The 144,179-nt window shown below is 39.4% G+C and overlaps 1 pseudogene; it reads left to right on the forward strand.

Moving 5' to 3' along the window:
• Nucleotides 1–20,284: 20,284 nt before the first annotated feature.
• On the forward strand, nt 20,285–65,086 carry LOC103305298 (ATP-dependent RNA helicase DDX54-like; annotated as a pseudogene).
• The last annotated feature ends 79,093 nt before the right edge of the window (nt 65,087–144,179 follow it).

Genomic DNA, 144,179 nt, shown 5'->3' on the forward strand with positions numbered 1-144,179 from the left:
AATATAGGACCTGTGTTTGGCATGTCTGCGCTTATTTCAAAGGCAGTTTACCTGCAGGTAAATGTACATTGAATGCAAAAGTTATTGCAGAGCTGGTACTTTCTGGATCTGGAGGTTCGGGATGACGTGCTCTTGATGACACTAATCAGTAAGTGACCCCTTCATTCTGCTGTCCTAATTGACATCTGCCCCAAATATCTATTTTTTTTTAAAAGGGAGATTTGAGTCAGAAAAGGAGTGAAACTGTGGCACTGATGTTTATTATAAGGCCTCCCTTCATAGAATTAATTCTTTAGGAAACACTGACAAAATCCCAACTAGATAGTTTTAAACAAGTAGTTTAATTTGAAAGTAATTGCTGGGAGATACAGTAGCTTGACTTGGTTCAATTTAGAATGGGCAGTAATATAACAAACTGGGTGATTACTTAGTCTGACCACATCATTTTAATCTGTGTTAAATTAAAACCTGTTGCTAAGAAGAGCTTGGAATATTTTATTTGAATGTGAAATTGGGCAGTTTCATACATTTTAGAAAATGGATGATAGCAGACTAATGAAACTTTTTTTTTCAATCCTGCAAAGGAGGTTTAAGCTTTGTAGCTAAAAATATGACAAGCTCATTTTCATGACTGAAATCTATACAATATGCTAGAAGGCAATTGGTTTTTGAAAAAAAAAAAAGCATAACTTAAAATATAAATCAACACCTTAGAAATTTTGTCCACGGTTATATAAGGTTCACTTTTAGGGAAAAAACACCCTTTTACAATGGATATGGTTAAGCTGAGTTTTCTTTAACTTGTCAAATTATATATGCATAAATTTAAACAGTTTTTATTTTTCCTGAATAACCTAATTCACAACCAAGTGGGCAAATTCATTGTTTATGACACATTCTGGCCATAGGCTTGGCAAAACATATTCTTACAGGACCTTCAGTAAAGGCAAAATTGTATCAGCATTCATATCCGTAAGGTTTAATTAAGGGATCCAAAGATACCTTTTGATTGAATGACTTTAGTTTGTTGTTTTGGCTATTTTAATATCATTATAATTCCTCTTTACTTTTCATTTATCCAAATAAACAGGAAGGGAACCAGGTCAATAATTTTTCATCATGAAGTTATTCATTATCTAACCCAGTGGTCCTCAGACTTTTGGATTTCATGGAACATTAATAGTTTTTTTTTTTTTTAAGGGGGATGTTGACATTGGGTTGCTTGCCAGGTTTCAGTTTTGTTAAGGAAAAAACCAAAATAATCTATACACACCCTTTCATGAAAGAATAGACATTTTAACTCCAAAAAAAGTAGGAAGAACACTGTTTGAGTTCTTTAAATTGAATAAATTTAGAGTTATGAAACATTGAATAGGTTCTCATTTTCCATGTGTGACCACTCACTAGTAAAATTTTTTGTTTTTTTTTTTCCCCTCAAGATGGACACAAGAGTTTGGCTAATCTGAGGAATCACTAGTTCAGTTAAAACTCACTCAAAACTGCCACCAGGCCATTACAAATAAAATAGAAGCCTAAATTTATCATGTGTCCTCTTAGTACTGGTCAAAATTTCAAGGGACAATTTTAATTCTTCTTTGCAACAGGAGCTTTACAAAATGGTATGAACACATGGAATTCCTAAAGAAGCCCGAATCTTTATTTTCTCCATAAATTTCCACGTGTACTCCTTCATGGCATATTTATAAATAACAATATTGTGGATTTAAATTTCCTTGTTAATTTTTAATGTCAGACTTAAGTGGAGATGGTAAAAAGCAATAACACTCAACAACTAGAAGTTAACTTACAGAAGAGAGAGATAGAGATAAAAAACAAAATGTATTTAGTATATCCATGAACAAGCCGCTTCATCTCTCTGGTCATCAGGTATCTCAAATGTAAAGGACAGGTATTGGGTAAAGTCATCTCTAAGCTCCTTCCTGTGTCTCACATTCTCTAATTATGCTTCTAATGTTCTAAACTGTCATTGAAGGCTAGATTAACTATATGACTTTTTGAATGGTAGCAGTAGAAAGAATGTAGTTCAATGAAAATGGCTCATCAGTGTCAACTATATATAATATTGTATTAAGAGATGTCTTCCTTCCTTCCCTCACTTCCTCCTTCCTCCCTCTTATCTTCCTTCCTTTAATATTTTTGGTGAAATTTTACTTGGTAAAGAAATAATTCAGAACAAATACTGAACTGTGATGGTAATGAAATAACACAATTGTGGTTATAAAAGAAGAAAATTATTTTTACCCATCAGATAAGGATGAAATAAATACAGTCTTACTTTTAAACTCTACCCACAGTCCCCAATGCTGTGTATATAGTAAATATGCCATGCACTGAGAAAGCACAGATGCCCTCAGAGGGTGCTGAGAGGTTGGGATGCCCCTGGTCAATGAAATGAATAGCTGTCACTTTTAGCTACCTTTGTGAAGTACCCCCTCAAATGTGAGGCTCTCTTTGAATGCAAGAGAAGATAATTCTCTTATAAAAGTACCATTATTATGCTCAAATGGCCCACACAATCCTGTTTACTATAATTATAAACTCTAATGCATACTTGTAAATGGTTTACAAAAAATTGACTAACCTACAAACATTTCTGCATTGCTCTGATCAAAATAATTGAATAATTCCCATGCCCTCTGCTGCTCTGTATTTCTCAGAGTCACACTTTTGCTTCTAAGATACCACAAGTGTTAGTGAACAGCAAATTCATTGAGTGCTTGGCTCAAACAGAAAATCATTGGAAATTCAAAGTAAAAAAGAGCTAAAAACAGGATAAAAGTATAACATTTTCCTTTGACCTATTGAATAATTGTTACTATACAGAATGTACATAAAATACTTAGTATGTGACATATTGAAAAGCGCAGTAAAGGTTAACTTATTAGTGTGTACTTTGTAATTGTGATCATTATTTTTTGGATATATAGAAAATTTGAGCCCACGGTCACTTTTTTATTATCAGGTGGGTTGGGCTGTCTTGCTAGTTCAGTCTTTTATCATGATATACACATAGGATTCAAATGGGTGACATATTTGTATGTCTATTGTATGCTTTGGGTTGTAGGCGTCCAGAGGACACATAGTATATCCATTTAGCTTGCAGACAATAAAGGTAATGGAAGGAAGAGAGTTTATTTTCTTTGAAGCACTAAGACAATCTCTTTCTTTTATTCTCATGAGAGTTCAGACCACTTTTTAAAAAACACACTCCTCTAGTTATTTTATGATTCATGCAGGATCATTTCCTTTAGATGGCCATTTTTTAAAGGATAATTTTCAAATTTTCATTCTGTGGTAGAATGTTTATAAACATGTGGTAACATGTTTATGAACATGTTAATGATGTAACTATGTTTCTAAAGTTGTATTTAATGGTAGTAGTATTTATAAAGTAGAAAATGCAAACTTTACAAAAATGGCAGTTTTGATTCTACTTCTATTCCTATGTTTCCCTCATATGTAAAAATTCACCTCCTTATCTCTTTTCATTTTGCTCACCTGGACACCTCAATTTAATTTTTTCTTGCTGATTTCTATTCCTATGACTTATGAGGTCTCCTGTATATATTTTGGGTGATCTACCAATTTGGGAAATTGTAGAAAGAGAAAATCACAGTGCTCTCTCAAGTGATAAAATATGAAGATCAATCATACTCTGCTCTGTGGTGGCTAGCTTTATATTCCTCACCCCCATAACTTGTTCTCCTCTACAAGAGAGCACTCATATTGCAGGAGAAGCTTGGGACCCATGGTGCCCATTTGTACTGCACATCAAATTTAATAGTAACATTCTAGCTTTAATTAAATGCTTCCTCTTAGAAATCTCAACAAGTTGATCTAATTAATAGAGGAAATGAGCACTCAACACTGTTAGTGTAAAGATATTAAACAGATGAAACAAGGTAAAATAATTTCTAATAATCTGTTGAGATGGAGGACATAGTATTCTCTGCATATGTGTCTACTCTACACTTATGTATGTGTGCTCAGAGCGTTCATTCTCCAGTAAGTTTCTTTGTTGGAAGAGTTAAAATTTCCTGGATAGTTCAGTCTTGTTCAGAGTACTGGCTGTATCTGGTCCCCTCTGACCCAACCATTTTGGCTTAAAGGGCTTGTACTCCATTTTACTTTTGTAGTAAATGAAGGTGCACCACCTTTTCGAAGGGTTATTTGTACTTGTCCCCTCTTACCTTATCTTCTTACTTTGTGAATGATGAGGTTACAAAGACTCTATACATTTGGCTCTAGAGTTAATTAGGGAGAACCTGAAGTTTCTCATATGACTGCTTTGAAAAAGGGAGCATTCCTAGGAATAGGAACTTTGAAAAATGTAGGCCAGTTAATCTTTATAAGTGGAAAGCTCAAACAAAAATATTACTGTTCAGATCCAGGAAAGTGCCTCAACCTCTCATCTGTCTTCAAAATGGAATAAAAATCCCAACAGAGGCGGGAAAAAAAAGAAAATTATAGAATGAAGAGAAAAAAAAAATCAACCCAAGCCCTATATTTTTATATTTCTTCTCTAATTCTGTTGGAACAGTGTGACAACTGGGTGCTCGGTGTGTGTTTTTTTCTTTTGTTCAGCAATTTCCATATTAGCATGATGTTCTCGAGTCTTTGTATTTAGAATCATTATTCGGAAAAAGAATTTAAACCAGAGAAGGTTTGATTTTCTACATTTTCACCTTTTTGTGAAGCAAATCAGATGAGCTCTGTAGACACTAGCTAGGCTGAAACACTATTAAAAATGCAATTCTGACTGAGGCACTGCTTGTTACTTTTATAAGTGAGACCCTAATTCTGATCGACCCCAAAGAATGGGCTGCCATGACTAAGCAAGCAGCAGAAGGCGACTGGCTTCTGCGGATGTTATCTCATTTGGAACACATTTCAAACTTTAGAGCAGATTTTTAAATTGGGAGTTGAAACTTGCAGACTGTCAGCAGAAGGGGCTGATTCACTCCCATGGAACTATCTTACTTCAAGTTACAGAGTTTTTAAAGAAGTAGGTTACGTACAATGTGTTGTGATACATCAAAGAGAGAAATAAAAATCACCTTCCAAAATAAGGGTGACATGTCTATCTAAAACATCTTTTGGACTTCTAGTATATGCTTATTTGAATCGGGGCTTCTTTAAATTAGAAACCTCTAGCTTTGTCTAACTTGTTTTTGTTCATGGATCTCTGAAAGGTTAATGAATTGTTTTTCTTAAAATATTTCTTTAGCGGTGGGGGTTCTTCAGGTGCAACTTTATGAGTTATAGCTATAGCACCATTATTATTATGGGATAAATTTGAATAGAGGAAGGTTAGTCTCAACAAGGTCAGGAAATTTATATTGCTGGTGATGAATTCCTTGCTTTTATTTGGAATCATAGAAAAGTTACCGAAAATCTGGATACCCTAAAAACGGTGCAAATACTCTTGAATTCCTTAAATTAGAGGAACTACACAAAAGATACCAATGATAATGATTTTTGACCTGGCTTGAATGTCAAAATAGCATTTGGAGAATACTATCTTGTCTTTGAAGAAAAAAAACGGTTACATGCTTATTATCTTAGATAACAAAATCAATGATGCAACTGAACTACAGAGAGAGATGCATGGAGTGACCCACTAGATGTCCCTTCCAACTAAAAAAAGTTTCTGTCATTCAAGAGTAAGTTGCCTTAGAAAGTTGGCATTTGTGACTGCAAAGCAAGTAAGGGCCAGAAGGGGGGACCACACGATTCAGTTTCACTTCCTTAGGAAGATACATAGTTTTATTCAGAATATCTGTCATATTTGATCTCTTTTTAAAAAATCCTTATGGGGGACAATCACTCAGTTAGCTCTAAATCGATAATCAGAACTTGTTCTAACTTAAGATACATTTGCAATAAGAAAGTGTCTTTAAAAAAAGAAAAAGTGTCTTTTGATACCCTGGAACTGTAGTTGTGCTTTCTAGAAATTTTAGCAGTTTCAAGTATCTCAGAGCGGTATTTTGCAAGATAGTTTTCTTTTTCCCCATAAGAAGGAAGAGTGCCTCAGAGCAAGTTTTTACTTGCAAAGCTGATGGAAGTGGTGGGTGGAGGAGGTAAAGTACATGTTTTCTGATAGTAGGCAACTTGGTAGAAAATGATTTTGTTTCTATATAATATCTTTGCAGAGTTAGCATTAAGAAATGTAATTGCGATAAATTGATGTAAAAGCCAGAGTAAAGGGACTAAAAGTCCCTATAGAGACACCAGTCTGTCACTTACTTATAATGGCAGTGGAAGATAATTGTAGACAACTACAGTATAACTAAACCATTGCCATTTTCCTTCAAAAATGTGCTGCTGCTTCTCACGTTTTTCTGAAGAAATTGTACTTCCTCTGCTTCAAAAGGATGCCATGAACCAGCAAAATCGGTAGAAAAAGACCTGCCTTTTGTTTCCCCCCAAGTGCCTACTTAATTAGAACACACCAAGAGCAAAAGTGGGTGCGATACAATCCTGTGTGATTGTATTCCCCAATAAATTGTAGGGTATCTTTTAAGTTTTGGAGCCCTGCATTGAAAATCTGGCCTCTGGCATAAACTTTGCCCTCTTCCCTATGACACAATGAAGACATCTGCTGGGTCATATCCCCTTCCTCCTCACAGCTTGTTTTCCGGCTCTCCAAAATAGCAGGTACAGAGCCATGCAAGTGCCATTTCACAGAGGAGGATCTCAGGCTAACCGGGAAGAGATTTGTTTTTTCCTGAAGTAGAATCCTAAAGGTTTTCCTTTTCAGGTAAAGGCGTCAGCGAGAGAAGAAAGGAAATAAGCAACTCTTGCCCACCGTTTGTATAAGCATATTCGTCATTCACTCTCAGAAGAGTTGTGCATTGACTAGGTAGGTCCCCGAGTTCCTCTCCCAGCACAGGGAGGAGGCTGCACCTCCTGGACAATGAACACTCCCAAAGCGCACATTCTGCGTGTGCATCCCTCCAGACCAGCCATCCAGAGCAGCGTTCTCCAGGGAAAAACCTCTGCTTTCCCACATTATGTGCTTTCAGTAAGTGAAAGTGGAGACTGGACAAGTCATGGGCCCAATGCACCTCGTTAGTGTGAATATCACAATTAAAATGTCTTTACCAAAATAAAAGGAGAGGGAGAGAGAGAAATGTGTGGCTATTCCAGACGATTAAACTTCTAGGTTCTCCACTGTTCTCGGTAGTTAACTCAGGTGAGCAGCCCCTGTGCTCACGGAGACCTGCATATAACTCCCCATAAAATATGGATTTTATTGCAGCAGTGACAACACTTCTCAGCACCACGCTGACCTCTCCAGCATCTCCCATCTTAAAATCTCCCGCAACTCTTGGCAGAAGGATAACTACAGAAGTGATCTCAGCTCTGCAACTGCTGCAGTACACATCGCAACCGCGGCCCCTGGTATTCAATTCCCGGGTCAACAAGCAAAGCACACCGAGGCTCCACTCTCCTGCATCGGACACCCAACCCCGGGCGCGCCCGGTCTGCTCTCCAACCGGTCCGGGGAGGCGCTCACCCCTCATTCGTGCCTCGCCAGCCACGAGAGCACGGGGCGAGCGGCGTTAACACATGACTTTTCCCTGGACAGTGCGCTCCATTTTCGGAGCCCCGTGTTGGACTTTTCTTGCAATCTAAGCATTTCTGTCCGAACGAGCACGCTAACAGTTTTCTTTAGCTCCTTCTCTGGGCCAGACCATCTCTTTAGCTTAAGTTTTCCTTATTGGGAGCACCCAAGAGTTTTCAAGCCACCACCCGATTTTCTGCTTTACCCCGAAGCCAGGGAACGTAACTCGGCCAAAAGCAGTCCCTGCATAGACCCTTGTGAGGTGGGCAGGTGGGAATAAATCAAGCCCCAAACGGCCCTGCGGGTCCTACACGCACCAGCGCCCTCGGTCATTGACCAGCCAACTTTGCAAATGCCGGCGCTCCGCTGGAAGCCTCTGCCCTGGAGAGAAGGGCAGCGGGTTCTTCCGGGCGGCCCGTTACCTAGCCCCCATCCAGCCCCGAGCGGATCCGTCTTACCGGCAGGCGGAGGAGCAGCGCCCAGGCTCCCCGGGAAGCGGCGCTGGTCGTGGGCAGCAGCGGCGGCAGCGCCCGCTGGACCCGCGTGCCCACCCCTACCCGGGCTGGCAGGCTGAGCATCCCTCCCAACTCGGGACGCGCGCGGCTCCCACCGAGAGGGCTCTTTCTGATTGGCTTCCATCAAAGCTACAGAATTAAGAAACGGAAAAGGCATGCACGGCCACCGCCACCGCCGCCGACAGAGATCGAACCCACCTCTGCTCGCCTTGCGGCGCCGGGAGACCCCGCGACCCGCCCAGGCTGCTCCTGCCGCCGCCGCCACCGCTGCGCTCCCCACTCTGCGGTTCTCGCGGCCGCCGCTGAAACTGCAGCTCTCGGGATGGGGAGGTTACGGCTCGGCTCGGGAGAGCTGGCTCTTGTGGGCACACACTGATTTGCAAGTGAATGAAGTGGGAGGGAGCAAAGAGAGGAGGACTTTGTTAGAGAGGCCCAGTGCCTGCCCCCACCCGCCCCCTCCCCTTGACAGAATGACTCCCTGTGTTTGAAGTCCTGAGCAATTCGCTCCCTGGAACACTCCGTCAGCCCAGGCTTTCCTTTCTTTTTCTTATTTTTCTTTTGGTGCTGGGGGGTGGGGGGTGGGGGGGGGGGCGGTTTAAGACATACTCAGAACTTCTGTGACTCTGCCTGTTCTCCCCTTTATGCTCCCAGAAGGCACCCTGTGCTCATAGCAGCGAGGGTCTGCTGTTCTTATTTTACCGAGTGAGCAATTACAGTTCCCAGGGCACAGTGCCTCCTCCGCTATCAGTGGGCCAGCTTCGCGTTGCAGCACGCAGAACATGCACACATGATAAAACCAACCCCGTCTCCCGAGAGCAGGGCGCTGATGGCTTTTCTTGACAACATAAGCAGGCGCCCCCCAAGACGCAAGCGGACATAGATCGGAGGAGTCTTCTCTCCTGCCAGGAAGACAGGTTTCTACATAGTCCTCTGATCTCTGTTCCGCTTTCAGAGCGAGTAACGCCGGGATGCTGTAGCATGAAGCCATGCTTCCCTGGGTTTGCAAAAACACGTGAAACCCAAACCCTTCAGGCTCACCACGACTTAGGGCCAGTTCCATCTTTCTAAGGGAGTTCATAATACAAGGCTACGCAAGACTTGTAGAAGAGGGGTGGGTAATGATATTCAAGGTCTAACTGAACTGGTTTAGGATCTTTCGGGAAAGTTCCTGCATAGGAGAACCTCCAGATTAAACTCTTTGGGGCACATCGTTTGAATAGCTATATTTACAGTCCCCCCCCCCCAAAGTGATTTCTAATATTGGGGAGCTCAGCTGCAAAAATCTTAATCATGTCAAAGTATTATTAAACGAGAGTAATGGTTTTCTGAATAGGAGATGTAGACATGATGGAGCCAGGCACTGTTGGATTAGGAAAATTAAATCTAATTACCACCGTGATTGCACCCGGGGTCAGCAGCCTCCCAAACCAGCTGTTGGCGTGTGCTCTGAGTTCGCGGGGAGCTCTCCAGTGCATGGTGCTCCGAAACAAAACCCAGGCTCCTTTGGCCTCTGAGTAGTTAAATTGGTTGGAGGTTGGTCTCTTTCCCAGCTGAGCTTTTACTAGAAAATCTTTTGTTTCTCCAATAGAAGTCCAGGCATTTAAATAAAGCCCAAATCAAAGTCTTTCCTCTAGGCAGTCAGTGCTTCAAAGGAGTGTGCATGGAATGGCTTAGCACAGATGTTACACACATGGAAGATAGAAAGACTTTGAGTTTCTTTCTTGAAAAGATCTTCCCCTAATGAAGAATTGCCACCAACTTATGAAAAGAGGCTGATCACTTTTTCCTGCAGCTCTTTCAACTCTTGTGGAGACAGAATGGGCAGAAGCAAGCTGCTTTTCATTCATAGCCCATTCCTCAGATTATGAATTTCTTATACACTTAATTGGGAATGCGAGCTCCTTAACTCTGTATAATCCTTTACTACTTACAAAGCACTTTCATAGACTTTTATTTGAGTCATCTTTCAACAAGTGGTGTGATTTCCCCCCCATGAAGACAGAGGACGCATATTGATGAGATGGCATAGGTTAAGTAACGTGCAACACAAGAAACCTGGTAAGCAGAAGAGGCAGGAGTATTATTGGTAAACGGTGTGCAGGTGTGTATGTGTAGATATAATTATATAATTATAAGTGTGCCAATTAAATGTCACATTTTAAGACTACCGAAAGATATGCAAGATTGACTGAGTTTTAGGGTAAAAGTGGGATAATGGTAAAATTGATATTCTACCCATTGAACCAGTTAGTACCTCACAAAGGAAATCTCTAATTGTTTGCAATATACTATTCTTCAAACCCCATTAAGTCACATATCAAAGGTGATTAAAACAACTACTTTTCTTTAAGAGTGGATAAACAAACAATTTGCTTCTGGACAGTTCAAGTGGCAGCATTAAATTACATAAAGGATAGCACTTAAAGTATTGTCTTTCTCAAACATTTTTCTTTTCTTAAGGATAGCACTTTCATACTAAAATAAACATGTTTTGCATGATTTTTGAGGATTTCTAGATACATTTACCACAACAATTATTTTTATTTACATGATGGATGTAAATATCCAGAATTATTATATTCTCATTTTAGATATAAAGAACTACTGAGCATTTACTAAGGTTAACTGATTACCTGGCATCACATACGTACTGTTCCAGTTCATTCTTTGGCTCACCAAAACATGCTGGCAAGTAATAGAAGGTAATTAGAAATAGTTAAGCAAATAAGGGGGTCCTTGCTGTCATCATGCAGTGTTTTCTCATGAACCTGAAGGGAATTCTGCAGAAACCCCAAAAGGCCTTGGAGCAGACACCCAGACTCCACCAGCACTCTAGCTGTAGTGCTACTTTCTTCTCTTGACTGGGCTTCTGCTCTTGTTTTGTCTGCTTTCTCTGTCCTTCAGTCCACAGGGCAGAACAGCACCACCCACAGTTCAGAGCTTACCCGTGCAAAGGGAGGGAGTTCCCTTTCTGCTACATTGCCAATTTCTTGGAAAGTAGCTCTGGTTGGTCAGGTGTTCCTCTGGACTGGTTAGCTAGGGCTGGGGCTGGGGCAGGAGGAGGCAGCAAGGTTACCTACAGGCTGGCTCCCCCAGGACCAAAATGAGGGGCTGGAGCTAGGGAGTGTCCTTGTGACCTGAGAAGACACTTCAAAGGGTGTGCCATTCTCCATCTCCTCTTGTTTTGTTTAGTAATTGGGTAGCATCTCACCAGTTTTTAGGCTACTTCACTATTTTATATGATTCAGTAAAACATACTTGTATTTTTCTCCTTTCACAGCTTGCAAAGTTTCAATGTTAAAAAAACACTTCTTCAAAGACCATTATTAGGGATATTAATTTTGATGAGAAATTCCTCAACTTCCACTAAATCTCTCTTCAGATGATTAAGAGGCTATCTTATTCTTATAATGGGGATGCATATAAATAAATAATTGCAAGTTCTCTGACTTTCTTTTCCATAATACACATCTGCATGCAATGATTATCTGATAAAAAACATTTTCATGATCATCAACTAGTGTTCCTGATTAGAAGAAAACAAGTTCACTTTCAAAACCACATGCCTAATTAAGAATCTTGGGATAGATGGTTTTGATTCAGCCAGTCCAAATCTTCTACCTAAAATTTACCCTAAATGTGTTGCTGCCTGAGAAAGCACAGACATTACAATGCTTATTATTTAATCATCATGCCTGTGCACAAGTGGACATATTTCATTGAGAAAGCCATGTCTGTTCCCCACCTCTGTCCTGTGTGTGGGTGTGTATGTAAATTCACACACACACAGTGTTTAAGGGGGGGGGGGGAAGAGGTTTAAGCACACACAGTGTTTAAGGGGGTAAAGAGGTTTAAGCACCATGGATATTATTGAACTGAAACAAAGGAGACAGGAAACCTCGATGGAATTCCCCTTTTGTGAGAGCCATAGACATCTCAATACAAGCTAAAATACATTCACACAAACTTCATGTGCTCATCCAGGTTTTCTAATCTTGGGAGAGTTTCCAATACAGTATTTAAAAATGGGTTGGATCCCAGGATGCATTAAGACATTTCTCTCCTGATCGTTCTATTTGACGCATCACTATAGGTAGATTACAATAGCCAGGAGATTTCCAAATGACAGAAATGCACAGCAGCAAAATGTTATTGCCCTACACAGGACGTTTTAGTACTCTGGGCATTTCAGGGTAGGTGGGGAAGACTTCATTTTTCGCTGAATTCTTTTCACATTTTATTCATTGTGATGGAATCTAAATTTGCCTGCTCAGATGAGTATAATTCATGTATGGTGGGCTGCACTATGCTGCCGAAGAGGCATGTCCTTGTTTAGAAGAAACAGCTTACTGGGAGGATATGAAATATATCAATATATTCTTTGAAATAACTGGTCTATATTTAAACCATAGTAAATGGAAGTAGACCAGAATAAACAGGAAATTCTACACTTGCATCCAGAGGGAAACATTGATCTGTTTTGATCATCATTTTGTCTCCTGGTGCTTAAAAAAGTGCTTGGTACTTATTTGTATAAATAAATAGAGATTCAGACAACCTATAAGTGGATTCAGTAGACAGAAACTAGAGATGGTTCATATATGTAAGATCCTGCTTATGAACTAAAATCAATAAGACTGGAAAAGGGAAGGTTCAAGTTGGCCATGAACACTCTTCAAATACTTGAGGAACTGTCTATGGAAGAAAATTAGACTGGCTTTTAATATGATAGAAGCTCCAGTTAGTATCAGCTGGTGAAACTACTGGATGATACTACATTTCTTTGATTCTGAGATACCCATATTTTCAAATTTTAACGTCTCTGAAATTGTGATGCCTCTTACATTTGACATGATGAGAAAGCACCATGCCATGTCATGTTATAATGGGCAGTGCCTCTTCTATCTTAGTGACACAAAGTAATGGTAGTAAGTGAACTTACTACCATTGGCTTCTTAGATCTGATTACATGCAGATGGTAGATTTCGTCTCACCATATGGAAGAATTTTCAAGCTATTAGTGCTGTTCAAGATGAAAGGTACTGTCAGCTTTAGTATAGAGAAGGTTTCCTGAAGTCATTCTATCACAGACTGACAAACACTTATTATAAATGAACTCAAGCATAAGATTTGGGATTGAATGATCTTTCACATCTTTGTCATACTTGAGATTCTTGAATTTTGTTCCAACCTTCTTATTTTTGTAGATGAGGAAAAAAGGATCACACAGGTTGAATGCTTTGTCTAAAGTCACACATCGCATCAGAGGCCAAGACTGGACTATTCATGTCTCTCATTTCCCAATCTGACGCTCCTTTCATTTACTATTTATCCTTGTTTTCTCTGAGGCTCACAGAAAATGGGCAGACAACAATATTTTGAAAAGAGCAGTAACTAATATTTATTAACTGTATACAATGTTCTTTACATGTATCATTTCATTTAATCCATCTAACAGCTGATGTCCTGGGAAACTGAGGAATGGGAGGTAAAGTAATTTTTTCTAGGTTACACATTACTAGGAGTGAGAGCTTAGTCAGGGGTGGGTACTGTCTGGCCCTTGGGTCATATAAGGCCCATGAAGTCATTTGGTCTGTCCCTGCCAAGGCATTAGGGGTGAGTTAATTAAGTGTTTGATCAAATATAGCAGGCTAATTTTTAAATTGATAATTTTGTATGGCCCACGAATGACAATATAAATATACAAATGGCCCTTGGCAGAAAAAAGGTTCCCCATTCCTAGGCTTAGATTCAAACACACACTTGGAAGCGAGTTCCTATACTCTTAATCACTACATTTGGCTTACAGATTTGCGGAATTTACTGTGGAATCTAGATGTGGTGATGTGAAAGTCAAACCTGCCATTGTCCAGAATTTCTGACTTTAAGATAAATGTGCTTTGGGTGGTACATTACTATATCACTTGCCTCAAGGTACCTGGAGAACAGTTCCAGCTCTCTACTGCATTTGTGTCCAAACAAAACCTTACGTGCTTTTGTTAAATTTTGGGGCCAGCAGAAAGCTTACTGAAAAACCAAGTAATTTACCTCTCAAATCAAGAAAATTTAGTTTTATTTCCTGCCATTTGTGTACCCAACCCAGGCCGACTTCCACTCTTTCCCTTTCTGAAGTACTCCAAAGTAGAGAAAATGCTTATTTCCTGACCTCTATTTCTTATTCATTGTGGGCCCTTGGCCATCTGTAAAAACACTTCTTACTGGTCTTTTCGAGGGGAGTTATCTTGGTGAACTTAACAACCCTCAGAAACAGTCTTATTCCTTAAAGAGAATACTTCATAGAGGACACAGAAGAATTCTTGGTCACAGCTGAAAGTCTTCCCTTTGCCCCTGGGAAACTATATTTATTATCTCTCTCAGAAAAAAAAAAGAAAACTGCAAAGTAGAAGCTGCTGAATGTTAATTGATAAGGAAATTGTTAAAAGTACTTTAGTTAAGTACATTTTGGAGAAAATTTTCCAGACATCATAATATTCAAAATATAAAAAAATATTTTTATACACTGGTGGTTTATTGAAAAATTGTGTAGTCTTGACTAACCCCTTGCCCCTTGGCCTTAGTTTGTTTATCTGTAAAATGAAGGTGTTGAAATAGTTTTCTACTCCAGGAGTTATTCTGGCCTCTTCTTTACATTGCTATTTTGTTTGTGGCCACTAGGGGGACATAGGCAGGGCCTTTCTTTCCATTTCTAATTTGGAATATGGTCTTAAAGAACAGCCGCAGGGATAACCCATTTTTTTTGAGACATTGAATATTTTAAAATGCCTTTTCATTAATTAGTATTAAACTATGATGTAAAATTGTACTTCTTTGTAAAATTTGAGAATTTGAGGAAAATGATTATTACTATTTCTATGACCACTAAAGTCTTTCTAAGTGTAATTATGTATCTCCATGAACATTACCATGTAGAATTCACTAAGCTCATTAAAAATCACAGATACAAGACTTTTTGAAAAGTATTACAAGCCATGATATTTTAAGAATGCAGATAAATACACTTAAAGGATATTTTGAAAATTTTCAGTGATTGTCAAGGTTGATAATAATTAGTCAATATTTTCAGAAACTAGAGCAACACAATAAGAAATTTCTAATTGCAAAGTTGAAAGGGAACTCACTATTTTGTAACTGAAAAAGGTCCATACTTCATACTGATCTTTAAAAGCAATTTTAGAAGCTAACATTTATTGAACACTTATTATGTATTGGGCAATGTGTTAAAAATTTTGTTTATATTTTTTTTGATTCTCTCAACAGCTCTGTGAAGTAGTTGCTCTATCATGCCCACGAGTAAATGGAAATTTAGAGACTTTCATTATCGGGCCTGTCACTCTGCTGGCCTGTAGCAGAGTGGAGCTTTGAACCCAGGCACTCACATACACTAGAGTGGCACACGTCCACATGGGTGATAGCCTGGGTTATATGGCCCTTCTAGATTATAAAATGCTTTCTGTTACTACTATTTTGTGTGCTTACTACAATTCTCTTCAGTAGAGGATGCGTATATTATTAGCCTTCGTGTTTTCAGGGCAGACAAACTCAGAAAGGTTGAATCCTGAACAAGAATCTATAGTTTGACTTCAACAGAATGCATTTAGAAACAAGAGTTTATCTTCAATGATTAGAACTAGAATCTGGGGATCAGATGAAGATTTCTAATTCCTGAAATGAGCTGCTGGTTTTTAAATGCTTATAGTTATAGTCTACTGTAGTTGCTTCTATCTTAAAAATCAGACTGTAAAATTCTCAGAAAGCTGAAACTTCCCATTTTTGAACATCAACAATCATACCATTTATCAAATGCCTATAATGTGCTGGGCATTACAGTCAGTGCTTTATAAGGGCCTTGTTTGATTCCTCACAACAACTTCCCAAGGTCAGTATTAATCTCATATTACAGATGAGGAACATGTACCACAAAGAGATGGAATAATTTATCTGAGGTCACACAGACAGCAAAGGGTTGGATAGGAACCCAAATCTTAAGTATGACTTGAACTCAATATACTTAATGAGGTTCAAGGTATCAGATTTGTTTGCAATGGTTGTGATGACACTTTCTATTCTTAGATATAGATATGATCCATTGCAGCCGATGAGACGAAGTCTTTGGCTTTATGTGGATATGAGGAAGTACATGCTATAGAAGAGGTGGGTAAGGTTTCTGCTGGTCTGTTTATTTTAAAAAGTAAGATCATTTTTGTGAAGAACAAGGCAGGTCATATAACAAATTGGGGCAGTTGTCCTGCAGTGATTGCTCCTAAGCAGTGAACATGGGGCTTGAAATGCAAGCATAGTCTGCTGATAATAATACCCAGTTAGTCTATTAATGTTCCACCCCCCCCAGGTATTAAGTATTAAAAATATTTAGATTTAATACTTAATATCTTTGTTTAGAGTGAAAGGAGAAGGAAGCACAAAGTCCGCCTCTCCTCAGTCCCCTCAGCCTCTTTGAGATGCCACTGGAAAAGGGAAGGAAATCTGATACAATTATATTGCAGTTCACAGATAAATCGGTGGTCCTTCTTCAGACGGTTTCTCACTTTAAATAACTGAGGATAGACATAAAATTAGACTAATAAATAGTATAATGTTATATACTCCTGTATAGATATATATTTGGTATATTTTATCAGTGACAGTTTGTCCATGAGGGTGTTGGAAAACTGCATGACGATTATATTGTGTGCTTAAAGATGGTAGTTTCACTTGTTATTTTTATTTGTGCATTTATTTACAAATGTATTCAGTCTTCATGTACGTTTTATCAAAAGTTACTTGAAACAACATTTTTGTACCAAAAATGAATATATTCTTGAGGTGTGACTTCTCTCATGCATGTGTGTAGGCAGACCCTCACTCCCATCACACTTCACTCCCTGCTCCTGCACTCAAGACTTGCCACTGAGTGAGGCAAAGTGATTGGAGAAATTGAATTTTCTGTGCATGTATTGCAAGACTATATTTAACTGTGGCATTCTAGTTTGACCCCCTCATTACTTCCTGTCTCTTCCTTCCTTTTTCCACCCTTGACTTGGAGCATTGAGGCTACCCCAAAAGAAAATGATTATGTGATTATGATCCCAGAAGAAAGTACTAGTTACGGCGAGTCTTCCTAAATCATTTTTGGGCACATCTCTTATTCCACTAGCATTCATATGGCCCCTGATTACAAACATGCAGAGTTCTTGAAGATTGATTAAACATTAAAAACACAGCAGCCTTTTGCATTTCTAAATGAAAATCATTAGAACAGGCTATTAAAAATGGCAAGAGAGTACATAGCCTATGGGATGAAACATTTAAACTCGTATTTTTCTGTTGCAAGTTTTTATGGTGGAAACCGTGTGCGAAATATTACTTAGTTTACACTTCCTTTGAAACCCTCTGCATGTTGCTGTCTCTGTGGCGTTTTACTAAAAAGTTACAGTAGCTTCAGTGAGATTTTGTGGTAAGTTGAACTCCTCACAGCTTGATCCGTCCCTGACTTTGTAGTGGAAACCACTGTTGTTGAGTGGAACACAGGTTGCTAGTTGCTCTGCTGGACCTGGCATTCGACCCAAATGCCTCCTGTTTATTCCTTGCTGCCTGGTGGCTCCATTTGATTGCTCTTCTGATGCATGCCTCTGAATATAGACAGAGGTGGGATAATATTTTGGGGTTCAATATCTAAAAGCAGAGCTTAATGATCTGGACCTTCCCAGAGAGCAGATTTCCTTGTTTGCGGTTCGCCCTCTTGGAGTTGAGACTGATGCAAAGATGTTGCTGGTTTTTATAGGCTGGCCTCTTGGGACGTGGCAGCTTGCCATGATGCCATCAGTTTAGACTAATGATTGCACAGAATTCTCATGAAGCAGATGGCTACTCACCACAATATTAATATTATTTTGCTTTGTACATTTAGGGGAAAAAGTCATTTCCACAGTTGCAAAGGAAAACCTTGCTTAGATTTTATAAAGAATGATCTGCAACAGAAATAACATGTTGTCAAGACCTGTTTTATATGCTTTCATTATCAGTGACAAATTGTGATATTAATTCTATAGCAAATTTGTGCTTGGGATTTTAGCATCATGCTCAGCCATTTCCTTCCTCTGCATAGCTCACTGCAGAATAAAATGCTATGAATTTTACCTTGGAGGGACCAACAGCTGGATTTAAATGTCATCCTGTAATTTGCTTAGAGATACTATTGTTTATAAATTTGAAGAGGGGATATTCTTTGACAGGATTCGGAAGGAAATGGACGTTGGCGGTAATAGTTTAGATAATCCAGGTAGCAGAGACACTTCTGCCTGGATTCCACTAATAATGTAGCCAAAACAACAGAAGTTTATTTCTGTTGGAACCAGTCAGGTAATTACTCCTGTGCTGTTTTGTTTTGCTGATGACATTCTGATTGTGTGTGTTGGGAGAGATGATGGTGACAGTCCACTTCAAGCTGATGGAATGGCTGTCCTGTGATCTGTGTAATTCAGCCACAGAGTGCCAATCATCATTTTATTGTGATCACTGATCTAGACCTCTGTAATGCTATTTTCAGGATAACTCACAAAGGTAACTCAGGAATGACTACTATTAGGGCACTAGGGAATTTAACATGACTTTGCCTCAAGCATAAGAATTTTAAAATTTGGGACACAAGAGTGAAATGGAACACTTGGCAGCAGTGTGTACTTCCTGTTCATTTCTCAGTCTCAAAGCCCAGCGTAGGCAGACGTGGGGTCATTGTGTATAGATTTTTTTTTTAAATAGACCAGATGTTTGGAAATGGTTTTTCACCTGCTTGGTTTTTAGATTTTTTAAAAATTATTTTTGTTTATTAGTCTTCAAACATAATGTATAAATAAAAGAAAAAACACACCCTCAATTAATTTTTGTTTCTAGTAAACTAATAAAAGAGACCTAAAATCATCAAAAGATAGGAAATGGCTAATGAGTGAGAGTAGAAGAAAATCATATCTTTTCACAGAAAGCATTGGAAGGAAGACTGAGTAAGGGACAATAAATAGTCTTATTCTACTTAGGTCTATTTTGAATTGTTGGTAATTCATTTCCAAATCCAAAATAAGAAAAGTAAAGTCTTATTCAGTATCCAAGTGACTGTTCCTTAAACAAACCATCCTTAATTATATTCGACATCTAGTTTTTGACCACTTAGCAGTTTTTCAGCAATAAATTAGAAGGACAGGAGGTGACATGGTGTTAGATGGAAGTTTAATGACAGTGGAAGTGACAGCTGCCCTTGTGTGGAAAGAGAACAACAATCAAAAAAAGCAGATATTGAGGGTTATTATAGCAGAAACACAATGATGAATTCTTGCAAAGGTGACTCTGAAGTTCAAGAAAAGTTAAATTATAGTCACTTTTCCTTAGAAAGCTAGTAATGACTTCTTTAAGAAGCTGATGAATGAGTTAATGGTAAAGTTTAGCATATGAATAAGTGTGCTTCAATAATTTGTAAAATTCATTTATGTGGAATAGTAGGTTTCCAATGATGCAGTTCATTAGGTGTCTTTGTATTTGAGTTGGGTCATATTAAATCAAACACGCTATCTCTCCCTGGGTAGTGATACAAGGAATACTGGTGTGGGTCAAATATCTGAAATTATTCACTTGGAGATTCATTCCTTTAGGCCTTGAAGCCATTTTCATTTTCACAGTCCTCCTGTTAAAATTAAAATGCCTATAGGGAAAGAAACTGTACCTTGGTAATACATGGGTATTACATTATTGGACTACTCTGGCAGTTAAGTACTGTCAGGATTTTATGCAGGATGAGTACTTATTCACTTCTTGAGCTAAAACTATCTTGGATACCGAGGGGAAGATTTTGGAGGCAAACTCGGCTTCTTTCAATTCTATAGAACAGTTGTGCAACTTTCATTTTCACCTTCCCATGGAATAGAAATCTTCCAAGCTTGATGCACTTGGAAACTTCCTTCCATGGTGCTAGCTCTAGCTGATGAATTGATCAGTCACTCTTTTGGACTAAATGACAAGCTTGCTGATGCTACAATTGCAAAATAAACCTTTCAATTAAAGGACACTTACTTATATGCAAAGAGAACTAAAAAAATGATTGACGATGTTGCATACAATTGCTAGAGAAATAAGAAATATATGCAGTTCCAGCTAATATATATGGACATGGGCAACCATGCTTCTGGTTAGTAATAACAAAAGAGAAGAAGAGATGGAGACTGCAGAAGGGGTGAAAGAGATGCTGTGGCCGGTGTGGAAATCAAGTGAATTATTGGCCATATGGCCCGCCTTGTTTACAGAGAGCACCGATGGTAGGCTCTACCAATGTCAGTTACACGTAGAAAAACAGTCTGTAGGAGGATTGCTTAGTTTTAGGGTAATCATTCATTCTAGTTTACTTGGAATAGTCCTAAGGTATGCATGTTGCACTGGTGTAATTATTATTAGTGCCTTATTTTACTGGCAGATGTGCTCTGACTTGAGCAATAAATTATTATGTGGCCACTCCACTTAATTTTGAGTGAAACAGAAGAGAAAAATATGGAGCCAATTTTGGAACCGGTCATTCACAGATAACCTCTCTAGCAACCTCTTATTTCCTTACAAGGGAAATAGTGAAAACACACCTGACAGTCCTAAGTCTAGTTTCCTACCTAGTAAAGAAATGACATCAAACCCTACAGCAACTTCAACCTTTCCCCCTTACTGCCTTTATGTTTTATGGAGCCACCTATGCTCACTGTGGAACTGATAATAACTAGGCAAAGATGAACATTTTGGATGAGAAATGTGGAAATAAACAATGCTGGACTTCTATGTTTATATCCGACAGCGTATCAGCCAGGAATAGGAGGGAAAAAGTGAAGCCCAGAGAAACGTTAATATTCCCTGCCGCATCTGGCCTGAGCACTGTTCCTCCTTGGCATCCCATCCCCACTTGTAGCTGGCGAGGTTGTTAAAATGAATTTATCATCCTTTGGTAGTCATTGACACTGACAGCAGTGGACAGTAAAATTTTCACACTCTTTATGAATGGGTCTGGAAAGCAGTTTCAGAAATTTTCAAAGTGATTTTTGGGGGCAATATTCATTATATCAGGGACATATCCTTGCAAACATGAAGAACAGAAGACCTAACTCTCGGCAATCACACAGAGTTGCTTTTAAGGTGTTTCTGGTTTAAAAATCCTTCTTACTAACTTTATTTTATTTTATTTTATTTATTTATTTATTTATTTATTTATTTTTATTTTTAAAAATTTCTTTATTGATTAAGGTGTCACATATTTGTCTTCATCCCCCCATTCCCATCCCACACCCCTCCCCACGGATGCCCCAACCCCCTGTTGAACTTAACCATTGGATAGGCTCATATACATGCACACAAGTCCTTTGGTTGATCTCTCTCCCCTCCCCCGACCCTCCCCTGTCCTCCCTCTGAGGCCCAATAGTCAGATTGATGCCTCCTTGTTTCTGGTTCTGTTCTTGTTCCTCAGTCTATGTTGTTCATCATTTCCCCTAGATGAGCGAGATCATATGTCACTAGATATATACTTATAAGAACTGAATGTGAGACGAGCAATAATAGTTATGCTGACAGGCAAATGAATCAGTCTGTAGTGAGTTTCTTTCTGGACCAACAGTTCTTTTGAGACCCAATTTCAATGTCCACCAGTTCCTTATGTGTACATGTCAGCACTGACCCCTCAGCTCTGGATGGTGGACAAATGGTGGTAACGGAGGTCCGACTCCCTCTGGTTTGGTCTCGGCTGGACCCAGGGGCACGGCTTCACCCGGACTCAGGGGCACGTGGCCTCACCCAGACCCAAGGGGCGCGTGGCCTCACCCGGGCCCAGGACCCAGCCTCACCCGGATGGATCAAGGGGCACACGGCCTCACCCGGACCCAGGATCCGGCTTCACCCGTACCCAGGGGCGCAAGGCCTCACCCGGACCCAGGGGCACATGGCCTCACCCGGGCCCAGACTTCATATTCACTCTCTTATGTGACATTAGTACTTTTTTGCCATTGGCTCTTGGAATGTGTTAGTGTGTAGCTACTTACCCTTGGTGAAGGCAATTGAGAGATTTCTGAATATTGTGCTCACCTAATCGGACCATACCTTATTGCATTTTTGGCATCGATTCAGTGCCTTCTTTATCTCTGTCTTCTTTTTTGCTCCTACCATGTAAACACTCTTGAGGAAAATTTTGAGGATCAAACAGGAGGATTCCACAGGGCATAGTACAAACAGGTAGTAGAAATATGACAGATATTAGGAGGACACATAAAGTATGGGGTGAAGTGAGAAGGAAGAACTTAAGATAGTGAAGTGCAGGAGTGTAGTCCTTAGGATCCCCAATACTGTGATGTAGGCGTGAAGGGAACAGTGGGTTAGCAAGCATTCCAGATATTCTATCAAGTAAGAGAGGAGGGTGAGTCCTCAGCAAAAGTGAAGTGGTAGCAAGGACCTCTGATTACTGATACAGTATAGAACCCTGGATCTAAATCCTAGCAGCTCTCCCTAATAGATGTGTGACTTTAAGCAGATTCTTAATGTCTCTTTGCTTCAGTTTTTTTTTAATCTTGAACTGGACATAATTGCAGTATCCATCCAATAGGGTTGACATGACTCAGTCTATAAAAAGAGCTTAGAAAAGTCACAGGCACATAATGAGCACTCAGTAAATGTTAGCTGTCTAAAAACACCCTGACTGGTAGTTTCTGGCATGATCCTCTCCCTATAGTGGTGTAAAGTGTAACTGAATGTTGCTGAGCCAGGAAGGACTTAGCTAACAGGACAGGCAGCAATGTAGCCCTGTAACAATAGTAGTATTTCTCTGTGGCACAGTGTGGATTCTCAGCTTGAATTCACAGTTCCTGACTAGGCCAAGGAAGACAGAATGCTGAATGATTACCAGACAGAATGGGACATTTATGACCAAAAATCTAGGCATCCATTGGGAATACCAATTGGCCCTAAAGCAATGATTTGTTGCCCTTTGATGGTAAGTGCTAGAAAAAAAAAGTATCTCATCTCTTCTTGTTCTCTTCTTGTTCACTCTGTGTCCTTAGAGATGGTGTTTATTGCTGGGGAGAGTGTATTACCCCCTTCTAGTGAAGGATAAACTATTCCTTATAACTGGAGTGTCTTAAAGTCCTCTTGTTTACCTTCTTAAATCTAAAGCATCTTGAACATCGATTATGCAAGTAAAACTGACTCTCCCAGTTTCTCATATCAGTGCTTAATAAACTAGCCTTTCTTGAATGTATCTAGGACTGTGCTGAGAATAATTGGCTTATTAGACATTTTCCCAACCCTCAGTGAACTTACGATCTAATTGTGAAACAAAATAGCATGCTTTTAAAAAATATACGTTTTTATTGATTTCAGAGAGGAAGGGAGAGGGAAAGAAAGATAGAAACATAAATGATGAGAGGGAATCATTGTTTGGCTGCCTCCTGCATGCCCCACATGGGGGGACTGAGCCCCACAACCCAGGCATATGCCCTGACTGGGAATCGAACCTCAACCACTTAGTTCACAGGTCGATACTCAACCTCTGAGCCATGGCGGCTGGGACATTAGTGTGCTTTTGAATATTATACTGCTGGATATCAATGCAATTACTGTGTGTAAAAGCAAACAAAAAAACAAAAAAACCTTTCAACCCCTTCTTCATATGTGTTCTGATAGTGCAGCCCTTCCTTTGTGACTTGCCTTAATTCACCATCCTGGTAGCACAACACCTAGTGCAGTGCGCTGGCTATGTTTGCAGTGTTGTGGGTGACTGATGAGCCTGGTAAATCAATCACTCCCTAGCTTGTTTCTGCCTGAATAATGAAAAGACCCTGTTTTCCACATGCTTTTGTAATTTGTCTGCCCTCACATAACATTGTTGTACCTGAATTCTTAAGTGCTATTTTTAACACCTTGATGTAGTTGTAATTTTTTAAATCTCCTTTTTAAAAAAAGAAATTTGAGGTCATCTATGTGAGGTGCCTATTACAGGGTCTAAGCCATTAAAAAGTGATCAATGACAGCTAATTCAACTTAATCACACATGTATGTTCTTTCATATACACTTCCAAATCATTCTTTTCAATCAGGTAACACATCTAAGTCCATTTCCTTTCTAGGCATTTGTTCTCACATATGGAAGATGAAAACTAAAATGGGAGGGGTATCATCTCTCTCTCCTGGGACAGGAACACAGGCCCAAGTAGTATATTCTGTTGAGCAAGAGTAAAAACAATAAATGTCGGAATATACTTCCCATTAATCAGGTAAAATTATGTTCCTATGTTCATAGCTTTGTATTTTAGTGTATAAATTCTGTGCTCTTTTCAGTTGATGCTGCTGCTTGTACTGAGCAATGGTCACTAAAGACTACTTTTTGCTTCCCATGCGGTGTTCCTGACCTGTACCCAAAGGCTTTCTCTCAGGTAACTTGCTCAGTCCTTTCATAGCAGCAACATGGAACATCATTTTAAAATCTTGAAAACCTCAGGTTTATACGTGGTCATATTATTTGTTTAATCTTTAAAATTATTCTTTTTGTACAAAGTAACTTTCATTTTTTTCTTTGAACTGGACTATAAAACATAGCATGGCATGAATTGGATTTTCATGATTCTTCCTCAAATTTAGGCTTTCTTGTCACTGGCAGATTATTTTTTACCTCTTGGAAGATTAATTGCATTGTATCATTCATCTCGGAGTACTCCTTTGAGATGAACTAAGAAAATAATAAATATGGTTCTACATACACTTTAAAAAAATATACTTTTTTTTTGACTTCAGAGAAAAAGGGAGAAGGAGAGAGAGAGAGAAACATCAATGATGAGAGAGAATCATTGATTGGCTGCCTCCTGCATGCCCCCCACTGGGGGTCAAGCCCACAACCCGGGCATGTGCCCTTGGCTGGAATCGAACCTAGGACCTTTCAGTCCGCAGGCCAATGCTCTATCCACTGAGGCAAACCAGCTAGGGCTCTACATATACTTGTAAGTGGGCGATTTGTTAGAAGACTATGACCAAAATGGGAAAAATGCCATCAGTTTCCGGAGATTTCTGGCGCTCAGGCCTGACTGCACTATGGATTTGGTTAGAGTGTTCCCAGGTGGGGAAGCGGAGGTCCACCTTCCCCTTCTCATCACAGGCTCCACCAGTTCTGATTCTCTCATGCATCCACCAGGCTGTTTTGGTTGGTATGTTCAGATCATTTGGCCATTTCTATTACAGCATCCCCTAGGGATACCAAAAGACTACCAATTATAATTTCATTTAGAACGTGTATTAAATGGAACAATCTCTTTTAATTTTACCAGACAGGGAAATTAATTCAGACTTTAAAAATATTAATCTGTATGAATGAAGATGAAGATATATAATATTAACTCTTCACTTTAGAACTTGCTCTCTGTCCAATATTAAAGATTAACTCTGGCTACAAAAAAATGCCCACAAAACAATCAGAAGATTTTGCTATTTTCTTTTACCTAGAGGACTGGTTTATCTTTGTTTGTGTTGGTTGGTAGTAAACCCCAATGCCCAGGAAGATGAAACACTGGTAGACAGTCCTCAAAAATGGCTCAGAAAATTTATCCCATTCAGACCTCATCTCTGATGAAGCACAGCCAGTATCCCAAATACGTGCCCTTGTCAGCAGCACACAGTGTTTGACACTCTTCAGGCTTCTATTATATTATACAACTACTGGATGGACAATTAACTACCTCACTGAACTCTTACCTAGTTCTGAAGAAGAGACTAAAGGCCAATTATAAAAACTTGTGTTAACTTGAACCTTTGTATATTACAACCCTCTGTCTTTTGTAAGATGGTCATGATAGGCTTTTAAACTCTGACTCTTGTATTTATTTAATGTCCTATTTATGTGAAGTAAGCAGAGTAAGGTCCAAGAGAAACTGAGATAGAAGAGAAGTAAGGATTGTTTGTGATTTCAGCTTTATAACTGCATACAGTAAATAATGATGCATTCAGTAAGACAAATTGGAATGAGAAGGAAGGAGACATAAAAAGTACCTATACATCCCTTCTGTAACTTTTTTCATATCTAAGACATAGACTTTTATTTAGAGGAGAACTTATAAATCATGTTGGAGACCATTGCACTTAATGCAATGTCTGTATGGGTGACCAGTTGGCATGGCAATGATAGATGGACTCACACAACTGGGTCTGGTGGTTCAAATGTAGTTCACTTTGGCAGTGACTAAAAGTCTTTATGATCCAGCAATTGTTCAGCGACCTGGATGAAATGAATTGGTCTCTTTCCCAGTGAATAGCTGTCCATGTCAGAAGACTAGAATGTAACCGGTACTAATTGTCTCCCTGGTTGATAGTTTCCGAAACAGAGTTAAAGAGGTCATAAAGAAGGGTGACGAAATGCTCTGTCTTTTCACACCATCGCTCATTTATTGAGCTCATTGCACCAGGTCATCCCATATGCTAGGCAGAGAGGAGGAAACCATTCATTGTTGCAACCTTAGTTAAACTGAGCCTATCTTAAATGACACGTCTTCAATTCTCTTGATTATCTCTGTGACAAAAATCTTTATACATGCCAAATCTAGTCCAACACCTTCACCCCTGGGGGAGGAGGGACAAAAACAGAAGCAGTGTTAAGAGAGGAAGTAGTCTTTAAAATGACAAATGCTTCTGCTCATTTAGAGCAAAGTCCAGATTTAAAAGATTTGTGGAATTAGCTCCATAGTTTCTTTATAATTACATCCCACTGTGTTAGAGTTGATTTAAAATTTATTCTCATCAATGCTTGTCCTTCAGGACCCATTAGAATATTTTTAAACTTTTTGTCCTACATAAAATGAAGTCCAGAAGAATTTTCCCTGGATGGGAAGAATTAATAATGTGAAGATGTTATTCTCTACTAAACGGATTGAAAAAATATAAGTCAATCCCAATCAGCATCCACACAATTGGTATAAAGTCCACAGGGAAAAATTCCAAGAGAGTTAATAATAATGAGGTACACACAATAATATTTAAAGAGATAAAAGAGTTAGTACAATAAAATAATGTGAGACTGGAAGTTAAATAGACAAGTAGATCAATGGAACCCAACTGGGCTGTGGCCACATCCCCACATCCCCACATATGGGAAGTTAGTATTTGTTAATCATGGTATTTCAAATCTATGAGATGTTTGGATAATTGAGCATTCAAAAGAAAAACAAAATTGGGTTCCCTCTCACACCAAACACAAAAGATAAACTGCAGATGGATCAAAGTGTAAATATAGAAATTATAAAAGTGTTTGTGAAGAAAATGTTTGTGGTTGGAGTGGATTTCTTAACTAAAATACAGAGATCAGAACCCACAGAGGAAGCACCATGGCCAGATCAGAGTGCATAAAGATTCCAAATTCTGTAAAGGACAGACAATCGAAAGTAAAAATACAAACACCTAAAATTAAAACAGGATATCTTTTTCTGGCTATTAGAGTGGAACAGTATAAAGAAAATGGAAAACATTCTGTATCATGATATGCTGGGCTATGCTGAGGCATGAAATTGACCTTTCATTCTCTTCTGCATTGAAGTGAATTTGTAAAACCTTTGGAGATTAGTTTGGTAATAAATGTTAAATATTTAAATGCACAGTTCCTATAACTTAGAAATAGCACTCTAAGGAACCTCACCTATAGTTACAGGTTCCAAAGCATATGTTTGTGCCAATCACAAAAATAAATGTCCATTAATAAGAAAGTGGTAGCTTGAACTGGTTTGGCTCAGAGGATAGAGCGTCGGCCTGCGGACTGAAGGATCCCAGGTTCGATTCCGGTCAAGGGCATGTACCTTGGTTGCAGGCACATCCCCAGTAGGGCGTGTGCAGGAGGCAGCTGATCGATGTTTCTCTCTCATCGATGTTTCTAACTCTCTATCCCTCTCCCTTCCTCTCTGTAAAAGTCAATAAAATATATTAAAAAAATAAGAAAATGGTAAAATAAATCACATCACACCTCTACAATGGATTCTGTATAACCATTGAAAAGAATGGGGTAGAGTTATGCACACTAGCATGAAAAAATGTTTTTGCTATATTTTTAGTGAAAAAAATGTGTAGTATAATGACAGTTCTTTAATCTGTGTGGGAATGTGTGTACATTTCTGTATATCTTAGGAAAATATTTAGAAGTATGTGTCTCCAGTTATTGGAAAGTAGCTATAGTTGAAAAGGTGAGTGGGACTGGAGAAGCCAAGGTGGGACTTCTACTTTTGTAAAAAATTTTGTTTGAAAGGATATGAGTATGAATAATTATCTGGACTTGAAATTTTGGGTTTTTCAGTTCGATAGGTTTTTGCCTGCATAGTCACACCATGCATATACAGTACTTGTTAACTCCTCCCCCTCCCCTTTTTTTATATTAAGGCCAAAGCAGGAATTATCATTAGTCTGCTCACCAAAAGAGCAATTAGACCTGGCTAAGTAGGCCATTGACAGTGTACAAAGCACCACTATGAGTTTGAGGGTGCTGCATTCTGGAATATAGATAAAAGGAAAGTGACCATTCAGTGCCTGTTGGGAGAATGTTTGCCTTCCTATCATTGATGCTTAATTTCAGTCATTTGCTGTTGGTTCCTTTTTTAAAATAAAATTTAAATTCTTTATTGTTTAAAGTATCACATAAGTCTCCTTTTTCCCCCATTGACCTCTCCCCGACCACCCCCACCCACCAGCACATGCCAGCCCCCACCTGCTCCCCCCCGCCCCGCCCTTTGTACATTGGTTATGCTCATATGTACACATACAAGTCCTTTGATTGGTTCCTTTTTTTAATGAATGCATAATACCCATCTATACTAATAAAAGGGTAATATGCTAATTAGACCAGATTGACCGGATATCTTCTGGAAGTCTGACTTTCTTCCAGACAAAGCCACGGTGGCAGGGGCCAAGGCAGAGGCGGCTAGGGTTGATCAGGCTGGCAGGGGAGCAAGCAGTTAGGGTTGATCAGGCTGGCAGGGGAGCAAGCAGTTAGGGAGCGATCAGGCTGGGGGGGGGAGGACAGTTGGGGGTGAGCAGGCAGGTAGCCAGGTGAGTACCAGATTGGAGAGGGTTCAGGCTGGGCTGAGGGACACCCCCCCCCCCCCACCATGCACAAATTTTGTGCACTGGGCCTCTAGTAATATACAACTCTCAATAAGTGTCAATTTTGCAAAATGATTGTCAGTTGGAAAGCTAATTTAAAAAACCTTTGGGTTTTAAAATCAGTGTTTTAGTAACATGTGGATATTGTTAAAATGGGAGCATCTTGCTCTTTCTTTTTGGTTGTTTTTGCACTTTTTTCTGTAAATAACTTCAGTAGTTCATGTTGTCAAATTGGCATTTGAATCAAGGAGAGAATCTGTCGTCCCCTCAAATAAAGAAGTGTGGCAAAATTTCCAAAAGACTAAAATGAAAAACTTGTTTCTATACTCATCCTATATAATAAAAGACTAATATGCAAATTGACTGAACTGTGAAACAACCGGTTGCTATGACACACACTGACCATCAGGGGGCAGATGCTCAATGCAGGAGCTTCCCCCTGGTGGTCAGTATGCTCCCACAGGGGGAGTGCCACTCAACCAGAAGCCAGGCTCACAGCTGGCAAGCTCAGTGGCAATGGTGGGAACTTCTCCCTCCTCCGCAGTGGAACTAAAGATGTCCGACTGTCATTCGGGCATTGCCCAAGGGCTCCTGGACTGCGAGGGGGGTGCAGGCTGGGCTAAGGGTACCCCCCCAGTGCACGAATTTCATGCACCAGGCCTCTAGTGTTTTTATAACAAAGCATGGAAATGCACCTTCTGATTTCTTGAAGTGAGGAATTACTTTCTAAGGTACTGAATTGCTTGAAAAAATCACTTTTTCTCATTCATTCTCCTTTTTCTATCTTTAATATAATAGTTTTTGTTACTGGCTTTTGCAACACGTTTATTATTTGTTTTTACTCAGCACACATCAAACTAGATATTTATATTTTGATATCTAAATATATTTTTTTTACCATGACCAGTATCCTTATTTATAGTTATGATATCAAGTTGATATCTCCCATATGGGAGATATTTTATTACCAGATTGTATGAGAACTATTCTTCTGTTTATACCATGGCTTTCTGTTCTCATTTCTTCTAAGAAAGACTTTTCTTTTTCATAGGTAAAATCTTAATTTAAGGGATCAGTGATGGGGAGTGATTATGGCATTTGCTCAATACTAAGCTAGTGAGAAGGAATTATGGAGATCAATTTCCCTGAAAAGCTGCTTTGACTTGCTAATCTGTTACTAAAGATTCTCTAATATTTTAGTTCTGTAGCACCTCTTGGCTTTCATAAAGTAAAATAAAACATTTACCTCTGACCTCTCTACAGTCTGTACAACTCTCTTTATACATGAAAGGGTAGAGACTGGTAAAGAGGGTTCCCACCTGGTGGCAGGACCTGTCTTGAAAGAGCTCACCTCTTGCTCAAGGGGAAGTGTTCAGGAAAAATGATCTTCATGTTCATTATATTCTTGATCTTCCTGCTAAAAAAGAGAGAAAGGAGCCCTGGTAGGGGTGGCTTGGTTGGAGCATTGTCCCGTACACCAAAAAGGTTGCAGTTCGATTCCCTGTCAGAGCACAAACCTAAGTTGCAGGTTTGATTGCTGGTCAGGGCGCATACAAGAGACAACCTATCTATGTTTCTCTCTCACATCTCTCTCTCTCTCCCTTCCCCTCTCTCTAAAAATCAATAAAATTATATCCTTGGTTGAGGATTAAAAGGGGAGAGAGAGAGAGAGAGAGAGAGAGAGAGAGAGAGAGAGAGAGAAGGCAAAAACATAAAAAGCTAACAAAAGTTAAGTCAAAACCAAGGCAGATTTCAAAAGACACTGACTTAAAAGTGGATATTTGTATAACTATTTTATCCATGGGAATAAAAGTTAGCAATTGCAAAAGCACTTTGGGGATAAATTCATGAGATTTAGTGGTGGCGATTCAGATTCGAGGCAGGAAGGTCCTTGATGTCAGCGTTGGAAGTAGAACAGCTTTTCCGGCTAAATATCAAGATGGGAGAGCAAGGCACGAAACTGTTGGAACACATTGAACTGATACTTCTGAGTGGACCCGAAATAAAAATAATTTATATGTGTTTTAGTAATGGAATGATGCAGACATTATTTTCAGTGAAAAGCACTGTGATATAAAAAAGTTTGTGGAAGCATTTAGGTCCGGGTTGAGGGGATGTCTGTGCAGAGCAGCCTGTTGACAAATAGAAGCTTAACTACTGGTACCGGTAAATCACTCATTGTGCAGGGACTAAGGGTGATGGCCACTAATGCCAAGGGGCCTGCTCACTGGGGTTTGTATAGCAGTGAGCAAGCTTAAATGACTCAGGTGTTCAGAGAAGGAACACAGCCATGGTCAAGAGCTGCTGTGCACCTGGTGTGGTTCAGCAAGGAGCAAAAGCCCACCCCACTCTCATTCCCCTGCGTGCTCAGGAATTGGGCTTCTCTTGTCTGGCTGCATGTTTATTGGGCAGGAAATGATCTATGATCTGTCAGTTTAACTTAGAACTTGTATTTTCAATGGAACTCACATTGGGTTAAAAAAAATCAATATAAGACTTAAAAGATAAAGTACTGTTATCTTATTGACAGCTATCAATAATGGATAATGAGGCCTTAGTTTGCACTTTCTTGAACAAATAATGACTTGAGACTGTCAATAGGTTATAAATGAAATTCATTAATGTAGAATTTTTAGCTCAAATTCCAGTTTTAGACATTAATGTAATTAATATGTGGAAAAGTGGCAAGTTGAGTGTGAGAATTCAAGTATGTTTTAGAAAATTTTTTTCAGAGATGAAATGGTTTTTATTTAAATGCATAGAATGATGTTGTTATAATTTTCTTTAAATTTTTTATTGTTGAAAGTATTACAGATATCCCTGTTTTTTCCCCCATTGGCCCCTTCTAGCCTGCATCCACCTCCTGCCCCAGGCTTTTGTTTTATTAGGTTTTTTTTTTTTTTTTTTTTTTACAAATAGATTTATAAATAAAAATAGTTTTCCCCTTTGCAAACAGAACCATTGCACATGTATATGTGACATGTGAGTACATGTGATATGACACAGATTTTTTTCTAGTTTATAGGACATCATTATAAATTTATTGAGAAGAAAGGAAATATAAATTGCTCAGGCAATCTAATAAAATTCAGTTAGAAATAATTGAGTTTAAGATACTCAAGTTAGTATCAGTTCAAGATAAAAATACATTTTTGTATTCTGTGCAAGTAAGGTCACTGTTATAAGTTGCTATTTTTTCCCTGTTGTGGTTTAAAATAGAAGAGGAAAAGTACAATTCCAGAGTGCTTTCCATTAGGTTGGCTCTCTAAAAAATTAGGATTCTCAGAAAGGGAGAGATGAAATAGATTTTTAAAAAAATTCTCTCCTCTGTGCTTTTATTCATAATAGCCAAAACTTGTAAGTAGCTAAGATGTTCTTTAATAGGTGAATGGGTAAAACAAACCATAGTATACCCATGCAATAAAATATTATTCGGGGATAAAAAGAAATGACCTATTAAGCCATGGAAAGACCTGGAATTTAAGATACTTAAATGCATATTGCTAAGTGAAAGAAGCCTATCTGAAAGGCTGTACACTCTATGATTCTATTTGACATTATGAAAGGCATAGAGACAGAAAAAGATCAGTGGTTTCCAGGGTTAAAGGTGAATTAGAGAGGAGGTATGAAATAGATGGAGCATAGGAGATTTTTAGGGCAGTGAAACTACTCTGTAATGGTGGATACATGACATCATGTATTTGGCAAAACCCTTAGAATGTACAACATAAAGAGTGAACCCTAATGTAAACTACGGACTTTGGGTGATAATGATGTGTCAATGTAGGTTCATAGATTGAAAGGAATGTTACACACGAATACAAGATGTTATAGGGAAAACTGTGTGTGTGTGTGTGTTGGGGAGAATGGGGTGAAGAGGTAGGTATATGGGAATTCTCTGTTCTTCTATTCAGTTTTTCTGTAAATCTAAAACTGCTTTAAAAAATAAAGTCCATTAATTAAAAAAACTCTCTCTTCAAAATTAGAGTTTGACACTGACTGGTGTGACTCAGTTGGTTGGATGTTGTCTTGGGCACCAAAAGGTTGCTGGTTTGATTCCCAGTCACAGCACATGCCTGATCCCCAGTAGGGAGTGTGCAGGAGGCAGCCAATTGATGTTTTGCACTCACATCAATGTTTCTTTCTTTCTCCTTCTCCATTCCTCTATATCTAAAAGTCAATAAAATATTTTCAATAAAACAGTCAAAAATATATACATACTAGAGGCCCGGTGCATAAAATTTGTGCACGGGGGTGTGTGTCCCTCAGCCCAACCTGTACCCTCTCCAATCTGGGATCCCTCTCACAATCCAGGACTGCTGGCTCCCAACTGCTTGCCTGCCTGCCTGCCTGATTGCCCCTAACCGCTTCTGCCTGCCAGCCTGATCACCCCCTAACCACTCCCCTGCCAGCCTGATCGACGCCTAACTGCCCTCCCCTGACAGCCTGGTTGCCCCTAACTGCCCTCCTCTGTCGGCCTGTTCCCCCCCCCAACTACCCTCCCCTGCAGGCCTGGTCCCTCCCAATTACCCTCCCCTGCTGGCCTGATCACCCACAACTGCCCTCCCCTGCTGGCCATCTTGTGTCCACATGGGGGCAGCCATCTTTGACCACATGGGCACGGCCATCTTGTGTGTTGGAGTGATGGTCAATTTACATATTACTCTTTTATTAGATAGGATATTTACAGAATTACAGTTTGAAATGGAAACTTACAACTCCCAAGATAAAGGCTATTCTGGGTGAACACATTCCATAAACCTGTGGTCGGCAAACTGCGGCTCACGAGCCACATGCGGCTCTTTGGCCCCTTGAGTGTGGCTCTTCCACAAAATACCACAGCCTGGGTGAGTCTATTTTGAAGAAGTGGCATTAGAAGAAGTTTAAGTTTAAAAAGTTTGGCTCTCAAAAGAAATTTCAATCGTTGTACTGTTGATATTTGGCTCTGTTGACTAATGAGTTTGCCAACCACTGCCATAAACCATTAGGGTCAACTTTAAAAAGGTAAGTGGCTTTTTACTTGTGTGTTTGCATTGGCTTTCCTTTTGGCTCCAAGCATTAATCCAGACACAGCAGGATGAATTAGTGATTGCAGAGACTCTGCCTTGGCCCGCAAGGAGGATGTCTATAGAAAGTTTGTCATTTGTATCAACCCTGGCCAGTGAGTTGAGACTAACCTGAATGCATTCCTGGGTTGGGGTGGTGTCATTGATCACTTTACTCAGGACAAATTTTGTACCAAATCTTGTAATTAAATGGGTCCCATAATAGTGATAACTACCCACACATCAATGACAAGTCAATTATTCCTTCAGAAAGCTCCCTGATTACCCAAGGTTCTCCTCATTTTGGAAAGATCTTCACAGTCATGTTTTGGCTACAGAATTTACTGGTGGTATTTTCCTAATATTTGCAGGTATCTTATGCCCACTCCTAAGATGCAAGTCAGGGTGTTTTGGGGAATGAGGAAAATGAATGTCTGGCTTCCCCACAAGCAGCACAGTTTTGGGGGCGTGCATAGTGCCTTTGGAAAGAAAGTGCCATTTCTACACGTTGGTCCCTCTCAAGTGAGACTTACATCGTCACAGAGAACAAGTTGTCAGGGCTTGCAGTATGGTCTTCTGGCTGGCTGCTAAGCCTTAGGGTTCTCAGGTCAGTTTCAATAACTGAGTCTAGTTCTTGATTTCAGAAGATGAACAATTCAACCTTTCCTGTTTATCTACACCACTAACTAGGTGAACTTTTCTGCTCCATGGAAAGACTTAGATCTGGGAAGGGGAGAGGGGAAGACATCTGGAGATTTTAGCAGGTGTTTTGCATGGCAGATTCAGAAGCTTGGGGGCATATTGCTGTTTCTGATAAACTTTTCAGTGAGGGGAATGGTAAGAAAATTGTAGCCATAGCCACCTAGCAGGAGAACTGCATTTCAGCATTTCTTTAATGAGGAAGGTTCCAAGTATGATACTCTTCTCTTTCCTCTGAACCTTTCAGGGTCTAAGATGTTCCCTTTCCAGGTATCTGAGTGCTCTCCCTCCACTGTCACAAAATTATGTCTTCATGAAGTAGTTATAACTTCACTTTTCCATAGTAATCTCCTACTTACTCTCAGACCTTTTATGCACAAATATGAGGTGTAAGAGGGACACCATTATAGAACTTCAGAGCCCTGAAATGTCCCAACCTTGGACAACTGAGCCATTGTAGGGGCACTCATGAGAATCTTTATCATATGATCTAAGGTCATTTGACCACAGTGGTCCTTATTCTTATGATCTAAGTCCAAGTCTCTCTAACAAAATAATCCAGGCAGCTGAACTAGAATCAAATTGAATCCCTAGCTTACATTTTGCATGGGCCATCACCCAGAGAATATGTAACCAGATTGACCTGGGATCACTATTTGGGGAAAGGATGATGTGTCATGCCCAGGAATGGTCAGGGAGGAGTTCTGAAGTTTCAAAATATTTATATACCAGAGGCCTGGTACACAAAATTCATGCATGGGTAGGGTCCCTGTGCCTGGCTGGCGATCAGGGCCAATCAGGTTCCCCATCTCCTGCCCCCTCCTTCCCTTGCCACCCATGTGCTGCTGCTGCCGCCGGTTGCCCACCATGTTCTGTGTCACCCCCTGGTGGTCAGCACACGTCCTAGAAAGCGATTGAACTGCTAGTCTCCCGGTTGAACTCCCGAGGGTTCGACCAGTCACTATGATGCGCACTGACCACCAGGGGGCAGACGCTCTGACCTGTAGGTTAGCTTGCTGCTGGGGTCTGGCTGATGGGGATTGGGTGAGACAGGCTGGACACGCCTTGGAGCCAACCTCCCCAAGTCCCTCCCCGGCCGGCCAATCTCCCACAGTCCCTCCCCGGCCTCTAAAATATTTCTTCTAATTTAATTTCCTTTCAATGTGCATGAATCCATGCACCAGGCCTCTAGTGTCTATATAAATCCCACTATTTCTTTGTTCTGATCATTATCCGTAAGTAATTGTTTCTTGTTTTGTATTAACTAATATATATATTTTTATAAGTCATATTGAATAGTTACTATCTCTCTCCAGGATATTTTCCTACGTAACAGTAGGTTCTTTAAAGCAAGGAATTTTGACCATTATCTTTGTATTCCTAGGACCTAGGAGGGTACCTGACATTATAGAAGGCTCTCAAATAATGTTTCCTAACTAGAGCTCAGTGATGAAAGATGGACTAGGATAATACTACTCAAATTAACCGTGAATTATGTAAAATATACAGAATATGATGAAAAAGCAATGATTATTGATTCTTTATATGAAGAGGGAACAATAGGTTTGAGGACAAATATTATGTACTTCTTTAAAAAACGTATAATTGCATATCATTTCCGAAAAGTTCAATAGAAGTCTAGGAGATTAATATATATTTCTCATGTTCTTTTTTCTCCTCATTGCATTAAACTATGTAGCAATAATAGCTATCTAGAGAAGTATTTGATTCAATTATATTAATTTTTTTGGTCTTAACGATGCTTATCAAATTAGTTCATTAAAATAAAGAACATCCGACTAAATTTCAAAGTGCTTGCCTGAGATGAATGAGAACTTCATGAAACTAAAGAAAAAGAGTTAACTACTTAAAAAAAATCAGCAGAGTTTTCTCAAACTTTGTTCACATATTTTGTGGTGAGTTTGGGCAACAGTGGGAAAGGGGCTCTGGTACTCTGGTTAAGTGCGGATGTGCTTGTGTTTGGAGAAGCTCAGCCAACCAGTTTTATAAGGTGAACATGAGACGAGAGGAGCTGCTGCGATGGCAGTGACTGGGCTAGGAATGGCACGGGTAATAAGCTTGTCTGAATCCCTGGTGACTCAATGGCATGCTTTACTTGCTAGCTTTCAAGTCTGAGTTACTGCTTCACTGCTGGCGACAAGGCTCACCTTCTCTTGTTTTTCTCCTGAATGCACTCTGCAGGAAGTAAGAGTCACAGCTTGCCTTGGACATTCCAGAGCCTTTAGATTTAATGGACGTAGGGAATGTGTTCAGAAGCTTCCTGTTTGGTGATCACATCCTTTGTTCTTTTGTGCATGTCCTATGTGAACTTTGCTCCAGACAAATTAGCCTAAGGCAAGGCCTTCAAAAGAGATTCTAAGAAAGACACAAAAGGCAAGAAAAGGGAGTACTCATTTAATTCTATTTAGGTTTCTAGTTTTAGCTGAACATTTATCATTTTCATCTTTAATTCCTTCTAAGAATGTTGGTAATTTATAGTTTATTTTGTTATGAGGATACAATAGCTTCTTTTCCCTAAAGTGTTAAGTACTGGTCAAATTTAGGAGCAAGAAATTCTTACATTTACTGGGGGAACAACTTGATCAGCATGTCTGTCTGAAGTTTTTACTGTCTGTAATTTGAGGCAGCAATAGGTCTGAAGAATGGTTTCCTTACTAACCTGGAACAATTTGATTACTTTGTCAAGTTAAAAAAGATAAGCAAGAGTTGTGATAATAGTTTGGGATAAAAATGTATTGTATTCTAGAATTAAAACAAATGTTGGACGGTCAATTATTTAACACACACTTTGTACCTCTCTCCGTATAATATTTATTTGCAAGTGTGGCAATGTTTTTCTAAAAGAGGTGAGTGACAAGAAGAGGACCTGGTTAGGAGCACTGTGAAATGATCAAGCTGTGCATACATTGGAGCACGTGTCTCTCTGCTTCTTATGGTCCCGAGGGAGACTGGATAGATAAAACACGGTCTGTGGTGCAGGCTTTTCAAATATACACAGAGAGCTAGAACAGCTAAGAGGAAAGAGCGAAGAAAGCAGGCAGGGAATAGAGGGAGAGGAAAGTTGGGGTAACGGAGAATGTGACAGTAGAATAGGACAGGACAAAAGAGAAAGATGAGAGAGGAGAGACTTAGCAAGTCCCTTGTAGTATGATCTGGGAAAGAATATTTAGACCTCAACTTATTAAGAGATTTATGAATGGGTCACACAGGATTTGATAATGACGAAACCTGCAGATATCTTAAGTAAAGGTCTATCCATATTTTTGATTGGCGACCCTCAAAATGCCTGCCCACTGCAGTTCCGATCTCTGAGGAAAGGGTTGCTGTTGAAAAGGGGCCGGCTCACTGTGGGGCTTTGTGTTGCTTTCAGAACTCCACAACTGAAATGTCACACAAGTTCCCTCCACATCATACATCTGCGAGTTTAAATTCAAGGAAACCCATTCCAATACTGTGAAATTAAGTAATAATGGAAGTGGATACCAGCTACTTCAACACAAAATGATTTATCTTGGTCTATTTTTAGGGCTTGGTACAACACACTGATACAAAAATACTAAATCACCAGGAAAAAAAATTAGTAGTGTTGTAAAGGATAGGAGAAGACAGAAAAGAACAAAGGACTTTTCTTGAATCAAATGCAAATGAAAATGACCTGCAAGATTCTGCAAACAGTCTTTCTCCTGACAGTGAACATTTTCATGCGGTGAAATCCATTTTTGAGACTCATTAGCAAGTGCTGTGATCTTGCGTATTTTCTACAGCAGCGTCTGTTTTTTTTTCAAATTGATTAGGAGACCTCTGATGTGGGAGACCGAGTCACTGAACTACCCCAGGTATTTCTGTAATTGGTTATCATGCTTAATTACAGATGTTTCAGCACAACCAATTTATTCTGGAGTAGATTTTTCTTGCCTTTCCACCACTGCTCCTATAATTCTGTTTTCTGTTTTCAAGGAGAGAAAGCAGAGAGAGAGAGAGAGAGAGAGAGAGAGAGAGAGAGAGAGAGAGAGAAATTAACCTTCTCCTGTGCATGTTTCAGTTCCTAAGAAAGCAGATTAATGAATTGATAGCTTCATTCAAGGCAATCTATCAATACTAGTAGTTGAAAATGAAATAAATGGAAACATGTATGTATTGGTTTGTAGTGGAAGGTCACTCATTGCAAATAGTTACCAATCTGTTCTGGTTTTATTCTTTCCATTACCTAGTGCTGAGAGCTAGAAGTTCAGCTCTCTTTCCTCTCTCACCCTGTGATGGTGCTGGCTGACCTTCATGTATGCAACCCACTGGCTCCTGAGCTCATCAGAAATAAATGGACTAGAATAAAACAGACTAGGGCTCCACATTGCGCTGTTCATCATCTGGCGATCCTAAAGACCTGAGCAAGTGGCTAGTTGTCCGGGCTGCAGGCAGAGCACACATTACCTTCTCCACAGTCTCTTACCAACAGCCTGGAGCATTCCAGAGTCAAATAATGGGAGACAGGACTCTGACCAGGGCACTGGCTTCCTGCCCTCTGCCTCAGCCCTTTTGTGAGGATCTGCATGAACTTTGCAGCACTGAAGAAAGATGGCAAGACCCCACATCTTATCATTAGAATGAGATTTAAGAAAATGTGGACATTTCTTTTTCCAGGCCATTCTTGCTGGAGGCCACATGTCACAGGGGCACTGCTACCTACTCAGAAGTGTCTGCTGCCTGTGCGGTGACAGACACTCTGCCATAAAAGCAAAACACACCTTACTTGATGCCAACTTTGATTTCTGTCTCAGTCTTTCAGATTTAAAGAGTTATCATATTATCTAAAAAAAAAATGAAGTAACTGTTCAAATAAAGTGAGTCTAAAAATATTCGTACTACTAAAGAATGGGAGAGGTTAGATTGGATTTAGTTTGATATCCCACTGGTGAAATTTATTGGGTTTGATGGGAAGTTATAAAAAGTTGGTGCTGGGAGGGCTCCTGGAGGTAATTTAGGCTAATCTTCTCAGCTTCCAGGTGACAGAGATAAAAAGAAGTCCAATGGTTTTCCAGGTCCAGTAGTGGCAGAGCTGAAACCAGAATCTAGCTTTACTTCAGGTGTAGAACCTGCTTGATAGAAAAAAAGTTTTCTGTTTTCCTATATTCACAGCAACCAGCATCCTCCTGTATAACAAATTTTCTTGTCCCAGCTGGGTGGCTCAGTGGGTTGGAGCGTCGTCTTATACACCCAAAGGTTGCAGTTTTGATACCTGGTCGGGGCACATACCTGGGGCTATACCTGGGTTGCAGGATCTACCCCTGGTTGTGGCACATGTGGGAGGTGGCAGATCTATGCTTCTCTCTTTTCTCTCTCTCTCTTTTGCTCCTTTCCCCTTTCTCTCAAATCAGTGGAAGCATATCCTCAGGTGAGGATAAAAAATTTTATTTTTCTGCCTTAAAGAGTGATTTCATTTTGCTTTTGTTGTGGCAATATATAGGAATTATTGATAATTGCACATAATGTGATAAATGATAAGGAATGGCATTTTCAGTTTTTCAACATTCAGAATCTAATGAAACTCTTTGTACTTGAGTCTTGAACATTTGAGAACACAGAGAAAGCACGTTTCTTTGTGGCAAAGATATCTATTTTACAGTTCCCAGTGTTTACTATCAGCATTTCAGTAAACTTTCATAAATCATTATTGAGGGTGAGAATTAATTTTAGGAGAAGTAGCCATTGGAAACATTCACACATATGTGTGAGAAAAACATTCCAAATGGGGATTATATAGTCACTGAAGGAAAAGCTCTTCTGTTATATTAGAGCTGCCAAAAGAATTCAGAGCTTGAAAGATCCAAATGACAGCAAAGCAGATTGAAGCCACTCTTCCCTCTCCATTCTCCTTTCTTTATGCATTCAGGGCTCTGCATCAAGAAAACTTGCGTGCGAGGGGTGCAGAGCAGATCCAATTATACAGAGCTCTAGCTAATGTCTGATGTTTTAAGAATTTTCAGAATTTTTGTAGATCGCTATAGCGTCACCTCTCAATTTCTCAAAGTAATGAGGGAAGCCTTGGAATACATGACACCTATACCCATAGAATGAAGTAATTAGAATTCATTACCAATTTTATTTCAATGGCTAATTGCACTTTACACTCATATACTGAACAAAAATCTGGACAGCTGAGTAGCCTCTACTATAATTTATTATGTGGCTATGGAGAGACTGGTTGAAGGCAAGATTTTGTTGGCCCAATGAGTCTGCAAAACTTTGCACACAGTTTTATAAAAGATCTGTGGTCCACTTAAAATCATACATGACACAGTGGAAGTGGGGAGGGGAGGTTCTTGATCAGTAGGATGGACACCCATTAAATTTGAGGAGCATGGAACTGGCCGCCATGAGAAAGGTGGTGGTGTTGGCATTCCTATGCATGTGCGTGCACTCTGACACCTACAATGGGCCTAAGTGGGCATGAGAAAAGATTTGAGAAACTTAATCACTTTTGTCTATTGAGGATAATGAACTGGGCAAATTTCTATTTGAGGGACATACCTCTACATTTTCTCTTCTGAGTCTTAAGTGGCATTAACCTTTGTTTGAAAACACAAGAGTGCTGCAGAAGTCCATAAAATCAACTCATCCCATCCTTGCCTCTCTTGCATTGCCACATCGATGTAACACGAATAAAGAAATCCATTTGATATTTTTACTCCTGGAAAATTTCTGGAGGCACTGTACTAGGTGTTTTAGCTTGCATATTGGGAACAAGCAAGAATCAGAAACATACAAAAATCATGAAATTTTGGAAGGCTAACAGGACAACTAAAATGTGTAGGTATTGTGTGGAAAAACCATAAGGTATTATGCGTTACCTCAGGGCTAGTAAAATTATTATTGGAAGTCTTCATGACTCTTAGGCCTGAGGGGCACATGGAACTCAGAGAGAGAGAGAGGACTGGCTGTGGGAGTTCTAACTCAGTGGAGGGATGCAGTCAGTGAACAGTAAGCCTTTAGAGAAAGAGTTGGGGGAATAAGCACTTTTTCCCAACTCTCCTTCCTCTGTCACATCTCACGCTGGGCTTTCTACTGGATGAACTCCACTGGAACCAAAGGAGAAGGGTGCTTGTTGATGTGGTTCATTATGGGTCAACATTTTGGTATACAGATCAGGGTGTAGGTCAGGGGGTCAAAAAGAAAGGGAATGTATTGAAAATGCTGAGACTGTGTGCTTCATCTCACTTCATTGCTTGAACAGCCCAGGGTGGGTAGTGTAAGGCAGGATTTTCACTTGCAAACAACAGAAACCAACTTTGGCTGGCGTAAGCAGGGAATGATAGTGAGGGCCTTCTACAGTCACTGGGATACCTAGAAAACCACTGCTCTTCACCCTGGATTTCTATCAGAGATGTTACTATTGCTGCTATTCCAGAAACTGCTGAAGTTACCTTTGCAGCTAGAAATTCCTCCTCGTGGTCCATTTTTTGTTTGTTTCACCGGCTGCTGATACAAACGTGGGGTGTCTGCCTGTCACTGGCTGAATGTAGGCTTCCTAACTGAGCTATGCTCCCTAAGAGGTGGCAGACAGAGCAAGTACCTGGCATTACTAGCTTTCAGTAGAGGGGCAATGCCTCTCACTAGAATTTTTAGGCGAGGAAGTCTCCAAAGTTAGGAATGGGGTTCCTGTGAAGGATGGCCAAAGAGCATGACAGATGTTTATTACAAGTAGGTTTTATTAGCTACATTTTACAGATGAATAGCTGAGGTTCAGAGAGGCTAAAAAACTTGCCAAATTTGCAGCTTTAGTTGGGAATCAAATCTCAAGTGCAGTTTTGGCTCTTTCTACTATGTCAAATTTTTTTCTCCACTCTTTTAGACAATTCAATCTGACTTCCACTTTAGTGATTTTTTTTTTTCTTTTTAAGATAGCACTGGATATTTTTTTGAAAGTGCAAATGATTCTAAAGTTAACTTGGATAAAGAAACATGTGAGAAAAACATCAAAAAAGAAAGAGAAAAGAGAATACTGAGAGGAGATATGCTTTCTGAGTATTAAAATACAATAAAATGCTATAGTAATTGAAATAGTGTGCTGTAGGTATAAGGATATACAGATTAACACAATAGACTAGATGTTCCAGAAGTAGATACACATAAGTATAATACTCTAGTATGTGATAAAAGTGGAATTTTAATACAGTGGAAAAAGAGTAGATGAAAAATATGTTTGGGCAACCTGCTGACCATTTGGTTTTTTGAAAAAAAAATTACATATTAACACTAATGAATTCCAAAGGCATAAATGATCCTATATAATAAAGAGTAATATGCAAATTGACCGTCACTCCAACACACAAAATGGCTGCCCCCATGTGGTCAAAGATGGCTGCCCCCATGTGGACACAAGATGGCCAGCAGGGGAGGGCAGTTGGGAGGGACCAGGCCTGCAAGGGAGGGCAGTTGAGGGTGACCAGGCCGATAGAGGAGGGAAGTTAGGGGAAACCGGGCCTGCAGGGAAGGGCAGTTGGGGGGGACCCAGGCCTGTAGGGGAGAGCAGTTAGGGGTGACCAGGCCTGCAGGTGAGGACAATTAGGGGCAAACAGGCTGGCAGGGGAGCAGTTAGGCATCAATCAGGCTGGCAGGGGAGTGATTAGGGGGTGATCAGGCTGGCAGGCAGAAGCAGTTAGGGGCAATCAGGAAGGCAGGCAGGTGAGCAGTTGGGAGCCAGCAGTCCTGGATTGTGAGAGGGATGTCCGACTGCCCATTTAGGCCCGATCCCGGTAGGATTGGGTCTAAACGGGCAGTCAGACATCCCTTGAGGGGTCCCAGATTGGAGAGGGTGCAGGCTGGGCTAAGGGAAACACCCCCAACCTGTGCACGAATTTTGTGCATTGGGCCTCTAGTTTAATATAAAAAAATGAAAAAACACACAAAATGTGTAGGTGAATATTTTAATAATATTGATCTGTTTAAAGCATTTCTAAGTAATAGAGTCAGGGAGAAAAAACTATTGCTAGATTGTAGTATATAAAAAGTAAAAACTTCTCCATGGCAATACCAATTTATACAAATAATCACAAGGAAAAGTACTTACAAAAAATGAAGTAAAAGGGTTACTAGTCTTTGTATGTAAGGAAAAAATTCACAGAAGACATGATAATGGCTGATTAACATATGAAAGGATGTTTAATCTCATGTAAAGTAGTATTCAAGTAAGTTTACATTACAACAAAATTAGCAGAAATTAAAGCAATTAAGAATGTCCAAGATAGACCTGTGCCTGTGTGTGTGTGTGTGTGTGTGTGTGTGTGTATTTTTATTTTATATTGTTCTGGTCTGGGTCAAAATAAGATTAATTTTGCTGGAGAGTTACTTGGCTTTATACACCAAAACTCTTTAAAATGCTCTTTGATATAAAATTTCTCTTATAGTAATTTTTCAGTATGAAATAGTTCAACAGACGTATAAATCACACAGGGATGAATATTGCAGTGTTATTTTTAATGAAAAAATTAGGAAAAGTACTATTAATTATTCATAAACTTAGGATAGCTAAATGGTTCATGTCCATTTATAAAGTAGAATACTGTTTAGTCATGAGAAGGTAGATATCTATTTATTGATATTAAAAGAGATGCATGTTATATTTTTAGATGAAAAAATGAATGAAATACTATGAATTAGTATATCCAATATTTAGAAGAAAAAAATGAGAATTGTACTTAAAAAAAAGCAAAAACCCTGGGAAAATTATGCTCTAAAATATAGAAATGATTTTTTTCTGACTAGTAGCAGACCTTGCATTTTCCTTTATCCATTTTTACATTTCCTAGTCCTATATAATAAAAGGGTAATGTGCAAATTGTCCCCTCTACTGGGAGTTTGACCAGGGGGTGGGGCTGGCCCGCCAACCACCTGGGGCCCCTCCCTGCAGCCAGCCCGTCAGATCGGCCCTGATCGGGGTGGGCTGGCCAGACCCCACCCGTGCATGAATTAGTGTACCGGGCCTCTAGTTCACTTATAGTAAGCATTGATAAGCATAATAAAAAAACAAAGTTTTTTTCTATTTTGAAAAGAATGAAAAAAGGTATATAATATTAAACAACATATAAAGACTAATTTTTATGTTCTCATTTTGTATTTTTAGTATAATTGTGTGTGTATGTGTGAACAAGAGAAATATAAAGCTAGAAAGAGGAAAGGAAGAGAGAAAGATGGAGGTGATAAAGAGTGATGTGTCCTAATATGTTGTCTTCAGAGGGTGTTGAGGGAGAGAATTTATTACTGTTACCTGCATCTAAATCCTACCTTTTACCCAGAGCTGGTCCCAGTCCTCTTCATGGCTGGTCTAGAAGACTGTGGCTCTCACCTTGCCTTCTCCCCACCCCTCTCTCCTGTAGCAGTGCTGAGGTGCAAGGGAGATGACCAGAGACCCCCAGAGGCAGAGGGACATGAGCAAGCAAGAGGCTAGAAAAACTTCTCTTGATCTATTGCACTCTTTTACTCAGGGAATGTGTTGACTTTTGGGGGGGAGGGGAGGTCAGGGGAATAATATTTGGTGGAAATAGAAGAAAACAAGGCATTGGGGAAAGACACTTGGGGGGTTCCTGAAGCGCGATCAGGATGGGTCAGTAAATCTCATCATGAAGGCCTGTCATCCTCACACTACAGGGGTCAGTGTGCCTTTAAAATACAAATAAAGTGATTCCAGCTCCCATGCTGTGCACTGATAGGGACCTTGAAGCTTCCCAATATGTTTAGATGGGGTCAGGGTGTCTGTACCCCAAAACTGGGAGAAGTCACACCTCTCCTACATTGGTGAATGCTGCTGCCTGACTCCCAATGTCATTGTTAATCTCCTGAGGCTGTGCTTTCCTACCATTTCACTCCATACCTGACACCACCCCTCTTTTCCTGCCTAAAGTATCACCAACACAAGCCTGCTATGGGCAGCAGATTTAGAATAGGGCGGGAGAAGATGGGGGTGGCGAAGAAATGAATCAATATGATGCATTTGGCATGAGGTCTAAATGTTTCTTAAAATTGATTGGTATTTCCCCACTCTAGCTGCTTTACATATCCCCTCTTCCTTAAATTCTGGGACCATTACCCCTTCTCATTCAGAGGCAGAAACTTAAAATAGCTTTTTGATATGGGGGTGAGAGGAGCTACCCTTTCATATCCAAAAGAATTCCTAAGCTGTTTTCTTAAAGAGCCATTTTCCCCTGGAGATTAATTACATTGTTCCCATGTTTGCAATAAGAATTGGTTAAATATTCTTTTTTTATTCTCCTAATTTATAATACTGGATTGGGACAGGATTGAGGAATGGTCAAGGTATTCTTGGGATCTTTATTCTGTTGTGAGATCTTTCTTAATTCTCAGGGGCCACTCTGTAGGCAAGGTTAATTTTAATACCAAATAGACCTTCACTTGGGATAGAGAGCCAACAGGACCTCAAATCTGAGAATTAGGTGGCTGTTCTGTAACTGAATCAGTGGGGAGGGGCTGCGAATAGACAGAGGAAGGCATAAAAAAAGTGCAAAATGGAAAGGAAAGAGCAGGGATATCTCCTCTCTCTCTCTCTCTCTCTCTCTCTCTCTCTCTCTCCCTCCCTCCCTCCCTCCCTCCCTCCCTCCCTCCCTCCCTCCCTCCCTCCCTCCCTCCCTCCCTCCCTCCCTCCCTCTCTCAGGAAAAGAAAGGACAGAGAGTCAGGCAATGAAAAAAGGAGGAGCTGGGTTCAAGTTCCTCTCTGAGTACTAGACTTAGAATGGATCATAGTGATCTACTCCAACCCACAATTAATACAGATATGGAGACAGGCTTAAAAAATTTAGGTCACTTGCCCAAAGCCCTTCAGTTAATCAACATAGAACAGAGACTAGAATTCAGATCCTACAGCTATCAACCCAGTGATGGTTCCACTAACACATATATTAGTTCTTATAGGAGGTATTAGACCAGCCAGATCATCACTAACTAATGAAATAATATGGAACAGATATGGACATTAGTACAACAACATTATTAACGATATCAAGGGTTTGGGATTACCTCTTTTTGAGAACTTCACTACCTTTTATTTTCTCTAGTTATTAATAAAATTTAGTAGCTTTATTGTTTCCTGAAACAGAATACTGTATTTAGGAAAGTACTTTCAACATGAGAGGACTCTAGTAGTAAGATAAATAGGGATCAGTTTCTAAATCTATAATAATAAAAGCATATTATGCTAATTAGACCCGACAGCCAAACAACCTTCTGGACAAAGCCGGGGCTACGAGGGCAGAGTCCCTTGCACGAATTTTGTGTATCGGGCCTCTAGTAGTCAAATAATAATCTATTATGAGTACAAATAATAGAGACCTGATGATAAAAACACTTAATTTTCTTGAGCACGTATGTTGGTGTTGGAGGATATATGTATCTGCTCCCTGCTGGAAAAGATCAAAAGGCCAAAGCTCAAGAGACAACTTCAAAAGGCAAGTCAGCATTTTTTTTTGGCCAAGTTGGAGCACTTTGCATATAGGCAACTACACAGCAAGAACAGCAGCAAAGGGATCTGCCAAGCAAAAGGAAGAACATTTAAAGCAGGAGAGAAATAATTCTCTAGCAGGAAGGGCTGTGTGATGATGGTTCAGCTGGTGATCCATTATGCCTGTTAAGAGGCCAAAGAGAACTGTAGATCTCTGAGGTCCATGGGCCAGAGGCAAGGGAATAAGGCGAGGTGAACACTGGAATAAATGAAGGGCCGTAACAGCTGAAAGGGGCTGATGGATGTGCTGTGCACCTCAGAAGACAGAGCTCTCAGCAGGAGAATAAAGCGTGCAGCAGAGCAGAGCTTGCTAGAACCACACAGTTAGGGAACTGATCCTCTAATAACCTCTTGTTTCAGGAGTTTATAATGTGCTATAAAAAACCAGTCTCTAGACTAAAACCTGGCATGACCATACTTAACTGCATTTTACTGCCATCACACAAATCCCTGATTTGCTGTTACTTTCTCTTAAATAGGGCTGGCTCTATTTTCAGCATTGCAGGTGCCAAGATGTTTTATAAAAAAATTTCTGTAGAGAATGGATTTGATTTTTTAAATGTAGAAACTGGATTTCAATTCTTAAGTTGAAATGCTGGGCTAGGCACCAAGGACTTTTGATTAAATCATGCCTATGTTCGGGCTATTAATTTCAACTCGAATGGTGTCTGTAGATACAGAAATCACTTGAAAAGCAGAGATATTCAATCTCCAATGGGTGAAGGTCATCCAATAGCTAACTCTCCTCAGTGGCTCTCATAACAAAAATTTTAGGAAGCTTTGAATTCTCATACATATTGGCAGTTCCATTTACTGTCAAGAGGGAAAATATTTTATTTCATAGAAGAATCCATTGATACTTTAAAAAGTAGGTCCAATAAGAGACACAGTACTTTACATGTATTTTTCAAATGTTGCAACTATCACTAATGCATCTTACACCTTCACCTGATGATTTTATTTCAATGATTGGTTACAATTCATGAACTCTGTTCTATAATTTGAAAATGGGATAACTAGCAATCTAGTTAAATGATTGTGCACAAATTCAGTGTCAAAAATAAAAGCCAGACCATTTTATATCTACTTTTCTTCTCTATAGTGTTCTCTATATCAGAATCAATTATAATGAACGACGTATCATTATCTATTCACCAATTTCCAAAGACAGTCTTTTCCTAGGTACATAGGATAATCACAAAGTATAGACAAAATAGTCTAACATTATAGCACATAAATAAATTGAAGTAAAAAACACATAAATAGGGAACCAAAAGTTGAATTAAGCAATTTACAATATTTTATATTTCTCAGATTTGTCACTTTGATAGTCCAACTGTTCCAGCTAATTATTTTCAAAGTGAATTGCTATTTACCCTTGACTCTTGCTTTATTTTCAAGTTAGAGGCTTACTTTTAAGAAGATACTTTCATTTCAAAGGTCAAGTTAATATCTTCCCTTTTTTGAGGAAATAGTGGGCTAAACATGCTCTGCTAGGGAAGAAAATTTTGCACAATGGGTGGAAAACCTTATCTTTTTTCCAACTTTAAGTCACACATTCTTTTTTTCCTTTCTTTTGTCACTAGGGCCAGTATGCGAAGGATTAAAAAGTGCCCTATGCTTTATTACTTTAACAACTCAAGATTGAGAGTTCAGTAAATAGACTAAGAACAAAAAAAAAATCTCACTTGTACATGAATTCTTTGCAAGCATTTGGATTCTGTTTTCAAGGCTGAATTCTTTTACTTTGATTATCTGAATTATGAGACGCTGCCTTGCTTTTTTTCAGAACCCTTCTTGGGTTCTTTTTGTGCATTTTGAGGTGTGCAAGTCAACTGGTATAGTGATTAGAATTTAACTGGTCTGCAGTTGTTTTTGTCCAGTTTTCTGAAGTATTCTGTAGAATCAAGTTCGAACTGGGACTTGTTTGCATATGATGCACTTGAAACATATAAAAAGGGAGCGTTCTCTAGCCTGGGTGGTAGCTTTCTGGAGGAATGCTTTGAGTTGAGTCTTGAACATTCAGTATGAGCTGCCAACGCATGTGTTTTTTTAATTATTTTATTTTCACATGAATTCTAGGCTGAAGGCACTATGGGTGAAAGTTTCCAGAGATAAGAAAATATGGTTTGCCCTATAATTTGTGCTGCAGGAATGTAGGGTATATGTGTGTAGAGAAGGGGAATGGTGCAGAGGAGAAAGATAGGGGATGAAGTCTGGTGGCTCCAGAGATGTAATGGCTTTGCCAAGGGAGTATGCAGGGGAAGGAGAAACTCTTTGAAAGATTTTAGACAGGTAACCAATTGCATATGGCTACACCAACTACCGAACATGTTGCCTTGTAGCCCTTTGAGATCTTTAGAATTCATTATTATACCACCTATCAGGCTGCTCTCCTGGCTTTATAAAGTGATAATTTTTCAACCAAATAGAACAGTTTGCTGAGATTCCTGGTGGCAGGGCTCACCCTTTCTGGGTACTGTACATTTCTTTGGGCCTCTCCTTGCTTTTTCCCCTTCAGTGCTTTTTACAATGCCAGATTCTTTCCCAGATATCTTGACAAACTATTGTATTACTGGGTAAATTGAAATAAAAATCATTCCTCCCTGTTATGTTTTTGCATTTGAGTCTGAATCCTCAGAAATGGCTTTCCTGGAGGAGATTTCAGGTCCATGCCAGCCATGGAGAGATGTGAGCTTTCAGCTCATCTCAGACTAGGCCATGTGAGTGACCATCTACACTGACTTCAGAGACACTTGGATTTGGTGTTAATCCGGTCTGCCTGTGAGAGGCTCACCAATACACCTTCTAAAGCTACACGTGTGTGAATGTGTATTTAGATTTAGCATAATCATAATGGTGTGTGCATAATTTTTTTTTTTTTGTAGTTTGTTCTTTCTAGAGTCAACTAAGAAAGCTCTGTTATTTGATCCAGCTGATGTTCCCTTTCAGACGGCTGCCACCAGCATTGCTTGGCCACTTCCTTTTTATTTCCTATTCCCTTTTAACTGTCTAGCTTACTTTGATATGATTTTGCCTCTCTCTGTAATGGCAACGAGAGAGGATGTTATTTCCCAAGGCCATGGCATGATACGCCTTTTAATTCATTTTAGGCTTATTACCTCGCAAATGTAAGAATGAATTAGGGTTCTGTTTGCCTGGGCCAAGCATATTTTAGACATGTTGAAAGGTGAAAGTATGCATTAGACCACATGTATGCTTGAAAGCCCCATTCTATGACAGAATTGGTTGTTAGAGGTTTGATACCTGGGTCTGCCACTTTTCTGCTTATGCCTTTGGATAACCTACATCATCTATCTACTCACTTCAGTAAAAGAGTAGAAATAATATAATTTTACCTTCCTGAACTCCCAGGGATGCCATGAGCTTTCATATCAGGTGTGAAAGTTGCTTGAATTCCATGAATCCCATGCAAAAATGCTTATAAAATAGCTCAATAAAAAATGGTAAATAGAGAGCATATTTTGTTTTGGAAAACAATGTGTGTTTTTTAGAAATATTTCCATAGCACAATTACGGTTTAAAAATTTTTTTTACTGTGACTTCTGGATCTTATTTTAACACATGATTTAACAATATGCTGCGATTTTGACAGCGTTATGTATCTTTCTCTAGAAATCTGTAAGACTGTACTGTTAATTTGAACCTAGGGAATGAATTGGGTCCCCAGTGAATATTGCCACCACTGGAACCTGATGTTCTATTAACAATCCACAAAATGAAAATCACAGGTAATGCTACTATATTGTGGAGCAACTCTTTCCAGTAGATTCTAGTACCTATTTTGCAATGCATTTTTCTTTCTCAGCTATTTCCTCCTGATTGCACTCAGCTTCTGGCTGCCCTATTGATAACTCCAGGATAGGACACAGCATAACTTTATAGGACACTCTGTAACTTTAGGGGGGAAAAGGTTTGCAATGAACACAGAGCCATACATTTATATTAAGTAATATGCATAATGAAGTACCCTCATATCCATATTTATAATTCCTTGTTACTACACATCTCCAATTCTTCCTGTGTCTGTCAGATGTGGCAATTTGCCACTGGTACTTTCACAGGAGAGGGAGCATATGGTCAGCTCCCTAGATTTGAAAATTCAGACCATACATACCCACTAGTGAAATGATTTTGAAGTTATGGAGATTGCGTCTTTCTCTCTAAAGACTAGAGCTGTGATTCCCAACTCCAGTTTCATCGCCCTCCAGGGTAGCTGCAATCATACCAGAAAGTGGCATGAAAATTTTAAGACAAAATTAATTTTAACTCATTTTAAATTAAAAACAAATGCATGCCAAATTGTGCAGTGAAAGAGAGGTTATCTTGACATTCAATTCATGCCATGTTGAAGCTGAAATAATTCATTCTATTCAATGCATGTTGTGCACGCTGTAGCCAGGAACTACATGAGATTTGTTCTTGGGGTGGCCCCGCTGAAAAGAGCAGGCCGGGGAGGAAGAATGTCATTCTTCTATAGAAAACCCTTTTTCCAGATTTTCTAAGTAAGGCTAGAAATAATCTCCAGACATTGTGAAAGAGGCATAATTATAGTTTAACATTGACCCCTGTTTTCTGGTAAATCGTAGTCCCATCTGCACTATAGATAAATCTCCATGCTAGAATGAAAAATGTTTTGTTTCATATTCCTTTCATTTTATGTTGCCTGCTCCTCAGTTCTCCTAGAGTTGGCCTAGTATCCCTACCTGATGTCATATACCAGCTGTCAATTGAAAGTACTCATGAAAGACATCCCCTTACTTCATTGCATCGTTACCATGCTTTTAAAAGAATTAGTACTGTGTCAATTAATTGTCTTTCAGGAGTAAGAGTATTTTTTATTAATCATGGAAGTCTGGTCATCAATATTTTTGCATTTTTTCTTCTGATGTCATTGCTGAAGTTTGGCGTAATTTCTTTTGAGCCCAATAGCATATTATATTCTTACTACTATGCCTCTGTGAGTTTACTGCCTCATCTTAAATGGGATCCTCTTTTTTCCTTTACTTAAAACATGTTTAGGACAATTTCAAGGTAATTTTTATTTTTATAAGTTACACAAACCTTCTTATATTTACGGACTCATTTATTTGAAATCAAAGTTATAAGCACTTACTTTTCTTGACTCAAATAATTTCTCTAGGAGTTGGAAAAAAGTAAAATTTAGATTTCACCGCTTGAAGTCATATTCGAGCAACTGATAGTGTTTCGATCAGTGGAGCCTGGGTGTGTCAGTGTAAATCTCAGCAATTTGGTAAGGTCTGAAAAAAAGGCAAGCAATCAAAGTCATTATCATTACTGGACCTCAGCCTACAAAATGCTAATTGAGGCCCTGATGCATTAAAGACTCTCCCAGCAGTACTTACATTTCTGTGCTTTCTATTTAGAAAATGGGGGATTATATCTCATCATAAATGTAAAACTTCCAGGAGAAGTGAAGACTGGAATATGTAAGAATGAATATTCTTTGTATATGCTGAATTTTTTTCTCATCCAAATTTTAAATTATTATTATTAGCACTATTTGATACAAGCATCCAGATTCAATTGAAGTCTACTGTAGTATTATGGAAGACGTAAAAGTGATGTTTCTATTCTATCGCAAAAATTATTCCTTGCATGTGGACGTGTGTGATGATTTGACTCCCCTCTAACTAATTTTAGATCTTTAAAGGCAAATGACATTGAGAAGAAATGCAAATGGCCTGTTTGGCAGAGACACCTGAACAATCCATGGCCCCATTCAGTGTAGAGATGATGCTGGGGAGTGGTGGCCCAGCCAGCGACTGCATTTCCCAGCTCCTTTCCCCTTGAGGCGGGGCTGTGTGACTAGCTCTCACAGATGAAATATGAAGAAATGTGGCTTTCAGACCGGTGTGGTTAAGAAACAAGTGGGCTGAATGACAGGGACTCCCAGGATCTAGAAGAGGGCAGAGCTTTAAAGAAGATGGAAGAAGCATGGGCCCTGACTGACCATGTGGAAGGCTGCCCAACCAAGAGCACATGGATGAGTCTGCTGCACAATAAACTTTGTATAAACAGAAAAGTTGGGACCTATCTGTCACAGCAATTAGCATTTACTTTGATAAAGATGACATGAAAAATATCGTATCTAGTTATGGGACAGTCAGCCGAAACCATCTGCAGACTAGTCAACAGTAGGAACAATCAAGTTGAATACATGCTTACGGTGTGTCTCTTTTTAATATCCACACTTGGAAAATATTCTAAGAGGATTTGTAATTTCTAATTTTATTGATCATCTTTCTACCTGATAGTATTATCTGAAAGGTTTTCATGAACCTGCTGAAAGGCAAAGAATTTCAATGGACAGTTTACTTTAAAGGGTTATAGCATTGGGTTTTCCAAGTGTGTGCCTATCAGTTAAGTTAACTAGCATATGGTGCAAATGCACAGCATGTAAAGGTTTGCCTGTGACCACATATTAGCATTAATGTTTTGGATGTTGTACAGAACAATATACTATAACAGTCTTATCACAGCATAATTAAAATTGTTCACATGCCATAGAACTAGGAATGACAATGCACAGAATATTGATACTGGATAGAGAAAAGGATTTAACATGCTCCAACATTCTAAACTTCATCGTCCTCTAGCATGGACATTTTTCTTTCTCATGGAGATTTGGTAAGACTTCAAATTCCAAAAATTTCCAACTAAAATGAGACCTGATAGTATAAAGGAAGCATCATAATTATTATTTTTTATTTACCTTCATATAGTTCTGAAGGGTGTGGAATTTGGAATATAGTTGCACTTTATACACTAATCTAGAAAATTTTAATGTCTATCATAGAAGGGATTATCATACACACACACACACACACATATATATATATGTTAGTTTTTAAAATCTCAAAATTAATATAAATACAATTAATACAAATCCAATGTACAGGTTATATTCAGATTTTGCCAATTGTGCCCATGATATATTTTTTTAAAACTGAATTTATTGGGGTAACATTGGTTGATAAAATTATATAGGTTTCAAGTGTGCAATTCCATAATACATAACCTATATATTGTATTGTGTGTTTATCACCTCAAGTCAAGTCTCCGTCTATTGCCATTTATCCCCTCCATCCCCTCTTCTACTTCTCCTCATTCCCTTTTCCCTCTGGTAATTACCACACTGTTGGTTGTGTCTATGATTAATGCTTGACATTGCAGTACCATGATTATTATAAAATTGTCACAATATATCTGTAACAAATTCGTCATGCTGTGGGGTAGAGGGAACCTATATTGCAGGTGCTTTGTGAATATCCCAAATGAGGAATGGCAAGCTTTCAGAAATAGAAGTTTGTGTATAAAAAATAAACTTAGGGGATTCATTCTCAGCCATTGTTTATTTGCTCCGCTAAGTACTAAGTCTTTACAATAATCAAAGCGTGGGCTGGGTGCAAACTGCTCTAGTGGAGATGCACTATGCCACTGAGACTTAGAATTCTTGGTGTGGAATAGGTTGTAAAGTTTGGGAGACCACAGGTGTTTTTAAAACATCTCTGTATTGTCCATGCTAACTTTTACATAATAAGCCCTCGATAAATACTTGTTAAATAATGATCTAGTGTTATGTAGAGCACATGCACACACACATTTATTTAGGGCTATTATTTTCCAAAAGAATATATGATTCTTTCTTCTATTTAATTTTTAAATGGTATTGGATGCCTCTGAGTCCTAGTATTTCCTCTACTTCACACATTCCTCCCTTAATTACATTGCCCAGGCCGTCTGAGAAGTGTCATTTGTCCAGCTTTGTAGAATGCTCAGTGTCACTTCATGACACTGTCATATCTAGTGGTTCATAAGAGACAGCTTTTGGTGACTTTCTTTGTGATTTTACTTTCCTAGGAGGCCACACCATTCAGCAGGACTTGCAATGCTGTCATCTTCTGTGAGTGTACACTGAGATCTTGAGCTAATGCTCCTTAACGTCCATATGATTTCTCTGAGACATTGCTAGGATTCTAACAAGTAGTCTAACACATAGCTGTTGTGTGTGTGTTTGTTTTTACCTTACAGATAATGCATTTGAGCACCTAGAATAAAACCATTTCTCTCTTCAATACACATAGTATTTAATTTCCTTTTAAGCATTTAAGTCTAATATTTTTATTTACTCTGCTATTTTTCAAAGTGCATTTTGATCAGTGTTGACATAGGCATTGTCATTTCTTCTAGAAAACATGCAGAATGAAACTGAGGAGCTTCTAACCAGACCTCCCTCAATCATAATGAAATTAACATGAAACATGAATTTAAACTGTTTCAGGGTACTATGTAAATAATTTATTACAATTACTATTAAGTACTACTTTAAACCCCTATGACTTGAAAACTTCATATAATTTAAAAAATAGCTATTGTTTTTAATAGAAGGCTGTGCATCTTTTAAAATACACAAGGCTTGGATTTTAAAATGGAAGAACGAGTGGCCTTTTGTAGATTTGTAGGGGTACTTGATTTATGTTATTTTGAATGCACCTGTTATTATGTTGGCTCACTTTGCTGTCTCCTCCAATGTCCCTCTGGGAAATGGTTTGTTAGCGGACACTAAGTTAGGTTGAATTAAAAAAATCCTAAAATCTCAATGGATTAACACCACACAAGTTGGTTTCTCCCTCAGGCTACATGTTCGCTGTGGATTGACAGAGGGAGCACTCTTCACAGTGGTTGCTCAGGAGTGACTCCATCTGGAAATGACCTTCCCAGGGAAAGAGAAGGCAGATCCTAAAACTCCTCTTGAGAAGTGACACATTTGCTTTCTGCTCACCTTTCATTGGCCAAAGCAAGTCAGATGACATGATAGACTTCAGCCAGGTGGGCAGGAAGTACATCCCTCCCACAGGGATGGGAGGAGAATTGGGATCTTTGTGAATGACCCTAAAGCCAACTGGAAACACAATTGGAAAGGAGAGGGAGGGGCTACATCCTGAAGCTTTGTTTGCAAAACAAACAACTTTTACTTTTATGTTTCTGTGGACTGTTTGTTTATTTTTAATTGGATAGATAGATGAGGGAATATTAAGGGAGAAGTTTTGGCAGTTACAAGCTATCTCGTTGTCCCATCTGTATGCTTCTTCAGAAAGTATATGTAGCGATGAGCTGTTTCAGGCCAATACATACATTATTCCATGGGAGATAGTGAGATATCTATTTATATTAGGTTAATTATAGTGATTTTCAATCTTTTTTAAATCTCATGCACATAAACTAAAATTCTGTGGCACACCAAAACATATTTGCTGATTGGATAAAAAATTAGGTATAATTTTGACTCATTCACACGGGACAGCTATTGTGTTGGCTGTTGTATTTTTTTTTTTTTTCACAAGTTAAGGGAAAAGAAGTCAGTGCTCCTGAATAAATAAGTATTGCATGTTTTAAAAATTCTGTGGTGCATGAAAACCAGTGGGTTAATGGTTTGCTTTATTTATATGTGTGAAGTTTAAGATGATCAATGTCTATTGCTTCTATTGTCTGTGATGGAATGATACTGTAAAATACTAAACCTGAGAGACACCTCCCTCCCATATCTGCTCTTTTGATTTCTTTTGAAAATACATACAGGGTGGGGCAAAAGTAGGTTTACAGTTGTGAGTACAGGAAACACAGAGTTTATTCTTGTGTTGCTATTTATTATTGTATTATTTTCCATATGAACAACTGTAAACCTACTTTTGTCCCCCTCAGTATATTTTTACATTTCTGAACTGAGTGCACATTAAAGATTTTCGTAACAACACAACAAAAATCACATCATTTTAAATGTGTTTAATAATTGCTTGATGTATTCGTATTTTCCCCATTGGTGTCAATTCAGTGAGAGATTTCAAAAATTAAAAAAAAGAAAATTGGAAACCTTAACACTGTTATGGCTACAACGAAGAGAGTGTTTTTGGTAAGGGATTAGCATAACTCTGGGTTGTAGGTAGGTTTCATTAGATGGTTTGGGAAATACAAGCCAAAATAAAGTAATTTTTATTTAGTATGCATTTAAAAAGATGGAATGTGGGTGTACACTTTCTTATGAGCAAAACTTTAGCATTAAAGTGACCAATATGCCAAGTGGAATGTAATGCCTTTAATGGAGGTATAATGAGTAGTCAAGTCAAGAAATGGATATACTCTACATTATTTTCTTAGTAAAAAACAGACCTTTTTTTCAACAATAAAGATGTTTAAACAGTAGACAAAGAGAGCTAGACTGGGCTTCTATTTTATAAAGTGTCATCAAAAATTATTTTAAAAAAGTTTCTAATAGGGCTGTCTCATTAATGCTGCATTGGTTTTTTAGGGACTTTGAAGCTTGGGAGGTGTTCTCTTTTGTTAGTGAATTACCTCCCCTGTTTGTTTATTCTCCCTCTACTAAGGCTTGTTCCTGGCAGGAGCAGATATCCTCTGGGCTGCACAGAGCTGGACCTGTGCATTCTTTGTCTAAGGAAATGATCACTGGGACCAACGGGTTTCTACAACGATGTGTCTCTGCTCACAGCAAGAGAGGAAATAGGACACGACTCAGAGCAAGTCTTGCTAATCTGGAAAAATGAATTAGATGAACTCCTAAATAGAATTGGAAGGCATTATAGTCAGAAAAAGGAAATGAGAAAGGTTGCTTACCATTCCCTGGGAACTGGAAGACAGTGTAGTACCTCCTGACAGCTCCAAGTTTCTTTTCAGTCATGTTAACCAGAAAAGGGCATCACCATGGAAGAGAAATTTTCATTATTTCCATTGGTTCTGCCTCTTTTATTTTAAAAATATTACTAGTTATGAAAGAAGGACTGTATAGCAGAAACGAAAATTAGTGAGTTTGACTGAAGTAGCATTTCCCACTTAAAATGTTGGGAAATTAAACTAAAGATAACTCTGACCTCAGAGGCACCATCCTTTATTATATCCAGTGTAAACTTGGGCTGTTCCATCTAACATCAGATTTATAAAAACAGAAAATTCTACAATTATTATTTTACTAGAGGCCTGGTACACGAAATTCGTGCATGGGGGGGGGGAGGGTGTCCCTCAGCCCATCCTGCACCCTCTCCAATCTGGGACCCCTTGAGGGATGTCCCACTGCCCTCTCACAATCCAGGACTGCTGGCTCCCAACTGCTCACCTGCCTGCCTTCCTGATTGCCCCTAACTGCTTCTGCCTGCCAGCCTGTTCACCCCCTAACCACTCCCCTGCCAACCTGATTGATGCCTAACTGCTCCCCTGCCAGTCTGTTTGCCCCTAACTGCCCTCCCCTGCAGGCCTGGTCACCCCCAACTGCCCTCTCTTGCAGGCCTGGTCCCTCCCAACTGCCCTCCCCTGCTGGCCTGGTCACACACAACTGCCCTCCCTTGCAGGCCTGGTCCCTCCCAACTGCCCTTCTCTGCTGGCCATCTTGTGGTGGCCATCTTGTGTCCACATGGGGGCAGGATCTTTGACCACGTGGGGGCAGCCATCTTGTGTGGTTCAAGTGATGGTCAGTTTGCATATTACTCTTTTATTAGATAGGATAGAGGCCTGGTGCATGGGTGTGGGCCAGCTGGTTTGCCCTGAAGGGTGTCCCGGATCAGGGTGGGGTTCCCTTGGGGCGTGGGGCAGCCTGGGCGAGGGGCCTGTGGTGGTTGCAGGCTGGCCACGTCCCCCGGCGACCCAAGCAGAGTCCCTGGTACCTGGGATTTATTTATCTTTTACAATTGAAACTTTGTAGCCTGGAGTGGAGCCAAGCCTTCTGCTCACTCTGTGGTGGCAGCCATTTCTGTTGGGATTTATTTATCTTCTATAATTGAAACTTTGTAGCCTGGAGTGGAGGCCTAGGCCGGCCAGGGCTGCAGAAGCTTGGCTTCCTCCATTGCCAGGGAAACCCAAGCCTCCCTCTTGCTCTCTGTGGCCTCAGCCACCTTGGTTGGGTTTAGGTTTATTTGCATATTCACGCCTGATTTTCTTGTGGGCGTGGCTTGTGGGTGTAGCAGAGGCACAGTCAATTTGCATATTACTCTTTTATTAGATAGGATTAAGGCAGTGGAAGGGAAGCTAGAAAAGCAAATTTTATCTTCTAGAAAAAACAAATCTCTGAACAATAGCTTCTGCTGGTCTTCATGTTACTCTATGTTACTCCTCATAGTACTCTACTTCATGTTCATTTTATTCCTTTTTTAATTTTAATTTTTTAAATTTATTTTTATTGTTGAAAATATTATAGACGTTACCCCCCCCCCCCTTTTCCCCATTGACCCCCTTCACCCTGCACCCACCCCTCCCAGGTCTTCACCACACTGTTGTCTGTGTCCATGGGTTATGAATATCCTATCCTATATAATAAAGAGGTGATATGTAAATTGACCATCATTGACCATCCTATATAATAAAGTGGTGATATGTAAATTGACCATCTTCACACAAGATGGCTTCCCCATGTGGTCACAAGATGGCCGCCCACATGTGGTCACAAGTTGCTACCACAAGATGGCTGACAGGGGAGGGCAGTTGTGGGCAATCAGGCCGGCAGGGGAGGGCAGTTAGGGGTGACCAGGCCAGCAGGGGAGGAGTGTTGGGGGTGATTGGGCCAGCAGGGCAATCGGGCTGGCAGGGGAGCAGTTAGGCGTTGATCAGGCCAGCAGGGCAGTGGTTAGGGGGTGATCAGGCTAGCAGGCAGAAGTGGTTAGGGGCAGTCAGGCAGGCAGGTAGGTGAGCGGTTGGGAGCCAGCATTCCCGGATTGTGAGAGGGATGTCTGACTGCTGGTTTAGGCCCGATCCCACAGGCCAGGCTTAGGGACCCAACTGGTGCATGAATTCATGCACCAGTCCTCTAGTCCTATATAATAAAAGGGTAATATGCAAATTGACCCAACAGCAGAACCACTGGTTGCTATGACACACACTGGGGCAGCCAACCTCAGGATCTACCTTGATCGGCCCCTCCCCTCCTGGCTGGCCCCACCCCCCTGGTTATCCCTCTCCACCCAGGGCTCAGGCTTTGAGCGTCTGCCTCCCCTCAGCTGCTTGGTCTCTGCCAGCCGAGGCTGCTCCAGTGGGTAAACTGCACCCACATCTACAGTGCCCTGGACCAGATGGCTGTAAGATCAACCTTGCCAAGTTCACCCATGGCAAGTGCTCACCCTCATCATGACCAACCTGGCAGCCTGGGGCCTGGACATCCTGCTGCTGGACAATGTCATCAACTCAGCTTCCCGGCCAAAGGCAAGCTCTTCCTGCACTGTGTGGTTGTGTTGCCCAGGCTAGCTGAAGTGGCACAGCCTACTCCTTGGTGGCCCCAGATGAGGTCCCTAACCTGCTGGACCTGCACCTGTTCCTGGGCCGTGCCCTTACCCTCACCGCCCCCACAAGGAGCCCTCAGGTGTGGTCAGTGTGGACAGTGTGCTGGGCTGGGTGCCACAGAGCATGGTGGACAACAAGGACTGCGGCTTGTATAACACCCTGGAGGCATCGCTGGAGCTGCGGGCCTGGGTCATGTGGCCAATGCTCAGCAGCAGTATGTGCGCTCGCCAGAGTCCATCAAGTGGTCCAAGGAGCTGGACCTCGTGGAGCTGGGCCTACACCCTCTCTTCAGCTCAAGCTTTGAGGAGGAGCTGCTGAGGCTGGTGGACAGCATCAAGCAGTACCACTCCCGGGCGACCATCTTTGTGATCAATGCCTCCAGCCAGGACCTGAGCAGCCAGGTGATGCAGGCTAAGTGGCAGAAGGACTGCAAGGCCTTTGCCAGCTTCTGGCAGGAGCTGCAGGAGGGCCTGGCTGGCCCAGCCCCGAGCTGCCCAGCACTGTGGGCAAAGCAGCTTGGGAAAGAGGAGGAGAAGGGGGAGGAGGGGGAGAGAGGGAGAGAGAGAGAGAGAGAGAGAGAGAGAGAGAGAGAGAGAGAGAGCATGGAGGACGTCTTCACAGAGGTCGTGGGCTGGAAATGGCAGCATCCAGGACCTGAGCAGGGATCCAAGAGGTAGAAGGAGGAGGCCTGGCCACTGGACCAGGATTTCTATGTCCTCTATGGGCCCAAGGACTTCGACAATGAACGGGGCCTGAGTGTTTGTGGGGACAGGGGCACCTTTGAGCAGCAAGTGGCTGGCGCTATCCTGGACCTGATGGGGGATGAGGCCCAGAACCTGACCAGGGGCCAGCAGCAGCTCAAGTGGGACCGGAAGAAGAAGCGGTTTCTGGGACAGTCAGGACAGGAGGACAAGAAGAAGATCAAGACAGAAAGTGGTCGCTACATCAGCAGCTCCTACAAGCGGGACCTCTACCAGAAGTGGAAGCAGAAACAGAAAATCACCATATGCTCAACGCCTGAGCCCCAGCAGGCTGCCAGCAGTTGGCCCTGTCGGCGGTGCTGTTTCTGCTGGATTCGGTCTGGGCATGTGCAGGAGGCAACCAATTGATGTGTCTTTCCCACATCCATATTTCTCTCTCTGTCTCTCACCTTCCCTTCTACTCTAAAAATCAATGAAAAATGTCCTCAGGTGAGGATTAACAAAAAAAAAAAAATATGCATGCATACACACGTGTACAAAAATACATGAATATTGGGGAGCTGAGAGGAGGGGCCCCACAGGTGCACGGATTTCATGCACTGGGCCTCTAGTATGTATATAAGTTCCCTGGTTAATCTTCCCCACCTACCCACTGACCTCCACCTTCCCTCTGAGATTTGACAGTCTGTTCCATGCTTCTGTGTCTCTGGATCTATTTTGTTCTCCAGTTTATTTTGTTCATTAGATTCCACATATGGATGGGATCATGTGATATTTATCTTTGATTGGTTTATTTCGCTTGGCATAATACTCTCCAGGTCCTTCCATGCTATCTCAAAGGGTAAGAGATCCTTCTTTTTCACAGCTGTGTAGTGTTCCATGGTGGAATAATACTGTAAAATTCTAAACCTGAGAGACAGGTAAATGTGCCACAGCCTTTTTATCCGCTCATCTGATGGGCATTTGGGCTGTTTCTAGATCTTAACTATTGTAAATTATGCTGCTATGAACATAGGGGTGCATACATTCTTTCTGATTGGTGCTTTGGGTTTCTTAGGATATATTCCTAGAAGTGAGATCACTGGGTCAAATGGCAGTTCCATTTTTAATTTTTTGAGGAAACTCCATACTGTTTTCCATAGTGGCTGCACCAGTCTGCATTGCCGCCAGCAATGTACTAGGGTTCTCTTTTCTCCACATCTTAACCAGCACTTGTCTTTGTTGATTTGTTGATGATAGCCATTCTGACAGGTGTGAGGTGATACCTCTTGGTCATTTTAATTTGCATCTCTCTGATGATCAGTGACTTTGAGCATTCCTTCATACATCTCTTGGCCTTCTGGATGTCCACTTTGGAGAAATGTCTATTTAGGTCCTTTGCTCATTTTTTAATAAGATTGCTTGTCTTTTGTTAAGTTGTATGAGTTCCTTACATATTTTGGAAATTAAGCCCTTATCGTGTGTATCATTGGCAAATACGTTCTCCCATGCAGTGGGCTTCTTTTTCATTTTGTTAATGGTTTCTTTTGCTGAGCAAAAGCTTGTTATTTTGATGTAGTCCCATTTGTTTATTTTCTCCTTAGTTTACCTTCTCCTAGGAGATGTATCAGCAAACATATTGGTATGAGAAATGTCTAAGATTTTGCTGTCTACGTTTTCTTCTAGGATTTTTATAGGTTCATGACTTATATGTAAGTCTTTTTTTTTTTTAATTTCTTTATTGATTAAGGTATCACATATTTGTCCTCGTCCCCCCATTTCCATCCCAGCCCCCTCCCCACACATGCCCCCACCCCCCTGTTGTTCTTAACCACTGGCTGGGCTCATATGTCTGCACACAAGTCCTTTGGTTGATCTCTCCCTTTATCCCCACCCTTCCCTACCCTCCCCCCGAGGCCCGACAGTCTGATCCATGCCTCCTTGTTTCTGGGTCTGTTCTTGTTCATCAGTCTATGTTGTTCACCATTTCCCCTAGATGAGTGAGATCATGTGCTCTTAGAAATACACTTATAAGAACCGAAAATGAGACAAGCAATAATGGTTATTGTGAAAGAAACTCACTACAGACCATATGTAAGTCTTTTATCCATTTTAAGTTTTTTATTGTATAAGGTATAAATTGGTGATCATTTCATTTTTTTTGCCTGAACCTGTCCAATTTTCCCAGCACCATTTATTGAAGAGACTTTTAAAAAAGTGATTGAGTTTGAAAGTCTAAAACTTAATGCCAATTATACATCCTCTCATTTAGTTTTTGTTTAACCAAATTCAGTAAGGATATTTAAGAAATCACTTCCTAAGCCTCTTTGGGTATTTACTTTTATTCTGAATACCAGAAATTCAAAAAACAGGATGAAATGCTTATGCTCAGGAAGGTGTAGAGTCTAAAAGTTTACATTTTAGACTAAACAACAACACAGCTAAGAAAAATAGAATGTAAGATGATGGAAACAAACAGAAAAAAAAAAATCCCAGCATCTCAGGATAAAGCAGTCATTAGCGTTTACATCGGTGATTAGGGCATGTGAGTGTGAGAGGTTTGTGGGCAATTTATTTTCTTCATAATGATCTCTTCTCTTTCTCTTCCATTTTCTCCTTTTCCTTTATAATGATAATTCTAGAAATTCATGCAGACAAGAAAGTTGACAAACCTAAATGAATATCAACCACCTTCTAATAATATTTTTGGACACTGTAGAGATACAGGCATCAAGGGAATATTCTCATGGAGAGCTCTGTCTCTGACCCGGTTTTATGGGAATATAATTAGCACTTGTGTCATAGCCATCTATTAAGCTTGATGCTTTGACATGAGTTCTAACAAAATTTAAAAATTGTACCAATTTCTAAGCCAAAGTATTGCATTTTTATTATTGAACTTAAAAAAAAATTCTTACCTGAGGATTTTTTTTAATTAATTTTTAGAGAGAGTGGAAGGGAGGGCAGGGAGACAGAGAGAAACATCAATGTGAAACACAAGGATTGGTTGCCTCCCCCACATGCCCTCCCTCATTGGGGTCTGGGGCTGGGGGATTGAACCTGTAAGCCAGGTATGTGCCCTGGACTGGAAATGGAACCCGAGACTCTTCAGTCCACAGACCGACACTCTAACCACTGAACAAAACTGGCTAGGGCTATTATTGAACATTTTTTAATCCTGTTTACCACCATCAACTTTCCAAAGGAACGAATAAAGCAGCGCTGAGTTGCAATGTGTACATTTTTCAGCTCCTTTAATAGGTTATTTGTCTTTAAAAGGTTTTCAAAGATTTTTGTTTGAGCATTTCAGGTTGAAAGATATTATCTAGTATTTACACATGTCTGTGTTTACTCTCTTTAATTGTGAGTCAGATTTAACACACAAGATAGCAGACATTTGTGCAGTCATGATTCTCAGGGTGTAGAATGCATTGTTTTCCTTAGGTGATAACCCAGTGAGTGATGCAGGACTCCAAACGCAATGGTTGACCACACAACGAGTTTCGGCACCATTGCTCTTGAAAACCTTTTTGGTCAAGTGTAGAACTTCTCAAAGATTAAAACAGATTTGAGGTATCAAAAGGTATTTTGATGGCCTGCCAAAAATCCCGTGAGGGTAAGATTATGCACCATAAAATTTATCTTTTCCCCCCAATGATTTTAAGATATGATTTTTAGAGATAGATTAAATGTAGATTCCCTTTGTATTTGTAATGCATATTCTGAATTACTGCAATAGATTTACTATGCAGTTTTGCTTGAACACCAGGGTTCTGAAGGCTGGCTTGGTCAAATGACTTCCAAAAGTGCCCTGGTTATTAACATGCTTAATGTTGTAAGCCAGATGAAATAAGGAAGCTAGCAGAAAAGCTCAGCTTTCTTGGAAAGAGGGCACTATATTTTGCTCTAATTCACTCCTTGGAGTCTTTGCATGCTATTGGTTATATAGGTAAGACAAGCTCACAAAAATATCTTTGTGTTATTTCTCCAACGCAGGGTTTCTGCTTTATACTGAATTCCATAAATTTGGATTTCCTCAAATGCTTAAGTTGTCTTAAATTCATAAAAATATTGCATTTTACTTTATACTGAAGGTTTACAATCTCTCATCCAAAAACTCTTGAGGCCAAAAATACTTAGAATTCAGATTCCCACCCACCCCTCAATTTTAGAAAGATATATTGTGCACATACTATACATTATGTAGTACTTTCAGCAAGGGCTCAGGCAAACACCATGATCAAACAGATTATTTTCCCTACATACATATGAATGACCATAAATGACCTGTCTTCAGTTCAGTTTTGATCTTTTTTTTTTTTACCAAAAATATGAAAAACCCTGAAGTTTTTCAGAGTTTTTATTTTTTATTTTAAAATTTCAGATAAAGAATTAATTGTTCTATATTAGTTTTGTTTTTCTGATACAGTTTGGTAGAATTTTTGAAGCTTTTAAATATTTATCAATAAGAGGAAGCATAATAAAGTTTTTAAAAAAATATTAAATGCTGCCAAAACCTGTTTGGCTCAGTGGATAGAGCGTCGGCCTGTGGACTCAAGGGTCCCAGGTTTGATTCCAGTCAAGGGCATGTACCTTGGTTGCGGGCACATCCCCAGTAGGGGGTGTGCAAGAGGCAGCTGATCGATGTTTCTCTCTCATCGATGTTTCTAACTCTCTATCCCTCTCTCTTCCTCTCTGTAAAAAAATCAATAAAATATATTAAAAATAAATAAAATATTAAATGCTTATACTATTTTTTTTTAAATTTAGAAACTTGTGTTATTCTAGTGTTGTCATAGATGGTAAAATATTACTTATAACCAATGTTCATGGACATAAGCATCAATATTTGCTTCATAATTATAAAAATTACATAAAATTACATATTTAAATTTTTATAAATTTCCACTGGGAACATTGCTTGCTGTCATACTGGATATACACATTATCATATTCCCCTCCAGCACACTAGATTCCATCTCTTCTCCTATGTCAGGAATTACTCTTTTCTTTCTTGGATCATGTTGTATTATTTTCCTTCTTGCTTATTCACCTGTGAGCTTGTTTTATATTGTTCTATGCTTTTTAAAAAAAAAAAATCTGCAATAATATTGAAATTTCCAATTTCAACTGAGCCCCACAATAAAATAGACACTGAAATCCAGAGTAGGTGCTAAATCTCCAAAGGAGTTTTAGACAAAGTGGTTGCATGACTCTTACATTCTGCACTCACATTATGAATATAAAAAGGTCAGATTAAAAAGCAGAATTTGGAGATTTCTTTGAAGAGAGCAGCCCTAGTGAGACGAGTCTTCTTCCTTCCTCTGCTGCCTCTCATCTCAGGTGTGTGAGAAGACCTTCAAAGAGACCACATGGAGAGCACCATGGTGTCTTAACGAACCCAGATGTGCAACCCCATACTGAAAAATTTAATGGGAAGACAATGATGGTTCAGAATACCCAGTGAAGAAAAATAGCTGCTGCTGTTAAAGGTCTAACCATATTCCCAGGGTCTGTTTGGGCAAAGAATGCAGGAGTGTTTGCAGTGAGTTTGTTGAGGGTCGTAAGTGAGAAAAGGCTGCTCTGGGATCACTGTTGATTTGACCTAATATGATCATCTTCAGAGGATTGAAAAGGCTTCAACAGAGAAGAAGCTGGAGATGGCCTGATGAGAAATTAATGAACTGTTAGAAGAGAGCACATTCATCTGGTCAGGCACATGCAGGTGAGAGGCCGCAAGTGTGAATCAATAAGGAAAAAGTCCCACAGAAGAGACAGCTAAACCTCCACTGAGCCAAAGAGCACAAATCCAGCTTCCAACAGTGTCAGTCATATAAACCCTTTCCCGTGCTCCTTATCTCTGTTCTTGTCTCCCCCCTCCTTCCCTTCCCAACCCGGAAAAGATAAGTAAGAGCAGCCCATGATGGGAGGGGAGGAGAGTGAGAGAGAATGAACTCACTTCATTTCCCCCTACATTTCTGTGTTGCCCAGGGAATTCACAGATATTAATTCTATGGGCAGTATTGGATTTGAGGTTAGATCTCTATGTATACATTTTTCATAAATCCATAATTTATGTCTTTCTTTTGAATGAAATTGGAGGCTTTGACTCTTACATGGTACTGGACATTCTCATTACCAAACTGTCCCTTCTGTGCATGCCAGGTGACTGCATTTGGGTTCATTGCTTTATGTCATCTACAGGTTGATGACATCCAGCCCTGACCTTGTCCCTGAGTTATGGTACCAACTGTGTATTTAATTGTCTACTTGACCATATTGTTACATTTGGATGTCTAACGGATGTCCCAAAATTAATAGGCAGTTAATAAATGTCCATAGCCCGTTTTCCCTCAGATCTGTGCTCTCTGTCTTGCCTGTGTCAGTAAATGGCACTTCCATTCACTCTCTGCCTTGGGTCAAAAATCTAGTTGTTACAGTTTCCTTTCCTTTGTATTCCACATCCAAGTCATCATGTCTTATCAGTTTTATCTTCAATATTTATTGTGAATATAGAATCTATCTGTACTGCAACAATCCAGGTGAGAGATGATGTTTTTGGATCATTCTGACAGATATATGAGAAATAGATGGTTGGAACAAGACTGGACTATTTATTCCCACTGCACTCCTGCAAAGGTCAGAGCCCTACCTCAAATATTGCCACCTAGTCCACTCCCTTTGGCTGACTCTGTCCTGGGTAGACTTGCCTCCTCTTGTTCTTGACACAGACCAAGTTCTTCACTGACTCAGGCCTTTGCTTTTGTTGCTCCTCTTGTCTAGACATTTTCTTGTTTATATATTGGCTTACTTGTTGATTTCTCTTTTCTTGATCCCTTGTTCCCGTAGATAACATATGAGTTCTTTCCTGCTCAATCCTGTATTCCCAACAGTAGAAGACCAGTATACAGTAATTGCCTGTAAATATTTCTTGGTTGAATGAAATAATGTAAGTATTTAAAGCTTCAAAGTTAAGTAGATAAAAAAATCATGCCGTGATAGAAAGAGCACTGGGAGTCTTGATGTCCACTCCTGAGTCCTGACTCAGCCACTCTGGCAAACTCATTTAAAAAACGTCTCCATATATTCTTTTCTTACTTCCACATATGCAGCTTCTCGTGCCCATTAAATAAAAGCAAATGACAGCCCACAGAAATAAAAATGTGGGACATATATTTCCACATTGAATTCAATATAGTAAAAAACACATAATTTCAAGCAAATGGTTTCTTCTTAGTAACAGTGTCCTTTTGATAAGATTTCACACCACAGGAAATCCATTACAATAAATATCTGTTCCAGTATCTGTCCATTTAGCAATAATTCTCTTTATGCTTGATGCTTCTTCCCTAATGACCTGTCCTAGGAACCCTCCTCTCATTCCCTCTGAGATTTCTGGAGTTTATGCTCTGCCTCTGAGTACTGGCTTGTTGTCATGGTAGCCTTGCTAATTTTGCTTATATTTTTTTCTCCATATTTTCCCACAACCTTTGAAAAGACCAAGTTAAATATGTGCCAAAGGCTATTTCTGACTTAATGTTGTAGGCATGAAAATATTTCTTTTCTTAGCCTCTTGAAAATGTTAAATGGTAGTCCCAGCGTCATTGATTGAGACTATTTGTTTATTCCCAGGGCTGAAAGTTAAGGCCATTCTATTTTGATAGAACTATTTATTTAAAACAAGCTTGAAATCAAAGACATCTTATACAGTATGCAGAGAATGCTGTTTAACCCAAGTAATCCCAGAGTAAATAATTTATGGGATTACTTGGCAGACTGAGAAATGAAGGTAGGATTTGGGTGTATTTGGTCTGCCTTTTCCTTTTTAATTACTCGCTAAATAAGTGCATGTGTTGTGTGAGTTTAGAAGAAAACAAAGCCTTAGTGAAAAGAAGACATTATCCTGGTAGTGACCTTAGGTGGTCCTAAGAAAGAACAGATCCTGTCCATACCCTGTAGCAGGGTCAGCCCTGCTGTCATGGTTGCATGGTTCAGTCACTTTTGTATCTCACAGATAGCTTTGCCAAAAGAAATCTAGCAGTTAAAGATTACAAATACGAAGTTTTGTTCTTCGCTATTGCTTTTCAATGAGTTTTTGGATTGCTATTTTTTGTTGTTGTCGTCAATTAAAAATACATCTCCACAAGCCCAGCTGCTCATGGACCCATGTCGGCTGCACATCCTGCTTCCTTGGAGTTTAGGTTCCTGTTGTTAAGCCCTGAGAAACAATACTTATTCATTTATTTACTTTTTGTGTGTGAGAGAATCCTGATAATTTGCTCTTCCTGGTAAAAAGAAGGAAATAGGCTAACCAACAGAAATTATTTAAGTTGACCATAAGAAGGAACGTATTGACCCTGGGCAATATAATGCTGACAAAAAGTCCTAGGAATTGTAGATGGACAATTGGTAACTACCTGTTTGGGGAGGATTTGAACATTTAATGGGCTCAGTATGGAGACCTCAATTAGGCAGAGTCACAGTTACTGGTCTACCAATTCTAAGCATATTTCGACAGGAAACGCTTGGAAATGTGAAGCAGATAGGTTAGGTCAAATTAAAGGAAACAGATTTATAGAGCTCATTATATGAAAAGTAGTACATGATTAAAATATCATTAGATGGGTTTAAATGAATTTATGGGTGAAGATACATTGTACATCAATAAAGGAAACCATGGACATTTGAAATAGATACCCAATCTAAGAAACGTGCTTGCTCATAGCCTCAAATATTTTGGAATTGACAACATGCACAAAATGTACCTTGTTGCCACTCACAGAAAAAATGTATCAGACTAACTGGCTCATTAATTTGACCTATTATGGCATTTCTTATGTTCTTACGTTCCTATGACCTCCTTGAAAGCTCATTTGGCCTTGAAGCACCACAAGGTGAAAAAAAAAATCTCAAAATTAATAGGGAAGTTACCAGAGTGCTTTTCCACAGGCTTAGCAAATTGTCGGCTTATCATTGAAAGAATAGCCTCTACCAGAATCTTTTCCCCTAGACCAGTGGCAAAGGGGCAGAGAAGGGGATTTTGAAATTACTGTCATAGTCTGGGTTTCCTCCCTAATTCTTGTCTACCATTCATCCAGGCACAGAGTAATCTTCAGTTCAAATATTTGTATAATCTCAGATGAAGAAATAGAGATCGCATTTCTTAAGAGTTTCAGGGTAAGGCCTGACTAACTGGACACAATAGGCAAGTCAGGTGTCTTTCATTTCTAGTAAGAAAATCAAAACTGACTCAGCCTAAGGCAAATAAATCCACTTGAAGCAATTAAGAAAGCACAAAATACATCTTTTTAATTTTTAATATATATTTTTATTGTTGATAGTATTACAGATGTCTCCCATCCCCCTCACTTTTATTCTCTTTTTCCCAGCCCCTACCCCCTACCACCAGGTCTTCACCATCCTATTGCTCATTTCCATGGGCTATGCACATAAGTATATACATTCTTTGGTTTATCTCTTCTCATCCCCCAACCCCCACAAAGCGATATGTCAGTCTATTCCATGCTTCCCTGCTTCGGGTCTTAATTTTTTGGTCAATTCATTTTGTTCGTTAGATTCCACAAATAAGTGAGATCATGTGATATTTGTCTTTAAAGGCAAATGCATCTTTATTTCAAAATATTGTAATAATCTTAAAGGTTTTCTCTTTTGAATGCATGTGATATAATGTAAAAGTAATTAGTTACCTAAGTATGATTACTTTGACTTATGTCTATGATGTATAACATTTTATGACCAAAAGAAATAGGATGGGACAGCAATAATGTGTGAATAGATCTATTTTGATGAATAACACCAGTACATGAAAATGTTTTTCCAGAAGGTGGGTACTTGCTGCAGAGGTGGTTGTCTTTCACCTGGTTGTTATGCCTGAAGAAATTAATGCTTGTTCTGCAACTATAAACCAGCCTGTAAAGGAAAGCATCCCTGCCAACAATGTTTGAGTCATTAGAAGAGTCGACTAGTTGTTCCCCTGTCCTTTCTGCGTGGCTGAATTCCCTTAATGACCAATTCATTGTGTGTCCTCAAGCATGACACCTGAAAAGCTGTGATCTCTTTAATGAAGGATCCATTAGTTTTTCAAGAATGTGAACATGTGAAGTTGAAAAACCTATTCAATAAGGTATCTCCTTGAAAGAACTCTAATCATGCTGTGAAGTACATTTACACAAAATATTACTTATTCATGCATGTTTAACTGAGCAGAATGGTTTTTTGGAGTCCCATTAGCTGACCCTGGAAAGAACACGGACTCAGTTTACTAAATACTTTCCAGTTTCATACAATTGCTAAGATGCCATTTCTCTCTTCAGTCCACATTTATATATAGCAGAGCATTCTTTTTTGGAGCAGAAGCTATTGTACAGTACTCTTTCTGAGTTCTTTGAACCTTGGAAGCACCCTGTCTCCAAGATTCCATGATCATAGGCAGCCACCCTGCTGTTGTGTGCAATGTACAGCGGCTTTATACAAATCTTTCTGGTGCCATCGGAAGTGACTCCCAGGAGACAAAACCCAGGAATGACCCTGAGCATTACCTCTTTGTATATTCACCTCTGCATTTTATCTTTGCAGTTCTAAACCTATTCAAAGGTTTTTCTGTTTGAGCTTCTAAAATTTAGCATATCCTCTGCTGAATCGAGGGAGAAAAAGATGTAATTATAATACATGAACTGCTCTTGCTCTGCACATGAATATAGTAATAGAAAATATGAGTTTTTCAATACAAAAATAGGATTTTGCTGTTATTTCACATATTTAAAAATAATGCAATATATCAGGAATTAATTTTAAGGTAGTCATCTGTGATCCATCACCATTAAGTCACTTTTACCAAGGAAAATAACTTGATATACTTTCTATATTATTGAAGGAGAAATAAAGTATATTTCATTTTAACACAGAAATCCAATTTTGTCCCACAGTATAATTGGATTAGTAATATAGGAAGGTAGCTCATAATTGGTTTTTATTGTATTTTTTTCTCTAAAGTTGCATAATAAGTATCAGCTCTTATAAAGGCACTTACCTGCAAGATCATCTGAATACTTGTTTCTCTGAGAATATTCCATAGTTTCCATTGACTATGTTCACTTGGGAGTTTTCTAGTTTAGTATTTTTTTAATAGAATTAAATATTTGGACAGTAATTGTTTAAAAAGAATTGGAGTTATTAAAGGATTTGGTGAGCAAAGAGTTGGTCTATTACCCAATTTTTCCAAGTCAGAAAGGGTTGGAGCTAATGGTTTTGATTACCTGCCCGATTAAAGTACTATATATACTGTTATAGTTAGGGCCTTGCTTGAGTTGAACACCTTGGATGTAGACATGTGTGGGCGTATCTGTCACCCTGTCAGGCACTGCCTACTCATTGCATGAAGGACAGAGGAAGTTTCCTGGGAGAAAATGCCTTCTGAGGAAAGAAGAAGGGAGGCAGCCAAGCTTGACCAAATCACAAAGACTTAATCTTCAGAAGGAAGTAGGGAATTTGAGTCCAGCATTGAATCTTGCTCTTTATAGCTGATTTGTCTTCCAGTCTAGACCCCTGTGGATTCCTTCCCATGGGTTCTGTGTTGAGTGAAGAGTGTGTGTAAGGAGCTTGGGTGGGCATGTGAGAAAGAAGGACTTTGAATAAAGGCTTGAAGAGCTGAATGAGCAGGGATTCTTTCAGACATAGATGTAACACAAAAGTAGAAATAGAAGTATCCCCTTGCTTCCCCTGAAACCAAACCAAAACAGAAAAAAAAATACTCCAAACCAAAAAACACTGCTGTTTTGATCGCCTGTTAAAGGGCTTGTTCATCTGTAGTGTGTGACATTGTGGGGCCAAGTGGGAAGGAATGTAGCTCAGCAGAAATGCACCATTGTCATTTCAACTCTGTTATTGAAACAACAGGCTGAATGAAAAGGCTAACTTTGTATTTAACCTACTTTTAAAACTCAATGCTGTACTTACTGAAAAAGAAAATTCAAATGGGAGAAACAGATTATTTTTTATGAAACTAGTGAATTTGTGGAAATGTGCATTAATAGCACATGGAAAACAATTTAAAAATCCTAATTATGATATCTGCCCAAATAGTCCTTCATAAAGGGGGACCAACTAGCAAAGATCAGGTTACTCAACTTCTGGGCCGATGCTATATGAGGAATTCATGAGATGGTTGTGCCCAAAAGGTCATATTTTATCAAGGGGACTAACATTATCTAAAAATTGTAGAGACAAATATAATCCAAATTTTAGTGAGGTCTCCCTCCCTCCTTCCCTTCTGAAATATAGACTCAAGTAGAATTGGCTTGATTAACTCCAAGACATATGTCCTTGGATGTTAGTATCCTTTTCAGGTCTCTGGAGATTCTGAGGAGTGGCTGATGTTTTTTTAGTCACCCCTGGCTTGAACTGGTCAACTGCAACCATCAATTTCATGAGTCATTTCACTATTCCCAGGGTGCTGTCCTCTTGTATGCCTTGGTGTCCTGATGTGACAAGGTTTATTTTCCTTGATTCCCTCCCCACATACCCCTGTTAACAAGTTCACATGTATAGTGGACTGTGGAGGCATTGCAACACAAACAACTTAAATTATTATACAATTCATATATTCTCTAGAATCCTCTGAAGTCTCCAGTCTCCGAAGATATTTGAGGATATTTGTCTCTCATCCAATCTCTCTCCTTTCTCCTGGCCCCAGGAAACACCTCCTCATCCCCCCAACTCTATTCTACTTTATTAAAGGGAACATTCTCTGTCCTTTCAAGCTTAGTCCTATTTATGGAAAACTTGCTCATACCCTGTGCTTGACAATAGCCTGTCTGCTCTGGCTCTTAGCAATTTTTCCTCCTTCACCATCTGTAAGGGGAAGGAAAGAGTCAAGTGAGTGACTACTCCCTGACATGAATTAATTAACTTTCCTTAGGCAGCAGAAGCAAATACTTTTCTTTAATTAAAACAAAAACAAAAAACCCTACTAAATCTTCATAATGCAACAAAAACAAAAAACCCTACTAAATCTTTAATGTAAAATTCAGTCCAACTTTGGAAACTATAGCAGCCCAAAAGTTTAAAGTTTATCTATTTTTGTTTGTTTTATTTTATTCAGTTGTTTGTTGCCTTCCCCTGGCCAACTATGCAAAGATGATAAGGTTCTATTTACCATGAAATAGGAGAGAAGGGCCATGGGACAGCTAGGAAACCCCTTTTCCAAAATTTTTGTTTGGGATTATACTCCTGGCAAGGTATAGACATAATTACAAAATTTGGATTTATTTTTGAAACTATTCTTCCAAGCTATTAAAACTGTATTTTATTTATAGGAGTTTTCCCTTTCCTCTCCTTCTTCTTTTGCCATATCCTTAGTTGAAAGTGAACAATTAAGCACTTAATTGGATAATTTAGGTCTCTAATCCCCTTTAATTTGAATTGTACATATAAGATCATCTGTGTCTTACTTAATTTTACCTTTTGAAGATTCAATCATAAAGAACAGGTGGGGAAATTTTCCCCCCAAGAATAATGACATGGATAGAGAACTGCTACTAGTGTGCTTAATTCCCGAGACACTGATTGAGATAATTGCAGCAGAATTGAGAAGAAGCAGAGGTTGCTCTTGGTGTTACAGGGAGACTTTCTTCAACAGTTTTGATATTCATTATAGGAACCAGCCAAGAGCAACGACTCAGGCTAAAGTTGTAAAGAAATATGTGGTTATATCAATGGTGTTAGACCTGAAAGTATTTGTACAATTCGATCAAGTGAGTTCTGAAAAAAAAAAAAAAAAAAAAAAAAAGACAGGGTATTTTGCCTTTTATAAAAGCCTATTTTAAGAAAATTATGTACATCATGGCCTAAGGAACCTTAACTACATTTTTTAAAAATAAAAAGCTACATTCCCACAATGTTGATGTTATGGAAACCTGTAGAGGAGAAATTCTGATTAAAATTAATTCCTGTTACTATGAAAGTAAAAGGCAGCCAGCCAAAGTTAGTGCAAAATGAAGTGTATGCCTTGAGGAAGAGCAGTTTCAGACGATAAAATTGTGAGTCTAGAAGAGGAGGGAATTGAGATGATTTATTTAACTCAGTAATGAAACTTAAATATAATCGAAGTAATGGTCTCTAAAATAACCTAAGGTTACTTTAAATCGTCCAACTGCAAAAATTTAATTCTGAATGTATTTTAATTTATAACAAGAAGGTATATCTCAACACATTGACTAACAAAAGGTGTTCACAAACATAAATTCCAGAGGATAAATCCATAGAGTGAAGTGGATGGCAGATACATACTCTAAGGCACTTTTGAAATTATTTAGTATTTTAATGTGTCAAATTTTGTGATTAGTAAGGAATTGAAATAGCCAACGAAGCTCTTAGTAAGGATAAAGGCAAATATTTTTTTAATGTAAAACTCAGTCCAATTCAATTCAGTTCCTGAATATTTTTGAGGATTAGATGATCTCTGGGGGCCTTTTACACAGTCGCATACTGAGTTGTAGAAGACATAGATTTATTCGCTGTAACTGGTTGTGAAGAGGTATGACCAGAGCATTTGGATACATTTTTTTTTATTATTGCTGTCTCTCTCCTTCTTTTCTTGACTTTCCAAAAACCTTTCTTGGATATTATTATTTGCTGTTTTTCTCTTAGTACTTCCAGGTTCATTATAGCATTTTTATCTCTATTCTAATGTGGTGAGTAGCATTCTTTATGGAACCAAGGCTCTTTCATGGAATAGTCTTACCTTGAATGACATTTTATATGATGCCCTATTTTAATAAGAATCCTGAGAACAATGGTAGCTTCTGAAACTTTCAATATGGAGATTTTGTCTGAATTTCAATAGTTTGCATCTTGAAAGTGTATACAGGAGTGAGAGGTGAAATTTCTCTCCCTGTGTGCATTTTCTGTTTTATTCTTAGTGCATTTATACAAGGATGTGCTACACACATCACATTTTACATGGCATAATTTTACTTCACCCTGGGCCCAGCTACATCATCTATTATCACCAAGTAGTAAAGCTATTGCCACTGTCACTCTAGTCTAACTTAATGTCATCTCCTTTGGCTACCAAAGTAGCTTTCTCATTGGTCTCTCTGCTGCCACTCTTGCTTCCCTGAGGTCCACGATTCACTTGACACTCAGAATGGTCTTTTGAAAGCCTGGGCCAGATATGCCTGAAATGCAATAAAGATTTTTCATAATCTATAATAATAAAAGGGTAATATGATAATTAGACCAGATGTCTTCCAGACATCCTCTGACTAAGCCGGGGCCCAAGGGAAGCCGAAGGACGCGGCCGGAAGAGGGAAGCCTGGGTCCCGGGTGTCAGAGGTAAGCCGGTGCTGGCAGCCAGGGGAAAGGCCTACTCTTGCACGAATTTGCATGCATCAGGCCTCTAGTATTTAAAATAAAATCCAAACATGATTTTGTCCTTGACTCCTTGATCTCATCTTGCACTGCTCTCCCTCTTGCCACCACACTCCGGGATCACCAGCTTTCTTCCAGCTCCTCTGAAGGCCTGTTCTTGCTGGTCAATGCTCTCCTCTGGTCATTAAGGACTCCCCCTTACTGCTACCCAGCCATGGGTCACATTGTTCCACCTGCAGAGAGGCTCTTGGCAACCAATCCATTGGAAGCAGCCACATAAAACCATCCCTCATATCACCTCTTTTAATTCTATGCATGCACTCACACTATTTAACATTCATCTCCTTTATTTAATTTTGTTGTGTTCTGGCCATCTTGGTAAAATACAAGTCTTTATGCCTGAGGGCCATGCTTGACTTGCTCATCTGCTTCCTCAGAGCCTATGATAGTGTTTGCTATGTAGTGAGTGCCCAATAAATAATTATTGAATGAATACTAGCCTTCTTTACATTTTCCACCTTGGATGTAAGACTATAACTAAATTATTGCAAATCTAGATCTATCACTAATTCAATTGGTTAATCATATCCCCTGTGTAAATAATTATATGATGTATATTTCTTGTAAGAACACAGAATATAACTTACTTCTATTTTTTGACAATGAATTTCTACTGTCCTTGAACTGAAAGTAATTTGATATCTTTCTCATGGTGAATGTTACACATTTAATTTGAGTATGTATTCAATTTTCAGAATCAAAACAGATTATTTTATCTTTACCTTCTATCTCCCTAATTTTATTTTCAATGTGATACATAGAAATTTAGGATCCTAAGACCAAATGTTTTAAAGATCTTCGTACCTTGAAGATGGTCTGCCTTTGAGTTTATGCTGACTAACAAGGAAAGGAATAGAAAACCAGGGCACTATTTGTTGTTGTTTGTTTTTTTTAAGTTGACCCTAAATAATAACACTGAGGCTATTGTGGAAACCAGATATCAAAATATATTTTGTCTAATGAAGCTTCAGTGTTAATATTAGAAGTTAGAAGTAGTGCCCAGAGGTAGTGAGGTTGGGAGAACAGATTTCTGACCCACTCAAGCTGAAAGTACAGGGTGCATGTGGTTTTAGGATGATTCAAGCAAATATCTATGACCTGTGTTCACAGGTGCTTATGAAGCCAACTCATATTTTTACAGACCCTATCAGAAAACCAGTAGTAATTTCTTTAAAGAGAGTACAAACCTTAAAACCCTGACCTATTCAAAGGAAAGACCTAGTCTCAGGTGGTATTCAACATGTAGCAGGATGACCATTAGTGGCTCATATAACCAATTCAATGGGTCATGATCAGCGGTTTTTTTAAAGAAGGAAATATAATAGAATTGAGTCAAATAGGAGGTATCAGAGGGCATCATACATTGTAAAATTTATAACAGTTTCATTAAAATTATCTATCAGTTTTACGACTGTAGTATGTTTGGCATCATGATTTAAAATACATTTCTTACTGTGAATGGGGTCAACAATTTGTGAAAGCCAGCAGAGAATATTGGATTGGGTTGGATCGAGTTCATCTGACATAAAATGAAGAATAATTTACAGAAAATTTTCCCAAGGGTATGAGAACCAGGCCCAAAATAAAGGCAAAGTCAAATTGTCACTGAACTCCAGTAAGTAAAAATTGCTGAAATATGGAAGAGAATCCGTATTTCACAATTCCCTGAAACATAGCCTGGTGTACTTTACCCGTGGATGGTTCATAACTTGCTTGAACTTCCCAGCAAGGAGTTAAGGTCCCTGAAGTAGAAGTGGTAACATAATTCTTCTGTGTGTCTTGTAATGCTGAGAACATAGTAGTCACATAAGACAAGAATTGAAAAATAAAAATGTGAGTAACTAAAGGTCAGATATAATCTGCATCATTTTAGCTGGGCCAGCAGTATAACCCAGTAGTTTTGCCTCCCAGGCTTGTCTGTCAGTAGCATATATGTGAATTTTCTATCTGCACATATTTTCAAGCTAAATCTGTTTTGAATTTATTAAAAATAAGACATGCACCCTGGCTGGTGTGGCTCAGTTGCTCAGTTGGTGGGAGTATTGTCCTGTACACCAAAAGGGGGCAGGTTCAATTCCGGGTCAGGGCACATACCCAGGTGGTGGGTTCAATCCCCTCTGTCAGGGTGCGTACGGGAGGCAGCTGATGGACGTTTCTCTCTCACATCCATGTTTCCCTCTCTCTCTGTCTCTTTCTCTCTAAAAAAATCAATTACATTTTTATAAAAAGCACATGTAATAGTTACAAAATATCAAAAACACTTAAAAATCACAAATAGCTTATCATAATCGATTCCATTTTTTAAAACCTTTAAATCTGTGATTCTATTAAGGAAAGATGTCACATTATCCTAGTTTGGTTTGTTTCCCTTCTTTATGGTGAAGTCAAAACCCAGAAGAGATTTAGATTCCTTTGTCTAACTCAGGTTCGGGATCAGTTCCTCCTTCACTATCCAAAGTCACTGGGTTAAATTAAACAAGAGATTGCTGAGAAGATGAAGCCAAGCATGACTAACATCTTGTCTCAGACACATGTCAAGCTTGGTTAAGAATTAGACTCCCCTTTGTTATTGCGGGGACAGAAGGAAGCCCCTTATAGTAGGACCCAGCGTGAGTGAGCAGGTCTCATGTTAGTTTGAAGCAATTTACTTTCGCATTTCTCTATGGTAGTTCACAGCAGGTTCTTTTAGTAGGAATAAAAGGGCTTGCTCTGCAATCTGCTTTTATTGTTTCACTGAAGAGTAGAAGCAAAACATATTTCAATCAGAAGAATTATACCTGAGTGCTACAATCGGTGCCAGAGCCAACAGAGAGAGCCTTGATACATTTAAGGTCAGGGCTGATGTTTTAAGAGAAAAATGTTGGTGGTGAACCCATGGGGAAATAAAATCCTAGGCTAGCCTAAGTGAGCTATCTCATTGGGTAGTAATCAGGAGATAAGGCCAGAAATTCCCAAGATTAGCTAAAATAGATAAGATTCTAGATTTGTAAAGAGAAAAAGACATTGCTAGGATACGCAGTGACTTCTGCGGAACTCAAGTGCCCCTGTTTTATAGTGAAGCCATCTTTCTATTGATTAGTGTTAATGAGATGAGGGGGCCCCACAGTGATGGATTATCGTCTACCTAATCTTGTTTTTTACTATTTAATCTTCCTTGTTGCTATGGTTAGAAATATGTGCAAACGAAATCCTTGTTTCTTCTTCCACTTGACCTTATTCTGATTCATCAAATTGATTCTCTTACACTCTGAACTATGCCAATTATTGTATCTGTCAAGCCATGCATTCATTAGAATATTGGGGCTAATGGACATTCTCTAAGAGCACATTCATCTTCAGAGATACGGTAAAAGCTAATTCTTCTGGCTCAGCAAACCTTAGGTTGACATCTTGCCGCTCTTCTGCTGCCAGGAATATCTGGCGACTTAATGGAGCAAAGATCTTAAACACACAACCCAGTGGATTATTCAATATTAAGGTTTGCACTAGAGTCTGTGAAAAAGGACTAACACTTTCAGTCCTACAGAAGCACAGGCGATGAATGAAAACAGAGGACCAGGATGGACAGTATGTCAGATGGATTACAGAGTAACTTGGACCTCAAGAGCCCATTGATCTTCCTTTTCATATGGCATTTAAAAAATAATCTTTTTATATGCCCGTGGTAATGCAGCTGGATTAGTGGAGCCAACGGGCTGTGACTGTTTAAATATTAATTGGGACAGCAATGTCTAAATCAGTTGGTTTTAACCCTGACTGCATATTAGAATCACCTAGGGAGTTTTTAAAATTTGCAGATGCCTAGTTCCCACCCCCAGAGAGACTGCTTTATTTGGTTGGGGCTGGTGCCTTGGCATTAGAATATCTTAAAAGCCCTGTCAGTGATTTGCATGTATAGGCAGCATTGAGGATCACTAGTAAATGCATGCTAAAGCAGAATAGCTTTTTGTTACCAGAGTGTCTGACTAAATATCCTATTCTTTTAGAGGTTCTCAACATATATCTTGTTCAAAGAGTAGAGCAAGCATTTCATTTTGTTCAATCCCAATTACTCTGGCCTTTGCCATGCGAGCATATTATAAGCTGTGCTGAATGCAATGAAAACATTTTGACCATTTTCAGGAAAGCTTTTTTAATTTTCAAATTATACTCAATATGAAATTTTAGTTATAGAAAAGTCTCTTGGTTTTTTTTGCAGCGTCATGGAATTTGTTTATTAAAGCAAAAAACGCAAAATATACCCAGAGACTCTTTGTCAGTCCAATAAACAAAGGGACAAAACCATAAAACCTGTTTTGTTTAGTTAGTTCAATTGACTATAAATGAAGGGGACAATTAGTTACTCATCAATTTGTGGCAGAAAAAAAATCAGTGTTATTTTACATTATCACACACACACACAAACATGCACACACACATGCAAATGCAAACAAGAGACCCACTATCAATTGTGGAGTTTGACCAAGTCCTCGGCCTTTCTGGGCCTTGTGGTCACACAGTTAGTGGTGGGGCTGTGATGGACATCGCTGACTTGTCTCACACGCTGTGCTCTGCTACTTGGGAAAGAAGTGGGTTCCAAGTAGCTAGAGAAGGTGACGAGGGGAACGGATGTGAGGCCCTTCCTTAGAAATTAGTATGATTTCTGCATTCCTCTACAGCCTCCTCCTCGAACCGTGTGTGCCGAGTGTGCATGTGTGCACTAGTGTGAGTCCTTGTGGAAAGGCTGGTGTTAAGCCTCGGTTCTGTTCAGGAATCCATGCAGGCGATCATCTGGCCAAGGGTCTTCCTGGCAGTGATGCTGATTGCAGAATGGGTGACCTGCACCCTCATTGGGGCCCCAATTCCTCTTCTGTCTGCTCCCTATGACCTTGTGTTTCATCACAAGTCCCTGCTAACGGTTCCTCTAACTTTCCAACAACGTGGCACCAACCAGAGCAAGTGCTTTCGCCCCTTGGTACCTAGTTAGTGCCTTTCAGGTGGTTTCTCAGTAAAATGCCATGGAAAAGGGGAGGGGCCAGGGCAAGCCGCAGGGTGGTAGGGGCAGGTCCTCCTGTAGGGAAACTGGAACCTGAATTGGTCAAACTTCTCCAGACCTGTCCTACTTTTGCACCTCCTCTCATGTTCTTGTTTGCAAAAATGCAAATCTTCTACACTTTTGTTTGCTTTCTTTTTTGTTTGCTGTTTTCCTAAAATATCTTGGTGGCCTATAAACTTTCCTCCAAATCCACTAACTTCACACATGCATGTTCTAGTAATTCTGGTACATGCTCTCCAATCTCAGTTCCCTCTCCAATCAATCTCTGCCTGTGGGGCATCTCCTAACTTGTACATGGCTTCCTGATTTGATTGCTTTGTAAAAAATGATACCATTTACGACATATTTTTTGGTTGATCTTTGTTTTCCTTTCTTATTTTATAGTGCATTTCACGATGTAATACTAAAAAGAATAATATGAATTTTTGTTACTACAGTGCAATTCTTCCATTCTATTCTTCGAAAAGTGAATCTCTTTTTTTTTAAAACTAGGTTTAATTGCTAAGCCCAGAAGCAGTACCTTTCAACCATTATCAATAACTTTATTCTGCTTCCTGCCCCATTTAAAAAACATGATGGTATCTTCACTACAACTTTTCCTCCCACTAAACCATGACTGTGTTCTGGTATTTTTTAACAGCATTTTTTGAACATGCAGAACAGTATAGAAAATAGTAGTAAATATATGCTCACCAGCAAGTTCAGTCAAATCTTGACATTTGCCCAAACCTACTTTAGTTATTTTTGAGGGAATAAAACACTGCAGAAACCATTAGTCACCTATGTACCCCCTTTTCTCTCTTCCCATTCACCCCCTGGCTCCCTCCAAGGTAAGCACCATCTTAAATGTATTGTCATCCCCATACATGGGCTTTATCATTCTCAAGTGCATGGATCCATAAATAAAACCACATTTTACTCAAGTGGCATTTTATGAAGTACTATTCCATAACTCCTTTTTAGGCTCTATATTAAGATATGGAACACATGGCTCAAATTTATGTATTTTAACTCCTATGTCATGTACTATTGAATATTTGTATAATGTATTTAGCCAGTTGATGGAGAATTTCTAGTTCTAAATTATTATAGACAATGTTTCAACGGACATGCCTGTACCTGTCTCTTTGTGTAATCAGGCCCCATTTCTCCTCTGTCCCTAATGCGTTATTAGTCCTGTAACAACTCCTGCAAAATTAAACTTTCTTGCCATTTGTGCCAGGGGGCTGAAAGGAACATTTCCTGGTTTCTATTTCATTTCAGTCCCCTCTAAGAGTGTCAATAGTAAGGTTCTGACCAGGACAATGAAAAGAGGTTGAGCTACCTCTTTAGAATAAAAATAGCCGGTGGTGTGAAGTCTTTGTGATTCATTGGCTCCCTTAACTGTAAATTTGCACTGCTCTTGCAGTCGATAATTTCTGATATGCCACTTCCCCCGTGTTCCCTCTAATTTACCTTCCCTTGGAATTTAGCGGAAATTGTTCTTTACACCCCTCGAGGATGAGAGGCTTTTCCGTGGGGTCTTTCACACACGTGCATTGTGAGCCGCTTAGCGCTATCTGAGATTTAATGTTTAAGGTCACTATTCCAGCTTTCCCTAAGATGGGCTCGTCCTCCTAATGACACTGGAGTCCCAACCACCCATTTCTGATAACTGCACTCAGAACTGGACCACACTTTATCCCACCTCTGCCTTCAGCTCATTTCTTTGTCTAGCAATAAGGAAGTATTTTCCACAAAACCTCATCCAATCATTTTAACAATTAAGTAAACATAAAATCTAGCCCATGTAATATTGCATTTTTAAAAATATTTTTTTCAATTATAGATGACATCTAATATTGTATTAGTGTCAGACATTTATATAATCAAAGAGTAACAACGAGTGTTTGAGTCAGTCATGGCAGCTCCTGTTTCATGGGTTGCTTTCTTGTCCCGAGTGGCCTCTCCCACCGGGGCAGGTGCAGCTCCAATTTTGCTTTTTCCTGCAACCTGAGCTTCTTCAGGTTGGGAAATTATGCTACTCTTCTTCACTCTGATGCAGTTAAGAAGAGTAGATCAAGCCAGGCTGCATAGACCACCACTCCCTTCATCTAATTCTTTATTTGGGTTGAGACAATGATATCCTAGAGAGCTGTCAACTTCTGTCCCACATGGGGCTCCCCTAGTTTTGCAGCTGAGTAACCTGAATTTTTCTACTTCTATCATATCAAGAATTTCAACTTGAGCTACACTAGTTCCATTAGAGAAAACAGGGCAAGGGCCAACATTAACAGAGGATCAATTCCCTGGATCAATATCCTGATTGAACAAGACTCATGGCCCCTCCACTTTCAATGAACCATATAGCATTTGAAACCAGGAAAAGGATGGGTGATGTTGCCTACTCCAAGTAAGCTACATTCTTCATCTGAGCTGTCATCAGCTGCGCCCAGCTCTGATTATCCCACTATGTGTGAGTTAGGATGACATGCATGGGTAATGCCACTTGGATGCCAAAGACTGAATTTACCACAGGAGGAAAGATGAACATGCTTCCCACTGTAAACTTTCCCTTGCAAGAAGGGCTACCCTAGGCATTCCCAATTGCTTGTTATCTCTATCGGGGGTGGGGGTGGGGGGGTGGGGAATCACCATAATTATCTAGAGAAATAGGAAATCTTTGAGTATTCTGATTATCATAAGTAAAAAACTGGATAAGACAAAAAAAAAAAAAAAGCAAGATAAAGTTGGGGCCAGTTTTACTCCCAGGAGGCTTTGAGTTGGCTTATGAGTTGGCTTGTGTTATTATGTAAACCATACACAGTTACCTAACAGGGTACATGAAAACAAAAAGTGGTCTGCCCACCTTGACTAAGGGAAGAGGATATGACTGGGTCTGTTCACCATCATTCCCCAAGCTCTGCAGCTTGTTGTGCTGGCATGCCCATGTGTGAGCACGTGCTGTTCCCACTCCTCATGAAGCCAGTTGATTTAAATTCAGGACAATCTGCTGCAGATTCTTCCTACACGGAGCTGTCAGTTCAGTCGCCTCTGGGATGGCACGGTGGTGTCTGGATGCTCAGTGTTTGGTCTTCCATTCTTCCATCCCAGCTCTGCTCCGAGTGCGGAGGAGTGACTGAGCTTTGGCTGCCTATCCTAGCAAGAAAGCAGCTCCTAAATTTAAACATTTGTTGCTTGGGAGCTTCTAGGTTTTTGCCCATTATTTAAATTGTACTGCTTGAGGAGTTTGATTGTGGGTCTTTACTGATGGTAGTTGATCAGGATATATAGATGTTACTCAGTCAGCTAGTGTTTATTAGAAATGTACTGTGGGTCTATCTTTAGCTTAGGTAATAATAACTTACTGGTATATGGTTCTTGCTTTTTATGGTAAGTAAATTAGATGGTTCTTACTTTGATGGTAAGTCCATGGACAATTTGAAAAGTGTGTGCATGTTGTTCACACCAGTGGGTAGTCTCCAAATGAAACAGATTAGGATGCACAGTGCCTGCCATGTACCCTGGGTAAAAATGATCACATTGACACTTAAAAACTTACTGCTAGAAATACAAATTAAGACTTACGTGCTCATTTAAGTAATTGACACCGCAATATTAAACAAACCTAGAATTTAAAAAAAATAGAAAGTAAATAACTTTTAAACACATGTAGTAGAAATAAGAAATGGGCAAAACAATCAATTGACACAAATTTTGGTTTCTAACAATTGGAGTCTGTTGACCTGGTAATGGGTTGAAGAGATATTCAGCACAAAACCTGTAAATCATTCAAAGTAATGAGAAGGAAGTGAGACTGCATGAAAGGTATTACTACTACTTATAACAGTGATAAGACAGTAAGTTTAAGGGAGAAAGAGCAATAAAAAAGCATACAGTTGTTTATATCTTAAAAATACTAAAACCTTAAAATAGTAAAAGATGGGTAAATTTGAACGAGGCACAGATAAGAACAACTATTACTGTTAAATTTTAGCTACTAATTGCTAGAGATCACATACTATTATTGATATACTACTTTAAAAATTTGTAAAAGAATTGTAAAATTTCTGAAAAGCAAAAATGACATAGAAGAGAATTAGAAGACATCAGCTTAAACCAAAAAGTTTCCATGTGTAATTCTGAAATTAAAATCAGTCAACTGAAAGTTTTCAGAAATCCTCAAGATGTCAGAAGTCATCTCATCCTATTATAAATTACTATGTTATACAAATAGTTGTTTTCAAAAAACAAATATTTTGACAAATGCATTAGTAAATATAGCTATCAGCCATTCAGCATATTGACTTTTTGTGAAATGACTAGAATGGTAAGGTACATAGCATAGTTGAATCAATTCTATTTCCCAGAGAAACTTCGTTTCATAGATAAAGAAGCAAAGTTCTTATCTGTTTTGTGTGTACAAGGGTATGGTTGCTTATTCCTTAGAAAACTGAAGACTATAGATGATTCAAGCTCCTATCTGACATTTGAAAGCTATAACAAAAATAGTCCACAAAGCATATTCATTAAAGCATCCTATATAATAAAAGCCTAATATGCTAAGCATCTGGTTGTCCGTTCAACCAATCAAAACGTAATATGCTAATGATATGCTAAGGCCTCTCAACTGCTCGCTATGATGTGCACTGACCACCAGGGGGCAGACCTCCTACTGGTAGGTTAGCTTGCTGCTGGGGTCTGGCTGATTGGGATTGAACGAGATGGACTGGACATGCTCTGGAGCCTTCCCATGGTCCCTCCCTGGCTGGCCAGGCTCCTATGTCCCTCCCTGGGTCTGATTGTGCACTGGTGGGGTCCCTTGGCCTGGCCTGTGCCCTCTCGCAATCCAGGACCCCTCGGGGGATATTGGAGAGCTGGTTTCAGCCCGATCCCGCAGGCCAGGCTGAGGGACCCCACTGGTGCACAAACTCGTGCACCGAGCCTCTAGTATCAGATAAGAAATATAATATGTAATACAGCTAATTGCCAGAAAGCCTCCTACCAAGCTTTTCAGAAACACACATTATGTCACTTGAGCTCTTATGGAGAAGAATTAAATCCAAAGCAAGAGAGCTCCGAGTGCCAGTATATATGAGAAAATTGTCACTTCCAGATCTGGAATGGTATTTGGCACATGGTATGACATATGTCATCTTCACTACAAGCACTTTCTTATGCATATGGTCCCTCCAGCTAGAGGAGCCCATCCACAGTCTATTTTATCAATAGTGAAGACACCCAGACTGAAAATAATATTGCATTAATAGAATCAACTTATATTTGACCAAGAAAGCGGTATATATTTTACAAATACACTTTTTCCCGTAAGCCGTTATTGTAAAAAAACACTGTGTACTGATGATATAGAATAGTTCCATGCCTACATGCTAAACATTAATTGTGTTGTAGCAAAAGTTTAAGAGTGTTAATTAAATATAAGGGATTTGCTATGAATTCTATTGTCTCATCTGGCTAACTTTAAACAGAAATCCTCCTTTTTAAAATTAAAAATGGTTTATAATTTTGATATCTTGTTTTGATGCATAGCATTGAGAGTTTTGTTAGTAATGATGTAACTTTCAAAAGGAAGTCTTAGCACAAATGCTTTTATTATATCTGACTGTTTCAATAAAGTAAAATGATGGTTAGTAGCTAATATATAAATGCAATATGTTAAATAAAACCAAGTTCATTCTCTTTTGATAGTTTTTAAATGAAAATAATGCAGCACATAATTTTTTAGTTCTATTTTGATTGTTTACTTTTTTAAAAAAAATACAAGAACATAATTTTAGAAACTAAAAAAGACAATGATTTAAATACTATTTTTAATAGTAGGAAAACACTTTTAATAAAGCACATTTTACACAATGTGACAAGTAAATTTCTATAAACATTAAGAGAACTCACAGCTGAACTACAACTGCTATTTTTAAATATTGGGAAGGACCAAGGAATTATTTTGAATATAAATAAATGGAATTTGGAAATGTCTAAGAGTTTATAAAATAAAAGTAACATTTTAGTTAAATATTTTCTCACACTCTAAAGAAACTTTTGTCATGGGATTTTCAAAAATTGCTTAGCACCTTTACCAATACTTTATGAATTTAGAGCCATAGAATCTAGACTTCTGTAAATCAGTGGAATTACAGTGCTGTATTTGATGTGGAGTCTCCATAGGTAGGAGGCAGTTAGCTCCATCTCTCGAATTGTGTTTGGCAGTTATAATCTATATACATAAAAGCCTAAGTGACCATTATGACTGGATGATTGGACAACCAGGCGACCGGCCAGTAGCTATGACCCACACTGATCACCAGGGGGCAGACGTTCAACACAGGAGCTGCCCCCTCGTGGTCAGTGCCCTCCCACAGCCAACCTCCCGCAGCTGGCCAACCTCCCACAGCCGGCCAACCTACTGTGGTCCCTCTCCCCAGCCAGCCAGCCCCGATTGGCCCCGATCACCAGCCAACTGAGGGACCCCACCATGCATGAATTCATGCACTGGGCCTCTAGTGACTGTTATAAGAGCCTATCTCAAATATTCTAGCTTTCCTCCTTCTTGGATTGTGGTAGAATTGTACGTCCCCACTCCCCTTAAATTAGACATGATCTCTTGACTTGCTTTGAGGAATAAAATATGATTCCGGGGGATGTGTCATTTCTGGGTGGAAGTTTTTAAAAGACAATATGCTATATGCTATATTCTCTTTCTCCCTGTCACACTGATGGGCACTTCTCTGCATGGAATAGTCTCTGTCAGCTTGGTTCCCAGATTGAGGGTACATGCACATGGAGTCCCCAGTTGACCCAGTCAATATGAGAAATGAGCTTCCCTGTTAAAAGTCATGAAGATTTGGGGGATTCTTTATTACTGCAGCATAATGTTGCCTATCCTTACTCAACTGAACAATAATAAAAGCGACAGCAAATTAGCTACTATCCCAGAAAAGAAAACCAACAACAATAAAAATATTGCAAACTAATTGCTAAGAAATCACTTTTTTTTTCTAGAACATGTGAAAAATTAATCAGTTAAACTGTGATTTACAAAATTTTATTTGATTTTAATGTGTAATAGAGAATTTATCATTGGTCCTGTATTGCTTTATGTTATAGATAGGGGTCAGGACACTTTTTCTATTTATGGACTGACAGTAAATATTTTAGGGTTTGCAGGTCATATGATCTCTGTCACAACTAAACTCTGTCACTATAGCCTGAAATTAATCATAGACAATATGTAAATAAATGGACATGACTGTGTTCCAATAAAGCTTTATTTATAAAAATGGGTGGTGGGCCTGATTTGCCCTAGTGGCTCTATCTATCTAATAAAATGGTAATATGCAAATTAACCACCACTCTGCTACACCCACAAGCCATGCCCACCAGCCAATCAGGAGCGAGTATGCAAATTAACCCAACCAAGATGGCTGCAGCCACGGAGTGAGCAGGTGGCTTGGGTTTCCCCAGTAATGGAGAAAGCCAAGCTTTCAGTAAACCCTGGCCAGCCTTCCCTCCACTCAAGGCTACAAAGTTTCAATTATAGAAAATAAATAAATATTTACCAGGACCTCCGCTTGGGTTGCCAGGGGGCGTGGCCAGCCTGCAAACCACCACAGGCCCCTCACCCAGGCTGCCCCATGTCCCAAGGGAACCCCCACCCTGATCCTGGACACCCTTCAGGGCAAACCAGCTGGCCCCCACCTGTGCACCAGGCCTCTATCTAAGAAAAGAGTAATATGCAAATTGACTGTCACTCCAACACACAAGATGGCTGCCCCCATGTGGATACAAGATTGCCGCCACAAGATGGCCGGCAGGGGAGAGCAGTTGTGGGCGATCAAGCCAGCAGGGGAGGGTAGTTGGGAGGGACCAGGCCTGCAGAGGAGGGAAGTTGGGGGTGATCGGGCCTGCAGGGAAGGGCAGTTGGGGGGGACCCAGGCCTGAAGGGGAGGGCAGTTAGGGGTGACCAGGCCTGCAGGCGAGGGCAGTTAGGGGCAAACAGACTGGCAGGGGAGCAGTTAGGCATCAATCAGGCTGGCAGGGGAGTGGTTAGAGGGTTATCAGGCTGGCAGGCAGAAGCGGTTAGGGGCAATCAGGAAGGCAGGCAGGTGAGCAGTTGGGAGCCAGCAGTCCTGGATTGTGAGAGGGATGTCCGACTGCCCGTTTAGGCCCGATCCTACTGGGATCGGGCCTAAACGGGCAGTCGGACATCCCTGGAGGGGTCCCAGATTGGAGAGGGTGCAGGCTGGGCTGAGCGACACCCCCCGCTCCCCGTACATGAATTTTGTGCACTGGGCCTCTAGTATTAGATAACATATAAATGAGACCTAGTATGTTTATGTTGGCATTGCTTTTATTTTTTTACATGAGCCAGTGAAGTATATTTTCTTAAAAGTGAATTCCTTTTTTTATTCTTTTTGCCATGTTCCAACTCTTTTTGTAGTATAGGTGGTATAATCAACATCAAGGGAGAAATTATTTACTATACAGTGAGAAAAATGCATATTCAATTTCTTGTTTACTAAATAACATGATTTTTGACCAATTTAAACATTTTAACAGATAAGGCTGTTGAAACACATTGAGACTGAAGGTGTGGTTGAAGGAAGTCATGGAGGCAGTTTGTAGAAGAGTGGGTCCTACAACCCTGGGCTCCTGGAATCCACCCATTTCCCCTTCCTTTATACACTGACTTCCAAATGGTGAGAACAAGTTCAGAAGGATTAGGCCACACATTTTAAACAGGGCTTCTCTGACTTTAAAGACTGTAGAGGCTGATTTTATTTAATGATGAGTAAAGTATCAAAGTTAATAAAGAATAAAGGTATTACATGAGTTTGTCTGAGTGTACACAGAGGGTCTTAAGCTTCAGTTTAAGGTTTTTTTCAAGGTGGGAGGAAAAGGAGAGGTAGAGTGCTGCCTTTAACCTAATTTATGATGTTTACTTATTTCTACCTCTCTGACTAATGCTTCTTTTGTTCTCTTTATAATTCTTAGTTTCTATCTACTACTTCGTTCCCCCCCAAGAACTGCAAACATTAGCTGATTAATCCTCAGTGTTCTCAGCTGCTGTGATCAGTGGAGGTAATCTCTCATAGCACATTGATATCTAAATCAACATAATATATCTAAATCACCTTTGCTAATCTACTGGAATTTGCTTAATGTTTCCTGAGCTTATATCTCCACTACAACAGTGTGTTTAGAAAAAGAAATACCCAGGACATAAAGATATGAGAATTCAATTCTGTAAAAAAGAATGGGTTTCACTTTGTAGTGTGAAATGTTTCATCCATCTTTTAAAAAGTTTTACTTTCTTTTCTTCCTTTCTTGTGTTTCTTTCTTTTTGGATTAGGTCATACTGAAGATAATTTTTCCACATACAAATCACCAGTTTAGATGACACTTTTTTCTTTTATTTCCCAATGTTTCTCTGTACCTAACTGGATATATGAGAAGAAATAAACATTTTTTTGAGTTGTTTTTTAGAAAAAAGGTGATAGTAATCTGCAGTTCAGCTGCATGTTACCTTGCAATTTAAAGTGTCATTTAATTTGCTTTTTTGAAGATCTAGGATGTTAATCCAAAATATAGAACTTTAAGCCAGTGGTCGGCAAACTCATTAGTCAACAGAGCCAAATATCAACAGTACAACGATTGAAATTTCTTTTGAGAGACAAATTTTTTAAATTTAAACTTCTTCTAACGCCACTTCTTCAAAATAGATTCGCCCAGGCCATGGTATTTTGTGGAAGAGCCACACTCAAGGGGCCAAAGAGCCGCATGTGGCTCGGAGCCGCAGTTTGCCGACCACAGCTTTAAGCCATATCTTAATTACTTGGACATTGTAAGGATTCTCTGTACATATGCTTGATTATAGATCGAAATTGGTTGCTGTGAAAGCCTGAACAATTACCCTCAAAAACAGTCGAGTCCTAGCCCCTGGTTTCTGTGACTGTTATTTTACATGGCAAAAGGGACTTTGCAGATGTGACTAATTTAACGCTCTTGAGATAAGAATATATTGGACTATCTAGGTGAGTCCAGTGTGATCACCACAGTTCTCATAAGAGGGAGGTAGTATAGTCAGAGGGAAAAAGATGTGAAGATGGGACCAGAGTTTGGAGTGAGGTGCTTTTAAGATAGAAGAGACCACGAGCCAAGGAAAGCAGGCAGACTCTAGAAGCTGGAAAACATGGGGAAATCGACTCTTTCCGAAAGTCTCCAGCAGGAACACAGTCCTGCCAATGCCTTGATTTTCAAATTTAGACTTCTGGCCCTAGCTAGTTTGGCTCAGTGGATAGAGCATCAGTCTGTGGACTGAAGGGTCCCTTTTGATTCCCCTCCAAGGTTGCAGGCTTGATCCCCTGTAGGGGGTGTGCAGGAGCCAGCTGATCAATGATTGTCTCTCATTATTGATGTTTCTATCTCTCTCCCTCTCCCTTTTTCTCTGAAATCAATAAAGATTTCTTAAAAAAATAAATTTTAGACTTCTCTGCAGAACTATAAGAGAATACATTGGTATTGTTCTAAGTTACCGTATTTGTGGCAATTTGTTACAGTAATAATAGGACACTATTACAGTTTTCTTTTTGGATTATCAAGGAATGCAAATTTTAATTTTACAATGAGCACCTGCAAAAGAAATAACCAGCTTCTGTTTCTCTATTACTAGAACACATGTTTTAGTAAAATACAATTTTGTTTTAGATTATTCATCATCTGTTTGTTTGTTCTTCCCTTTTGAGATAATTGTGAGCTCTTAGAAATACATGGATTTTAGACTGCTTTTCCAAAGGTTACAATTGTTCTGCAGTTTATTCTGGGGATATTGTGTGAGTGTGTATGTGTGTGTGTGTGTGCGTGTGTGTTTTGCTTTTTATAAAATTTAAGGAATACCACTGGGAAGTAAGAAGCTGGCCTATGTAGACTAGTTAGCCTACCAGAGCTGGTAGAAGGAGTGGGTGTGTGGGTTCACTTTGCAATTAGGCACAGAAAGTGCCCTGTCTTTTCCCAGGGCCATTTCACCTGCATGGCCTGAGGTAGGGCCAGGGGCCCAAACACAAGGAAAGCAGAGACCTCCTCTTATAATTTAATTGGAAGAGAGGACAAACAAAAAGAAGCTTTTCCTCCCCTTCTCTTTACTCAAGTGGCTTGTGAACTCTCATTGTGAAAGGGAGAAGCCTTAAACTCCATTTTATAATCAAGCATTCTTTTAACCTTGGTCAGGGCCTAGCTGCAAAGGACTTTTTAAAGAAACAGTAGTCCTAGAATTTTCTAGGACTTTTAACAATAAGCCTGGAGAAGTGCTTAGTCACTTGCTGGAGGGACCACAGACCTCACACCCTGTTGCTAAGCTCTTTGAAGAATCAGCTGCCATTCCTGCGGTTTTATCATACCATAACTCATGGCTGGTTTCAGATTTTTATTAAGCTCAGAAGGAATACCTTTTCTAAAATATGCAAAGTTTAAAATGTAGATTCCAGTAAATGCTTTGTTTTTGTATGTCTTCCTCCCCCCAACTATTCATGGTGGGTTGATTTGTTCCCCTTTCCTTCCTGATTTAAGAAAATACTTGTTTTGGAAAGTGGTTATATGATTTATGGTCCAAGGGCAAAGAAATTTGTTTATATTGGGATGGTAAATTTAAAAACTTTACAATGATTCTTTTAAAAAAATTCTTTATTATTTAAAGTATTACTTATGTCTCCCTTTGCCCCCATTGACCTCTCCCCGTTTGTTCCCACCAACCCAGCACATGCCTCACCCCCCTACTGTCTGTGTCCATGGGTTATGCTTATATGCATGCATACAAGTACTTTGGTTGATCTCTCACCCCTCACCTTTGCCTGGGGGGTGAGAGGTTGGATGGTCTGTTCGATGCTTCTGTGTCTCTGGATCTATTTTGATTCATCAGTTTATGTTGTTCATGGTATTCCAAAAATGAGTGAGATCATGTGATATTTGTCTTTCTCCGACTGGCTTATTTCGCTTAGCATAATAAGCTTTCCAGGTCCATCTATGCTGTTACAAATGGTAAGAGTTCCTTCTTTTTTACAGCAGCATAGTATTCCATTGTGTAGATGTACCACTGTTTTGTAATTTATTCATCTGATGAAGGGTACTTAGGCTGTTTCCAAATCTAGCTATGGTAAATTGTGCTGCTATGAACATAGGGGTGCATACGTCCTTTCTGATTGGTGTTTCTGGTTTCCTGGGATATATTCCTAGAAGTGAAATTACTGGGTCAAATGGGAGTTCCATTTTTAATTTTTTGAGGAAATTCCATTCAGTTCTCCACAGTGGCTGCATCCGTCTGCATTCCCACCAGCAGTGCATGAGGATTCCTTTTTCTCCGCATCCTCACCAGCACTTGTTTGTTGATTTGTTGATGATAGCCATTGTGACAGGTGTGAGATGGTACTAAATTGTTTTGATTTGCATCTCTCAGATGATTAGTGACTTTGAGCATGTTTTCATGTGCTTCTTGGCCTTCTTTCGAAAAGGGACATATTTAGGTCCTTTGCCCATTTTTTTGATTGGGTTGTTTATCTTCCTTTTATTAAGTTGTATGAGTTCCCTGTAAATGTTGGAGACTAACCCTTATCAGTGATAACATTGGCAAATATTTTCTCCCATGCAGTGGGCTCTCTTGTTTTGTTGATGGCTTCTAGACCCATTTGTTTATTTTCTCCTTAGTTTCCATTGCCCTAGGAGCTGTATCGGTAAAGATATTGGTACAACATATGTCTAATATTTTGCTGCCTATGGATTCTTCTAAAATTTTTATGGTTTCCTGTCTTATGTTTAAGTCCTTTATCCATTTTGAGTTTATTTTTGTGAATGGTGTAGATTGGTGGTCTAAAAAAAAGTCCCATTTACCATTATAATAAAAAAAATTAAGATACTTAGAATAAACTTAACTAAGGAGGTAAAAGACCTATACTCAGAAAACTACAGGACATTGAAAAAAGAGGTAGAGGAAGACATAAACAAATGAAAGACTATACCGTGCTCATGGATTGGTAGAATCAACATCATTAAAATGTCCATACTACCCAAAGCAATCTATAGATCCCCATTAAAATACCAACAGCAAAGTGTATAGTCCTAGAACAAACTCTCCAAAAAAATCATATGGAATAAGAAAAGACCCCCAAAATTGCAGCAATCCTGAGAAAGAAGAACTAAGTTGGAGGGGTCACAATACCAGATATTAAGCTATATTACAAAGCCACTGTTCTCAAAACTTCCTGGTACTGGCACAAGAACAGACATATAGACCAAAGGAACAGAACAGAGAACACAGGAATCAACCCAAGCCATTATGCTCAATTTATATTTGATAAAGGAGGCGAGAGCATGTAATGGAGTGAAGACCAGTTTCTTCAATAAATGATGTTGGGAAAATTGGACAGATACATGCAAAAAAATGAAACTATGGATGATTCTTTATAAATTGATGTATTCTTAGAAAAGAGAAATCAGTGGCATTTCTATACAGCAACAATGAACTATCAGAAAGAGAAACTAAGAAAACAATCCCATTAATTATTGCAACAAAATATAATTAGGTACCTAGGAATGAATTTGACCAAGGAGGTAAAAAATCCTATACTCAGAAAACTCTAGGACATTGAAGAAAATAATTCAGGAAGATACAAATAAGTTGATGCATATATCTTGTTTGGACTGGAAGAATTAACATAATTAAAATGTCCATACTACCCAACATAATCTATAGATTCAACCTAATTTCTATTAAAATATAAATGACATATTTCACAGATACAGAACAAATATTCCAAAAATTTATGTGGAACAAAATAAGACCCCAAATAGCCTTAGCAATCTTGAGAAAGAAGAACAAAATTGGAGGTATCAATACCTGATATCAAAATATTCTACAAAGCCATTGTAATTTAAACAGCCTGGTACTGGCATGAGAAGAGGCTTATAGATGAATGAAATAGAACAGGGAGCCCAAAAATTAATCCACACCAAAATGGGTAATTAATATTTTTACAAAGGAGGCAAGAACATACAATGGGGTAAAGACAGTCTCTTCAATAAATGGAAAGGGAAAATTGGACAGGTGCATGCAAAAAATGAAACTAGACAACAAACATACCATATATAAGAATACTAAACTCAAAATGAATAAAATATTTAAATGTAAGTTGCAAAACCATAAAAATTCTAGAAGAAAACAGGGTGTCAATAGACCTATGAAAAAATGCTCAATGTCATTAATCATCAGAGATATGCAAATTAAAACCATAATGAGATATGAGATATCGTCTCATACCTGGCAGAATGGCTACCATCAATAAATCAACAGCTGGGATTGAGGAGAAAAGATAACCCTTGTACACTGTTGGTGGGAATGCAGACTGGTACAGCCACTGTGGAAAAAGTACAGAGTTCCCTTAAAAAATTAAAAATGGAGCCTGGCAGGTTTGACTAAGTGATTAGAGCACTGGCCCACACACCAAGAGGTTGTGGGTTCATATCTGATCAAGAGTATGTACCTGGGTTGTAAGTTTGATCCTGGCCCTGGTTGGGGCGAGTGTGGGAGGCACTCAATTGACGTGTCTCACATTGGATGGATGTTTCTTTTTTTCTCTCTCTCCCCAACCCCTTTCCACTCTCTCTAAAAAGCAATGGGAAAAATATCCTCAGGTGAGGATTAACAAAATAATTAAAAATGGAACTGCCTTTTGACCCAGCAATTCCACTTCTGGGAATATATCCCAAGAATCCCAAAACACATATATTCTTTCAAAATAGTACTACCATGTTTATGGCACCATTATTTACAACTAGAGGCCTGGTGCATGAAATTCGCACACTTAGGGGGGGGGTGTCCCTCAGCCCAGCCTGCACCCTCTCCAACCTGGGACCCCTCAGGGGATGTCCGACTGCCGGTTTAGGCCCGATCCCTGTGACATTGGGCCTAAACCAGCAGTCAGACATCCCTCTCACAATCTGGGACTGCTGGCTCCTAACCACTCACCTGCCAGCCTGCCTGATACCCCCTAACTGCTTCTGCCTGCAGCCTGATCACCCCATAACCACTCCTCTGCCAGCCTGATCACCCCTAACTGCCCTCCCCTGCTGGCCTGGTTGCCCCCAACTGCCCTCCCCTGCTGGCCTGGTTGCTCCTAACTGCCCTCCCCTGCTGGCCTGGTTGCCCCCAACTGCCCTCCCCTGCTGGCCTGGTTGCCCCCAACTGCCCTCCCCTGCTGGCCTGATTGCCCACAACTGCCCTCCCCTGCCGGCCATCTTGTGGCGGCTATCTTGTGACCACATGGTGGTGGCCATCTTATGTGCGAGGGTGTGACAGTCAATTTGCATATTACCTCTTATATAGGATAGCCAAGATCTGGAAATAACCCCAAGAGCCCATTAGTAGATGGGCAGTGGTAAAAAAGCAGTGGTACATTTACACAATGGAATGGTATGTGGTCATATAAAGCAAATCTTACCTTTTGAGACAGCATGGAGATTATTGTACTAAATGAAAAAAAGACAGTCAGAGAAAGACATATACCATATGATCTCACTTATATGTGGTATGTAATGAACAGAATAAACTGACAAACAAAATAGAAACAGAGGCATGGATGCATGGAGCAGACTGACAGCTGTTGCAGGGGAGTGGGGAGAGAGGAATTAGACGAAAGAAGATGAATGGATTAGCCAGAGAACATATATGCATAGCCCATGGACACAGACAACAGTGTGGTGATAGGCAAAGGGAAAGGGGGCAGGGGCTGGGTGGAGGTGGGCAAAGGGGGACATCTGCAATAGTACCAACAATAAAAATACTTTTTTTTTTAAAGAGGTTAAGAAATTGAGTACTTAATGCTCACTGGGATGTTGGTATTGTATGCAATAAGACAATACTATTATTTCCCTCAAGCAATTTCAGACCTTACTGGGAGGCAAAATGTAAATGCATTGGAGAGGCTAGTTGATAAAGCACAAGCACATGTGGTCTGATACCTGGTGCATGATGAAAAATTAAAGAAGTAAGAGAAGAGAGTGGGCTGGATGGCGAGAATGGAACATACCTTCTCTAGATGAGACGGGGCTGGGTTAGATTCTGCAGTATGGGGAGGATGTACTAGTAAGAATGTGAGGAGGTGCAATGAGGGAGGAAAGAGTCCAAGACACCAGGAGATGTCAACAGCAATTATGAGCACATCATGTCCCAGCGATTGAGAGGAGTCCTGATTTGTGCTGCTGAAAATGTGCATTTGTAATATAATTGGAGGGCAGGTCACAGCAGTGTTTTCCTTTTCTCTGGGATTCTAAAGAGAAAGGCACTTCTCGTTTCCAGGTGGGGCCCAGCTCTCCCTCCTTCGTGCCAGCTCAGCTGGTGAAGTGTGTCTGAGCCGGAATAACAGACTCTTCTCCAGCAGGCACAGGCTTTTCTTAGAAGGCGTAGCATCCTGTCACTTTTCACTTAGCATTTGCTTCACATAGATGAAAAAAAAAAATACAATCTAGCAATTGGAAATTTTGCAGTATCAACAAAGCCTGTGTTGGAGCTAGTCCTTTACTGTGTATATAGTTTCCGCGTTAAGGTCCAGTGATATCCTCCACCCCTCATCATAGTCCACAATTAGGCATAATTTTGACATTATCACAACTTTGTCTTGTCTTTCTTTAATGTATTCGTAAGTCGTTTGGAGGTGGGTGACATGAGAAATAAAATGCCCTACCATTTGTGGTCCCTACCCTGAAATTTGAAAATTATTTTTTGCCCTCACAGTTTGAAAATATGACAAACTCTGAAAAACCACCCTTTGAAAGCAGAAACAAAGTGGGTTACGTCAGATTCTGTTTTGAGACACAGCTTCCTAATTATCTTGTAGGACTCAAAAACCTTTCAGATGAAAAGCCTAATTTTGGAAATAAACTTCTTTCCAAGAATGAGAACGTGCCACATGGCTGAGTGCTGTTATTAAACCGAGAAGAAGAACCCACAGGCTGCGCAGAAGGCCAGCGCCGTGGCACCTTCTGCACTTGTTTTAATATGCATACTCGCAGACTACTCCCAGACCCACCTTCTTCCAGCTCCTAATGTTTGTCTATCCTCCAACTGTCACACCCAAATACCGTATCCGATGGCTCCTGTAATAAAAATACAAGCTCTTTAAGACAACAAAGAGCCCTTCACATTTAAACAAAGTTTTCAACAACATTTTCCAAAGCTCCCCCCGCTGGGTACCATTTTTATTTATTTATTTCTTTTTAAATAAATAAAAAGAAATTTATTTTTTAGAGGCCCGGTGCACTAAATTCAAGCATGGGTAGGATCCTTAAGGCCTGGTCAGCGATCAGGGCTGATCCGGGCCTTTGACTGCTGGCTGGGACCTTCCTTCGTTCCGTGCCGCCCCCTGGTGGTCAATGCACGTCATAGCAAGCGATCGAACTCCAGGTCTCCTGGTTGAACACCTGAGAGGACACTTTGCATATTAGACTTTTATATATAGAGAGATTGATTTCCGAGAGGAAGGGAGAGGGAGAAAAGATAGAAACATCAATGATGAGAGAGAATCATTGATCTGCTGCCTCCTGCATGCCCTCCACTGGGGATTGAGCCTTCAACCTGGTAATGTGCCCTGACCAGGAATTGAACCTGTGATCTCTTGTTTCACAGGTTGATGCTCAACCACTGAACCACACTGGCCTAGCTTAGAGCCAAGTATATTGCTCCTTGTTGCCTGTGCATCACAGCACCCCTAAGTGATGACTCCAGAATTTATCAATTTCTATTTGGTCCAGCAAGTTCAGCTTCCATATTTCCAATAACCAACAGGGATGAAGGCCCTTAATTCAATAAATTTAAAGCCAAACTGATGAATTTTCTCCCTCAATTGCTTAAATCTCCTACTTCATCTAATTACATTGCCATTCATTCTGATACTCAAACTAAGACCCTTAAACTCATTAATAGCCCCCTCTTCTTCACCATCTTTTATCCTTTCCAGAGTCCACAGGGACTCTAGTTCATTTCAGGCCCTAATTTCTTACCCAATTAACACCACAGACACCTCTTTCTCTCTACTGTCTCAAATATATTCTTTGTGCTGCCTCAAATAAACACATCCCAAACACAAATCTGTTCGTTATACTGTCTTTTCAAAATCTTTCACCAAAACAAAAAATACATAAATTTCTTGGCATGGGTTATGTGTTCCTACATAACCTGGCCCCAAACTACTATATTTTACTAATTTCCCACCCAACATTATTGCTGGTTCCTTCTCAAAGACATTGTTCTCTGTCAAGCCTTTTTGTTTTTCCTCACTTTTTCAGGACAATCCTTTTCATACATGTTAAAACTCTGCCATTTAAGACAGTTAAAATGCCACAACATCAGTAACTTATCTTTGATCTTGCCCTTTCAACTCTCATTACCCTTTAGCTTCTTCTCTCGTCTGTAACATATCAAATTCTTCTCTCGTCATGTAGCATAATTTAATAGAAGAAAGTTTGGAATTGTCACAACCAGTTTAGGTTGAGGTCTGAGTTTTTCCTTATCTGTGATCTTGGACAGGATATTTAATTCCTCTTAATCAGTAAGAAATGGATACCATTCCTCACTTTTAAGGGATAAGGTATGTGGCTATCCATATGAAATTATGAAGTGTGACAAATGTGATCTGTTAGCATTTGAGGAACCAGAAGATGGTTATGATTGTAAGGCTAAGCCTGAAGGTTCAGTGGGGAAGGAACATTGAAATTATAACTTTTGGTTGAACTGGTCAGGAGTATATTTAAGCATAATTGGCAGAGAGAAGTCTAATATTTGAATCTTTGAATTAACAATGTTCACCTCTAAGTTCATAGAGTTCTAGTTGCCACCACTATGTAAGTCAAAATGTATAGTTTTTGGAAATAGGAAAATCTGGATTTAGATGCTGAGCCAACATTTAAGCTATCTTACCTATTTAAGATTCTATTCCTCACCTATACAAATAATTCACTGGTAAAGATTTACATGAACTTGTGATGAAAGGCACGGACACTGTGAAGCATTACTCCTTTTAAATGGCACAATTGTAGGAAATTTAGAGGAAAAGGATGCTGATTTCTGTTGAAGGAAGAGCCAGTTTCCTTGGTATCCTGAAGAAGTATTTTCAGCAGTTAGTCCAGTCCTAGAGCTGGAGTTTCTTATTTTGGAGCAATTTCAGGCAGCAGTACCAATAAAGAGTGGTGCTTCCCATAAAAACTGAGGTTCTGTGAGTAGTAATCAGGAGGGGTTAGAAGACTCGTGAGGCTGACACATTAGTTGGGCTATTTTCTTACTTCCTCACCATCTTTATCTCTTCACTTGGCCCATACACCAAGGATGGCCATATCCTTACAGGCACCACAGTGGTGTTGCTTGTTTCATCTTTGTTGAATGAGGGCTGCATACTCCTTCTCTAAAGTCTTCCCCCTCTTTTTTTTTTGCCAGCTTTTTAATATCTGAGATAACTGCTAAGCATCAGGCGTGCTTTTAAAAATCATGTTTCAAAGCATATTTTCTATTATATATATAATAATAAAGCTAATTTATATTGTAACTAGAGGCCCAGTGCATGAAATTCATGCACAGGGCAGGGGGTGTCCCTCAGCCTAGCCTGCACCTTCTCGCAATCTGGGACTGCTGGCTCCTAACCAGTCGCCTGCCTACCTGCTTGATCACCCCTAACCACTTACTTGCCTGCCTGATTGCCCCTATCCACTCTGCCTTCCAGCCTAATCTCCCCTAACCCCTTTGCCTGCCTGCCTGATCACCCCTAACTGCTCTGCCTGCCTGCCTGATCACCCCTAACCCCTCTGCCTGCCAGCCTGATCACCCCTAACCCCTCTACCTGCCTGCCTGATCGTCCCTTACCACTCTGCCTGCCTGTCTGATTGCCCCTAATCACCTCTGCCTTAGCCCTGCCACCACGGCTTCATCTAGAAGGATGTCCAGAAGGTCATTCGTCTGTCCAGCATATTACGCTTTTATTATTATAGATCATATGACTCCATGGCAGAGGGGGGCTTAGGTGTATGCATATACATGACTTTGAATTACTATTGGTTCTTGGCCTTTGACCTGTTGGTAAATTGAGAATTAAAAGTTTGTGAGAGTTAAATAAGATTACATTTTAAAATAAAACATTATTCAATGGTACTTAAAGCATGGTAAGGAAGACTTTATTCAAGTGTGTGTGTGTGTGTGGGGGGGGTGGCTATTGCAATAAGTATAGGGACCACTGCAATGGAATATTGGAGTGAGGGAAAGAGATAGGACTTAATTCTTAACAATATGAACAAGTGGAAATTTATAGCCAAAGAGCAGGTTGGGGGTCGGTGGATGGAAAGTCACTAAGGGGAAACATGTAAGAGGGGTTACATAGGCTATGTTGATGTATAGGATTCTTGCTGAAGATGTCAGCAGGAGGATGAAGAACCTGATCACATATACTAGGGTTGGGGAGTTTTGGTTAAACTGACTTAACAGGGTTCTTGCTAAAACTGAATTTTACAAGGAAGTACACAGATGGGCTTAGGCGAAGGTTTAGGAGCCTGATGAAAATTTGGTCAAGCAAAAAATCTTTGTCAATATATGCAAAGTATACATTCTATGTATAACAGGCACTAAATAATCCCTCCCTCCCTCCCTCTCTCCCTCCCTCTCTCTCTCTCCCTCTCTTCCTTCCTTTCCTTCCTTCCTTCCTTCCTTCCTTCCTTCCTTCCTTCCTTCCTTCCTTCCTTCCTTCCTTCCTCTCATCTAAAATATTTTCCCTGGAATATAAAATATCTCCCACAAAAGCCCTATATAGGATATCAAATAGGTTTAACCTCCCTCCCCCGAAGACAATGATTGGAAGTGGCTGTGTTAAAGAGATTGTGAAGCTCTGTTTGAGTTCATTGAAAATAGGGCCTAGTTAATAAAGTTTGCCGTGGACATGCCACGGGACAGTGGCAGCAGGCAGGCAATGTGTTTTCCATCCTCAATGCATGGAGATGGCATGTGGCTGTTCAGTTAGAACAAATGTTCTTGGAATGGTTCAGAGGCAGCACTCTGTTAAATACACACCTAAGAGTTTACGGTCTAATCTCAAGCCCAAGGATACTTTCCTAATTTTGAAATCATGGGTTGTGACCATGCATATACAATTGCACTTTTGTTATTGATTAAAAATTCTAATGACCAAAAATTTAAAAAACAAACAAAGCCACCAAAATAATAAACCCACATTGGTTGTCATTGCCCATCACAGGATGAACTCTGCTTTTTAAAAATAAACATTGTCTCATTTTCCTACTTGTTCAGTTCCTCATCTGAAAACACTAAATGGGTAATGCTTCTGAAAGGCAACTGCAACATCAGTAAAATGACCAACTAGTAAAGACCATTGTAGCATTAATTTCCAGAAGTATAAAATACACATTTTAGGTCTGGGATTTTCATGATTTGGGACCACTTCCACTTTAACCTGTAGGAATATTTACAGTGAATCTCAATCTTCCCTCTCTGTCTGGACCAAAGCTTCTAACTCTTCTTGTGCTCTTCTTCCTAGAGGTGATCCAAAGGCTGAGGCTGATAAACATAGGGATTCTTCTGCCAGTCTACTCCACAGATCCCTGTAAATTTATGATTTCTCTGTGGTCAGGAGCAGATTTCATGTACCTGAGTTACTCAGGCAAAATCTCTCTCTCTCTCTCTCTCTCTCTCTCTCTCTCTCTCTCTCTCTCTCTCTCTCTCTCTCTCTCTCTCTCTCAGAGGGAAAGAGAGAGTATTTAATTTTTCTGAACAGTTACATCAATTCGTTTCTGTATCTGCCCTAAAAACTAGGCTGAAGTTGTTTGAGAGTGACGGTGTGTGGAGATTTTAGTTACTTCCAGGTGAGACTCAATCTCATCTCATTTTTCAGGACCTCAAGGGATATGCTGCTACATTGCTCAAATGCCCTCTCAGTTCCTCTGCATTTGTTAAACGGAGGCCCAGAGATTACATTTATGCCGAGCGGTGCATGCTGCTCTAATGCCGATCATTAGCTGCCTGTCCAGATGGTCCCTGCTCTCAGTGACAGAGAGCGAGTCTAAATTGTTCATCTCCAGTGTTTCTAGTAGACTGCCCAATATGTTTACTGTGGTCCATTTACAGGAGGGTGATGTTAAGCAGATCTGACGCTTACATTCTGGCACTAGTCGTGATGCGAAAAATGGCAGATCTGGGGAGGAAAGGGGAGGACAGCAGAGGAGTAAGTTACACTCGAAAGCGCCAGCATTTCCAGGGCAGCTGACTATGTCAGTCATCTGTGAAAGGCAGGTAGGAATTCAGGCTTAGTGCTCCCTTCACACTGGCCTGGAGATTAGCAGTGCAGCATCGCACACCTCAAAACTACTTTCCTTTAAGTCCTGGAAACAGCAAGCAACAAAAACACACCAGCCTCACACCTACCTTAAGGTCATTCTCATCAATGTCAATCATGCTGAGATCAGTGGGGTTTCTGGAGACATGCATCACAAGAGACAACTCCCTTGCGGTAATGCTTAAAAGTTGCATCCTCCTTTTAAGGTTTGTGCTCATGTCCACTTACTTGATCTCACAGTTCTGTCACCTTCACCTTTCTCCTAGTTCAGCTACCCACTCAGGGAATGCCAGCGTGTATTTTCTGGTCTGGAAGCTGTAAATGCCAATGCCAGAAGTAACTTTCCTCATTTTTTTTTTTTAAATAATGGGCAGAGAGCACGTGGAGGTGTAGAATGCATAGGCATGTTTCGAGTGGTGATATCAATCCTCTTTAAAAGACAGACTAAGGGCCCATTGTGTACAAGGCATTTGGCTTCATGATATCATGGATCCAAAAGACTACAATCAAATTCCTGCTATTAAACAACTTACATGAAAACCACCAGGATTGTTAATCAAATACATTGTACGTTTATTCTTTTGAAACCCTACCATGGCTACACATGGAAAGCCATTAATTGCTTGATAGTCAATTTAAAACCATTAATTATAAAGATGTGCAATTTAAATAATTTTGGCTGTCTTTAAAAAGGTGGGCTGCAGAGTGCAAGAGGAGGACTTGGAAGATCTGTTAAAAACCTGGCACAATGCAGTGGGTGAGACGCACACAGCCCAGTGTGTTGTATGCTGGGGAAAAGGATAATGGCAGGGTGATCCTATTACTGGGGTCTTTTATAACACTCCCGATAACTTGTAACTTTCCAGCTCTCTTGGCTTTAAAATACACATGTTTATCTTTCTTTTGGAAAGACAACAACACAAACTATTTCAGCTTCTCCAGATGTATGAAATAACGATGTTTTGCACTTACTAACTTTTATGACTTCAATACGTTTTAGGGCAATGAACATGGGTCTTACATATTGGGAAAGAATTAGAATTTGAGAGGAAGCAAATCTAGATATGAAAGCAGCAAGATAATTTTCCTGTAAGGTTTTTTGAAGTTTCATTCAGCCTCACTCTTTGATAGCAGCAGCGATGGAAAGAAAGAGTGGTGTGTGTGCTGCAAACCCCTGAAATGATCCTCCTTTCTCTGGACTTCAAAGTACAGAAATTGTTCCATCCTGCTTTTTTATTTCAAACCACACAGTTTGGTGGTCAGACTTTGAACTCTGGGTGAGAATAGAATTAGCCTTCAGGAACTTTGGGGGAGATTTATAAAATAAGCAATGAACGTTTCTCTGCTTTCTAAAGACTTTTTGCTACCATTCCAATAACATCCCTGGTGGGCTATAATAAGCATACTTTAAAAAAAATCCCTCTTGGATCTCTCCTGCCCCACTTTCCGGTTTTGAAGAGCTACCCAGGAAACTATTATCTCTCTAACTGTTCCCAGGCTTATTGAAGAAGGCAAATACAGGAAGGCTCCCCCCGATTTCTCTAAAGGTAGGATTAGAATTGGAGAAGATAAGAGTGAAGAGACATGTTAGGGCTTTTCAGCCAATTTCATCTTTGTAACTTGACTCTGAGTATTTAGATAACATTATTCCCTTTAATGGTAGGAAGTATATGCTTATGTATGATTCTCCCCCCCCCCTCTTTTTAGCATCTTGGAATTTTAGGATGACCAAGGTACATTTCCAGTAGTTCTTGATGATCATTTTACACATTTTTTAAATAGAATGTTTGTAAGAAGCTTACAACCTCTTCTCAGAATTCTAGACTTTCTGGAGTTGCTGTTCAAATACCTGTGAGCACATCAAGTTAAGCAAATTCAAAAATAAGCTCCTGGGTATCTGTATTCAACCTCCTCTTCTCCTTCACCACCATTCTTGTTGGGTGGTGTCCACATCTTCTCAATCTCCAGCAGAGGAGCATGCAGAACAGCCTTCATCATTTTATTGCCTCTAACTACTCTCCATTATCTCACATTCCACCATGTCCCATTGATCCTGTTTTCTGGGCCTTTCTGATCTGTCTCCCCTTCTCAAAACCTTCTACAAATCCATTAGTTGAACTGAGGGAACTACAGCAGTAGCTTTATTTCTCCAGGCTTCTCTACAGCATGTTACCCTTCTCCTGGTACCAGAATGATCCAAACATGCACATTTGATTACATGAGGCAGCACCGTGCTCTTTCTTAAGGTTCCTCTATTACCTAAAGTCTGGAGTCCACAGTGCCAGTATGTGGCCTAACACCTCTCGAAGATCTGGACCCTAACTTCTGTTCAGCCTCTTCTATGTCCAGTCATTCTTCATATCTGACATCCCAACTATAACAAACTATGCATGATTACCTTAAAAAATTAAGCTATTTTATTTATAATATTCTTCTCAAATGCTGTTCCTCAGTGTGGAGATATTCATGCACTATGCTAAAGGAAAATGTTATTATACCTATTTTATAGATAAGAAAACAGGCTTAGTGAGGTTAAATAGCTTTCATTATTATTATTATTATTATTATTATTATTACTACCATTATTATTATTAATTATCCTAGTAATCATTTTTGTCTCTAGTCACCATGTACTTTTGATTCTACTTATAAATATTTTTGTAATCTACTTTTCCCTTTTTCTTTCTTACCCTAAGCATTTGTTTCTTCATTCATTCAACAGATGTTTGTTGATTATGCACTTGATGTGTGTCAGTCACTTGCAGGTGATACAGTGGTGCTATCTCAAGGTCACTGTGTACTGAAGCTGGCTCATACAACAGTGAGCATCTCTTCCCTACTCACTGTTCAGTGACATCATTTTGAAGGTAAAAGTGGCCACAAATTAGAGTTTCCTTCCATAGGAAACTAATCACACCTCTTAATCCCATAGCTCTTCTCTTAGAACATACTCATAGTTGGTTCTCCCATTTCATGATTACCTCCTACACAAAAACAACAGGACTGTGGTCTTTTGAAAACATAGACTTGATTTTTCTCTTGCTTCTTTCTGTCATCAACAGGTTAAAATAAAAACTTCTTATTGGGGTTCATAAGACATTTTTTGAACTAGTTATGTCTCCATATTCATTTCCCATTAATATTATATTTTATACTGTCAGTACTAAGTGGTGTCTAGATTCTGGATAAACCCACTAGTTTCTGACCTCCTGGGTTTTGTGTATATTGCTTCTTGTGTTTAGAATTTCTGCTTGCAGTCATGCATCCCTTCTTTCCTCCTTCCTTCCTTCCTTATGGTAAACTCTATCCAAAATGTAACAACTAGTTCAGTGTTTGGCACAAATCAAGTGAATTTCATATTTTATCATTGGATTGAATGAACATTTACTTAGTATTACTTCCTTTGGTAAGCTTTTCTGGGGTCTCTCCCCTTCTCCATTATAGAGATAGTTAAGTGCTCTTTCAGAGTATTCCTTTTATTATCATACTAGAGGTCCAGTGCACAAAATTGGTGCACTAGTAGGGTCCCCAGCAGCTGCTGGCTGCCAGCTGCCGGCTGGGTACTCCCTCCCTTCCCCCGGCTGCCTGCCATAGCCACCGGCCAGAACCTCCCTCCCTTTCCCTGGCCGGCCCCACCCCCGCTCCTGGTCAGAGGGGACAATTTGCATACTACGTGTCTTTTTAAAAAAAAAAAACACATATTTTTATTGATTTCAGAGAGGAAGGAAGAGGGAAAGAGAGATAGAAACATCAATGATAAGAGAGAATCATTGATTGGCTGCCTTCTGCACACCCCCTATTGGGGATTAAGCCTGCAACCTAGGCATGTGCCCTTGACCGGAATTGAACCCAGGACCCTTAAGTCCGCAGGCCGATGCTCCATCCACTGAGCCAAATCAGCCAGGGCCATATTACCCTTTTATTATATAGGATGTATACATCTATAGCCACGTATAACGTTGCATGATCAGTCCATTTATTTGTAAATTTATCTCCTTAGGCTAGATCCTTGAGGACAAGTAGTGAGCTCTCCATTTCTGTTAAGGTTTTGAAAATGAGTACATTGCAGAATAACTAACTGCAAATTTGGGCAGTGTCTATTACACACTTCCATTAGTGAGGATAGGCACGGTTATGCTCTGATAATAAACACATCCCTAAATGTAGCAAATTTATATGATAAAGAATATTCCAACTCACAGGAGCCAGCACATGTTGGGCTGTTTTCTAGGAAGTCTCCTCTGTGCAGGTTTCCAGGATACAGCCTGTTTCTTTATTTTGAGGAAACTCCATCTGTGGCTTCCAAGATAGGTTATCATATCACTTCTCAGAATCCATTGACTCTAACTCTGAAGAAAGATTGGAAATATAGGGATGAATGTCAGTATTTGGAGAACATTACCAATCAGCCACAACACATTGAAGAACTGAGTGTGAAAGGAAAATGTCATTATGGGGTAGCAGAGTTGGGGGAAGTCTCGTGGCAGAAACGGGGCTTAAGTTGAACTTGAGATAAGTTTAGAATTTAGATAGTGAAAGAGAGAAGAGATTCCAGGTTTTTTGTTTTGTTTTGTTTTGTTTTTTACCTAGAGTATAATCAGACTCTGGCTTAATTCCAGATGAATTTCTAGTTTCTATTTAACTTTCGGATTCATAATTGTACTATACTGCTTGATTTAAAACAAATTAATAAAAAGTCATTTAGTTTAGAATTCTCATAAAAAATTCAGCAGGGATTTATGGCTACTAATCTAAGATTATTAGAACAGTTTAGGCAACACTAATGCTTGGAAGTTTAGAAAAATGTCATTTTGTGGAAGACCAGTTATGTCAAGTCATGGAAAGTTCTGGATCTTCTACATAAATAGTCCAAAGGCACATTTAACTAGAGGTCATCTTGCATAAGAAAGATGGTCTGATTCCTCATGGAGTCTTGACTATCCACTTCCACTGATTAAACTAATTAAGCTTTGGTTCTCCCAACTAGATCCTTTTCCAAATGGTAACAAATAACAATGCCTCATGCTTGCATGGGACTTTCAAATTTGTAAAGCAATTTAATTTTCTCCATTTACTTTGATTTTTCACTTACCTCTTGTTGTGGATTGGGCAAATATTATTAAGCCCCATTTGCAAATTAAGTAGTTGATATTACTTGACTTTCCCAAAGTAACAGAAATCAACAGTTTGGGATCCAAGCCCAGTGTTTATTTTTTTTACATATCACATACATATCGCTTCTATTATCTTTTTGATGTCCTGATTTAATTTATTATTAAAGATACACAATGAAAACTGAACTCTTTAGGATCAAATATTACACTCAAGTCAATATAACGTTGTATGTTGATCACATTAAAAATGTAACAAAACAGCTAATTGATAGAGGAAAATAATCACAGATTAAAATTATTCCTCAAATTAAGTCTTTATTCCTTCTTATCCTAGAGTTTCTGAAAACAGTTTATATGATTTATATTGTATCTGAATTATAAATCTCATGACTATATCTGCTTGCTTATAGTATACTTGAGGCCCGATGCACGAAATTCTTGCAAGAGTAGGCCTTCCTTCCCCCTGACTGCCGGCACCGGCTTCTCCCTGGCACCTGGGACCCGAGCTTCCCTCCGGCCGCTGGCAGGCACCTGGGACCAGGGCTTCCCTTGCAGCACCGGTTTTGTCCGGAAGGCTGTTCAGTCTAATTAGCATATTATGCTTTTATTATTATAGATGGCATTATTTATTTATTCATTGAATACATATTCATCACTTATAACATGTTAAGTTATAAACCAGCAGTCAGACATCCCTCTCGCAATCTGGGATGCTGCATGCATCAGTGACCATACTTTTCCTACAGGTGAAAGGCATCTTGCTGTTGTATGGGCAGCTACATTTTTTTGCCCTGATTATAAAAAGTAGTACATAACACGATCCTTCTGAGGCAGTAGTACCATTTCCCCATCTTATGGGTGGGAAAACTGAAGCAGAGAGAAGTTAAGTAATGGGCTTTGTCACAGTTATAAGTGTCAGAATCAGGGCTGACCACAAAATGTGCAAGCCAGAGTCTATGCATGTCATCACTGCATCATCCTGTTTTTTCAGTGTTCGAGTAGCCTTGCCAGGTTTTAATTTTTAAATCTAAGAGACTGTTCTCAATATATAGGATAGCGTCCCTAGGCCTGGCCAGTGATCAGGAGCGATTTGTGGGGCGACTTGCAGGCAGGGCGATCAGGGGGCCCCCTATGGCATCATCCTTGGCTGGCTGCCTGGAGCTGCCTGCTGGCCAGCCCTACCCCCCACTGCTGCCGGTTGCCTCCCTCTTGGGGGGAGGAGGCAGATGCTCAACCAGTTGGGGGCAGCTCCTGCGTTGAGCGTCTGCCCCCTGGTGATCAGTGTGTGTCATAGCGACCAGTCATTCTTCTGGTTGTTCTTCCGTTCGGTTGATTTGCATATTAGGGTTTTATTATATAGGATGCAGGAGATCCAATGGGGAGCAATATATAGTTTGTACCTTCACAGAAAAGTTACCAGAAAATGCAGTAATTGCCAAGATGGGATTAATACAGGCATTTAAGAGAATTCAGGGAGCAGATGACTCCATCAGGGTTAAGAACACCTCCTTGGAAATGTCCAGAAAGGTGGGCAAGGTTAGGTATGTGAAAAGGCTATTCTTGCAGAGTGGGCTTTATGCTGTTGGTTCTACCTGGAGGCCAGAGAAGTATGTAAACCTTTATGTAGTTCAATTCTGATAATGTGCAGGTGTATTTATCATGTAGATATAAGGCTATTAAGAATAAAAGCAATATACTTACATTTTTTTTAATTTAAATTCTTTAATGTTGAAAGTATTACATATGTCTACTTTTTCCCCCCATTGATCTATTCCTGGCTACTCCCACCCCCAGCACATGCCCTCACCCCTCTACTATCTATGTCCATGGGTTATGCTTATATGCATACATACAAGTCCTTTGGTTGATCTCGTATCTTCCCTTCCCTCTCCTGCCTTCCCTCTGAGGTTTGACCATCTGTTCGATGTGTCTATGTCTCTCGATTTATTTTTGAACATCAGTTTATGTTGTTCATTACATTCCACAAATGAGTCCATAAGCCTTCTCTGACTGGCTTATTTAGCTTAGCATAATGCTCTTCGGGTCCATCCATGCTGTTGCGAATGGTAAAAGTTCTTTTTTACAGCAGCATAATATTCCATTGTATAGATATACCACAGTTTTTAAATCCAGTCATCTGCTGATGAGCACTTAGGCTGTTTCAAAATCTTAACTATTGTAAATGGTGCTGCTATGAACATAGGGGTGCATATATCCTTACTGATTGGTGTTTCTGATTTCTTGGGATATAGTCCTAGAAGTGGGATTACTGGGTCAAATGGGAGTTCCATTTTTAATTTTTTTGAGGAAACTCCATACTGTTCTCCATAGTGGCTGCATCAGTCTGTATTGCTACCAGCAGTGCACAAGGGTTCCTTTTCTCTACATCCTTGCCAGCACTTGTCATTTGTTGATTTGTTGATGATAGCCATTGTGACAGGTGTGAGATGGTACCTCATTGTCATTTTGATTTGCATCTCTCAGACGATTAGTGACTTTAAACATTTTTTCATATGTCTCTTGGCTTTCTGTATGTCCTTTCTGTAAGTCCATATAAAAACAAAATACTTTTAATATGGAAAAAAATCTTAGAGCAGTGGTTCTGAAATTTTGGTGTGCATCAGAATCACCTGGAGGCCTTTGTTAAAGCAGATTGCTCCTTCCCACCCCTAGAGTTTCTCTGATTCAGTAGGTCTGAGCTAGGTCCTCAGAATTTGCTTTTCTGACAGGTTCCCAGGTGATTGATGCTGCAAGCCTGGGGAGCATGTCATGGAGTGAAAGGATTAGAATTTGTGTGTTAGTGACTTTCAGCTGTACCTATGCCATTTGCCCTTCGCCTACTTCTGATAGCAATTAGTATTTATTAGAAAATTTCATATGGCACTGAATAAATAAGTCAATGAATCTAATTTTCCTCCATTAGTTATAGCATTTATGTGGATTTATGATTATTTTGGATTCACAAAGAATACATAAGCTATAAAGAAATGATATTTGAAAAACTGCAACTGGAAGAATTTACTAGATTTGCTGGCTTTGTACCTTGACTATATTTTTAGGGCAACTGATTGAAAAAAATTCATTTAAAAATAGAGAAGAGCTCACTTGGATATTTATAACTTGACAGGTTAGAACTAGCACAACATCTGAATGGGAAATTGTGACTCTTAAAACCTACATAGGCTTTTTCTGAAAAAAAAAAAAAAAAACTCAATGAGCTAATTCATAGGAAATTCTACTAAGAAATATGTAATTCTGGACAAGAACTCTTACAGCAGACAGATCTTCCTATAAGGGTTAACATGCTAAATTATCTACCCTTCCCTCTTTGAAAAAAAATTTAATTCTATTAGAGGGAAGGTACATTTTCTTGATTAAATCCTACAGAAACTCCTTCCCCTAGGTATTTCCTGGCACCAACTGGAAGCAGATGGAGGGAGGGGAAATAAAAAGTCTTGGCCTTTACCCAGACTCTGACTGCTGCCTTTAGCACTTTCCCCCTAAGGTCACTTGTTTAAAGGGCCCAGTTGGGCTGGGAGGAGTCCAGAGAAAGAGCTACCTCCTTTGATTCAAAGGCAGAGCTGTAGTTCCCAGAGTTCTGACTGGTTTGCTGGGGAAAGAATGTCTGTGGTTCTAGGTGCTGATTGACTTAATTGAGCAAAGTCTCATGGCCTGAAATGAGCACAATTTGGGGGATTGTTTTCAATGTAGGAGGGCAAGTCTTGGAAGGATGTTGAAATGGTAGAAAATACCAACTCAGAACAAGGATGGGGCACCAAAGAGAAGAGACAGATAAGGGAGGGAAGAAAAGTTTCTGGGTGCTTTTTGTCTAGAGGACAGAGAGTTCATAAACACAATCTCTAACCCTACCATCAATCCTGAGGAACGATTTCTAATCCAACCAGCCATCTGTGACATCATTAGTATTCCCTCTTTACACAGGATGGTACTGAAGCCCTGAGTCTCAACAGAGCAGTAAGTAGCAAAGCTGGGATGAGATTCTGGGTCATTGAACTGCAAAGCCTCACCTTATTTCACCATACCAACCTAACGTTTTAGTAAAAGGCAGATATGACAATTGTATAGCTCAAAGAAGATATTTATCAGGCAGAGAATGTGGATAAATTATTGAGAGAAATTTGAGCAATTATCATTATAGTCAGACTCTGTCATTTAAACCAGAAAAGTAATTAAACTATCTATACTAATAAAAGGGTAATATACTAATTAGACTCGCAGACCTTCCGGGAGACCTTTGGGATATCCTTCCGGATAAATCCGTGGTGGTGGGGCTGAGGCAGAGGCGGTTAGGGGCGATCAGGCTGGCAGGGGAGGGAAGTTGGAGGCAATCAGGCCAGCAGGGGAGGGCAGTTGGGGCTGAGCAGGCCAGCAGGGAGGGGGGAGTTTGGGGCGAGCAGGCCAGTGGGAGAGGTAGTTAGGGGTGGTCAGGCCAGAAGGGGGAGCAGTTGGGAGTGATAAGGCTGACAGGCAGAGTGGTTAGGGGTGATCAGGCAGGCAGGCAGGTGAGTGATTAGGAGCCAGTGGTCCCAAATTGCGAGAGGGATGTCCGACTGCCAGTTTAGACCCAATCCCACAGGAGGTCCCAAGGGGTCCCAGATTAGAGAGGGTTCAGGCTGGGCTGAGGGATACCCCCCATGCACAAATTTCATGCACCAGGCCACTAGTTTCTACATAAGGCTCTTAGTTTGCTTGTCTCCTGGAAACTTTCCTTCAGTCATTTCCTCTGCTTTAGTCCTCTGTGTTGTATTAATATCCTGGATCTATTTATTACTCCAAAGGCCTGAATTTGAGTGATCAATTCTCCATCTGCTATTGATTTTTTGAAACATACTCATAACCAAGTCATTATCAGCCACCAGCAATCTGCTACACTCTGGCATCCCACTGCTCCTCCTCCAAGGTTGCCTTTTAGCATTGCTCTTTTGGGAATCTCCCTGACCTTCCAACAAAATCTCATTCCTAGCTCATGTTTAATGTCTAGGGCAGAGTGGCAGGACCACTTACAGATGAACAGTGTAATACAGGAGCAAGATAAACCCTTTCTAATTAACTGCTTCTTCTCTTACCTGTTCTGCCTTGGACTCCATTTGAACACAAATATTGCTCCTTTGCACTGCATTCCTTATCTCCCAGATGCGATTGTGCCTTATGGAATAAAAATCTTTGACATGTTTCCAAAAGAGTATCTTCTTAGACAATTAACCTTCTAATTCAGGAGGACTCTTATTCTTCCAGTTTCCATATCACCAGTTTAATACCATTTTACAAAGAATGCATGGAGCTTTGTGCATACGCATGTAAATCATTTCTGTAAATAGCTATTTACTAAGGATGAGGAGCAATTTGTGCTGGGTGGGAGGTAAAGAATGAGATTTCATCATTTAGTAGTGAGATACACATACTTCTCAATTATCTGTGCTAATGGGGACAGTGATAACAAGGGTAATGGAGTCCATAAGAAATCCATGGTGGAATTTAAATCAGGCTTTTTTTTTTTTTTTTGCTTCTTAGTAGTGATGGCAAACATTTTGCTAGAGTGAAATTTCAGATTGTTTATAGCTTCAGTTACTATGCTGTTTCAGTTCCAATTTTTTCCTCAATAACTAAAAGTTGGATACTTAAAGAGATAAAGGCCTGGTTGGATTTTGAAAATAAAGATACTTTAATCAAACTGTCCATAAATATATAACACCTAAACAATAGCCTGTTTCCCCCTCTCTGTTGAATTGAATAAATGTTAGCATTTGGTGAACAAAGCAAATCAAACACTTTTATTAAAATTTACTAGAAAAAATTCTGTGATGTTATTAAAAAATGAGTTGAATTTATTAAGGATTTCCTCGAATTCCTGTAAAGAATTATAGCTGTAGCCTGACTGGTTTGGCTCAGTGGATAGAGCGTCAGCCTGTGGACTGAGGGGTCCTGGGTTCGATTCCAGTCAAGGGCATGTACCTTGGTTGAGGGCACATCCCCAGCGGGGGATGTGCAGGAGGCAGCTAATAGATGTTTCTCTCTCATCGATGTTTCTAACTCTCTATCCTTCTCCCTTCCTCTCAGTAAAAAAAATCAATAAAATATATTAAAAGAAAAAAAGAATTATAGCTGCAGGTGGTAAGATATTCACCAGTAGCTGGCTCTTTTCCTATTTATGCCAAGAATTTCAAGTAAAAGACTCAAAATTGTTCAGATAAAACCACTCCATGGCGCTAATTTTTGCTTTTCATATACAAAGGTCTGACTTTATTGGATAGCATCAGGATTTTAAGACTACTAGGAAACTGATATAGGCATTAACAATTTAAAATCAGAACAATAAAATAAAAACCAAGACACAAATAAGCCTCCTCCCCTAATATCACATCTGCCTTCTGTTCCATTCATACTTTAATTTTAATGAAAACACTTCTATTTCAGAGTCAGAATCCCTTTCACTCCGGAATCCAGAGATTCAAAGAGTTTCACTCATGTGACTTGGGCAGAAGGTGGCTTCAAACAACTTTAAATTTGGGAAACCTTGATGCGTGCCGTGTGTTCAAAGGCTCTTGTGCTAGCTCCAGTCTGTTCCCTTCGGCAGCAGATCCCTAATTAGGAGCTTACCCCGCATGTGAGCTAACACCTCTCTGGAGAACTGTCTTCTGCTGGTTCCAGCAAGATTTCTAATTTGCCACATATTTTTTTGCCAGCCACATCACTAAATTTTCATCCTCTTCCAAGTTAGAACAGAAAGACGAAGAAAAACAATACAGCTTCCTATCTCTTTTGAGCAGACCAACCCTCTCAGTGTTTTGAATTTTTTTTAGGGGAAAAAAATCTTGAGTGACAAAGATACTATATTAGACTCATTTTGTTCTTTGCTATTTTTCTTTTGGATTTCTCTCTCTTTCCCTTTTTTCCTAATGACTTAATGAACAGTGAATCAGCTTTCTTTTCTGGAAGTAGAACTCCCAGAAGTGCTTAATATTCACCTAGATTTATACTCTTTGCTAAAAGGAACTCCTATTAACATTTTATTCTATAAACATGTCTCAAGTGTCTAGTGGTACCAGGTGAGCTTATGTAGACTCTACCACGTAGAGATGAGTTGTCCAATATAGTAGCTACTAGTCTCATGTGGCCATGAACATTTGAAATGTGGCTAGTCTGAATTGAAATGTACTATCAATCTAAATACACACTGGATTTAGAAGATTTGGACCCCCCCCCAAAAAAAAATCTCACTAATACTTTTTATATTGATTCCATGTTGAAATGATAATTTTTTGATATATTGGGTCAATAAAATGTTCTAGAAATTAATTTCACCTATTTAATTTTTTTAAATGTGGCTATGAGGAGAAGTAAATTACATATGCAGCTCGGACTTGTGGCTTGTATTGTATTTGTCCTGCTTAGCACTGGTAGGGACAGCCGACACAGCACTATGGGAGCCAAGGACAGGATGGGTTGGTCAGAGCAGCTATTCTGGCCTGAGTAAACCAAGAAAAGTCAGGTGGGAAAGGTCCCCTTCAACTGTTTCTCAGAGGACAAGGAAGAATTACTCATGTAGGGGAACGGGACAGGTATGTTCCAAGCATGGAGAGCAATGAGCAGAAAGATAAGGTTAAAGGTGGCTCTAACTTAGGGCATGCAATGGGGACTAGAAGATGATGATGCTAATGAGGTTAACTTTAAAAGAATCTATTCATCCAAAACATGTTTCCTTAAGTGGTGTGTTCATATCACAGAGTTTCTTCTGTAGTCTAGAAAGAACTAATGATATCAAAGAGGAAGCAAAAGCTCACCTTCACCCTATGTCAGAGTTTGCCTATTCTGAGGATTGGGGGGAGGACAGACGTAAGGGTTGCTCAGGCTCACAGAGCCCCACTTTCATTTGCTTCTTGGGGTGGCTTAAACTATTTCTAAAAGCATGAAGAAAGCTGCGACTGTTGGGGTTGGAGAGGCCAATGGCATGCTTCCTTAGCAGCAGTGCCCACAGCTCTGGCATCTCAGGAAGCAGTAGGCCGGCCTTCTAGTTGAGGGAAATGAGATGGATGAGCCTGAGATGGTAGAGGATCTGGACCAGCAAGACCTGGGGGAGGGCTTAAAATTCCACAGATTCTGGGTAACTTGTATGGGGCAAGCGGGCAGGATCATGGGCAATAGTGGCTGTGGGTACTTACGTTCCCTGTCCATGTGGTCCAGCCATTTGCTGGCCAACAGTCCTATAATAGGCCTGACTAATCATTCTCCAGCAGGGACCAGTGAAGATTAGTTACCACCCTCCTCTGCCCCCAGCCCCCACAGGTCTTGGTGCCCTGTTGGAAAGGAACAGGCAAAAGAGAAGGGAAGGAACAGAAACCCAGAGGCCTAAACATTTATCCTCAAGGGATTGCTTTGTGGTACTATAAACTGGCAAATTAAAATTTGTCCCTAGTCCCAACTAACCAGTAGCTTGTGGGATTGATAAACAATGTTATAAGAAAGAAAGAGGGTACGTTTTATTTGAACATCTGAGTAGAGTATAAGGCTGCCACATGCAGCAGAAGTTAGGGAGAATAATTAGATAATAATGAAAAGGTGCCAAGTACAAATATAGGTACTAAGTATATTGTTATATTGGTGTAAGGATATGTATTGTTTAAAGAAAGAAGTTAGCTAAAACATGTGGAAGAGAAAATGTTTAGGGGAGCTGAAACTATGAAAGAAGAATACATCTGGGGAGCATAAATAGCATATTTCATTGTATCCTTAAATTGATCTTCATTTCCTCAATATTTGTGTTAAATCTGACAACATTGCTTCTAATATTCACCATTGTACAATGTGTGGCAGGGTTGGGGAGGGGAATGGAGAGAAGGATTATTTCTATATCTTCTAAATTTATGTGTGTTTTTACTTTCTGCCCTTCCAAAGTTTGAGGTGACAAAGGAAAACACCATTCGGAAATAGTGTGACTAAGATGGCAAGAGGAGTATAATGGACTGCCCACTTCACAGCAGTTTTAATGGCCCTTTCCAGGATCATAGGAAACTGCACCTGGGGGCGGATGTAATGTTGCTATTTGGAGTACCTGTGAGGTTCTGCTTGTCTTTTGATTCAGAAAACTATCTCAGCATCCTTCTAGTAATTCCTCTTAACTTCAGTTCCTTCAAACTGGCTTTCAGTTGATTGCAACCAAAGAAATCCTGACTAATTCTTGGTGTGGTTAATAACCAAAATGAATACATTTTTAAGTACTTTGGAAGCAATTACATATGAGCAATGCAACTGACAGATAAATGGTGGTCAACAATGCTTCACTTAGTGCTGTTATATAGGAAATGTTATTTGTGCATTCTCCCAAAACTTTACCCAGGAAACATGTCAGTAACCTAGATCAACTTATTAAATAAATGTGAACGCAATAATATATTATTGTGTTTTATTATTCAAACTTTATACTCTAGGACTTCCCAGTGAGATTTTATTTAGCTCCATTCTCTCCTCTACTATTTTCATTATGTATAGCAGCATCTCAGCCCCAGAGGTTTCTGCTTCTTAAGGTTGAGGGGTCATGTATAGATTAAAAAAAAAAAGATTTTGAAGAGAAATCTCAGATATGGTCCAATTTAGAAAATCTCCTAGCACATCCACTCTGGAAACTTGTCACTAGTTTGCTATGTAAGAATTCTAAGCTAGGGCAGTAATGTAAATACAGGGAATGTAAATACAGGGCGTCCCAAAAATGTATGCACACTTTGAATAATCATTAATTTCAGTGGGTTAAATCTGAAAAGAAAGAAACAGCAATTGAGCTATCAGCTGTAAAATATGGATACATTTTTGGGGGATACCCTATATTTTTGTGTTTGTCAATATTCTGCTCAAGGATCTACAGCAACGTTTTTCTTTTATTTGTGCTGCTCTTCATTTAGCCATTTAAAAAACTACTACATGTATTTGCATGTGTACCATGGGGCAGTTCAGGATAGATGTTGGATGCAACTAAACCAATCAGACTCTTTTTTTAAGATATGTTTTTATTGATTTCAGAGAGGAAGGGAGAGGGAGAGAGAGAGAGAAACATCAATGATGAGAGAGAACCATTGATTGGCTGCCTCCTGCATGCCCCACACTGGGGATAGAGCCCACAACCCAGGCATGTGCCCTGACGGAGAATCAAACCGTGACCTTCTGGTTCATAGGTTGAGGCTCAACCACTAAGCAACACCGGCCCAGCAATAATCAGACTCTTGTGGGAATTATCAATCTCTCTCAACCGTTTCTTCAGATGTGGTCTCTTCCATGTTCCTTCACATGCGTGCATTACTCTACTGGGATAATCCAGGGTTTATTTTTCTACTGTTACTTCCAGCTGGTACTATCAACTCATCAGTTCTTGATTTTCAGTAAGAATACTTTTATACATTTTAATTCTAGATAACTAATAGACTGTTCATATAAGGATATTTAGCTTTTAGAAAGATCACTCTGTTTCTTGTTGGCAAATAGCTATTATGATATACTATTTAGGCCCTTACATTGCCCACAACAAAATCCTAGCTCTAAAAATGAAGCTTTTCAGTGTTCATAGGACACTTATTCAAGTATTTGAAAATAGTGCTGCAAAATTAACAGTCATAGCAAGCTCTTGTAATCAAAATGTTCCAACATCTTCAGGGATTTAATCAAATTACCAAACATATCAAATTGTTATTTAGGCAACGCATCCTGAAGAATTACACATTTTTAGCAGAGTTGGTCTTGAGAACTGTATGTTTCCAAGTTAATAAAACATCTTAGTGTTCACAGCCAGTGTTTCACTACAGTTTTCTGCCAAAATATTCAGAATTAACAGAAAATTCATTTTTATGAAGGATTAATTTAGGAATATTGGCTCTTTACCACTTCTCCTCTCTACTCTTTTGAAAGATAAAGAATTGTCTTAAAACTGCTGGCTACACACAAGGCAAGGTATTAAGACATACAATTAAATTAACACCCATTGTTAAAGGTTTGCCAGATATCAATCAAAGGTAAATGAGATTTTTAAGAAACTGAGTAAAATTTTGATATTTAATTATCTTCAAAAGCTTTGATGTAAACCTCAGTTGATTGAAAGGGAAAATGAATAGAGGAGTTCTGACCACATGTCAATTATACCATCAGTATAGTAAATATTGTAGACGTGGTATAGGGCATAAAAGTAAAGAAATTAAGAGTACTCCTGAGTTGAAATTTGAAATGAAAAGTTTCATTAATTTACCTTCTACCTCAAACAGAACAGGAGATTTAGAAAGGGTAAATGTGACTTAAAAGACCACCGTTAAAAAAGAAATAGCCAGTTCATCTCAATCTGATTATTTCCCATGTTCATGTAATACCAAATGGTGGACCAGTTGGTTTCTATAATCTCTACTCTTCAAAACATTGTGGGAATACCACAAAGACATATTTATCCATTTATATTTTTAAATTAGTGAAGGTATTGAAAGGTTTGCGACACAGGAAACAAGACACAGAGTCCAGGTGATAAAAAGGGGGTGGGAGGTTTTAATCTTGCGCTCCCGAGCGAAACTCACCGGTCCGAGAGTGGGCCAGGGAAGTTCGCGCCAAAACGGGGGCTTAGGTACTTCCTTTATACAGCTGTTTAGTGAGGGGAGGGTGGAGGGCATGAGAGGTGTGGAATTCCTGCCTTGGCAAGGGTCTGGGAAGGCGCCAGTTATCTTTGTCACCATCTACCTTGCAGATGCTTGCATGGCTGTGGACTTCCCCCCTGCCTTGACCTAACAGGTATATTATTTTAATTCTATAAGAAAAGAAAATTTGTGTTACAACAAAAAGAATCCAAGGTAGTAAGCACAAGACTATTCTATTTAGAATGTTGCCCCCATTTATGTCCTAAGACCCTAAGGAAACTTTCTAATAAAATTTATAAAACTACACTATTGCTCTATTTAATGTCATTGATGATTAGGCATTTATCCAGTAAACAAGTACACTGCATTAGATAGCTGGGGATGACAAGAAAATGAATAAGATATGGTGCCTGCTCTCAAGGAGTTCACAGAATGATAGGGACAGTAAGTAGATGAACAAACAAATAACAGTACTCTATTGTGGTTTTACTTACCACTGTCTCAGTAGAATCCAGGCCAGCATTTGGGATTCAGTAAATACTTGTACAACAAAATGTGTGCGGTAAGAAAGAGCTGTCCAAAATATAATGGTGGCCAAACTCTGCATGGAATATTTGAGTAAGGGTTTAAAGAGTTGATATTGAAGAGGTCCTTGCCTCTCCTACCACGTGCGGACATAGGAAAAGATGGTGGCCATCTGTGAACCAGGTTCTCACCAACACGAAATCTGCTGGTGCCTTATCCTGGTCTTCCCAGCCTGCAGAACTGTGCGAAGCACATTTCTGTTGTTTTTAAGCTACCCAATTCATAGCATTTTTTACAGAAGCCTGAACAGACCGAAAGGGATTACATGCAGGAAAATGTGGGTGGTTTCTAAAAGCTGAAACCTTTTAGAAGGTTTAGAAACCTTCGTTCAGTCCTATAGCTGAAAGGAGCTGAATTCTATCAGCAACCATATGAGCCGGGAAGAGCCCGAGTTCTAGATGAGAATGCAGCCTGGGACACCCCTTGACTGCAGTCCTGTGCGACCCTGAGTGGAGAGATTAGTTGAGTTGTGCCCAGACACCTGACACGCAGAACACATGAGATAATGTTTGTGGTTTTAAGCCACTGACTTTGGGTGATTTGTTACACAGCAATAGAAAACTAATATAACAGGATCAGTGAGGCTATTGTTTTTGGTTTTCTTTCTTTTTCTTTCTATAGAGTAACTCGAGATGAATGGATTATGTTAGTTTGTAAATTTAAAAAGTTCCCAGGTTCTGTTTTCATAATACCTGTTAATGTTAATTTTCTATCCTGATTTTCTCTCTCTCCTATATAATAAAAGCCTAATATGCTAAGTGTCCAACTGTTCGTTCCACTGTTTGACCAGTCGCTATTACATGCACTGACCACCAGGGGACAGATGCTTCAACTGGTAGGTTAGCTTGCTGCTGGGGTCCAGCTGATTGGGACTGGGTGAGAAGGGCTGGACATGCCCTGGACAAATTCATGCACCGGGCCTCTAGTTTATCTATAAAAGATGTTTCTGGGTGTCTTCTGTTTCTTCATTGTCTGATTTTGTGAAAATCTTCAGAGGGAATAAATAGACGGTATTTTGCCCTCACTGCCCACAGTGCTCTCCAAACACACAACCTGAGTTTGTGGCATTATTTTATGCTTTTATTTTTTTGCTCTGGGAATACCAATACCAGTTCTGAATGAAGCATATTCTGATGTTGGTGGATTTGCCCACATGGCCGCCTTCAGTGTTAATGAGAGTGTAAAGGATCGACTCCGTGTCTTGAGCTGAAAGGCTTTCACTTTCCAGCTGCCTCAGAAAGAGCCAAGGAGAGCTCTTATGTCATTGTCATGCCAACCAAAAGTAAAATGTTTTTTATTTAATGATGAGAAATAATTCCCAGCTCTACCCAGCTGGAAGGGAGTGAAAAATGGCTCACCCACTTTCAATCAAGTTCTTTGCATGTCAATAAAAAAAAAAAAGCAGATCTTTTAAACAACAATAACAGGAAAGTAGGACACATGTTTTGATTTCTGTGTTGAGAACACATTAAGAAATTATCTCTTGGACCAAACAAAGGAAGTGAATAAAGAGGTTTAAAACGAGATACACTGGGGGATCTCTCTGTCTGTGTAAATAAAGAGCACATGCATAGAAAGACACAGTAATCAACTAAATTAGCCTGTAATTAGTGTTATTTATTTTGGAGAGCTATTTTGTCACCCCCAAGAATTATGAAGAGATACAAAATAATATATATTAATTTTTTAGTGGTTTCAAGAGTTCATGTCATTTAAGTGGCTGAGAGATTGCTGTATAACTAGAGCCGAAGAAATGGAGTGCAGGAATAGGCTGTCAGTCAAGCAGGTGTCATCTCTGCAAAAGCCTGGCACACATCTTTTTTATTATCGAAGAGCATTGTCATGTTGGCAGTTTCAGGGACAGTGTCTGAAATAAAAAATATTCATGCAGGTAGAAGTAGCTCAGTCCCCACGTCTGCTTAATGCTTTTCCTCCTGAGGCTGGAGGCCTTCTAGGTCATTTCTGGTCATTAGATGCAATTAAAAATTAGGAACAGAAAATTGATCTTCACCAGTCTCCAAATGCATCCACGTTAGGTGGCACATGGATATTAAACTTGTTAATAATTCAAAACTTGGCATAGACATATTTCCTTGAAACTTAACAGTTTGGAGGAAAAAAGAATATATCCAGGCTACCCCAGAGGAGAAAACAAATTACCTTTTGCCTCTCTGACATCTTATTCTCCTTCACTGCACCTGGCCAGTCTCCATCAAGCAGTGCTTTCCATCACCCAGATGGAGAGGGAGTTTAGGTGGCCCCTTCAAAAACTGATGAGGTTCAGCCTCACTGCCGGTCTAATAGAATGTGCTCTATGGTGGAACAATCTGCATTATATGCATCTGTCTTTCAGGGACCAATAAGCTGCATATATTCTTGTTTTGCACCATAAAGCAAAAAAATATTTTTCTGACTGTTTCCACATTTACTTACCCATAATATTATCAGTAGATTGCTTTTATCATTGTGCCTAGTCTCATGAATAATACTTTAGTGTTATAGCTTGCCTAATATAGCATTTAAGTAGCATTTTTTAATCTGCTAATATACGTTGATGAGAAATAACACTTCTTTTAATGGTGTGAATGTTTATTTTACTTCCAATACGTTCAGTGTTTTAAAATCAGGATAAGAAGAGAGAGTAATAAGATGGATATACCACTATGTGTGTGCACAAAATAACAAATTAGCTTCTTTTTCTGCATAAAAAATCTTGCAGTTGATTATTAAACCTTCTTTAAACTACTGACTCAAATTTATCAAGAGGAGAATAGCATATTTGAAACTCTGAAAATATCTCTATTTCTAGTTCTGCCACTGACCAGATAGCTGAATAATGAAAAATTTGAAGAGATCCAGTTACCAAAGAGAAATCTCTAGAGAGTAACCATAAATGTTTTTATTTCCATGACAGTCCCTGTGCAGGTTAAAGAAGAAGGATCACAAAGTTAAGAGTCTATTTCTATCTGCATAATTTCAATACATTACTAGAGTTAATTTTCGGTAATGTCCCTAAGACTGTAAGCAGAAACTTTATACTCCCTAGTCTCTTGTGATCAAAAACTTCCAAATCAGACTTGCAAATCGCCTTCTCATCACATCACTGGAGCTGCCAGATAAGAAAGTCTTGTAAGAAAAGGAACAACCAGAGTGCATTCATTAGTGTCATTGCACTCTAATTGAAGAAGTGACTTCATTTGCATCCTACGTTGGAAAATCAGTAAGCTTGTGGTTGGGCTCCATATATGTAGCTCCTGGTTGAACGGTGGAACAGTACAAACACATGCAGAAATACCTATGAAAGAAAATGCTATGACATATGGAATCCACTCTGAAGTTTCCTTTAAGATGGTGATTGCACTTAAGATATACTTTATTAGCCATCGCTTTAAAAGTTATTAGGAAGAGCCTCCTCAAAGGGCATTTTCTTTTACTCAGTTTTCTGTCTTGTATGTAGCATTCTTGGTTGTGAAGACATGAGGAATCATTAAGTGTCTTTATGGATCTTATATACTCATGCCAAATCCACATTGGTCTCTGCAGAAGCAGCTCTTGTGGCATCGAATTTGTTCCCATAGTGCAGTCATACTCTCTGACCTCTGCAGGTGGAAGGATGTACAAATTCTGGAATCTTCATGAATATCAAAATAAGCAACATTTGCCTCAAACCAGAGCTGCATTTTGGAGTGAATGAAGGCAGATCCCAAAGGCATATATTTATCAGATCTTCAACTGTTTTATTACATAGCTTGAAATTTGAAAGATCATTCTATTATTTTACTTTTTCCATCACTATTTATTCCCCCATACCCTCTTCCACCTCCACCCCCGAGTCCCCACAATCACCACACTGTTGTCCATCTGTGTCCATGAGTTCTTTCCCTTCTTTTGCTCATTCCCTACCCCACAACAACCCCTACCTACCAACCAGAGCTGTCTGCCTGCTCTCTTTCTATGACTTTGTCTCTATTTTGCTATATTTATATATTTTTGAGCTTCAATTTTCTCATCTTGAAAGTGGGCTTATAGTTTTAGTTGGCATTAGTATCATAAAGATAGAATGGGATAACATATATAAACACTTTGTAAACTACATGAAGTGCAGTGTAAGTGGAAGTTATTTTTACAAGAAATTCTTTTTCATATCTCCTCCTGCTTAGTAATGGAGTAGGTTACCTTATCTAGCTGCTGATACCCTATATATGGGTAAATTAAAGCAGAAATTGTCAGAGATGTTATATAATAATAGTTACAATGGAAGGGACGATTGGCAAGATGATTACATAGTATCTACCAACTATAAACCTCTATGACCCTTTGATTTCATTCACAATTGCATTTAACTATAAAGTATTTTGGAGGGAGTGGTGATGGGCTTGTCAAATACGCATATCAAAGATTATATATCAAAACAGTGTTTAAAATTGTATAAATGTGGTAAAGATATTTGATTTGTATACTATTAAGAGATGAGCTGACAGGTAACTCATTTAAGGTCACATCTGGTCAATACATCTGTCTTTTAGAAATTGTTGTCTATTCAGGGAGACCTTAGGACCTCAACAAATCAATCTGCAATCTCAAAGGCAAAATGAAAGTCTATTGCCTCCCTTTACTGTGTTATTTTCTCCATAAAAAATTGATTCATTAAATACCCCCAAAAGACACAAGTGAATATTCAGTGCTTAGGCTAGAATAAATGCAGAAGGCACTAACTCTAATTTTTGCCTGTAGTGTAATGGCTTGATGTAAGGACAATTCCGTGTGAGACCCCATTTGCCCTGCTTTTCTCCTATAGTTGGTAACATCCATCAGATAATGACCTGCCAACCTAACCTGACTTACTATGCAGAATAATCAAAGTAGGTGAATACAGCCTCTAGGAGAATCATATTTCCTGCTTCTCCGTTTAATGTGTGTGTGTGTCATAGGAACTCCCTGCAAAACTGTGCCTAGGGGCTTTAAGATCCAAGTCAAAGCGCTTCATAAAATGGATGCATTATAAATCTAACCGTGGACGATTGATGTGAAGGCTCCTTAAATGTTTGCTAAGTCCATTCACGAGCAGGGATGGTACAGTTATCTCCTTTTTAGTAGCCTTATGTTTTATTGCTCTTTAAAGAAATCATTAAAGATATTTGAAGTTGTCAGAATCAGAGAGCTCAAGATTTGGAGGAATTTCAGGAAAGAAATGCCTTATACAGAAACACTCCCATTTTGATTAGGTATAACAAAAGTCTATCCAGTAAAATAGATGAATTTAGGGTCTAAAAATCACAAATATAGTCGCATAGGTTTAACTCATTCATTAATTTATTCACTCATGTACTGTATATATATATATGCTATGTCTTATATGAGTCAAGTAAAATTCTAGGTGCTTGGTTCTTAGAGGAAATAAGCCACATACAGTACCTTCTTTCATGAAGCTTATGGTACGATCCATTTTTATCTGGTGGAAAAAGATGACGATGATATGTTATCTCATGTCATCGGCGGCACATTAGCATGTTGCACTGTGATGCTGGCTAGCGCTGTTAAAACACACTTCGTAAAATGAAGAGTGGCATCTTGTTGGAAAAAAGTCACTAAAGTTAAGAGCAAATACTGGTAATGAGAGAACTGCAAAATGATAATGTAGATTTATTCAGCGAATTCAAGAAGTTCACACATACCCTGGCTGTGCAGTAGGTCAGATTATGCACGGACGAATACCTTACAATTGCTGTTAATATTCTTATTTACTGATAACAAACCACGTTCCATCCCAGTTTAGTAGAGTAGAACAGTATATCGTCGAAATAATGGGGGATCCAGACCTTAAGGAAACTAGGGGGTGCTGTCTGTCTCTTCAGGTTCCTTGGGCAAACCAGATGGAAAATTGGTGGCTTTTAAGGGGAGGGTCTTTCCTCACCTATAAATTAACCTGCTTAAACCTTTGCACTCGCTTGCTTTTTTCTCGATTCCTTTATTCTAATGCTAACCATGTCGAGTCACACTCGACATCCGAGTGCAAAAGGTTAAATGCTTACATACCACCATTAAGCCACCATACAAACTCTCAAATGCCATTAGCAAATCCTATGAACATATACTGGCTGAGATTGTTCTATGAAAAGACATGGAGCTAGGCTTTGAAGAGAAAGAAAACAAACAAGCACTAGGCAGTCTCTTACTCTTGAGATTGGTATATTTCACAACTCTTGAGATAAGAGCGACTATCAGCTTAAATGCTGATAAAAAACTGAAGTAGCATTTTATGATTATAAATGCTTTTTCACAGGATAGTTGCTGATGAATTGTCTAGCCTGGCCTTTGCCCATTTTATTGGGCCCAGAAGAATGAATTCGATCATCCTGGTTGCTCAAGAGGGCTCCTCTCCATCAGTTAAAACAGCTAAGCTTTCTCTATACCCGTTAAGAATTTGGTTTCCAGCTAACACAGCCTGGAGAAGAAAATGCATGTTAATTATTTTTTCTATTTCTCCTTCTCACTGAACCTCTTTACAAAGCAAACATGCCTCTTTGGTGAAAGCTCCTTTCCACTGTTTGACAACTCATCACCCATCTCCGAGTGCCTCGCTCCTTTTTGCTTTTAAGCTCAATGTTCAGACATTTATCTTCACAGAGGTGAACAGAGAGAACATCTTTAAATATGGCATCGATATGTCCTGACCCAGATGAAAGCCTCTTAAGTCAGTTTTCCTCAATCCTGTTACTACACATTAACTCTGAACAGGATTATCTACCAGCCTGCCAGTCAAGACTGCCAGGGAAAAGGGGAAAAAAAGGAGAGCAAGGAATTTTTTTGCTCATCAGTCTGCCATAGGCCCAGTGGGATGAAAATGTGTTCTGACCTCTCTTTATTCACATGGCCACAGATTGCAGTTTAATGCTGCATATACTCCAGGGGAAAAATAATAATTTTGATCAGAAACACACACACACACACACACACACACACACACACACACACACACACCTCCTTCATAATATATCTGAATTTCCAAAAAAGTGAGACAGAAACTTAATCTTTATTCATCTGCATATGTAATTCATAGCATATTTTTAATCAATGGTTTAAATAAAGAAGAAATTTAGCAGTTGAGCTCTAAAGAAGTGACACTTTAGGCTGAATTGGTTTGAAGTTAATGAAATAATTAGCACTATTTCAATGTGATTAATATATAGCTGTATATTAAGTGCTCAATTAGTTTAAGGAATTTGAGCTCCCAAGTGCTGGCTGACAAGGTAAATGACTCAGCAGTGGCAAAGTGTGATTGAAATTTAAGTCTTCCAAGTTACCTGAGTCAGCTACTGGCCTAGCTTCATTTCACCCAGCTTCACTGACCCCAGGGAATGACCTCTAGAGGGAGCTAGATCAGCAAATCTGGAAGATCAGAGGGGTTCCTGGTGTGGTGACTGGATTGTGGAGATAAAGAGCAGGTGAGAAAGGGCCTTTCCCAATATGACTCATGAAAATCCTATAAACAAGCAAAAAAGGCAAGATGTTTAGGAGCTTTCGACTTACAGCTTATGAGGATAAAATATCACTGCCATTTCTAAAGCCCTTCAGGTTTGTCTAATAATAATAATAATAATAATAATAATAATAATAATAAAGGCCTTTTCACAATCATAGGGCATTCCATCTTTCCTTAATATAGAAAGTGATTCTACTTTTTGCTGAATAGACTTTCTGACCATATAACTCTGCTCTTTCTTTACACTTTATTATTAGTGCTCAAATATAGTTCTAAGCTTTTCCAATTACACCTCATTAAAAATGTACAAATTTGACATTTTTTGAATATAATCTCCTAGAAACAAGAACATATTTTCAACTCAATTGTGTATAGTACATGTCAGAAAGTGGGGAAGGCATGAGAGTTTGCCATCTTTGCAAGCTTATCTGTTAGCCTGGCAGTTTCATGGATTCTGGCAGAAGGCACGAGATTCCTGGGCCATAGATAAAGGACTTTATTACTAAAAGCAATAATTGTACCCAGAACACTGGATTTTCTGGTGCCTTCCTCAAGCCCCAGATACCACAGGGTAATGTAAGGAGGGCCAGGGGACACCGGCACTTATAATAGGTTGCTCTACAGGAGAGGAACCCTAACTTTAGGGAACCTACGTCTTTTATAATGGGTAGCAAGGATGCCTGCCTTTTGTTCCAGAGGGATACATGATTTCCATCTTCTAAGACTCTTCATTTTACTAACAGTGTTGGAAAATTGTCTCGAACAGCGGCAGTAACTATCTCTGCTCACAAGGTATGCAGAAATGTGAGAGACCCTCAGACAATTGTGTTCCAACAGTACCCAGGACAGTGTCTTGTGGAGGAGCTGAGACTGTTCTTTATACAGAAACAGACTGAGGAGAACTGATCTGTCTTCATGCAACCAAATGGCAAGACTTTCATCTATGCTCCTGAAGCTTGTATTAGGTCCATGGTCGGCAAACTGCGGCTCGCGAGCCACATGCGGCTCTTTGGCCCCTTCAGTGTGGCTCTTCCACAAAATACCATGGCCTGGGTGTCTATTTTGAAGAAGTGGTTTTAGAAGAAGTTTAAGTTTAAAAAATTTGGCTCTCAAAAGAAATTTCAATCGTTGTACTGTTGATATTTGGCTCTGTTGACTAATGAGTTTGCCGACCACTGTATTAGGTAAAACAAAGATAAATAAGTGGAAAGTAACAGAAGTTGGATTTTAAATCACTTACTTTTGAATTATAAACTAATATATTGTCATTAAAATTTAGTTAATATGGACATGAAAGTTCTCTCTCATCCCACCTACCTAGGGGTAACTACTATTTACATTTTGATTAAAGGAAAGAACTTCTCATGATTAAAGTTGTCCAATGATATAATCAACTTTTCTGGGAACTATTTTCTTACCACAGACAAGATGATCCACAACTTGTCAAGGTTTTTATAGTTGACACAATACTTTCTACACCCCTTCCAACACCTAAATTCCACAACTCTAGTAAATTTCAGGTTTTGTGCCATTACTCAGTTTATGAATCACTTTCATTGTTATTTTAAGGACAAATTAATAAGTGTGTGGTACATACCAGCATAACTATAAGCAAGCAATCATTATTTCATTTGGGCAACAGAAAAATCTCCAATGGAAAGATTTCAATATCCTTTACTCATTAACTTTCTTATATCTAGGTAGAGACCACTTGTCTAATGGTAACGAGACATTAGAACCCTTTCTTAGTTTGTTCTATCATGTAGATGGAATATGACATTTCCACTTTCGTTAATGTTTCACACTTGACAAAGATTGGTGGCTAGTGTCACGGAACAGAGGGCATTATCATATTCTTTTCTCCAAAAGGAGATTGTATATTGATTCTTTTTATATGGCATTTTTCCCAGGAAGGAGAATGGAAGATTTTTAATATAGGCTGTGGTTGCTCATGAGCATAAGGAATGCCAGATAAGCAAAATAGGAATGAATTTGTTAAATACCAGTTTTCCAAAATTAGTTAAAGCTACAGAGTTTTCTGGCCAAGTTAAAATGCTAGCTAATTGAAAACTGCCGTATATGAAAAGGGGTCCCATCTTATTTTGAAGTATGGCATATTTTCCAAAGACTTGAAATCACTGTGGAGAGGTGAGGATATAAGGGGTGGGCTACATAGCTAAGACTGCAAGTGAGTGGAGGGGTGTTGACAGTGTTGGGCAATAAATCTGATGCACAAAAATCACACAATAGACATTTGTATAGTGTTGTTGGAGTGAGTGGCATCAGGGGAGCAGTCTTCTGTCTACACTTCACCTTCCTCTCACTGATGAATGGAAAACTAAGGAATTTGATTTGCTCTGCTATTGACTTAGAAAAGCTTTGGGTTTTAACAGTGTATCCTGGTCTGTGAAATTGAATATTACTGATACTAATAATGACCAAAGCATAACCTAATAATGACCTTGATAATTTGGGAGGCATAGCTTCAGAACCCTTCTTATGCTCCTATTCTTAATTTGATTTAAAAATGCTGTCTTGGGGCTTTGGCTATTTTGAATAAATTTTGAAAGGGGGTCATGCTTATAACTGAGTCTGAATTTAGTGGCAACTCCAGGGATTTCTGTGGAGTAAGCTGGATGTAAGTATTTCTAATACCCTGTCCTAAATGCTGTGGATGTGCCACTCAAACGTTCTAATTGGTTTAATCATTATATCTGAGATGCTGGTGTTCTCTCTCCCTCTCCCTCCCTCTCCCTCTCTCCCTTCCTTCCCTCTCTCTCTTCCTCTCTCTCTCTCTCTCTCTCTCTCTCTCTCTCTCTCTATATATATATATATATATATATATATATATATACACACTGTGTGTGTGTGTGTGTGTGTGTGTATCCCTATGTATATTTATATATGCGCATACTCCATATATGTAATTTTACAACATCCCCCCACTTAGGATTTACTTGTGAACCCATATTAACATATAATCCAGAAAGACAGATGCAGACCCTGTGGCTATGAATCCCTTTTAAGTCTACTCTTGATTTCTTTAGCTCCCCTGTTATGTGCTGTGGACGCCACACAGATCAGGGTTTGTTTTCTTTGCTGCTGCAACAGTGGAATTAGATTTTCAGTTTGTTTACATTGGTGCCAGGTATCCTGGTGGAGAATTTTATTTTCCTCAACTTTTTCCTGTAATATAACCAAGGAAATTAATTAATTAATTTATTAAGGCTTGATGATTTATTTTAAATAATTCAAAGGGAAGTGGTTTTGACAACACAAAAGTTAAACAAGATTTAGGAGTATATTTATCTTAAAAGTCTGATGAATCTATTTTTCTTTTTAGTGTAAGTTCTCCTTAATATCCTGAAATCCCTATGAAATAGTGTTCAAGTTTAATTTGGAGCACAAATGAGCTAAGTTCAGCTTTTTAACAGGTGTTATGGGTGATTTCTTTGAGTTTCTTTTATTCATGTGATTAAAAAACACACGGAAATAGTCCTATTCAGAATGTGTGTGACTTTCTATAACCCACCTTAAATGGAGAATACCATTCTGTTTACCTCTCAGTAACTTGGCACACAAGTGTGGTGAGTCAAAGATGACTGCTGTAAAACTATGCTCTGGTATTTTTTTAGTTGATTTTGGACACAGAAGGCTGAGGAATCGATCAAAGGCAGCGGTCTCCATGGTCCCTCTTCTCTCACCATTCTCACGGAGGTCTGACCAGCCCCTCCTTCCATCCCCTTGGCTGACACTTGCTTCCAGCCAGCTTCCTGCGCTTTACATTCATACAGACACGTCCCATGATGTCAGAGATTTAGAGCCCGCAGTGCCTTGCCACATGTCCAGATTGGCAAATAGTGTTCTGTAATATTTATTGAGCACCCATAATGTGCTAAGTGCTGTAATGCTGTCTGGGTGATGGGTCCGGCTGTGAGCACAGTACTGCAGGGCAGATTGATAGAGGAGATTTTCTTCCTAGCTTTAATGTCTCAGGTTGAGATGGGAATATTGGCCCATTTTTCCTCTTCTCTGCGAGGAGCATTTAACTTTATTCTATATTGTGTTCCCTCCATCCCTACTGACAACCTGAAGATAATATCAGTTGGTGCTTGAAGCTAGAAATCCTTATTTGTTCTGATATTATATAATTTATGTTTGCAATTTCAGGCAGGTACAAATTTCTCGGAGTGTATGGTGTTTCTTGTAAGAACATTCAGCAAAATTGTCTCAGCTTCTTTAAAACTAGAACTTAAAAACTCAAACAACTGCATTCAGCTCAATAACCACAGACTGTAATGACACCTCTAAGTGGCTAATGCAGGCATGTAATATCCTCATGGCCCTGATTTAACTTTGTTTACCGATTAAAATTGAATTGCAGTTGATTTATTGATATAATAGGCAGAAAGTGATTATCAAGCATCCATCACTGATGGAGGGGAAACCAATCAAATTATGCTCTAAGGTTTGCTTTAACCTAACCTAACTCATCACCTTATAAAACTCAGAGGGTTTGAGTCGTATGCTCTCACTAAAGTCAATGAGCCACAACTCCCGCTAAACTCATATCTGCTCTGTTCAAGGTGTTTGGGAGTTATACTAATTCGCACAACTGCAAGTTGTTATAAAAGGAAATGGCAGTGGGCTGGAGATTTAGCTTCTGCACTTCCTCACCACACTTGCACATTGGTAATATTATCCTTTAACGTTTGTCGTCAGTCCATAAGGGACTCATGCTGTCCATGAAATTGTGTCAACCTGTACTGGAAAGCTGTGTGGAGTAAAGGCTGACAAGGGATTAGCAAAGGTGTCACCTTGAAGGGAGAACCAGGGTCAGTCTGTCTTTCAGAAAGCAGTGAGGCACGTTGATTAGAAGCCGGCGACAATGCGCACTTTGGTCTTAAACACTCATAACTCTCCAGTGTAGAAGTGGAAAAGATATGGAGGAGAGTACAGTGGAACAGATTTATCGCCTCATGCCAGAGGCTAAGAAGTGTGCCCCAGGGCTGTGGTCTAAAGTAGGAGCAGGCCAGTATGGATTTCCTTCCATTCTGATCACTAAATGCTAGAAAAATGAAGTTTAAAAAAATCCATTGCCATCATAGTTGAGATGGTTGCTAATGTCAGATGGAACATACCACTGAAAGTTCTATTTTTATGTACTTGCTTTTATATACCTTAGGATATATATATATTTAAAAAGCTATCCTTTACACCTGAAACCAATACCAAATAATATTGAAGGTAAACTATAATTCAAAAATAAAATTTAAAAAAAGCTATTTGGTATGAAACATCATGTGAAATTTAAAAAACTAATCTTTATATTTATTCACATCTATGCTGCTGCTAGTTCAAATATCTACGATGGAAAACATTGATGTTGTCAGTAAATACTGTTTTAATTATACCTGAGCCCCAAGGAGGTTTGGAGAAAGGGCACAATTATCAGAAATCCATGGCCATATAATGGCATACTCAAGTTTGTTTTTATTACATTACTAGTAGCCCGTTTGCACGAAGATTCGTGCAATAGACCTTCATTCACCTGGCTGCCTGCACCAGTTTTCTGCCGGCACCGGGGACCCAGGCCTTGGCTGTGGCCACTGCCTTCTACCTTCTTTCAGGGTCCCGGCTTGGCCCTGGGTGGTGGCCTTGGGCTCAGCTGCACCCAGCATCCCTGGGACCCGATTGCAGGAGCAGACCCCCAGGTCGGCTCGCTCCTGCCATCAGAGCAGGCACCCGGCTGGCACCCAAGGCTTTCTGGGCCTTGGGCTCCGCCGCACCCCAGCCAGGGTCCCTGCGATCGGAGCAGGCACCCTGCTGGCGCCCAAGGCCGGGAAAGCCCCAGGCGGCTTTCCGGGCCTTGGGCTCCCCCGCACCCCAGCGTCCCTGCAACGTTTTCCTGGTGGGCGTGGTTGATGGGCGTGGCTTGGTTGGTGGGCGTGGCTTGGGCGTGGCAAAGGTGCGGTCAATTTGCATATTTGTCTATTATAAGGTAAGATTCATTTTTACCTATTGTATTGTATGTTGTTAATTCTTAAGACATTTTTATAAAAAATGGAACTCCTTTGAATTGCTCTCAACATCATGTCTTCCAAATCTGGTAGATGGTGCTCATCAACTTCAAAGAATCTTTCTTGTGGACTTGAGTGCCAAAGGAATGGAGAAAGATGAAAGTACTTGTTCTAATTATGTATAGGTACATATTATTTTTGCTGCCCCATCTAATACTGTTCATTCTCCTTGGCCTTCACTGCGTTGTTGTCTGTGTCCATGGGCTAAGAATATATGCACATATGTTCTTTCACTAATCTCTTCCAGTGTCTCTCCCCCCCCCCCACACACACACACCTCCCCTCTGAGATCTGTCAGTCTGTTTCATGCCTCTGGTCCTATTTTGTTAGTTTATTTTGTTAGTTAGATTCCACATATAAGTGAGATCATATGGTATTTGTCTTTCTCTGACTGGCTTATTTCACTTAGCATAATAATCTCCAGGTCCCTCCATGTTGTTGCAAAGGGTAAGAGTTCCTTCTTTTATACAGCCAAGTAGTATTCCAGTGTGTAAATGTACCACTGCTTTTTTATCCACTCATCTACTGATGGGCATTTGGGCTGTTTGCAAATATTTGTTATTGTAAATAATACTGCTATGAACATATATTCTTTCTGATTGGTGTTTTGGGATTCTTAGGATATATTCCCTGAAGTGGGATTGCTAGGTCAAAAGGCAGTTTCATTTTTAATTTTTTAAGGAATCTCCATACTGTTTTCCACAGTGGCTGTACTAGTCTGCATTCCCACCAGTGGTGTCCTGGGGTTCCCTTTTCTCCACATCCTCACCAGCACTTGTTTGTTGATTTATTGATGGTAGCCATTCGGACAGGTGTGAGATTCTAATAAATATTTTATACTCATATGTTAACTGATTCATCCTCTGCCATGTTTGGTTGTTTACTTTTCATCTTATCCAAATATACATAATTTAAAGAAAAGGTGAGAAATGATATGATTGAAATATCATCTTCAAGAACCTCAGTTGGAAGTGTGAGGTACTCAGAAACACTAGTTTGGCTTTTTTCATTTATCGCAGGATGATATTCGTATAGGGGGATACATAAAATTGATCTTAGTCAGCTTGGGCTACTTAACAAAATATCAGATTAGACTGCTTAATCAACAGACATTTATTTCTTATAGTTTTCAGGCTGAGAGACCAAGACCAGGGTGCCAGTGTGGTTGAGTTCTTGGTGAGAATCCTTTTCTTACTTTGCGGATGGTCATCTTTTCTCCGTGTCCCACTTGGGGGAGTAATACTGAGCTCTGGTCTCTTCTTATAAGGGTAGAATTCATCCTGGGGATTCTATACTCATGACTGCATCTAAATATAATCACCTCCCAAAGGCCCCACCTCCAAATGCCATCACATTGGAAGTTAGGGTTCAACATTCAGTTTATAAAAAAATTTATAAGAGAGGAAGCTGTATTCTCAAAATAAAATTTTCATTAAAAAAAAAATGGAGCCTGTGTTTAGAGCACCCAGTCCATGCCCAGCATATCACTGAGGCAGAGTTGTGCTTAGTTCCTGACCCCTTCATCCTTTTTACTTCAATGTATTTCCCACTATCATATATATATATATATATATATATATATATATATATATATATATCAGTAATATGCAAATTAGCCAGGCATCACTACCGGCTCAGGAGGAGGCTGCATCACGACTTCTCAGGAGGAGCTGTGCCTGCAGATTGGTGGGAGGGGACTGCTTGCAGCCCCCAGCCCCAGCGGACGCACATCAGGGGTGAGAACGTGCTCAGAGCGGCCATGGCACGGCTCGGAGCATGCCCCCGGTGGGTGGCAGTGGCAGCTGGAGCGAAGCAGCCCAGGTCCCAGATGCCTGGCGGCAGCCGGAGGGAAGCAGCCCGGGTCCTGGGTGCCGGAGGGAAGCTGGTGCCAGCAGCCAGGGGAAGGAAGGCCTATTCTTGCGCGAATCTTCGTGCATCGGGCCTCTAGTTATGTATGATACACCCAGGAGGGATATTCTCTCCCAGGATATCCTATGAGTTTCCTTCCTTTTAATGCTCTTCCTCTCTCCACAAATCTCTCTTTTTATTCTTTTTACTGGGAAATTGTCTCCACTTATCACTTTATTGTCTGTCCTTAACCATTTGTCCCTGCAACCTCTCATCACACATTTCTCTGTGGCCCCTTCAGGACCTAGAGTCCTCTGCGTGTTATCATGGGTCTCTCTACAGCACCGTCACTAACACCTAGAGCACAAACACTTGGAGCATTTATCTTGGGAATTTAGAAAACACAAGAAGTACTTGGGGACATAAGATACTCAATGTTAATTTGCATTAAAAAGATATGGTTCTCTCTGTTTTACTTTGAAATGCTGTGAACTATTTGTTTACTCACAGTTGGCTACATTTCATAGCTTGAAAACCATTTCACTAAGAAATCATATGCAATTTGACAAATATTCAGCTTTACTGTGAGAATGTGGTAGTCAGGTTATTCCATGAAAGAGGCGAGGGTCTAGCTTTAAATGCCGTTACCTGTGCACGCTTGCTAGGATTTTAACGTTGGTGCAGCACTTTCACAGATTACCATGCCTCAGGGAACCTGGGGAGCATTAAGCACAGGCCATTGACGGAGTAAACCATGCATTCTCTGGAGGCTTGCACACCAGGTACTCAGATGAAAAAGCACTGGCTTAATATATTCAGTGATTGGGTTGTAAGCACCAGCCCCTCAATCGCTTCATGAGAAACTCGTTTCATATTTCATTTTATTCAAGTAGTATTTTATTTGCCCCTGGTATAGTATTTTTTATTCATTGTGATACATCCTAGAAATATAATAATGGCTCTGATACAGTTCTTGTCCTCAAGGAGCTTATGGTATAGGAATGAGAAACGCATGCCTATAGCAGATATAGCGTAGTGAGGTATTAGCTAAATTCATCTGTATATGTGAATGGGCATTTATGCTGCACTATGAAGGGTGAGTACATTATGTCACTTGGAAAGGTGGGAGGAAAGAGCCTCCCATGAACAGCCCAGCAGGATAACCAGCATGCTCATCACAGCAGGGGCGAGACAGTGTGAGGTTTTAGACTCATGAGTCCAGGGCGCCAGGGGTTGGTCGAGGCTGGAAGTACAGGTTGCAGAGTTATTGGCTTTTTGGTAGTTGCTGAAACCATGGGGAGCCATTATTTGAGGAAAAGAATGTAGAGGAAATCCCCAATAATAACAGATAGTTGGAGAAAGTGAAGATAGGGAAAGGGACTAACAAAGAGAAGTCAGAGAAGTTTGGAGAAAAACTAGAGTAGAGACGCCAGAGCTAAGAAAAGCGCTTGAACAAAAAAGTTGTTGATATGTACATTCTGTGGAACTAGGTCTTAAACAGTATCTTAAAACATTGGTTGTCCAGCACAATTTTTTATTTATTTGTTGTTATTGTTTTAAGACACCGTCACTAAAGGTATATATGGTCTAGTAAGAGATTTTTGTCCTGTGTGGAAATGCTGAGTATCAAATAAATCAGTTTTCCTCTCAAATGTTCAAGGCATGGCATAGTTATAACTTTATAAGGATGCTAATATTTGAACCTTTTTTTGTAAGCCTAAGGTTAACCTTGACTACATGGAGACGTGTATGAGTCAGCTTTGGCACCCTTCCTCCATCCCCAGCCAAATTCTAGAAAAGATGGTCTGTCTGCAGGGACTTAAAAGAAAAAGTGCTAATAACTCACAGCCAAAGTGAAATGGCTCAGAATGATCTCAAATCCGGCTTTTGGGTTGGATTGTGTTATTACCTACAGCTCAGGAATTTCAGGGAGCCGCTTTCTCACCATTAGGTGAACCCTGGGTGACGACTTAGTGACCTAGTGATCATTGCATATCTGAAGGGACCCTAACCCTACCCTGTTCCATACTGTCATCAGCAGTGTGGATGAAGTCCTAGGGAATGAACCAATGGAGAGAAGCCACAGGGAGGCTGATACTGGTTCTATAAGGCAGCACTGTCTCACAGTCAGTTGTCCGAAAATGGTTTGGGCCTGTCGATGGCAGAGAGCTCTTCATCGCTGGAGCTGTTAGTGGTGTAAAACCCTGGGTGGCTTAGCGTCATTTTCTGCTCATGGGGAGGCATAGGGTTAGGGGACCACCACTTTCTTTTCTAATTTTAACAGTTTCTATTCTAAGGATATTCCCTATATCTGAACAATCTGGATATGCCTTCTTTGCAATAAGAGTGAAATAAGGAACTTGCCGTACGAGTGGTGTTCCCTTTGACCTCTTCTCCCTAAATGAGTGTACCCCTCACCCTTTTTTCTCCTGGAGCCTCACTCTATGAAGCAATTATAAATCACAGAGCACATCCCTGAAGAGTTGTGGGAAAGACTCTATGGCATATTTAACACTTCTTTTCATTTATTGTCTGTATTAGATTACATCTCTGTGGCTCAAACTTTCTCTACCATTGAAGGAAAAAAATCCCATTTTTTAAGCTCTGTAAGCAGTTAAGTGTTAAGTAAATCGTATGTGCAGAGGGCTGAAACAGTGCCCTCGGAGTGTGATTCTTCTTAAGGTCAGGGACACAAGCTCATTCCATCTAACTTCTTTCCAGAATGTGCGTCTAGGTCACAGCTACTATTACGAAGCATCAGCTTATGACCTATGTGCTCCCATACGGTCAGGCTTTGAACTGTCTGCGGTAGGGCCACTAATTACTTCACTCCACACCAATTAGTTAAACCAAGTGGGCATCTAAATACAGGCTTTCTCCCTTTGCTAAACGCCCCCGTTCCTGACAATCCCCATGCTTCTCACTTGATACATTTAAGAAAACATCCCCATGCCCAGCTTCTACACAAGAACACCATTTTAGAATTTCAGGCATTCTTGGATTCAGAATTCACTTCTTTCCTTTTCAGTTCTATAGTCAGGAAACCACATTAAGCTGAGTAATAAACATGGTTTTTATGACAATTTATAACAACTAAATAGAGCATGTCACACTTGGCTGATTGCCAAGGTTGTCTCCATCGCCTTTCTTGACATGAATTTCCTGCAGAAGAGGATCCATGAAGAGCCAAATAATTTTATAGGGATTCTATGGCTATATTCTATTTCCACATTTCTTACGTTACTTCCAGGTGCACATAAAATGGTCCAGTTAGTCTATTACTCCTTTACTCTACATGCCATTCCTAGTAACCAATTGGCATTGACATTTGTGGTAGGTATTTGAAAAATTGGTGACCAAACAACTTTTTTTTTGAAAAGCAGAACAAAAGAATTAGGAGGCTTAGAGGTCAAGCATCTTCTGCTTTACACAACTGACAGTGATTTGTTCCTATCAAGGCTCTTCTCTGACCTATTAGTGAAGGGCAAAATCCTAAAGAAATGTTTAATTAACATGTGCACTTAGTATAACAAAGCTCTTGCCTTAAAGTATAGGCAGCGTGGAGAGTCAATTCATGAAATAAAAAAGTATTTACCTCCCCCTATAATTACTGTGGCCTTTTGTACTAGCATCCTTTATCTCATTAACATCACAGTTGGATGGTATCTCTGACTGGTACTGGCAGGCGCCTATCTGTCCATTTCCTGGGGAGACTTTCAAAGAGGTTTAGGGTTTCAAATACCATTTGATCCTTCTTGTGAACTGTGCAATATTTCATCCTTTTAAAATAATGAAAAATCAAATTTACAAAACAGAAATGTTTCATTGATTGAGAGTTCTGAATTTGATTTAAAAAAAATCAGTTAGATTTACTACAATAAGTAAAAAGTCCATGTAGAAACATTTGCCTTTATCACTACTATGAAATAATGTTCTTTGTCATCTTGGACACCAGAACTTTGACTCTGTCTATAACCTTAACGTTTTCTCAAAGAAAGAATTTTTTAAATATGCAAATTATTTGGTTGATTTTGCCGTTTGCTTTTACCAAAACTGTGGATCTCTTTATGTTGGCATATCATCAATGTATCTGTACATTAAATGATTCTTTAACTATTTAAATGGTATGAAATTTTAAAAAATTGTTATTGTAAAAGATTTGCTTTTTTTTTTTTTGCTTTGAAATATGGTCAATGGCATGCAGAAATTTTCTCAGTATGAAAACTGGCTTTCTAAGTCCAACTCTGTGGCAGCATTTTGAAATGAGGGATTGAGACAGTTAGACTGCAATTTAAATAAAAATCATACTGTTCAGTGAAAGGAGGAAGCTTGGGCCTGAGTTTGTTTGATTATTTACATTAATTAAACAACCAGAGCATTTAAAATTGTGCAATTTTATAGGTAAGTATGTCGTGTTTATTGCATTTAATTATCATAATTTCCTGCTTCACCATAAGGTTTAGTCTTAGTTTTACTCGCAGTTTAATTGATTTGGGATATTACGTTTGATAGGTGCGTTTCTGGCTAAGAACACTTATATAAGGACTAACCAATGTGAAATTTGATCATAGTGAGAGGGTGCAATAAAAACGACCTATTAAAAACTTCTTTCTTTTTTGAATTGTGAAACATACATTTTTGAAGGGCATAGAAAAATGTCCCTTATCACACCAGGAAACATGATATGCACATTTCCATTGGTCCTCAAAATTAAAACTGTTCCAGAATAAAAAAAATTAAATTACTCAGTTCACAATAGCTCTTTTCCTTTAGAAGGCTTTTCAGTTTTAAAGTTTTCTATAGACCTCTGAGTGCATGGTAAGGCAGGAAGACAATGTGATAGAAACAAAAGTCATCCAATTTTAAGAGACTCAAAGCAGCTTCTTAAGCATGAAAATGTTGGAGCCTCATGGGCACATGGAGGGCATGTGAGCCATCAAAAAGGTTGAGGGAGATTTAATAAGGGATCATTGCATTCTCTGCATGCTGATGCCTTTTCCTTACCCTGTTTGGTAGTAGGTGATCCCTTGATTTATCTTCTGCTCAAATAGCTTCTTTAGTCTTTATTTTCTGATTATGTGTATTTGTTCCATTTGTCAGTCACTAAGGAGATGGAGAAACAACTAGGTCATGAGATCCAATATTGTCACCTGCAGTAGTTAATTGAAACTAACAGAATGGAATTGAGAATGCAGGCATTTGAAAACAAACTCATCAGCTGTGAGAAGGTGAGAGATGTGAAAATGACACATAGGGATAGAGCAGCTATGCAGCAAACTCCGTGGTAATTACAGCTTGAGCAAACCTGGTTATGCAAGAGGGTTGGAAAGAAAAGCATATGTGGATTAGGAAGAGCTCATCTCACAAAGCATGGCAGGGTGCAAATGCATTGCTGAATTCTTAATTCCATCCTTAATTAATTTTTCTCATATCACACTTTTTTTTTTTCTTAAAGCACAGGTGTGGGAGGTATTAAGAGCTGGAGTTGAAAATTATCGAAAATGTTGCATTGTTATTGAAGATACTTTACATTTGGAAATTTTTATTCACTTCATAATGCATTATTCTTTTGATAAGTAGATTGTAATTCAAAGGAAGATTGCACTGCATTGCCATGTATTTGATATCTCTGAAGATCTCACTCTTAGGGGATCAGTATAGATGGAGTGAATTAAACTTCAAAACTTTAGAGTTTCTGAATCATCATTATCTAATTGATTAGCAGTGTACGATGTTATTGAAAGCATTTAATTTTCTTGAGTATTTAAATCCTGTTAACTTATAGTTATAAATTAAAAAAGCTGCAAGTTATAATTTTAATACAATCTTGGGACAAATATATAAATAGCAATAATATTAGAAGTTTATTTCTCCTATGGTACAACAAGATGAATGTAAAAGCTAATTTTATATTAATTAAATTAGATTCTCAGAATGTTTTGGTTTACTTTCTTAGCTTAGTGTACACTCATTGCTTTTGTTATGCTTGATGCTGTTTTGTTATGATACGAACTGTGTAGTGAGCTTTGTCGTAATGGTCGGTTGGACTTCCTACTTATTTATTTCTATGGTTTGGCACCACTTCTAACAGCAGGGAGAATGTGTTGCAGTGCATGCTGGGTCAAAGGGAGTTCAAGCTTCCGGAGAGGGAATTATGAGAGAAAGAGGCCAAAACTTCAGTCCCTTGGGGAAGGGGTTGAGAATGATAAAACCAGTTTTTACCAGGTGATGTAATTGTGAGCTAGGCATTAACACCTCAGGAATATTTGAGTTGAAAAGAAGAGGATATAGGCCCTACTTTGGACTGTTGGAATAAAGGTGTCTTATGTGTTAGATAAAGAAATAGGTTATTTCAAGAATTTTGTTTGAAATAAGACAATGATATAGCCTGAGAGACCCTTAAAGGTAAAAACAAACAACAAACATGGCTCCAAATAGCTGATTATAATACAGAATAAGGTGCACCTATATGTGTCAATCAATCACTAGACGTGTTGAAAAAAACTCTAGATGTGCAGAAGTTCTAGACAGGATAGAACTATTGAGGGGATCTGGATGTCTTACAGTTATTTAAGCAGAAGTCACTATTTGATATCACCATAGTGGCTTCAATATGGTACTTTCTACATAGTAGTCTAAATTCATAGCTAATTAAAAAATTTTATAGTATAGCCAATTTAGTTTATTTTTACCCAATCTGATTAGATTGTGCATAATTGTGGTTGCCAGATTAAATACAGAGCACCAAGTCAAATTTGAATTTCAGATAAACAATGAATTTTATTATAGCATAAGTATGTCCTGAATATTGTATAGAACATACTTATACTAAAATATTATGATTTCGGCAGAAAAAAACAATAGGGTAATAAATATTCAAAATCTCTTAGATTTTAGAATATCTCCTAGTTTCCTTTTGATATAAAGAGTAGTTAAGGTATCAAAGTTAATCAGTGAAATATTTGTTTTGAAATGAAAGGTTTTGTACATCCAGGGTGGGCCAAAAATAGGTTTACAGTTAAGTATGTGAAACAGAGTTTATTCTTGTATTACTATTTATTAACTATTATATTCTTTTCCATAAAACA

The sequence above is a fragment of the Eptesicus fuscus genome, chromosome 4, assembly GCF_027574615.1.
Source record: "Eptesicus fuscus isolate TK198812 chromosome 4, DD_ASM_mEF_20220401, whole genome shotgun sequence".
Taxonomy (NCBI): Eukaryota; Metazoa; Chordata; class Mammalia; order Chiroptera; family Vespertilionidae; genus Eptesicus; species Eptesicus fuscus.